Genomic DNA, 143,210 nt, shown 5'->3' on the forward strand with positions numbered 1-143,210 from the left:
ACCAGAGAAAGCAGGGAGCAGAACTCTTGTGCTGTGCCTCACATGGCTACCATGCACGGTGGGAAGCAGCGAGAGAATTCCTTCCTGGTACCTTCTCCAGGGGAATTTCCCAGTTCCCGAGAGACTCCTGGCACTGGCTGCAAGGGGGCTCCCAGCCGAAGGGTGGGCCTGGGTGTTGTTGGGGTGGGAATTGGTGATGTCTCCTTTCCTTAGTCACGTTAACACTTTGGGATAACAAATGGATGCTTCGCTCCTATTGCTCTTTTATCATATCGCTCACAGTAACTGCTACTGGTTCCTTTTATCATATTGCATGCTATTTGCTTTTATTGCAATATAAGAAACTGCATTTGATATATTCCATTATTTGATATACTTGATAGATTTGATTATATTTGATGTGGAGTTCAGCTTTGCTGTGTATCCAGTCAGCCAGCAAAACATAATTCGGCGTAGTCGGCAGCGTACGAAGTAAAACTCTCTCTATTTAGGAAAAAAAACAATGTTCCTCGACTTGCTATTGTCAGGTGGGAACCATTGCCTTATGGTGTTTGGGCCAGAGTGGTCTGGTGGTGCTGGGCAGTTGGGCCATGCCAGGGACAGAGGGGCGGGGGCAGGGGAGGGGGCGGGGGGAAGGGGTTTAGGGAGGGACGGGTGGGAATCGATGAAGGTGTTTAGGGGTGGAGCGGGGTGTGTGGGGGTGGGGGGTGGGGCAAGGATGTGTGTTTGTGGGAGTGGGTGTATGGGGGGTGGGGGGTGGGGGGAGGTGGGGTGGGGGAGTGGGGGAGGTGGGGGTATGTGGGGGGGTGCGTATTGATACACGGGGGGGCAGGTATTGAGGCTGTGTGTGTTATTTAGAGAACAGAGTGGGGAGCCTGGGGGAAGGGTTTTAGGGACGGATGGGCGAGGTTGATGAAGGCCTTTAGGGAAGGACGGAGGAGGAGGTGTTGGGGTTGGGGGAAGGACTTTAGGGACGGACCGAGCGTGGGGGAGGGACTTTAGGGCCGGACCAGAGTCTGGAGGAGAAGTTTTAGGGCCAGGGCAGGGAGGTGGAGGTGGGGGATGATTTCAGGAACAGCGTGGGGTGGAGGAGGGTGTCAAGGGAAGTCTTTCAGGGTTGTTTGGGGGGAAGGATTTTAGGGACGGATGTGGTGTCTGGCGGGACGTTTGATGCCACTGTATAGATTCCACTGTATATACATTTATGTCCAGGGATTCTGCTAAGGGGAAGCTGCTGGCTCGGCAAAGGGACAAGATGTCTGAGCTCCCCAGTTGCCACGCTCTGATTTGGTGTGTAGCTCTACGTTAAACACACCTGCGCACAAAGGTTAGGCCAAGCTGACTCTCTAAAGCTGTTAGAAGTGACGAATTAAGGGACCTCTCATCCAGGGAGTCAGCCTTGGGAAGGATGGGGAACAAAGAATGGATGGGGGAAAGATCTGCGTTCTCTTCGGTGATGCAGAAAGAGCCTCTGGGTGAGGACGTTGTGGTCGCAGGAGGAGACAAGCCGATAGAGTGCTGCGATCCGCAGAATGTTGGTTGGAATTTGGACAAAGGTAATTGTTGTGGGGGGAGATCGTGACCTCTGACTCAGATAGCCCCCCGAGAGAGGGCAAGGCCCCGCCTGGGGAGCACGGGGAGCTAGTAAAAAACCTCAGCAGTGCTGTCTGAGGGTGTGTGCTCGTTTGCATTAAAGCAAGCAACTTGTAACCCATCCCGTGCCTGACTGAAAATGTATGTGTAATGCGCTATGAGTGTGCAAGTGCTCTGCTGTCCATAGTGCGTACCCTCGAGGAACTGGGTGAGCACGCTCAGAGGAAACATTCCCCCGTGCTCCCAGCACTGCCATAAAGAATGCCGGCCTTCTGAAACTTGCAAGCAAGTCTTAGAGGGTTTTTCTCCCTGACCGACTTTATGGTATCATTCCCACCATACTGGAGAGAGCAAATCTTTTTCTCTTTGGTGGTGAAAGCAGCTTGGGGAGCGTCACTGAAGTGCAGCACTATTTTAACCTCAGGTCTAAAGTGCCACCGGTCCTACCGTGGAATACATCCTTCCTCAGGCTTTCAGCAAACGGAAAGGATGCATCAGACCCACCCCACAAACATGTCCTGCACTTTTTTTATCTTTCCTGGAACGTGGGGACATGACCCTGCTGGGCCATCAGTGCCACCTGCCTGGGAGCCAAGATGGTGCCTTTACATCCCAGGCTAAGGACTTACCTTCTTTTTTTTCCTTTTCAGCGACTTTAGAGCCATCCTTAGGGAGGCTGGTTAAGCTGGTTTACTGCACAGCTGGTCGCCAGTGGAGGGAAACGGTAAGCTCCGCTATTGCCTTTGGTGTTTACTTGTTACCTTGTCGCTCGTTTAAGTGATCTTACCATGCCCCGGCAAGCAGAAGCTATCACGCCACTTTAGGCCTTGGTCTAAAAGCCATGCAAAGCAATATTGAAAGTCATTCTGAGATGTGGAACAGGTCCCAATATACATTTTATAAAAGTGCATCTTGGCTGCTCTTTATCTTTGTATGGGTGTTTTTCCCTTTTCTCCAGACTGTTGAAGCTCTGAAAGGCGCCAATGAGCTGCTCTCCCTCAGTTTGCTCCTTTGCCTTTGGGGAGTGCTGTTCATGTTTTCTTCATGGCTTTGCAGAGGAGAAAATCCATGAATACACAGCCTTGCTTGAATTGATCTTGCTGGAAAGTGGTTGAAAGCTTATTGCTGCCCCATCTTGCAAATGGCATACATTCTGGTTCTGATTTGATGGGCAGCGTGTCGGCTTGTCAGATAACTGTAGAACAATTCAATTGCTCAAAGCAGCAATGCTGATAGGGAGAGTTTACGTACTTCCTTGCACAAAGCAGTACCGGGCTTTTTTCCCTCTGCGTGTGTTTCTGTGCAGACATGTGCGTGAAACACAGGTGTCTCTCTGTGCCACAGGTGGGACTGATGACAGCTTTTCATTTCATTTCAACTAGAATTTAAACAAAGATTGTGCCTGCAAAAGAATTTGAGCAGCTGTCCTTGTTTCCCAGAGCAAGCATCCAAGCACTGGGGAGCAGTTTGCAGGATCAGAACCTGAGCCTGCTCTGGGTGGTAAATCCTCAGGAGAGGAAAGAGAAACCCCAATTTTTTCAATACAGATCTAGTTCCCTTAATATTTTGAGCAGCAGAGGGGGGTGAGATGGGGCGGTGTGGTGACAGGAGAGGGACAGAGGAATGAAGAGAACAGGGGTGGATCTGGGCAGGGAGTGGAGGAAGGAAACCCCTGCTGAAGAGTCAGCAAACCATGAAGTATTCCTATGTGCTAAATTTCATCACACTAGCCTGTTTCCACAGCAAAGACTCCAAAGTTACCCAAAGAAACAAGGAAAAGAGCAATTGGTACTAGTGATGGCAAACACGATGGAGTTCTTGGCAGCATGAGGAAATAGATAACTACTGTAGGAAGTTCAATGACCTAAACTGATGGAAATAAATCTCTGAAACATTTAGGGCAGCTATTGCGTAATTTTTATGTCTGTCTGACTATATATCAATCGATCAATCGATCTTGCAGAAGACCCAGTTGCAAGACCCTACAGTAATATACCTCTGTTCCTGGTAATAACACTTAGCCCTAAGACTCAATATTAAAACTCAACCTTAAGACCTAAATTTAAGACTTAAGCTAAGACTTAACCCTAAGACATAATCCTAATACCTAACCCTAAGAGCTAACCTAAAGACCTAACCCTAGAGACTGAACTCTAAGTCTTAACCCTAAGACTCAACCTTAAGACTTAACCCTTTGAATCTATCCCTAAGACCTAACCCTAATACCTAGCCTAATGACTTAACCGCAAGACTGAACCCTACGACTTAACCTAAAGACTTAACCATAAAACTTAACCTTAAGACTTAACCCTAAGACTAAATTGTAAGACTTAGCCCTAAAACTTAACCCTACATATAACCTTAAGACTTAACCCTAAAACTTGACCCTAAGACTCAACATTAAGACTTAACACTAAGACCTAACCCTAAGACCTAAAATAATGACCTAACCAGAAGACTGAACCCTAAGACTTAACATTGAGACTTAACCATAAGACTTAACGCTAAGACTTAACCCTAAGACCTAAATGTGACTTAGCCTTGAATCTTAATCCTACGACTTAAGCCTAAGACTTAACCCTAAGACTTAAACTTAAGACTTATACTTAAGACTTAAACCTAAGACTCAATCCGTAAGACTTAACCTTAAGACTTAACCCTGAGGCTTAAGCTTAAACTTAACCCTGAGACTTAATTCTAAAACATATCCCCAAGACAACTCTAAGACTTAAACCTAAGACTCAATCCATAAGATTAAACTTAAAAATTAACCTTAAGACTTAAACTTAAGAATTAAACATAAATCTTAACGCTGACACTTAACCCTAAGACGTATCCCAAAGACTTAAACTTAAGACTTAACCCTAAGACTCAAAGCCTAGGACTTAAGATTTAACCTTAAGACTGAACACAAAGACTTAACCCTAAAACTTAAATTTATGAGTTAACCTTAAGACTTAACACTAAGACTTAACCTTAAGACATAACCAGAACACTTAAATTTAAGACTTAACCTTAACACTTAACCGTACGACTTAACCTTAAGATTTAACCCTAAGACTTAAATTTAAGACTTATCCTTAAGACTTAACCCTAAGACTTAAATTTAGGTCTTAACCTTAACAGTTAACCCTAAGACATAACCCTGAGACTTAAACCTAATACTTAATCTTAGAGACTTAACCCTTAGACTTAACCTTAAGACTTAACACTAACACTTATAATTAAGACTTGAGCTTAAGACTTAACCTTGTGACTCAACCTTAAAAACTGAACCTGAGACTTAACCCTAAGACTTAACATTAAGACATAACCTTAAGACTTAACCGTAAGACTTAACTCTTAAGATTAACCTTAATTCTTACCCTTAAAACTTAACCCTAAGACTGAACTCTAAGCCTTAAGCCTTACACTTAAACTTAAGACTTTATCTTAAGTCTTTACTCTAAGGCTTAACCCTAAGACTTCATCCTATCTTAACTTAAGACTTACCCCTGAGACTTAAACTTAAGACTTAACCCTGAGACTTAAAGATTTTAACACTAAGAATTGACCCTAGGTCTTAAATTTAAGACATAACATTAAGACTTAACCCTAAGACTTAACCTTAAAACTTAAAACTTAACCCTGAGACCTAACCCTAAGACTTAACCTTAAGACTTAACCAAAAGATTTAACCTTAAAAATCAACCCTAAGACTCAACCTTAAGACTCACCATTAAGACTTAACCCTAGGACTTAACACTAACACTTAACCCTGAGACTTAGCCTTAAGAAGTAACCCTAGGACTTAACCCTGAAACTTAACCTTAAAACTTTAACATTAAAATTTAAGACTTAACCTTAAGACTTAACCCTGAGATTTAACCTTGTACGACTTAACCCTAGGACTTAAATTTTAGACTTCACCCTAAGACTTAACCCTAAAAGTTAACCTTAAGACTTAACCCAAAGACACAACACTGATACTTAATGTTAAGACTTCACCTTAAAACTTACCCCTAAGACTTAACCCTGAGACTTAATCTTAAAGATTATAACCCTAAGAATTAACCCTAGGTCTTAAATTTAAGACTTAACCCTAAGACTTAAACATAAGACTTAACCCTAAGACATAACCCTGAGACTTAACCCTAAGACTGAACCCTAAGACTTAACCTTAAGACTTAACCCTAAATCTTAACCCTGAGATTAACCTTGAGACTTAACCTTAAGACTTATCCCCAAGACTTAAAATTAAGACTTAAACTTATGACTTAACCATAAGACCTAACCCTGAGATTAAATCTTAAGACTTTAACCCTAAGACTTAATAGTAATACTTAACCTTAAGACAAAACCCTAAGACTTAACCCTAAGACATAAACCTAAGACGTAAACTTAAAGATGTAACTATAAGTCTTATCCTTAAGACTTAACCCTAAGACATAACTCTAAGACTTAATCTTAAGTCTTAACCCTAAAACTTAACCCTAAGACTTAACCCTAAGATTTAACCATAAGACTTCACCTTAAGACTTAACCTTAAGATTTAACCTTAAGACTTAACCCTAAGACATAACCCTGAGACCTAACATTGAAACTTAGCCTTGAAACTTAACCCTGAGACTTAACCCTAAGAATTATCCCCTGTTGCGACGGAGGGAAGACACAGTCACTCAATATGAGTGATCAGCAGACTTCATTTATTGTCCCTTACAGTCACCTTTTATGCCTTCTTATAATTAGCTCATACATATTACAAAAGTTAAGCTCATTATTGGTTAGTTGCCTAAATACCAAGCCCGCCCCTAGTTTCTCTTCTGTAGTTATCTGTTCCCACCTGCAACATTCTTTTCCCACTGCAATCTTCCTGTTATTGTGTAACTTTTGCTTTACTTCAGATGGCGCCGATATGTAACTTTGTTAATCAAGAAAGCCGCCTAGAAAGAAACTCCCTAACTTTGGAATAGAAACTGTTGCTATGTCAAGGTAAACTAATAAGTTCCTACTGTTCTAACGGTGTGCCTTAAATGTCAACCAATCAGTGTTTTTTACGCTTAAGATTTGACCAATCAGTGTGTAATATGTAGAAGATAGAAACGTATATAATTGTAAGAAAATCACTAATAAAGGGACATTTGCTTGCATCAAGCTGCATCCCGTCTCTTCATTCACCGCAAATTGGTGACCCCGACGTGATCCGGTGAAGGATCTGACGTGAAGGGACTCTCGAATCGCCTGACTGAGCAACATGCAATGGATCCCACAGAACTTTGAATGATCCGCTGAAAGGAAGCGGGAGCCGGCCTGAAATCCCTCCGGAGTTGAGAGGTGAGCTGTGGGAAATGCGTAATGGGGAATCAGGCTTCGTCCCCAGAAAGAGATGTATATGAGCTTATGAAAGGTCTCCCTAACAAACATGAGAAAAGTATTTCTGGGCATGACCTTAAAGCAATGCTTAAGTGGGTGCAAGTAGATATGCCTGCAGTGACCGCAACTACAATTTTCACGCGGGAACTTTGGGACGACACAGGGGTGAAATTGTGGGATTCTGCGACAAAAGGCAATACTGAGTCCCACCGTCTGCTCTCTTCGTGGAGAGTTATTTTTGAGACTCTGAAAGCACAAAAAGAAAAGGCAGAGGAAGGAGAGGAGGAGGAGTCGCAAGCTCCTATAGCCCTTTCCTTATCAGCCTCTAAATCACAGTGCTCCAAACCCCTGGGTGTCAATGCAGTGGAGTATCTGCCAGAAGAAGATCCCTTTGACCCAGGACCGGTAGAGCCTGAACAAGAACCTGATTTATACCCTCCTGATCTACGTGATGTGTGGGCAAAAATAAAGAAACAAGCCTTAAAGGAGGGGGATCTAGAAATGGCTAAAACTATAGTTGCTCCGGTCTTGTATTCTCAGGGTCGGGCAGGGGGAGCACGATGGGAGGCTCTTTCTTTTTTGGTTGTTAAAGAACTGCGCCGCACGGTTACGGAACATGGTATTTCTTCTCCCTGTTTTATAAGTCTGTTATCTTCTGTGTTTGATGCTTATGTCATGACTCCTCATTATTTGAAATCTTTAGCACGATTGCTGCTAACCCCGACTCAGTACACGTTATGGGAGTCGCACTGGAGAGGGGGATTGCAAGCACTCCTGCTCACGTACGTTAACCATAATGATGCTGCATCAGCTGCGCTGGCAATAGAGCATCTTACGGGCACCGGTGCACGTGCTGATCCGGTAGCGCAGGCTCAACACTGCCCCCGTGCGGCTCTCGAGGCAATTAGAGAAGAGGCGAAAAAGGCTTTTTTCCAGGTCCCTGACGTACAAAAGCCACAAAAAGCTTTTACTAACATCACTCAGGAGTCTCGAGAACCTTATATGCAGTTTATTGGTAGACTAAAACAGGCTTTGGAACGTCAAGTAGATAATGCGGAAGCTCGGGATATATTGTTAACAAAACTAGCTGTTGAAAATGCTAATGCTGATTGTAAAAGGCTACTGAAGTCTCTTCCCAACCCGAACCCCACTCTGGTGGAAATGGTGGAAGCATGTAACCGAATCGGTACGGTTGACCACAAGTTTGAAGCTATGGCTGCTGCTTTTGCAGCGATGTGTGGTGTGGGGAATTGCTATGGTTGTGGTAAGCCTGGTCATCTAAAGAGAAATTGTCTTGCTCGGGCTGCGGGGAATAAACAACAACCTCCTGGTCCTGGAGTTTGTCCGAAATGTCAGAAAGGGCGTGATTATGCTAATCGATGTTGACCTAAGTATGACTTCCAGGGACAACCGATACAGGGAAACCGACCACGGAGCGCGGGGCAGCGACATGCGCAGACACAAATGCCACAGCTGACATTTCAACATCCTTGGAGAGAAGCACCGACACCTCAAGTCTCTGTCCAGCAACCTCAGGCAGCGCTGGATTGGACCTGGCAACCTCACACACAGTAACACTGCTCGATTCCTTGGTTCATATATTATCAACAAATGTCAAAGGACCATTACCCCCCGATACACAAGCTCTGTTAATTGGTAGATCTTCCACAACATTGTCTGGTCTCTTTGTTTTACCAGGTGTTATTGACTCTGACAGTGTGGACGAAATCAAAATCATGGCACGGACTCCATTTCCACCTTGTACGATACCTCAGGGTAGTCGAATAGTGCAATTGATTCTGATTCCAGCAAGGGTAAACTCTCTTATCACTGATCATCCTCCGCAGAGGAGAGGAGGTTTTGGATCCACAGGGTTACCTCACATTTTGTGGGTACAATCCATTTCTCCACAGCGGCCTATGTATCAGTGTACCCTTATTTACAATGACCAACAAATAGCACTAAATGGGATCATTGACACTGGAGCTGATGTCACAGTAATTTCTCAAGCCAAATGGCCTCCGCAATGGCCACTGACTAATGTCTCTCAGACACTGGCTGGGATAGGGGGCACTGGTAACAGTCGTCAGAGTTTGGAACTAATTTGAATTCAAAGACCAGAGGGACGTGCGGCTTCTGTTAAACCTTTTGTGCTGCCTGTCCCTATGGTTTTGTGGGGATGTGATGTATTGTCACAATGGGGAATGTCCATCCGTACACATTTTTAGATGGGGCCACTGAAGTGCGCAACACCCTAAAAATAACCTGGAAAACTGATGTTCCTATTTGGGTGGATCAATGGCCCCTTCCTTTGGAAAAACTTCGCGCACTTCAAAACTTAGTCTCAGAACAACTGTCCCAAGGACACATTGTACCTTCTACTAGCCCATGGAATTCACCGGGTTTTGTTATTAAAAAACAAACTGGCAAGTGGCGCTTGCTCCATGATCTTAGAAAAATTAATGATGCTATGGAAGATATGGGAGCCCTCCAACCCGGGCTCCCATCCCCGACTATGATCCCTCAACATTGGCATCTAACTGTCATAGATCTTAAAGATTGTTTTTTCAGTATCCCGTTACATCCAGATGATGCCCTGAAATTTGCCTTTTCATTTCCAAGCATCACCATGCAAGCTCCGTTGCAGGGATATCAGTGGGTTGGACTGCCACAAGGTATGAAAAATAGCCCTACAATGTGTCAATGGTACGTTGCAAAAATACTCAGTCCTGTCCGAAATGCTATGCCTACTGTGTTATTGTATCATTATATGGATGACCTTTTAGTGGCAGCACAACATCACGAAGTCATGGAGAAAGCTGTAGCCCTTGTCACAGATGCCATGGATTCGGCAGGTCTCTCTATAGCACCAGAAAAGGTCCAGAAGTTTCCCCCTTGGAAATATCTGGGCTGGCGAATAAGAGCACAAACTATTGTTCCTCAACCATTGCAGATCAATATCAATGTAAGAAACCAGCATGATGCACAAAAATTACTGGGAACAATAAATTGGGTTTGACCACTATTGGGAATTTCTGATACAGACTTGGGTCCTCTGTTTGACCTTCTAAAAGGGGACACTAATCTTTGTTCTCCACGTAATCTTAACTCTGAAGCAGATACATCTTTACAAAAGGTTGCCTCAGCTATTGCTTCTCGACAGGCCCACCGATGGGCCCCTGAACTACCTTTTTACTTGATTATTTTAAACCCTGCACGACAGCCTCATGCCCTGATATTTCAATGGGACCTTCAGAACTCAGACCCCCTGTTGATTACTGAATGGATCTTTTTACCTAACCAGTCTACAAAAACTATTTTGACACAACATGAAATGTTTGCCTCTCTGATTGTTCAAGCTAGATCACGCCTGTTAACCTTATCAGGGAAGGATTTTGTCTGTATTTGTCTGCCAATAACAACAGTATACTTACAATGGCTTTATCAGCAATCAGACACCTTTGTTATGGCACTTGCCGACTATACAGGTCAATTAACTTCTCATCCACCTTCACACAAACTGTTTAACATTGACTTTCGTCTGATGTTAAAACCCAAAAGAAGCAAACAACCCTTACAGGCACTTACTGTCTTTACAGATGGATCAGGCAAATCACATAAATCTGTTCTCCTATGGTGGGATGATCAACAGAGACAATGGGACTCGGACATAGAGACAGTCTCCGGTTCACCTCAAATAGTAGAACTGAATGCAGTTGTTCGTGTTTTCCGAAAATGGAACGTACCACTCAACCTTGTTACTGATTCCACTTATGTTGCAGTTGTTGTTAAACGAGCCGAAGCTTCTGTGCTGCGGAATGTTTCACATTCACAACTTTTTACCCTGTTACAGGAACTTATTTTCCTTTTGGACTCTTGATCTGCACCTTATTTTGTTATGCATATTAGGTCTCACAGCTCACTACCTGGTTTTCTTGCAGAAGGCAATCGACGAGCTGATCTATTGACGTTACCAGTTCAAGTATTGCCAGACCACATTGCACAAGCTAAACTAAGTCACTCTTTTTTCCATCAAAATGCTGGAGCTCTTAAACGACAGCTTGACCTTCCTTCTCAACAAGCGCCAAATATTATTGCTGTCTGTCCTGATTGTCAAAAACATTCTTTCCCATCAATTGCTGCAGGAGTTAACCCTAGAGGATTACAAAGCCTACAATTATGGCAAACAGATGTCACACATTATTCTGAATTTGGTAACCTTAAATATATCCACTCTTCCATTGATACATTTTCAGGTGCCTTGTTTGCCTCTTGTCACACAGGAGAAAAGGCACGAGATGTTCGTAGACATTTAATGCGTGCTTTTGCTACTTTGGGTATTCCCTTAAAGATAAAGACAGATAATGGTCCAGCTTATGTTTCAACAACTATAAAAACCTTTTTTGCCCTGTGGGGTATAACTCATATTACTGGCATTCCTCATTCCCCCACCGGTCAATCTCTCATTGAACGGTCTCATCAGTCGCTAAAACATCTATTACAACAACAAAAAGGGGGAATGGTAATGGCTATTCCAGAGGAACGGTTACAGAAAGCATTGTATGTTTTCAATTTTTTAAATTGTTCTTTAATAGATAACAACCCACCGACAGTTCGACATTTTACTGCAAATACCTTCTTCAAGGCACGGGTTAAAGCCCCAGTATTGGTTCGAGATCCAGAAAAAGGTAAAATTATGGGACCATATCCTCTTGTTACATGGGGAAAAGGTTATGCTTGTGTCTCCACAGAAAAAGGACCCAGATGGATCCCAGCAAAGAATGTACGACCTTTCCGTGAACCTTTACCGCAGACAACTGATACCGACACCGACCCTACAGAATGAAATAAAAACTGTGTGAGGATTTCTGTTTTGCATTAATGTCAGGTAACCAAATTCAGGATATAGCATCTAGATTTCACTTTTTACAGCGCTTGGAATGGACAATATTGCCCTGGATTAAACCACTTAACAAAGGTAATACGTTTGGACCAGACCAGATCCCCAACGCACTGACGGCACCGCTAGCAGATATTATCTTCCGTTACATCGACTTTCAACGACACTGTCATGAACCAGATTGGACAGCATCTCGATTTCTACAGTTATGTTGCTATGAACATGGACCATCTTGTCGACCGTGGATCAAGATTCATCGTGAACTCTGTGATCACGATCGCTGGTGAGTTGTAAGACTAAGGGACAGATGGGGTCATTGGATGTGTTCTGAGTGTAATAATCAAATATTAAGGTTTAATCATATACAGTGGGCTGAACGTTTTATGGGAAAACCTCTTTTGGAATTAGAGGGAGTTATAGGGTTAGGTTCTGAGATTTTGCCAAACTTAGTTTTTGCAAATTTTTTATCATTGATTGAAAGCCTAGAAGTACGGGCTATTGCACGGTTGTTGTTTCAATATATTGTGTTAGCAAGCAGAATTTATATTATTAACAAGAACATTACTGTAGGATTAGAGTGTGGACAATCAATTGCAGTGCCTCGGTCATGGACAGTACGACCAGAAGAATGGCTGGTTGTAAAACGACGATGGAAAAAGAAAAAGAGAAACAAGTGTTGTCAGTAATATGGATAATGATGTTCATACCTGGACCTTGGCCTATTGAAGGTGGCTCTTATCCCCCTTTTCTACCAAAGGTAAATGTTTGGGTCACGTTGGCGAACTTGACTGGACAGGATACTCTGTGTCTTGCTATGGCCACTCCGGATCAGCCTTTTTCCACATGTCTTGTGGGCTTGCCATTAGATGAATGGCCTATACCTAGGGACCTTCAAAGTCTTTTTCCACCCAAAAACGTATCAAAAAATGTGACAGACAATTGGGATGTATGGATACCCCATCTCCCACTGGCCACTTTGGAACCACAAGAAATTGAACTCCTTGGGTCTGTAAAAATGGATTTTTGCATAAAATTTAACTACATGGGAAAGGATCAATCTAGGGCATGGGACGTTTCCCCTACTCATCCTGTTTTTAGAAATGCAAGTATCTGGTGTAATTACACTGCTAACAACTTGTCTAAATCTAGCAATGCTCCGCTCTCACTACCTGCTGGAGTATTTTTTATTTGTGGTGATAGAGCATGGTCTGTCATTCCTTCTCATATAAAAGGAGGTCTGTGTAGCTTAGGGCGACTTTCCGTCCTGACTCCTAACACATCTATGATTTTACAACATTGCTACTCTCGAAGGACAAAGCGTGGCGTTCATGCATTTGCCTCCGATTGTGATGATAACGTACAATTTTGGTCCTTTGGCCAACGCTTTATTGCATCTCTTCTGTTGCCTGGAGCTGCTGCAGGAAAGGCTCTGGCAACATTAGATAAGCTTGGCTGTTGGCTTGCCAAACAAACTAATGCCACAAGCAGTGCCCTGTCTGGTCTTTTATTAGATGTTGATAGTGTTCGCCACGCGACATTACAAAATAGAGCTGCAATAGATTTTTTGCTTCTGGCACAAGGTCATGGTTGTGAAGAATTTGAAGGGATGTGTTGCATGAACCTTTCAGATCATTCGGAATCAATTCATGCTAGCATCCAAAGATTGAGGGATGGAGTTTCTCATCTTCAACAACGTGATACTTGGGATTGGTTAGATAAACTGTTCAGTGGTTGGGGCATTTCAGGATGGTTAAGAAGTTTAGTGAAGATGATTATATATGCTTTAGTTGCTTTTTTGTTTGTTTTATTACTTATACCTTGTCTTTTACAATGCTTACAAAAATTAATAACTCATTTGATTTCAGGGGTTCTTTTTGTGCAACAGGAAGGGGGAGATGTAGGACAAGGCCTCAAGGACAAGAGTCCAAGTACTGATAGCCTGATGAATAGAGACTTGTTAGAACTTGTAGGGCACAAGCCCTGGGAACAAAGGAACAAGCCAACTGCAGACCCCTGAGCCGTTACAGCTGAGGAGGCAGCCAGGCGGACAGAGAAACAAGTAGCCAGATAAGGGAACGGATGGCGTCGATATGTAACTTTGTTAATCAAGAAAGCCGCCTAGAAAGAAACTCCCTAACTTTGGAATAGAAATTATTGCTATGTCAAGATAAACTAATAAGTTCCTATTGTTCTAACGGTGTGCCTTAAATGTCAACCAATCAGTGTTTTTTACGCTTAAGATTTAACCAATCAGTGTGTAATATGTAGAAGGTAGAAACATATGTAATTGTAAGAAAATCGCTAATAAATGGACAACTTGCTTGCATCAAGCTGTGTCCCGTCTCTTCATTCGCTGCAGCACCTTACCATCCAGACTGGGTGGAAACAGCTCCCCAGTGTGGCTCAATGCCCTTTCGTCCTCCACAGCCGCCATCCAGTTGTATTCCAGGGCCACATTCCCCGTGTTGGACAGCATGGAACTGAAAAGCAAGAAGGAGGAGTGAAAAGACAATGACCAATAAATACAAAGCAAGTAGAAAAGTAACACTGTATGGTGAGCTTCTGGTACCCCTTCCTTGATGCTCAGGAGTATCTTTGTCCCCAGGCAACTCTGCCACGTCTAGAGCACTGCCCTGGGCTACCCGGAGACAAAGTGTTTCAAAGTTTGGAGGTTAAAGAGGAAAGGGCAGGCATGGTGCCCAGGAGACTTAATCCAAGGGTCTTATTCTGGTCTTTACATCTCAGTTTGACATTATTTTGACTGCAAACCTGTCCTCGAGCAGATGAGGACAGGCAACACGCAATGGAAGCAAATCCATGGTTGTTGTCAGCAGAAAGGCATGGCAGAATTGAACCTTTCCTGGCACGCCTTGGCAGGACGGTGGCCACCATCTCCTGCTTGGCTTTACGTGCAGATACGCAGGCCCCAGCACCCTGCCAGGACTTGGACAGGATGAAACAATACATGATTTGTTTAAAGAGAAGAACAGCAGGTGAGACTGAACACAAAGCCCTAGAAGGGACTCGAGCCCACATGTGAGGCATCTCCAGGTGCCCAGGATGTGTGGAAGCTGAAATCTCAGAACCAGCAGGCAGCAGCACACACACCCCTGCCCCCACCCCCCGCCAGGCCTAATCACCCAGTTAGAAATTAGAAGAGGTTTATTAAGTGGCCAAACAATAAACAGGTCAGTGTTTTATTTTTTGCCTTTATTGGCACTTTATTGCCTTTATTTTCACCAGACCACGAGTAGAAGGAGAAGCAGAGGCCACCAGAGAGCACGGCACAGCTCCGGCGAAGCAGGCACCAGGTCAGCCCTGGGCAAAGGCAGCTCCCACGCACGGGTCCCTGCCTGGCCTCTGGCTCTCACGGGAATGTCCTCATCTGGAAGGGCAAGGTCTCCTTGCACTGAATCGTGTCCGTATCCAGCTTGAGCTCAGCGTAGTCGACAACAGCACTGAGGCAAAGCTCCACCTCACGGCTGCTCTCCTCCAGGACAGCGTGAGCTGGTTCTGGGTCTGTCTCGATCACCTCCAAACAGGAAAGGGAAGAATCACTGAGCAGAGCCTAGAAAGCCCGGCTGAGCAAGAGGAGGCTTTTGGCCTCCAAGATCAGCCACGTACAGGGGCTAGAAAGGACCATTCCCATTTATTTCCCCGGGAAGGTGACAAAATTTAACCCTTCCATTACAGTGTTTGTTTCTACCGACTGAACACCATAATCACCACCATGACTGAGAATACGCCCATGGGGACAATGACTGGGTCATAGGTACCTGTCCCTGTGTTTCAACCCTGTAGAGTGTCAGACCTTTTTCATGGCCCGCTACAGATCCAGCAGGCCTCTAAATTAGGATTAAGTTCCCCTGTGGGAGTTCTGTGGATGGAGAACCCCAAGACTGAACAAAACCAGAAAGCACCTTTTCCCTCTTGTCTTAGCGGGAGGTGCTTTCCAGACACCATGTGTGGGGCAACAGCCACGCTGGTGAGGGCTGGGGACGGGCGTTTTGGAATGGGGACGAACTCACTAGGAAAGCCTCCGACTGCTGCTGCTGATGGGGAAGAAGAAGGGGTTTACAGCTCTTAAAAAGGCTCAGAAACTAGGGAGGAACACGTGCCAGGTACGTGTGTGTGGCACTTTCTGGAGCGATGCTTCTCCAGACTGCTGCACGACTGCCACGCAGCACCTGGGCTGCTCCACAATGAGATATCCCACACAACATGGGCACCACCACCAAAATCTCTGCTATCGGTGTAGGCAGAGCTGACAGCTCACCCACCATGTGCTGGTGGGCTGGCCAGTGCACACACAAGAGCACTAGTGTGGCTCTCCACTCCAAAACAAGAGTCAGAGTGCAGCGCCTTAAACTCCTTGTTGGTGAAAAGGCACTGAATTCGACGAAGAAATTTTAACACCACAAAACGTGATAAAATCGTAAAATGTGCCCTCCCGTTCAACACAGGTTGCAACACTTCAGCTTTTGGCAGAGACCGGTAGTTTGCATGTGGCTAAACGTGTCTTGTCAAAAGACCTCCCCATTTTGTGTTGGTGTCACAGGTCACTGCATCTGCCTCTCCCCCAAAACGCACTGCGGGTGAACCTCACGGGTGGATTAAACGTCAGGAGGATGCAGGAGCTGCTCAGCCAGCAGAGATGGTGGCCTGCCAGGGTTTTTTTGTAGCAGCTCCGTTAGCTTTTCCTGTTTGCGTTTCTTACCTTCTTCTTCACAGGCCACGTGGCTCCTGGGCCCCTCATGGTGGTATCCACCCACTTGATGGTGCGCAGGCAGTCATCCCAGTCTTTAATCTGCTCCGGCGGCAGCGGGAAGGTGATCCTAGCCACCTTGCACTTCACAGGGTGCATTTTGAAGGTGACCGCGACATCCGATTTCAAGGTCACTGTGATGGCCTTAGCACAGCCAGCATGGAGGTGTCCCACCTAGGGAGAACCAGAGAGCCAAGACCTAACTGGAATCACTAGCAAGGGCAGGACTGACAGCAAAGAGATCGATCGATGTGGTGAGCAGCTGTGCCAGGAATCTGCCTCTTACCGTGTATTCATCTGGGGTTTGACAGAGGAAAATACAAAAGATGCCACCTCCCGCAACACTGAGCCTTTTCTGTGGGGTTGACAGCCCCGCGCCAGCTAAGCCAGGGATTGCAGCTCCTTTGTGGCACTGAAACAGGCTCTCACCGGTACGTGGTGACTCCCTGCCAGCTCCTGGGAACCCGCCGGGCAGGGCTGGAGCAATGGGAAAAGGCAGAGCCATCCAAACTCACCTTGGGGGAGAAGTGAAATGGGGTGTCTGCCAGCCACTCAAACCGCATCGCCTCCGTCCTGCTGCGGTTGGTGATGGTGAAGGTCACGCTGTAGGGTTTCCCGATGTGACAGTCCCCGAACGGGATGTGATTCACTCTGGCAGCTGCTAGGAAGGAGAGCAGGAGGTCTCAGTGTGCCTGAGGTCCATCCACCCCCCTCACATCCACAGAGACAGGCGTGGCCAACTCTTCCTTGCTCCAAGCCTTCCTCCCTGGGGAGACGCAGTTCCCCATCCTACCGCTCCCATGGAAGCGCCCTGCCACATCCCTAAACCCGTGGCTGTGGCTGTGCAGAGCCACGCAGCACAGCATGCACTGCCCCTCTGCACAGAGCCAGCACGCTCCCAGACCGCCAGGCCAGGGGGTGACAGCACAGGCTGCGTATATCGAGGGCACAAATCATTAGACACGGGCTTCATCTCCATAGCATACCATGGGCTGGCAGCCCTCCTTTTGGAGATACTCAGCTGAACGCGGGTATCTCTGACCCTTCCCTGCTAGCCTGCAAGCTTCTCCCTTGACAGACGATCTTCTCTTCTGCTCTCAAGCTGCCTCTTAAGCCTCTGCAGGCTACAAAAGGCAGCAGGATCTGGCTGCTAAAGCTGGACCGCAGGTGCGCGGCACAGGGTGAGCAGAAACGTCTGTTTTCCTGTTCCTTGATCCACCTGGGCAGCCTTTCCTCTCTTACCCTCAATTACGTCTTCCTCTAGATTGCCCTCAGCATTCTCCTCCTCCTCACTGTCTGCCACCAGTCCGTGGATGTTATCTAGCGTGAAGTCATCCTCGTAGCCTTCGCCCACCAGCTGAATGTCGGTCTCCTCATACGGGTTGTTCACCACCGACAAGTGGATCCTGCCTTCCACACGTTGGGCCAGGGTGGGTTTGAAAAGCACGTCAAACTCTGCTAATTCCCCACGGAGCAGGACCAGGAGAGCGGTGTGAGGCTTCCTCTCTGCACAGCAATGAAATCAGCGACAAGTGATACAGCTGTACCACTGAAATATTTCTGTGGGGCGTAAGGGGTTGAAACCCAGCTACCTCTAAGCACAGGTTCTCCCACCAATGGTGCCAGACCCTCCTCCTATGCTCACAAGGCTACGACAGCACCACGCGTATCACTGCTGAAGTGTCTTAAACACAGGTTAACACCCAGCGCTCACTCAAACTGCAGTCAGTCAGCTCCTGCCACACGTAAAGCTGAGCCAAAGAATGGGTTTGGCTTCTGTTGGCTGGCTGTGGGCTCAGGGGCTGCCTCCATTCAGGCTGCTACTCCCACACGCAGCAAAGACCTCAGATGGTCCGCTGAAGTGGTGACAGCCCCCCGCAACTCAACCCACCATGTCCAGAGGAACAGAAAAAACTTCCAACCACTTTCTAGGAGGAAGCCGTGCGCAGAGTCCACATGAAAAGCTGGGGGTACGGAGAGCCCCAGCGAAGAAACAACATCTAACATTTGGTGGCTGCTTGGCCAAGCCAAGAGCAGGGCACACATTTCTCCCCTGTGTGGATGACCGCGCTTCACGCTTACTGGATTTACCTCCTGCAGGAGAGTCCTCCTTCACGCCCCCAGCTTGGTAGACGCATTGTGTGGTGGGCCTGGCTTTCAAGAAGAAAACTCCCGCTTCATCCAACAGGTCTATCGTCAACTGAGAAAAAGGAACACAGAGCACAACCACACTGCTGTGGGTACAGGGTGACACGTGGGTTGGCACCGTACTGGTGCTGGTCCAGCACGGGGCATCCAGCATGCTTCCCCGCTTCAAACACAGCTCTTAGCTAAACTTACAAAGTTCAAGTAAAACTAGACAGAAAAAAGAAGCGTTCAGAGGCGCTGGGATACAAAAGTAATGAACAGAATTTTTCATTAAAGTGTAGTAAAATGGGATCAAATACAATCTAATGCAACTAGGACATCACACGTGCCCACCCGAGAATCAAAGCGTGAGAAGAGAGATGGGGGGAAAACACCCCACCAACTTTCTTGCGTTGTATTTAACTGAAAAGGATAGGCTAGTCAGAAAAATCGCATTTCCAAGAGGAACTCTCTTCCTGGAAATTACAAGTCAGTCATTTGCTTAAAAAGAATTTCTGAGAGCTGTTTCCAGGTCTGCCATGCTTTCTGGGACCTTTTCTCCACGAGACAAGCACTTGTTCCCAGACCAGAGCGTTCCCTGAGCAGGTCCTCACCTGGACAGGTAGGGTGCCACCATTATGAAGGACCAGAGGGAGCTTTTGTGAATCACCCAGCAACAGCTTCTTAAAGACCAGCAGAGGGTTCCCTCTCTTACTGTGAAGTACCGGGCGCAGGACTGTCACCCGAGGCAGAGTCCCATCTCCACTGACACAGAAGGTCAGGCTTTGCGCTTTAATTGCTGCAGGGCTGCAGGAAAGGCAGAGGAGAGATCATGACGGCCGGCACTAACCAATTTCCCACCTGGCAAGCAACAAAGAGGGGCCACCCACTGCATTTTCCCTGGCTGGTGCTCCTGTACCCTACGACACAGGTCTCCTCCACCCCCCTCCTCCCAATCCAATCAGGGCCATTCACAAGAGCTCTGAAGAGCCAGAGCCTTCCAGAGTAGCAGTTAAAGAACATGTCACTGAATCGAATCATGCAGCACAGCAGGTAAATAATGAGGCGACAGGTGAGACATGGCAAATTCACTGGCTGCGATGATATGAGACACATGCAAAAAGCACGAGCGCAGCATGGAAATAGTATAAAAGCAAGAAGGGAAAAATAAATGGCACCATCAGTAATGATTATTTCCAGGGACGCTAAAAAAGGAATTGCGTACTAGAGCAGAAAGCTGACTTGTCCTGACTCAGCCACTAAACGGCTGGGGAAGAGCCGGTCAGAGCCCTGGTACACACGTCCCAGGACAGGGGAACTGGGCTCCTCTTTTAGAAGGGCTCCAGTCGCTCCTTTGACAGAGAATAGCTTAACATACCCCAGGTAATCACATACAATCATCTTATTTTAACAGAAACAAGGAGGAAATAATGCACGCTGGCTGGCTGGCACAGAAACGGCTTCATCTAAACCTTTGTCCTTGGAAAGCCCCAGCTCAGCTGTTGCACATCTCCATTTCTTGCTGATTCACTAACTCCCAGCTGGCTACCAAATGCTGCACTGTCTTCACAGTCACTCGCAGAGGCTAAGCTATAACCCCTTCTCTTTCTACTCTGTCTAGTAGTTACCGCCTCCTCTATTCTCTAATGCTAAGCACTCTGCCTAAGGCTACCGAGAGCATCAGGGTTAACAAGAGGTCGGGGTCCTCCCAGAGGAGGGGCAGCCATCAGGCAGGTCCCCTCGCCCAGATTTCACAGGGGGAGTTACCTCGCCAGGACATCGAGGGAAGCCTCAAAAGTGCACTGGTAGCTCTGCATCATCTGTGGAGTGAAGGTCACCGTAGCAAAGGCGTGGGAGCAGCTGGGCACGCACATCCGAACGGGATCCACCTTGAAAATGTCACTGATGGGGCTGTGAAACTTGGGGGAACCCACAGAGCCGTGTTAGGAGGAAACATCCTTCAGTGTTTCGTACGCAGTCTTATTCTTATATGCGTCACCGGGAACAGCCCCAGACAGCGTGTCTCCCTTCCTGCTTGCCCTGGGCAGGCTCCTTCCATCGCAGGGGTGACTCCAAAGCGGTGCTGACCTTGCACAGGGAGCCCAGGAGCGCAAAAGCTGGCTTTGAGCACTGGGCAGCCACCCCAGCACACAAGGGAGGGGGGCACTGCACGGAAACCCCGCAACTAACCTCGAACTGGCCTTTAAAGAGAAGGAAAAGGCCAGGGAGCCTGAGGGAATGGTCTGCTTTGAGCCCAGGCACGTCAGGCCAGTAAAGGCCCCCTCTGAGCGGGCTTCCAAGAGATGTGCAGAAGGGTTTGGGTCTCCCACCAAAGACCCAGCCAGAGCGGTGAGCCAAAGCCTTGCTCGAGACGTGCCAAATTCAGAACTGCCACCCTGGCACTGCTGCTCCCCCCTGTAGCCTGACCTGCACGGAGCTGGACTAGGGCGGGCAAGAGGAAGCAACGAGTCTGGAGAACAAGGCAGCGCAGCCTGTAAAGAGCAACGGTCACCTTGGCCTCTTGTTCTTACCTCACCGGCGATGGGTTTGATGGAAAGGACCACATTGCAGGGGACTTTGTTGACATTGTGGATCTCGAAGCGAGCTGTGGCCCGGTGCCCAACCCGAACGTCGGTGAAGATAAACTTGTTCTCATCTCTGACATACACACCCTTGTCTCGCACCGTCTGCGGGGTCTGGCAGAGGTTGACGTTGCTGCAGATTCGATGCTCCTCAAAGATGGACTCGATGTCATCAACCACAAATGCTGCGGAGCAGAGCAGAGGGAGGGCTGAATGCTGCATTCCTGATGAATTTTTCGGGACCCTGCTGGCCTCTCGGAAGGCTTGATAAACCCTTTCTGCCCAGGTCACTGCAAAACCCAGCCTTGGGCGGGGAGTCGGCTGCGAGGATGGAGCTCAGTCCCAGTCAAGGAGTATTGCTTTCCTTTTATCCTTCCATGCATCCCTCCCAGCCTCTCCCCGCTGGCTGACTTGAAAAGAACTGGAACCTCTGAGGATTTTAGGGTTTAGCTTCAAGGTCAGGGTGCCTCTCTAACCAAGCAAGAAGTTCAGGTGCTGACCAGCAGCAGGTCTGGCTGTGGGAACCTGCGGACGGGGCGTACCTGGGAGGCAGGACTCAGCCAGCAGGGTATAGGGGATGCCGAGGGGATTGTCCTGGGGGTCTCTGTCACTGATATCGATGCGCAGGTGCTCCTCGCACGTCCCCAGTGATTCCGCAGAGCAATCCACCGTGATCATCTGCTGGCCCCCAGGAGGGATGGAACCAAAGCCAGGGTACACCGTGAACATGCCTAGAGTGAGGCGAGCCTGCAGAAAGAGTCCCAGGAGAGGCTGACGTCCAGCAGCCCAGCCTTGAGCATCCCCAGCAAGGAGTACGCCACTCCTCAACCTCCAGCCAGGCCGAGCCCCCAGTCCCAGGGCAGGGAGGGATGACTCCACGGCCCAGAGGCAGCCCCAGGACGAGAGGGACAAGCCAGGAGGAGCTGCAGGCCTATCCTGGCTGGCACAGAGGACGGAGTTTGGGTGTAAAAGGTGAAGGTGCTAGCTGGGATCCTCCAGCCTCAGGGGTAAAACAGGAGAGCAGAAATAACTGTGAGAAGTGACGGGAGGGAAGGGAGGGGACTGGGAAGACGAAAACACAAGGTCATCTGGTATCTATGGAGTGGGACTTCAAACAGGAACGTGCCCACATCTGTGGTATTCACAGTCCTATTTTGGCTAGCAGCCACCAAAACACGGGACCTGCTCCTCTCTCTTGACCCCACAACTCCAAGTCTGAGCCAGAGCACGGGACTGTCAGTGCAACTGAGCAGCTCCTGCCTCTGCTTGTGGCTGGGAGATGACGGACCTCCATCGTGCAGACCATGTCCCACCCCACTGTGTGACACGGAGCCCCCATCAGCGTCCTCCCCCAGCACCCGCAGCAGTGTGTCTTGGGGAGCGGGAGCCACCCACCTGCATGGAGGGGCTGGCAACCTTCTGCAGCGAGCGCTTGCTTTTCTTGGCTAAGGAAGTCCTTTGGTGTAAGTTCTCACTCTTGCCAGAGTGGGCAGATTTCATTTGACATCCACTAAGAGGAGAAAGCAGAAACATCCATCATGCTGAGCCCCCACCCTGCCTTCCTCTGAAGCCAAAGCTGACCTTCCCCTCCCCACAGAGGAAAGCCTCCCTGCCCCTCACAGCCCCGGCGGCACCTCCTGCAGCTTACAGACAGCTCAGCTGTATCACCAGCTTTGCCCGACACACAGGGACACTGAGGCACTTTTCCACTCCCTGTTCACAAGCAGGTGACGTGAACTGGACAATAACCCAGGTGTCTGGGCTGCCTGTCACACACCAGCCACGCTGTCGTGCCTCCTCAGGCAGGACAGGTGATGCAGGTCTTCTCTCACCTTTTCTCTTGCAATCGGGATGCGTCCTGGTCTGCTCGGTAGATGAGGAATTTAAAGTCAAGGCTGCCTTTGTTCTCCAGCATGAAGGTGCAGGTTTTCCTGCTGCCCTTCACCATGGCACCGAAGTTGATGAGCGAGGCGGGGTGAATGCTGTACTTGCTGAACACAGCTTTCGCCGACACCCTCACTGGGATGACGGCGACGGTCTCGCCTCCTCCGCAGATGCTGGGCTCCATCACCTGCAGCCAGAGGAGGGCTTGGTAAAACCAGCAAAGAGGCCAGCCTCTGACTCTGTTCCCTGATCCCATCCCAGGTCCCCATCAGCTCATCCTCCCTGTTTCAACGCCTCCTCCGGAGCCAGACTTTCAGCTCCGCTTAGGAAGCATCACAAATGTTTTCTGAGACATTGCTGTCACCTACGAGAATTACCCAGCTAAAGCCCTCCTTCCAGAAGGCACCTGTCCTGCTCACGCTCCCAAGACGTGCTGTGCCACCGCTGCCTGGCTGGGGCAGCTCACCTGGTAGTGCAGGACGGGTTTGTCCTCGATATTCACTTCCGTCTTGGGGTGGAAGAACACCTGGACCTGCACAGGGCGCCCGGAGGCAGCCAGCAGGCCCTTCTGCGGCTGGATAGTGAAGTGGCTTGCCAGGTCTGGTATGGTGGTGCCTGCAGCTTTCAGCTGGAAACTGGGGAGAAAGGGAAGGAACAAAGACCTCTGCAGTTAAAAGTACAAGTGCCACCAGCACAGCCAGGACTTGACATAAGACCATAAAAAAATTAAAAGGGAAAGAGTCCAGCTCTGCTTGGGGAATCTCAGATCTTGAGAGAGTGCAGACCATCATGAGTGTTGCAAACTAACCTCGACAGCCAATTTTCTCATCCCCTCCTTTAAAGAGTCATAAAGAGAAAGGAGCTGCCCCTCAGAGGAAGGCAATGGATCTCAGCAGTGAGTGGCTTCAATTTCAGGGCCTCTCCTTCTGGTTCCTGCTCAGCTGTGAAGGACTTCTGGTGTGGGGCTGCATTCTCCCTTAAAGTCTTTGAGATTAGGGAGCCCGGGCTTTTTATTTAACCAGACCACGAGGCAGCCAGCACGGGAAGCGGTTCTAGCCATGGGCAGGAGGAGAAGGCAGGCCTGGGCAGATGGTGGCACCACGCGTTCACAGACCAGGCAGCTGGACCCACCTGTACGCAATCTCGTACTTCCCCTTGTTCCTCAGAGTCAGCACTTGCTTCGCATCATCCAGGACTTTCAGGACTCCAAAATCCACGGTGCCACCTGCACCTGCAGAAAACCCGCAGAGCCAGGCAAGAAACGGGGAGTATTTGTGAGCTGCTACAGACCACACCAAGTGACAAGACAGATATTTCAACACTTCCAGGCCAATTTCAATTGGCCTCTCAATACTGAAATGGGGCTTATAAGAAAGGTGGGCACAGGTGTTTCCTGGGGGGCTGTAGTGACAGGACAGGGGGCAATGGCTTTGAACTGGAGGAGGGGAGATTTACATGAGCTGTTGGGAAGAAATTCTTCACTGTGAGGGTGGCGAGGCACTGGCAGAGGCTGCCCGGAGCAGCTGTGGCTGCCCCACTCAAGGCCAGGTTGGACGGGGCTTGGGGCAACCTGGGCTAGTGGAAGGTGTTCCTGCCCATGGCAGGGGGGTTGGGACAAGACAATCTTTGAGGTCCTTTCCAACCCAAACTGTTCTATGACACTTGGAGTTCTCAGGCAGCCCAAAACCCTTCTCAGGAAGTTTCCGTTCTTGGAAATTTTCTTTAGCTACTTTGCTGCCCTTGCTCTTCTTACTCGGAGAATATCTGCAGGGTTTAGCAGGTGAGGAGCTGGGTTTCTGTCTTCTTGCTTCCAAGCACTGATCCAACAACTTTATGTGCCCTGCTGAGCCCTCAGGAGCTGCCAATTGCTCGCTCACATCGCTGTGGTTTCTAAGCCCCCAGACCAACCTGCACACTGCAAAGCTCAGGGGCGAGAGACTCGAGGCTGGCTGTGCCCTGACAGCCCTTCACTCCACTCAACTTGCAGGATACGCGCTTTATGTGACCGGGCCACGCTTGCATGCTACCCCATCCCAAGCGCTTTGGTTGCTCACCTGCCAAGGCAAGGCAACGCACCCAGACTGCTTTGTTTTGGGGCGTCCACTGACCTTTAGGAATGTTGATGATTGGAGCAACATCATAGCCCTCTGCAGAAACGAGGATATTTTCGGTCTGGACAATCCCCAGGATGTTTTCTGCATCTGAAACCTGAGGCAGCGAGAAACGAACAGTGCTTAGACCGTTCTCTTAAATTCTTTTGGTAGACAACATACGAGTCCTTGTCTCTGCTGGCTGCTTCCACCATGGCCTCCCCTGCTTGACAAGCACTTGTGGATTCCCAAACTCTCCCAACCTGCTCATCTCACAGGCTGACCCAGCGAGATGCTGCTGCAGTAAGAAGCCCTACCAGCCCAGCTCGGCACTCCTTCAGCAGGGAGTGCTGCCACGGAAGCACCCGGGGAGACACAGCGATGGAAAAACAATCTCAAGAATTGTGAGGTGTCCCAGAGCAGGTGGCATTGACCGTCAACCCTCTCCCCTTCAATCACCCAGCATCCTCACTGAAGTGCAGCCCCCAAACCACGGGGAACAAAAGCCCAGGGTGACAGCTTGTTGCTCTCCGTTAAGAGCCCCGGACAAGCTCCAGCATGGGCGCAGGGAGCACGCCGAGGTCTGGACAACCAAACAACAGCATTCAACCACGCACAGCGGCAAGGTGGCTGTAACGCGGGCTCAGGACACAGCGCCTGGTTGTCTGGGCTGACGCAGATGCTCAGGGATGCACCATGTGCTCTGGTGAACCCAGGCTGAGGCAGCAGAAGTTGGGGTCACAGCAGCCTTGTGTCCCTCAGGTGCAGCTCTTCCTGGCCTGGCAGCACACATGCCCCCTGAAGCTCAGCTATAAGAGCAAGTTCCTTGCCGCTAAGGGCCTGCCCCCCCGGCGATGCGGGTAGAAAGGAACCTCGGGAAGGCTCATCCTTTGTCCCCCTCTTTGCAGGGAACCCTTCAAGCACAGCCTCCACCCCAAAGATCTTGTTGCCCTGCCAGGGAGGGCACAGTCCCCCTCACCTCCAGTCGGATTGTCTTCTCAATGTTGAGAGCCTTTGTGGGCTTGAAATACAGATGCATGTCAAACTCCGTGCGCGGACCAACGATGCCCTCACGTTGTGACACGGAGAAGTCCTCGCCCAGGTTTTCCAGCCCACAGAGCCGCCAGGCCACAGGCAGCAGGGTGCTGTTTCGCAGGACCAGGGTCTTGCTGTCCTCCCTGCAGAGGCAGAAAGACACCCTGCACCAGCTGCTCGATGGTCAGGATAGGCCTTGCAACTGAATGCATCTTGGAGCAGCCCTATGCATTAGTTTATATATATATCTTTATCTATACACATCCAGTATTTATAGTATCCATAACATTAGTTAAATGTTTTCTCTGTGTCACAAGTCTCAGAGGTGAGGTCCTGGGGAAGGGCTGGGTGCTAACGGTGTATCCAACAGAAGGGACATAAGGAGGAGCAACTGCACTGCTCTCCGAACCAGCAGACGAGATACAAATGAATCAAGATGCCCATTGCACCACGTTGCTGGGGGGCTACAGAGCTTGCGGCTGTCCTGAGAGAACCAAGCCAGCAAGGAACGGTGAGCAAGAGACCGGGAACTGCTGGCAGAAAGAGGGACGCCAGCCCAACATCCAGCCTGAAGGGCCGTGCAGCCAGCCAGAGAGGCTGAAGGTGAGCTCACCGACAGCACCCGTCCCCAGCAGAGGGGCCGTGGGATGACTGACCTGTGCAGAAGCAGCCTGTTGAAATGCACGCGCTTGGGGCTGACCCTCAGCTCCACCTTCACCCCCTGGCAGCACAGGGGGAAGACCACCGGCTCTGGGTTCTCCTTAATGCGGCAGACGAGCTTGTCTTCCACCAGACCAGCTGAAGTGGGGTACGCCCAAATGCTCAGCTTCTAGCCCCGTCCCCGAAACAAGAAATACAGAAGAGCACTCAGTGAGCAGGAGGAATGGCTCCTGGGCACTTACACCAGTGCCTGCCCTACCTGCTGTCCCCTACCTGCTTCTCGTTCGGTTTCAGCCTCATGCTGGGAGGTTCTACAAGGAACGTGTCCGCCTTGAGATCGCGCTCAAAGGAGAAATGCGCCTCTACTTCCAAGGGGGTGACGTTGAGGATGGTTATCGTCTCACAGTTGCTGGGATAGTCCAGTGCCTTGTACCTGTCCGCAAAAGGGGAGAAGGCTGCAGAGGAGACCGTCGCCTTCACGCCACACCAAGGAAAGCGCCATGTCCTGGCAGCGGGAGGCTGCACTGCAAGACCATGTTCCAACAAGCAGGCCAAGAAAAAGGATCATTTTCAGGGGCACACTGGATGCTATGTGTCTCCATCCTTGCGTTACTTTGATGTCCACCCCTGTACTTGGTGCCTCCAGCCCAGACACGTGATGATGCACAGGCCACTTAAAGAGCATTTTACAAATTAGAAATTCAAAGATGCCTGGAAAAACAGAGGTACTGCAGGCACGTGGGTTCTCCCCCTTTCTTTGTTGGGTTTCCTTCCCTGCAGGGTAGAAAGAAATGCTCTTGGAAAGAGCTTTTAAAAATAGTTTAGCTTTTGTCTTCCAAAACAGTCACGAGATTGCCTTGTATTTCACAGGTTAGCTCAAAGCCTGAGGGAAGGAAATAGAGAGGATTCATTCCCAAGAGGAATGCTGAATTTAAAAAAAACGTCCCTTCCCTCGGGTATGGAGCAGATTTGGGAGTTAAAGGGTTAAAAAGCACAAACAGAAACCCAAGGCCATGCAGCAGCCTGACTAAAGATCCCCTTTTGGTTTTTGAACTGTTTTGATTTCATTTGCTTGGGTTGTCAAAATACCACTAGCTCTCCAGAGCTCCCATGAAGAGGACAACTTAATTTCTACTATTGAAAAAAAAAGCTATGTTAAAAATAGAAATGCGCCAGCAGCTACAATGGCAACTTTTTCAGGCAGACTTTGTCCAGCATTGAGGACGGGGAAACAGAATTTCCATTTTCATTCCTCTGCAGATCCCCCACGCCCCCATATCCGCAGGTCGAATCATAAGGCCTTACTAATATTACAAACGGATGAATGTTTTACAAAACCATCAGCAGAGTAATTGCTTGTTCAGTCCACCTGTAGAGCTCAAAGCACTTTTAAAAAACATCATAAAGTTCATTTCGTAGGTGACGAAGCTGAGATGCGGCGGGGGGACACAAGCTGCTCCAAGTGACCTTCAGGCTGGAAGCAGCACATGGCTCTGGCCACCAAGGCACCCACCAGGGAGGAAGAACAGCTCCGTCTCTCCCCTGCTCCTCCAGGACTCACTTGCCCATCATCTGCTCAAGTTCACACATCTGTGGCCCTTCAGCCCCCTGCATCTCCCAGGCAGGTCTCCACCTGGGCCTGCCCTGAATTGTGCCTCTGGGACGGCTCGTCCCCAGACGTGTCCGTGACAGCACGAGGCCCTGGAGGTGCCATCCCAACGTCCCATGCTGTGCAGGCAGCACATCAGGATGCTCGCTCAGGGCGGGGAGCACGTACCAGTCTCTTGACTTCCCACACAGCAGCGGTCCAAAGTGGAAGACACCCGTCTCCGTGACATACTGCTTGAAGACAATGTCATCGTCTCCCTTGCTCTTCCTTCGGTGGGGAAACACCAGCCTGGGCAGAGAAAACAGGGAATGAAGAGCTGTGAGATGCTCCAAGTAGAAAACCTGGTCAGAAAGCCGTAACCCTTACTGGTGGCCGCGGTACCAGTACGCCCAGCTCCAGGCATGGGACAAGATGCTGGGCGGCTCAGGCAGCACGCTCTGCCCGAGCCAGAAGGTCAGCGGGGTACAAGGGGCAGCCCTGGCTCTGAGCCCACGGGGGAGCAGCGTGGGAGGCTCCCAGGGGCAAGCCTTACCGTGGGTCTTGGCTGATGGTGGGGTACAGGCAGGTGCCCCTGCAGGGCAGCTGGTACAGTCGCTTTGTCCCCAGGATCTCAAAACGCAGCGTCTGCTCAAACTGGCCCAGCACCGTGGAGCTGAAGTGGACCTTCAGTTCCACCTCGCCGCGGGCAGGCACTATCCACCGGCAGCTGCTCAGCCTGGCAGTTAAAGAGAGGGCTTCAGACACGGCTAATGAGCAAACAAGACGAGGAGGAGGGTTGTGGACTCGCCATCCCACGGAGGCACCAACAGAGGGGCCCTGAGGAGCTGGGGATGACAGACCTCACTTGACAGGGTGGCCGCGAAGCAGAAGGATCTCCTCAGCCCTCAGCTCACCTGACATGTCTCGGCGGGGATGGGACCGTGTCCTCGCCGCTTTGGTGCGCCCCAGGAGAAGATACGGGTCCTTCCCTGTCCAGCCCCTGGAGACATCTCCTGCCCTGACTGGAGCTCTGCTTCTCTCTCGCAGCCTCCCAGCTGCCCGCAGCTTTCTCCTCGCTCGACTGGCTCCTCACAGGGGCGACCTGCTCCTCTGCGGTCTGAGCCACAAGGGGAGGGAGAAAACAGAGAGGTGAGACCTGCCCCGAGACATCCCCCTCCGGGAAAGCAAGCTGTGGGTTTGTTAACAATTAGGGGAAGCACTAAATAAACAACCACATCTGCCCAGGGACTTGGTCTTCCTCACCAGGTTTAGTTTTGCCTACAACACTCTCCTTGCCCAGGACCTCAAGGCAAGGCGAGGGCTTGAGGGGTTTTTTTAAACCGTTATTCTCATCTTACAGACATCACAGTGATCCTTCCCCACCCACCCCCCTGCCCTGGCACCTTCACTTCGGGCACAACGGGGGCATCCACGAGACTTACGGCAGCATTCTTGTCTTCTTCTGCAGTGGCGCCTTCTGGCACAACAAAGACAAAGTGCTTGAGGGCTTCTCCTGCTGCAGGGGCCATCCGCTCTGCCGGGTAGTGGATCACGGAGTAGAAAGCAGTAGGGGGAATGGGAAGCCCGGAGGGACCCAGTCCAAGGCTATCCAGGACCTAAAGCGTAAGAGAAAACCCTGTTTGTACCCCTGTCACCTTCATCCTCACACTCACTCCTTAAAGGCACGGAGCTTTCGGCAATGTGGTGGGGCTTTATTTATATGGGGCACAGCGCTTCTTCATGCCCAGTGGAGTGGGCAGGCTCCAGAGCAGTGCCAGGACCTACAAGTGGGACCTCGAGAGAAACCTCTCCCCGGAGTGACTCAGCTGAAGGAAACCTGAGCTGCCCTGCCCTGGGACCATTTGCAATGATTTCCAGGCTGGGAAATTCTCTCAACAGACGGGATGCTTGTACAGAGAGCACTCCTGCTTCCCACCCACCTGAGGGATGGTGAGAACCTCCCCCAGCCATGGGGCTGCTGCGGAGCCATTGTGGAACATCATCGGTGGCCTGGACCGGGGCCCAGGAGCACGGTAGGCTCAGCCTCCGAGCCTCACAGGGCTCTACCTGCTCTGCCGCTGGCAGCTCGCTGCTCTCCAGGATCTTCCTAGTCATATCTTCTGAGCCCAGCACCTGGATGTCCAAGCAGGGCACCCCGACACCCTGGCCTCTGGCTGACCCTTTTGCACCTTCCCCTTCCAGCTGAGGTATTCTGGCATCCTCAAGAGCCTTCAGTTTTGCCAGATGCTCTTTCTCCAGCCTCTCCTGATGCTCCTTCTCTCTGTCCCTCCAGCTCCTGGGGCTGGATGAGTGCTGGGGCTGCTCTTCTGCTGGGTGCCGTGCGTCCTCGTGGTTCAGGGGGAACAGCAGGATACCCTGAACCCTGTCCCAGGATGCCAAAATACGCGCAACATCCCTCTGCGACGTCTCGTAGATATTAAACCTCAGGGCCAAGTTCTCGCTGTCACTCTGGGCCTCATTTTTTGTTTCCCCCTCTTCCAGGTCTGTGGGGTGTGCAGCCGCTGCCAGGTGGGCATCCATCAGGGTGACCTTGCTCTGCTTTTGCTCATCTTCCTTTGTGCAGCGTGCAACAGAGCCCAGGCGCTTCCTTACAGATCGTGTCTTGACCACCCCCTTGGTGACCTCCGACCTCTGGCTGTTGGATGTGTTGGTGTTGCTGGTGGGACTGTTCATGCCCTGGGCAGGAAGAGCAAAAAAAGCAGGGAGCATTTCAAAGCACTGACTCAGGTGCTGTAGGGCAGCAATGATCTTTACAATAGCACCCCAAACCTCGCTCGAGACCTGTGCTAGGCACCCTATAAATCCCAGTTCAGAACATAGCTGGTACCCAGTTTAGCTCAACAAACCAAACTCTTCAGTGTCAGACTGATGAGGGGTCCTGCAAACCAGCTGAGGAACAGAACAGGTTCCCAAACCAAGCAGAGAACTTAAGACACCTCCTTACTCCCGTGCAGTCCTCTGGGTTCATTTCTGGTGCGCTGAGCATCCCTGTGGCTGGCTGATTCTTTGCAAAGTCTGCCTGCTTCTTTGCAAAGTCTGCCTGCTAATGAATACCTAAGGCCTGGGGGCATCTCCTGCCAGACATGTAGGAAAAGACCCCACATCCTAGACAGATCATGGCTCACAGGTGTAAGTCACAGGCAGAGTGGGAAGAAACGCTGGACTAAAACTACCTAGGGCTTCAGTAGTCAATATGTGGAGTTACATGAAGCCAGGACTCAAAGGCAGCATGATCTTAGTAGAGCAGCTCTAGCAGCAAACCCATGGGAAGACACCCCGGTGCAGCAGCAGCACGATCAGACCCCGGTGGTTGTTTCCCAGCGCAGCCCCACATGTTGCTCCTGCCAGGTGCTCGTCCCCAGCACTGCGTGGGGCTCCCTGAGGCACGGCGCAGCTCCGTAGGAAGGTCCCCAGGGCTTTCAGTCATCTCTGTAAACAACCACGCACCTGCTTGACACCAGGCCGGCTTTCCCTCCTCAAAGCATTCTCTTGGTCTTTTCCAGTCTTTCTCTTCCCCTGCTCAGAATTCTTCAGCTCTTCCTCCTTCAAGCGTTCCAGCTCCTGCCGACGCTTTTCCTCAAGCTCTCGAGCTAGCTGCTCCATCTCCCTTCAGCAAGCCAAACAGAAAACACGCCCGAGAGTCACCACCAGAAGTCTGGGCTTGCCGCCATCCCAGCTGGTCCTGCACTTCATTCCCTGACCCTGAGGCCAGGCAGAACCGTTAGGCCATCTCTGTGGACCTCCCTCAGCCTGGGGAGGCTGGGAATATCCCAAGTGAGGAGAGGTGGGAGGGGACCTCCAGGGCCAGCCAAACCTCAGCCTTGCTTCATAAGGTCAGCCTGGGCTGAACGAAGTGCGGAAACACACGCTCGCTTTAAGCGGGTCCCCCTCCCAGTTTCGGACTTAGCCTGTGCATCCTCCTCAACCCCTGCGGCCTCCCCTCCTGGGCTGCTTTGCTGGATCAGAGCTTCTCCCAGGCTGACCTGCTGCTGCAGCTGAGGGTGAGCCCAAGAGCCACCGGCTTCTATGGCCGGTGTCGCTCAGGAAGGAAAAACCTGGGAGATCAGCAAGGACTTCCCCTACGGCAGGACTGGGATCTAAACCAAGCCAGCACGGCTGTGCCTCACACCAAGCCACACCACAACCCCTCTGGTGTGGGGAAGAAGGGGGGTGAAGATGAGAATCAACGTAATTAACTTAGAGACACTTCTAAGGAGCAGCGGCCAGGCAAGCCCAGAGCCCAGGTGCCGGCAGCCACCGTCTAAACCCGCGGGCTCCCCGCTCAGCTGGAGAGAAGATGTTCTCTCCCGGGAGGAAGGGCCTTCCTCTGCTGGGAACCTGGGGGTGAAACTGCCCGCCTGGAGCAGACCCTTTCGGGCCTTCGCTCCGTGACCCCTCTGAGCTCAACCGAGGTCTCCGGAGCAGGAAAACCCTGCAGGGGCACCCTCCTGGGGAGTTACAGGCGCACAGACCTCTGCCTCCTCTCGCGCTGGACTTGGCGTATCTGGTTATGAAGCTGAATTTTCTGCTCCGCAGTGAGGGCATCATACTCATCCTCGTCCATCTCCCAGAGACGTTCTCTCTCCCTGCGGGCAGCTTCTTCCTGCTCCCGTCCTTCAGCCAAGGCCAGAGGAGAAACCATTAGCAGAGCTTGCTGTTGGGGGTGAGCTGCCAGGATTCACAGCTGTGTCCCGAGCCAGCCGATCATCCTGCCAGGAGGTGCTGGGGAGCTCACAGCCCTGCTCCAAAATTCAGATCAGCCCCTGAACTATCAACAGTTCACGGTGAGTTCCCGCGCCTTGCCTGGCTCCTGCGCACCAGCGTGGCGGGCAGCTGCTGCTGCTGCTTCGGTTCTGAGCCACAACAGCTGGCACTTGTGCCCAGGCTTTCACAGTAGAGACCAAGGGAAGTCTTCACAGCCTCAGCTCTGCTCTGCTGCATTTTAAGCAACTGTGAGCTGAGCGCTGGCTACACCCAGGCAGAAGGTGGAAGGATTAATAAGAGCACTTCTTACAAGCCCTGCTGGTAACCCAGATACACACAGATAAGGCTGAGTGCTTGACAGGGAAGATTTGAGAGGTGCGGAGATGAAAAGTCTCACCTTCCTGCTCTTTTGCAGCTGTCTCCCTGGCTTTAAAGGACACATAATCCTGGAACAGGTTCACGACATGGATGTGAGGCCGATTTCCAACAGCTTTGAGCAGGCAGAGGAGAGCAGATGCCATGTTGTGCGCAAAGAGGGTTTCCAGGCCATCAAACACCACGCCCTGGTAGCAGTCACTCAGCTGCGAATAAAGTTGAAAAGGAACAGCTTTTCTAGCCAGCTGTGGCACACACGGGGCTCTCAGCCAGTCAGTAAATGTCCACTGTCAGCAGATGTCAAAGGACACCAGCCATCGTTGTGTCCAGCGCATCGGCCCAGACAAGCTCTGATCTTTCCCCACGTTCTGCCACCTTGGGGCATCTGCAGCTTCCCCCAAGGATCCCTGCGTGCAGCTCGGGGCTCCTCCGAGAGCAGATACAGACCTCCTCTCCAAACTGCCTCGCTGCCTGTCTCTCCGGAGCAGGAACGCAGCATCTGCCCCCACCCCACCCCACCCCACGTACCTGGAGCCTTTCGGAGAGGATGGCCACCAGCAAGTCCTCGGGCAGCACGCAGCTCAGACAGCCCAGCCCTCCCTCTGTGCTGCCACCGATGCTCAGCCATCGCTGCGCAGGGACGCAGGGAAGGGGAGGGTGGAGATGAGAAATGGAGGAGCCCTGCAATGTTGAACGCCACAAGTAAACCAAACCACTTGGGTAACCCCTGAACAGTTCCAACTGCTGGGCTTGCAGCCAGGGTTTCCCACTAGCGGGAGGCTCGAACCAACCCTGCAGGCCAGCAGCTCCAGGGGACAACCCTGGAGGACACATCCCGTGGCTTGCAAGCCCCCGGCACAGCGTCCCGCAGCTTTGCCCACTGCCTGCGGCCACATTAGCCAGGACTGCGCTTTGCCAACAAACTGTTGAGGCCCAGTCGAGATTTCTGCCAGAGCACAGGGGTTTGTTCCCACCCCAAGCATGCCCAGCTGGCGCTCTGCACCACACACCCACACACCAGCCCCCACTCTAAGCAGCCCCTTCGCTTCTCAGATGCAACAGAAAGGACCCAGGCATTACCCAGCGCAGATCACGCTTCACCTGGCAGCTTGTCGAATCCCTTCGATGCTGTTCCCGGGATTGGGATGCACGGCCATGCGGCTTCCTCTTGCTTGCTGCAGTGCTCACCGGCCTTTGGGAACTCGGGGACTGCAGGCTGCCGTCCTCCTCAGAGCTGGACTGGCGCAGCGCTGAGCTGTGCCCGGCCTTGGCGCGGCACTGCACGCTGAGAGAGACATCTGCATTGTGACCTGCAGAGGGGACAGATGGCTCAGCGGGGCTGGCGATGGGTGCTGCGGGGAGCAAGCAGGCACCTTCCACCCCTGGCAGGGACACAACACTTGTCCCCCAGCCTGCTGGGCACTAGCAGCGCTGCTCTCCAGAAGCAGATCCTGCCCTGCTTCCCTTACTAGCACGATAAAGCTGAGAGAGGACGGAAAGGCCAGAGAGTTTGTCGTGCACAGCCCCGTGTCCCTCCTTAATAAACATGCACACAGGTGACACTTTGCACAGCAGCTCCCCTATGGATCAAGCCAAAGATTCGTCCCCCAGCACCATCATTTTCCTACCTTGCACCCATCCTGCCTTCTCCCGTGGAGACTGTAACGGGCAGCCCTGCCCCAGCAGCATCACCCATCTCCATGGAAGCTAAACCCTCTGCCTGGGATAACCCCACCTGGCACCCAGAGCCTTTTCCCTTCCACCAGCTCCCAACCACCCAGGTTCAAAGCTGAGCAATGTAAAACGTCCCCTGCCAAGGCCAGCGTCTGGCCTCACCCTGCAGAGCTCAGGGCAACAACTGCCCAAGAAAGTTTCCCCAAAGTCTCCAGTCTCACATGGAGCACAGCACAGCACGTGCCAGCTCCGCAACCTGACAGTGTCAGTATAGGGGGAAAAAAAAATACATTTCCAGAGAAAAAGAGCTCATCTGCAGTGCGTCTCATCCAAAACTCCTCCAAGAGGTTATTCTTCCCTTCCTCTCATGTCTGTGAAGCCACACTCACAGTCAGTCACCTAGAGCTTAATGAGCCACTTCGGAGGGTTATTCCTTGTTCAAGCGGGCAGCAGTTCTGCCTGATGGCCACAGGGAGCAAGCTGGATTCAGCTCGGAGAAAATGTGTTTATAAAGCTCTGAGAAAGGTATGGGTGTGCTTCACCACTCCCAGAAAAAGGAACGTGTGTCAAGAAGCCCAGAGGCAGTAAAAATGCCTTTGTCTGACCCCTCAAAACAGAGCTTCTTATTCACCCGAGCTGTGTTATGAAATGGCTCTGCATTTCTACACGCTTGCACCCGTGCTCCCCAAGAGACCCAAGGGCTGCCAAACTCCTCTGGAGCAAGCAGAAGCAGGTGGCCATGGTGGGTTTCCAAAGCGCCGCTCTGCGCCCAGTGTTCCTCCTTACCCTCATCCTCTGTCTCCTTGTGGCTCTGCTCAGCGGCAGCCCTGATGCACAGCTCCCGGGCACGGAGCCCTGCCGCGCTGCTCCCGTCAGAGATGGCTTCTGTCACCACGGCGTCGATGGACAAGCAGGCAGCGCCGTAATATTTGGACAGGGCGACCGCTGCCGCTGTCTTTCCTTGAGAGAGAGAGGAAGGCGGCTTGGTGACATTTGCAGGTGAAGCATTCTCAGCGACAGGCTCTGGAAAGCCCCCCCAGAGGCTTTGCAGGTTTCAAGGACGTTCAGAAAGCACATGTCCCTTTAGGGGACACCACGAGGGAGGCAGCTTCAGCACGGTCAGAAGCGCTGAACTCCAGAGCCAGGTGGATCGCCTCCACCTCCGGTTCAGCCCAGGACTTTGTCCCTTGTGGTGTGACCTCAGCCCTGGGCCAGGACATTGTTTCGAGCCCTGGCCCACCACCACCGTTCGCTACCCTGTGCTGGTGGGTGCCAGCTGAGCGCAGTCTGGGGGTCAGCATGGGCTAGGGGCTGCTCCCATGAGGAAACACGGGCACCAGGCAATGTGGTCCCATGCAGCAAGAGGGACATGGCCACCCCATCTGGGGGGACAAGAGCCTAGCTATAGGGACACAAGATGAGCCACACCACTGGCACCAGCTAGGCAGAGGCCTGGGACCGTTTCACGGACCAGCAGAGCTGTGGCTTGCCTCGCTTCACTTCAACTGGCCGACCAAGCACCACGGCCCACCAGGATAAGTCTCTCCTGCTTCCCGCTCTCCTTGCAGCCAACAGCTCACGTACCTGTCCGAGGTGCCCCATGGACGATGATGACGATCCCTCTGCGGCTTCCGCCTGTGCGCCGTTCGGCAGAGATATCGATGCCCAGGTGGCGGGCGATGGCCCTACGGACAGGGCTGTCGGCCAGCTCTCCTGCAGCCTCCTTGCTGCTGCTGGTGCTCTGCTGGTGCTCTGCTGTGTAGAACCAGGTAGAAAAGTCAGCCTCCTGCCTCCCTGGGACCCTGATCGCCCTCCCCATCCCCTCAGACCCTGGGAGAGGAGACTGCTGCAAGCAATGTCACAGCCCAGATCTCATCGTGCCCGTCCTCGAGGCTCGCGCAGATCCAGCTGCTGGCGAAGGGGCCTGTTCAGAGCACAGTAAGTGGGGTGGCAGGAGGAGGAAAGAGCATCTGGCAACACCCAGGAGGCCTGGGCCACATCTTCCATGAACCCTCCCCACGGTCCTCATGGGAGTTTGGTCCCGGGTCCTGGTGCCTAAGGGGGGTGACAGGTGCAACTGGGCATTGGGAACAGTCCCGAGGGAGATGGCACCAGGCTGCAGTGAAGCAATGGAGGTGGCACTGAAGTCCACCGCTGGGGCCCTTTTGCCACAACGGACAAAATAGGTGAAGAGCTTCGGGTTACCACCCGTCCCGCGTCTTTCCTTAACACCTTCCTCCTCCTCTTCCTCACATTCGGATTCTGAATTCACCCTGTTGGACTGGCTTTCATCGAAAAGGGAGGGGGGAACGACCGAGCTACGGGGTGAGGTGCTGCCAACAACCCCAGCGGAGTGCTTTCTGCCCCCATCTGACAGGTGCCAGGCACCTTCAGAGCTGGCCGAGGAGGAAGGACGTGGGGAAGGAATGGCAACCTGCTCTTGGCCATTCCCACTTTGCAGGGCCACAAGCAAAAGCAAAACTCTCCTAAGGAGGGAGACTCCCAAGGCACCGAGGAGCCTGTCCAGGGGTATTCTGAGCTTGTGCTTGTGTTGCCGCGAAGGAACAAATCTAAACCAGCTCGTTATATTAGACTTGGTCCTACAGGCTGAAGAACTCATCTGAGCCTGCTCTTTGTGGCTGAGGGACACAAGGGGACACCCTGATGATTTCCCCAGTGTGTGGCAGTAAGATATGAGCTTGCTTTAGCTGCACTCAGAGCTGCAAGAGGATGCGTCTTACAAGCCACAGGTTTTCACCTAGCAATTCCTCCACCAAGCTGGGGAACAGGCGGCTGCTAAAAGCACGGGCTTTCCGTGGAGAATGAGGTCATGGAGAACTCGGGGCACGCAGCCTGGACTCCCTGCTGTGTCCACACTCAGGACAGACCATGCCAAACCCTCACCCTTGTCCTGGTCCGCTGGGTCCCCAGTCTTGGGCTTTGCTTGATCATCCTGCAGCCCCTTCTGGTCCTGAGAGTACTCCAGCACCTCTGGGGGCAGCTTCTCACCCGGGCCACGCAGAGGCAGCAACAAGGTGTTGCGGCTGTCGTAGTCGTTCAGCATGCGCAGGACCTGTGCGCGGAGGGACGAGAAACCACATACAGGAGGGGTTTCTTGACCACACGAACACACTGCCCAGCCAACCAGTCTTCTCCCCCATGCCTTCCTCCCAGCACGGACTACCCAAGCACCCCCCTCGGCCTGGCAGCAGGGCTGGCTGCCCCTCAAGTGCCACCAGGCTGTGCCCTGGGGACTGCCTCCATCTCCCTGGCGCAAGCCCGGGAATGCCACCACAGCACTGTGAAGCTACGGCAGCACGCACACGGGGACCAGACCTTCCCGCTCACCTGCTCCTCCTCAAGGTACTGCTGGTCAAACTCCAGCGAGTAAAACTCGATGGGAAACTCGCACGGGTTCTTCACCACCACTGTCCCCTCCGCCCCATGGCTGTATGGCAGCACCGGTCCCAGCTCAAGCACTGGGGGGCTGAACTCCAGCTGCGGCTCCAGACCTTGTCCCGAGACCTGCAGCTGGAGGTGCTGGCTGCTCTGGCAAATGTTAATCTTCAGCCTCCTTCTGTAGGACTTCTGAAAAGAGAGAAGCACAGAAAGGTCCTGCGCTAAGTCCCAGGTGACAAGGGCCTGGAATTCAACCCTTGCCCCAAGGTCAGCGGTGTCATCGGTACCTCTAAGGTGAATGGAAAACAGGTATTTAATTATAGCAGAGGCTGCAGCACCTGCATGCTGGCTCCAGGTAACTGGGATGGATCCTGGGTGAGGTGTAACTGGCTGTTTGGTGTCAGATCTGAAACAGTCTGTCACACGTTTTCACCCAGTCACGAGGGAGCGCAGCGCTCATGAGAAAGGTCCTCGGGGTTACGCTGCCCAGACACAGCTGTGGCACTGCTGCATCAGGCAAACACCAGCCACGCAAGAGGCAGATGAGCTCTCGCTGGCTAGAAATAAGGGTCATCTTCTCTGCTCAGCGTTTGGCTCTGGCCAAAGCCCAACACAAGCTGGTGGCATCCCTACTAGCAATTATACCGTCCCTGGGACTGTTCCCAGGCATGGAAGCACTTGTGTCCATGCTGTCACACACTGCCAGCTTCCAAGTCACTGTGGCCACATGCAAACTGCCTTTGGGAATGCTCCATCACTTAAGCTGACTCCCAGACCGCGTGGGAACACGCAGGCAGGTTGGGCCAGAGCCACAGGGACTGCTGGCAGTGTACCGCTACAGGTGACAGTCCCGCCGTGCCCAGGAAGGTGTCTGGCGGCTGTTTTGTCTGCTGGTACCGGCAGCAGGATTAGCCCAGGTTGGCCCTTCCAGGGTTGTCCCCCGCGAGCATGCCAGCTGCTCTGCGCCGGGGCGTTGCAGCCTGCAGATATGCCCACACGAGGTGGAAGGTGAGGGGAGACAGGTGGATCTCCTCCATGTGCCGAGAGGGAGCCACACCGCCGAGCCTGGATGCTCCCTGTGCAACTCCCCGTGGGGATTCCAAAGCGCTTCTCAGAAGTGCGCGCTACAGGGGAAACTGGGGCACAGCGGGTATGGGGCTGGCAGAAAGCTCCATGCGGAGGCCAGACCTCATCCCCTGCGCTGGGCTCTCATTTCCACACTGCCCTGCCAGACCTCCGCGGGGTGACACCTGCCAATCTCACCTCTTCCACGGGTGAAAACCTGACTCGCATGTTGCATCGCTGTCCGGGAGCGAGGGTTCCGGCCGAGGGCAGTGCCTCAAAGACACGGGGCTTGGCTTCCAACTCCTGCAGCAGCTTCCGACGCATGCTCGCTGACAAGCATTTGTCCACCTGGGCACAGAAACCAGGCGTGTGAGGTGGCCTTTGTGGGGACAGACTCTTGGTTCCTGCCGTGCTCTGAGATACTGCCACGGTGCGAAGAGCACCCACGTCCAAACCAGACGTGGCCACCATAACCTGGTGGCACCATAAACGGGAGCAAAGATGTGTAGGCAGGGCAGGCAGATGGGGAGGCACTGTTCTCAGAGGAGGAGGAATGGGTGAAGATGGCAGAGAAGTGAAGCATCAGCTAACGAACAGGTCCAGGCGAAGCAGCCTTGCCCCGTACCCTCAGAAGCTTCCTCAGCCAAGCTGTAGCCCAAGCGCCCAGGCAGCCACGGGGACAGAAAGGGCAAGAGAGGCAAAGAAAACCCAACCAAGAAGTTACGTGTCACACCTTGTCTGTGCTTTACCTTAACAGGCTCGTGCACGGTGACGAACCATTGACAGGGGACCTGGAGCTGATTGTGGAGCTGGACAGTTTCTTCCCGGCACTGCCCACACTGGACAGCGGAGAACTCCAGCCTGTCCCTGGAGAGGCAGAGGGACGGCACAGTCACGTCGGCACGGAGGCGGACATGGAACGTGGGGCCACCTGCTACCTAGTGAAGGACAGAACATCCAGCTGAGAGACCAGGTGACATCTGCTGCTGTGTCCAGCCTGCTGCCTGCCCCAAAAGGTGGTACCTTGATGGGCAGGAGCACGTCCACCTCTCCCAGTGGCAGGTTGGCGCTTTGTGGGTCAAAGCGCACTCTGAAGGTCTTAGTCTTGCAGCAGGGCAGGCACTTCACATGGTCCAGATCCACACTGAAACCTTGAACAGATGAAAATAAAGCAGCTGAGATACATCTCATGTCGCTTGTGTGTCACAAGCACGTTAAGGCCACGCGGGCGTCCTGGCTGGCAGCTCTGCGAAAGACCCCCTTGTATCCCCGGAGAAGCCTGCTGCTCTTTCTCCCTTGTCACCGCCCAAGGAGAAAGCGTTTTCGCAGCCAGAATCCAAGGTCCACATGGTAAAAATGAAACCCATCAGGCTGAGCTTCAGCAATTCCTTCCTTGGGCATCTCAGGGAAGGATGCACAGACCTCCCCGAAGGAGAATTTCCAACGAAGATTCCCCCATGCTGCGGTGTTCCCTGGACAACAACTTAGAGAAGACACCTGACCACCCCTCAGACACAGCAAGTCACCGTTTGATGGGACACAGCCTTGCCTCAGGGCCTGTCGTGGAAGCCTGTTTTGATACACCAGAGGATCTCACAGGCTCTTTTCTCAATAAAGGCTCAACTGAAGGGCTATGACATCATGAAGTCTAAACAAAGCACTTCCAAACCACAAAGGGTCCCGTCCGTTTGCAACACGAGCCCACAGAGAGCACAAAACCTCGGCTGTCACTCATGGTAGCCAAGAGCAGAAGATGATGAGAGGTGACCAAGGTGATCAGCCCACCTAGTCCCTGAAATGAGGTGTCAGGGCAGTCCCAGGCAGACCAGGTCTCTGGGCACTGCTGTCCAGGAGAATTCAGGCTCTAAAGCACCGAGCAGGGGGCAGTCAGGAAGAAAAAAGCTGTACAAACAGGCACGCAACACGCCCCCACACACCCAGTGACTTAAGCTCATCTGTCAAGCCCACGGGAAGTCCCTCCAGCACTGGTTACCTGTGCCACACAAGGCACGCCTATCAGCGAGGAAGGACACAGGCAACCGCCCGGGGTTGGTGATCTTCACAAGGTGCGTGCGGACGGTACCAGGAATGACACAGCCAAAGTCCAGGATGTACTCAGGCAGCTGAACTCTGAAAGGAAGAGAGACATTCCTTAAACCACAGCCCGGCTACATCTCCAGGTGGACAGAAGACACAAATAAAGTGGGTATTTGCTGCTGTAAAAACCCAGCTCAAGCCTGTGAAAGCCAAGGCCTGACCACCTGGTAGTAACACTTCGGTAAGTCATGGAGGGTGCAGGTCCTAGGTTTTATCAGCTACCATTGGGACCTCAACACAAAATTGTGTTTAACTGGTCGCAGCTCCTCGGCTACAAAGAGCCACTGTGGCTAAGTCCACCAGACCTCCACTGGCCTCAGTGGAACTGCTAACCTGGTGTACAGCCCAAGCCTGAAATCGCTTCAGGACCTTGCAATGAGATTTGCCTGCACAGGCAATCTTCCCCGCTCTGCAGCCAGGTCTGTCCCCAGAGCAGCCCCGGGAAAGGCAGGAATCGGCACTGACAGCGTTCAAGGGCAGCTCCTTCTCCAGAGCAATCCCACTCGGGAAAGCGCATAAGTGGTCTGTTTTGCAGAGCATTTTCTTCCTGAACTGGAGCCTACCGTGCCCCTGCCTCATCAGGAAGGAGCAGAGGGAAGGACCAAGTCACCCAGGCAAGCCCTACGGTCCCACCAGCATCTACACCCCCTGCTTTAGGGTTTCTCAGCCCGTGCGATTCCCTGCTGGCTTTGCTTAGCGTGGCCTGTTAGTTGGAACAAAGATGCCAGCTTTGAGTTGCCTCTTTCAGAGCTGGTCAGCAGGGACGGTGTCTGTGCTGTCTGGAGGGGCTGGACGGTCTGCACTGGACCCCCTCAGCACTAAGAGCAGAACCCAGCACCTGTGGGGAGCTGAGCACCCCAGGGTGGCACTATGAAGTGAGGACACTCGGCTGCTCACAAGGAGCACGTCAAAGCTACCAGGGTCAGACCCTTTCTGCAGTGCCCAGCTACTGCCAGCTCTGCAGACACCAGGAGCTCTCGGGAGCAGGGGTGCACTGCTGGGTGTCACCCTCGGGGCACCTGGAGTCTCTACTAACTTGAGAAGCCTCCGACGAGCATGCTGGTCAAAGGCCGCTTCCTCTGGGGGGCCGGAGCTGAGAGCTTTCTGCTGCTCCAGGGCATGTTCCTCTATCAGCAACTGCTCCACCTGCAGCTGCAGCTGCGTGTCCCACTGAGGCAAGGAAAGAGAGCGGCTGGTTAGCAAAGGTCCTGCCCAAGGCACAGGCTTGTCTCTGAGAGAGGATCCCACCCTGATCTTGTTGAGAGGGGCGATGGAGTCCCTCTGCCTCGCTGCTCAGCGTCTGTGACACCTCCTGCTCCCTTAGTCAAGACCTGATCTCAAGGGAAACAGACTCCAGCACCTTCGCCTGCCCAGTCACTGTCATTAAAGCTGATCTGGCCAGACAAACAGACAGGCAGGCCAGGAACCTTCCAGAGCTCCGAGTATTTGCCTGCCCCCAACCAGTGCCAGAGCAGCTTGGACAGCAGCTCTCTTGGAAAGGGAACCACGAGAAAGCTGATGCCTCTTGGAGATGACCGCTGACAGCACAGCCCCAGGGCGCAGTCAGGCTGCTGCTGGTAAGCTGGGTCGTGAGCAACAAACCCCTCAGACACGACCCGCAGCTCCTTCAAAGTGCCGGGAACTCAGTCACTTGAGCACGGCCTTCAGGAGCTCTCCCTGAGGCAGTCGGGGAGCTGGTGCATCTGCTGGAGGGACAACAGCCAGAGCTGGGCAGCCCCTGGGGCAGCACTGAGCTGACACATGCTCGTGGCCAGGTGCGGGCAGGGAGGTCCCAAGTGCCAGCAGGGCCCCAGGAAGCCTGCTGCGGGGTGCCCAGGGCTCGAGTGACACAGGGGCAGGGTGGCACATGCCAAATGGGGCTTCTCACCGCGGTGTCCGCGTCGTCCCTGGGTGGCTCCGCGGCTGCAGCCTCCCCCAGAGCAACTGCTTCAGCTCTCTGGCTGTCCTTTGCCATCTTCTCTTTGGCCTCTTTGAGGACCTTCTCGTATTTTGCATTTCCTGGAGGAAGAAGCGATCCACAAATAGAAGCGTGGACGCCGTGCCAATCCCACTTAAGCTGGGAAGCCCCACTCCCCTGATGCTGGCCTCTCCCAGAAACAAACTCCTTGAGCAATCTATGGGAAGTGGATGCTGCTGCTCCTCTCTGAATCCTGACGTTCACTACCACCCACCTTCCCCCCTACAGAGGAGCATCCCATCCCCTGCAACGCGATGGCAAATCCAACCCTGCCAACATCCCTGCCAGCCCGCGTTACAGCTTCCCCAAGCTTTTCTGCCCAGCCGCCACCTTCCCAGGCCTCCGACAGATATGCTGGCAAGCTCTGCAGGGTGGTTCCTGGGGCAAAGCCCACATGGGCTCACCTGCTAGAGACCCAGGAAGCAACCCGAGGGTTGAGTGTTGCTCTGACAGCCCTGAAACCTCCAGGCTCGGTGGGGGTGGGGGTGAGCTGCCCTGTGGGCATATGACATGGGGAAAAAGCCAGGGGACCTTCCCGTGGAGCAGAGAGGCAGTGCTCACCGCTGATGTTCCTGGGCAGGTCCAAGCAGATCCTGGGAAGGGTCCCTTCTCCTCTCAGGGTGATGCTTGCTGGTTCCAGGTGACCCACTTGAATCTGCAAAGCCCTGCAGAAGACTCCAGGCACTCCTGGCAGGTAACAGACTTTGAGCACTTGCTCCTTGCCAGGTCCAATGTAACCCTGCAGGGCATGGGAGACAAGAGAGGGAATGCACCAAAGAGCGTTTGGTGGGGGGACGGCTCAGGCGATAGGCACACTGAGAAGAGAAAACAGCTTCTCCTATGGAAGAAAACGTCAGACAACACGGCCTTCTAGCTTTCTCGTATCCTAAAAGCTCGAGCCTCCTACACCAGGGTGCAGTATGTCCTTCAGAGGGCTCGTAAGGCTGCATTCCCACAGCACAGACCGCCCTTTGCTCAGCGGGAGCGCAGCTCTGCTGCTCACAGTGCTTACCCTCTGCTAGCAAGAGCCAGACTGAATAAAGAAAAGCTCTTTTACCAGCTGCTGCGGAAGACGAGCTAAGGCCCATGCCCTCAGCAGGGCCAGCAGCTCCTCACACTGCACGTCAGCGGTTGCCAGGCTGCTGCTGAAGGGCCTGACTCATTCATCATCCCAACCAAACATCTCCTGCCTGCGTGGTTACACCAGGGGTGCGTGAGCCCATCCAGACTCACAGCGACCTGCAAACATACATCTCTGGAAATGCAGGAGCAGACCAGGACAAATTCTAGGGAAGAAGGTGTTGCTGGGAAGGACATCTCCTCCCTGGGCTTCCAGAAAGGCTCTCCAAGCCTCAGGCTGGGCTCACACCAGCCACATTGAGAGCACATGGAAGCAGACAGCAGCATGGCTCTGGGTGACCGGGCACAGACGCAGACGCCTTGGGCTCGCCCTCTGCACGCTGGGCTGGACCCTCGGCTCCCCGCTCCCCTGCACGCTGCAGGGGAAGCCGCTGAGCGGGACAGCTCCTGCCACTTGGTCCCCTGAGCCCGTACTCCAGCGCACAGCGCAGCTGCAGCAAAGGTGAGCCCTGCCAAGCTGCCAGCACCCACGCTGCTGCTGCAGCAGCTGGCTGCACGGGTCCAAGCAGAGCTGCGTCTTCGGAAGCCCGCGGGAAGAGGGCATCAGTGTGTCATCCCTTGTAGGAGACGGGCATGAAAACAATGTGAAAGCCATTTGGCTTCCTCTTCCCCTTGCAAAAAGGGACAAAGATAGGAACGCTGCTTCAGCTCAAAGACAGCCACGCAGGACTAAGAAGCTGGGGCGCCGGGATGCTGCAAACTCCTCTCCTGGCTGTTCCAGCCCCGAACCTCCCTGACCCCCTCGCTGCCCCACAAAACTGCTGCGAAGCAGCAAAGCTGGAGGAGGGACCAATACAAGGGCTGCTAAAATTTCTGGCAAAGCAGCTTCATGCCCAGGCAAGACAGTATTTCAGTCCTGCTTAGTGCTGGCAGGGGGCAGGTGGGGTTTCTTACAGGCAGGGACAGGGAGTACGTCCTGCTTGACCACACAACCTGGGGAAGGTGACCCTCACAAGAGCCTGCACCGTCTGGCTCCAGTGTCGGCACAACCACAGAGCTCAGCACTCGGGGTCCAAAGAGCTACCAAAGCCCTCGTGCCTCCCGCCGGCGGCTGCTGCAGGATGCCAGAGCCACCCACCAGCAAAGGCCATGAAGGGGCTCTAGTAGGACCGCGCTTGCTCGACCTTCTCTGCCACCCAGCAGCAGTTGCTTACAGCCCTGGCTCTCCGTGCCGGTTTTGTGGCTCTGTCTTCCTTTTCTTTTTTTCCACCTGCCCCACCACCTTTTTTCCCTATAACCCTCTCCTGGGCAGCCTGGCCAGGGTGAATCACTTGTGCTACTCACCATGCTGGGCACGGCCAGGGGCACGCCAAGCGGAGGGCTGTCCGCAGCGGCTGCGCTGGAGCCGAGCACCACGTAGGTGAATCCCACCTTCCCTCTGTTCTGCAGGGTGACCTCCGCTTCCTTGACTTTGTTAAACAGCTGGAGAGAAGACAGAGGAGCGGGAAGTTACAGACGCAGGTCTGCTGCTGGGAGTCTCCTTCCCTTTTCCCTGGCTTGAAAGCACATGAACACAGCGCAGAAGCAGGGAGCGCAGGGGAGGTACAGGCACTGCGGTGTCCTGGGTTAACCTGGGCGACCCCCAGCCACAGGGTACCCCTTAGCCCTACGCAGGAACACTATTGACGGCAGCACGTAGAGGTGCAGTAATAAATAAACCAGGGGACACAAGCCCTCTGCTCTTTAAGGTGTCACCTAACAGCCAGCTGAAACAAAAGAGGAGGCATCGAGGCATTTCAGAATAAGAGGCACCTGCATACAAGTATTTGCAAGCAAAACAGAAGCAAAAGTAGAGACAGACAGGGCAACAGCCAAACAGGGCCAACAGCTGGAAGGGTCTGTGGGGATTTTAACTGAAAAGAAGTGCCAATTGTTCTGGGACATTCTCTCCAGCTGCAGTGACTGGAAGCCCAAGTTAACTTCCTCCCCAGTTTATTTTGTTGGTTAATCAAGAGCATTAAAAGAAAGCATCTCCTTGGACCTCAGGCTTTAGGAACGGATGGGCGGATGAGGGTCCTGGGGACATGTCCCTTTGGAGATCACCACAGGGTCCTTGCCTGTCCCGGGAGGCAGCGCTCGTGACCTTGAAGAGGAGGAAATCCCAACTATTGGGGGGGTAGAGATGGCCATTAAAAAACAACTCTGATGCAGAACGTATCACCCAAAGGCAGTACTTCCAAGCGACAGAGCCAACAGAGTAGCTGGGAAGGGAAGAGCGCCCTAGACCTAGGTGGGCAGCAACGCGCCGGCGACAGTTCCAAGACAAGGACCTCTGCCAAGAGAAGCGTGTGGTACCTGCAGCCCGCAGTCGATCTCCGTCACGTCAAGGAAGTAGTTGATGAGCGAAGCCTCCCCACTCAGCGCAATCTCGTAGGTCGGGCCTCCCTCCACACTGCACAGCGCCGTGACACGGGCAGCAATGTTTGTGCGGCCAACGAAGGTGAATGTGACGCGCTGGCTCTTGCCCGGCGGCAGCACGCCGTACAGTGGCAGGACATCAAAAACCTGGAGGCAGGGGAGGAGAGATGGAGATGTCGAGCGTGGAAATTGATGCAGTAGAGCAGCCGTGGCTTGGAGCAAAGTACAGATGTGGCTGGAGGGGCCTCTTCATCACAGGCGAGATCACCCTAATCTCATTCTGCATCCATTCCACTTACCGGTGGGAGAGACCCTGGGAAAAATCTTCTCCCATACTAATTAATGTATTAATACACTAAATTAATTTGGGATGTCTCCTGGCAGCAAGACATTCTCTCAGCTGAAGAACTTGCCTTTAAAAACACTTTTTACTGCCTTCAGAAAAACACAAGACTTGGAGATGAGAGCCCTTGGAGCTGGGGGTGGACTCCAGCCCAGCTCGTCTGACTCCTGACACTTTTCACTCTCTCTCCGACCCGCACACTGCTCTCGCAAAAGCTACTGCAAAAATTTCCTACCGAGCACCTGATGAGTAACAAGACGAATAACACCCTCCACAGGCGCTGCACAGGCAGGACCCTCGGTCAGCCCTACATGGCCGGTTGCTTCAGCAGCGCTGCGCAACGTGCTGGGAGGGATGCGAGGCCACTCCGTGAGCAGCACCGAGGGCCACCAGTGGCAGCGGGGGCTACGTAACTGCTTGCCACGCTGGGAGCCCAGCGGGGAAGTGAGACAGATGCCCACTTACCTCCTCCGGTCCCGAGGGGAGGGGCTCCACCTCCACAAACCGCATCCTTTCCTGGGTCCTCACTGGCCTCCGACTTTCCAGCTCCACAGCAGCGGACGGCAGCAGCTGGAAAACAAGCACCATGGGCTACAGGAGACAGCTGGCTGGGCTGAGGGGGATCACTGTGCTGCAGGCTCCACCGCCTCATCGAGCCAAGAGCAGCTAAGATGGGACACAGGCACACACCAAGTACGGGGACGCCTGTGCCATTAGCCGAGTGTGGGTCCAAGACCCGTGCAGATGAGACACGAGGTGCAGGTGGAGCCCGTGTCACACCGGCAGGCGGGCTCGGACCCACCGGCTTGCACGAGGAAGCGGGGTGCTCCCAGCACCCTGTCCTGGCAGGGACCTCGAGGGCACGTTGCACCCTCATGCCACCCCAGCTTTGCTCACTCCTGCCCAAGAAACGCACCAAACACCCCACCCCTGGACAGCTCAGGTTCTCCATGACAATAATAGGAATGCAGCTGCAAGCGAGAAGTGTCAAAAATGGGAAATAAGGACTTCAGAAGTCCTTGGCACAGCTGTCCCATTTCAGGTGGTGCTTAGCTTTCCCCTTGTGCACTCATCAGTGCTGGAGGGCTGAGGATCGCCATTTCTCTCGAATAACACCATCCTGAAAAAGGCAGCTGAGATGTTTTTCTGTCTTGCAGCAGCTGAGGGCTGGTGTTTAACCTCAGAGGTGCCATCCTTTAAACGGAACCTCGTCCCTGGGCTTCTGACCCCTATTTATAAGCAAGGGCTTTGTGATTGCTCTTGAAGTTTAAGAATACCTGCTGCTTCGGTAACATGAAGGAGGGCTTTGCGCTGGGGCTCTGACATGGGCAGGGTATGTACAGCACATCCTCAGACCTAACCAGAGGCTACATCTCTCCAAGGAGATAAAGCACTGGGGAGGGCTGAGCCTTCTCACATCTCAGTGCTCTTTCTGTTGTCTCCACATCTTCCAGCCTGCAAAGCTTTGCCAAGGGCATATTCCCAAAGACGCTAACCCACATCTTTCCCAGGCTTATGGTCTCCCACCTCCCCAGGAAGGCTACATGGGCATTGCCTTGATACAGTGACACAAGCAGAAGACAACGCTGCAACCCAGATGTATCCTTTGAAGCAATTTTGGATCCTACCTAGCCATATCCCCTTGAATTTCCCTGCTTTATCTGTGCATACATGGCAACAAAGCAGGGCACGAAAATGATTTCATGCTTCTATCTGAAAACATTCAGCCGCGCTATTCTTTATGCCTACCGGGTATCCTTTTTCCTGATTCAGAAAACACGTGCAGAGCTACAACATTAAAACCACTGATATTTAGATGTCAGCAGGTGCGACCCCCCTCCTTGAACTTAACACCAACTCCGGCACTTTCAGAACCTCCTGTGCTCTCCTATATCCTTTTTTATTGCCCCAGGAGCAGCCTCTGTCCCACGTGATGCAAAAGGCGCCATCAGCTCCCACTAGCACCGAGGCCAAGCTCCAAAGCACCGAGGCTCACCAGGAAGGTCAGCAGACCAAAGGCTGTTTTCCATACTAAGAGGAAAAGACAGCGACTTTGTCAAGTCTCCATTTATAAAAAGGCAGCTCTGTGGCCATCGCTGCAATACCAGGGCTCGGGCGAAGGCAGAGACGTGACAACGGGTGGCTCTAGCTGGGGCTGAGAAGGTGGCACATGGAGACCAGTACTGGGCAGGGCTTGACAGAGGAAGGGAACTGGAAGCCTCCACATCACGGTGCAGGTAAAACCCCTCCTTTCACAGTGCAAAAAAAACCCAACCAAAAAACCCCAACCTCACCATAGGTCAGGAGGACCTGAATGGGCTTCTCCAAACAACACTACCCTACTTGTCCCTCCCCATAAGCCCCGTGTCCAGCTGCTGGCCCTGCTGCCCAGCCCACTCTCAAGGCACATGGCAGCAGGGCAGCAAAAAAGGGACGCTGGCACCAGCACGGCTTTTTGGTGGCAAGCTGGGGGAGGCAACGCAAAACAGTGAGTGTACAAGAAAATCTACCTTTGCTTCCAGGGAGTCCTCTGCATCTGCTGGCTCTTGGGCAGGATCCCCCACTGCTCCCAGGGCTTCAGCTGGCTCCTCTATGCATCCATCAGTGACACTGCTCTCTGCAGATGCCGAGTGCTCCGAGCAGGCTCCCTCCTCCTTTGGTGGCTGGGGTTTGATGAAAGGTTTAGGTGCTGGAGGGCTGAACCTGGAAGAAACCGTAACTTCAATCATGAAGCTGCAGCAGGAGGGAGGAAGACCTGGAGAAGCAGTTCCTTGGCAGGACGTGGCCCCTGGGTGGGCACTGGTGCCGCCAGCCCAGGAATGGATCCGACCTGGCAGCTCCAGAACCAGGATGCAGCAGGTCAGTGCTGGGGGCTGCCCAGGGACAACGCCGGTCCAGCAGTGGCAACTGCTTGCAATGAGGAACTGCAGATATCAGAGGTGAACACCTTGCAGGGAGACAAAAGGACAAACTGCACAAAAAGGTGGGACTGAGACACAAAGGGGCAGATCTGGATGGTGATGAGCCAGCACAGACCCAGTGCCGCAAGGAGGTTTTCAGCTCTTCTAGGTATTCACCCTGAATTTTCCCCTGGGCGGTTACGCACAGCTGCGGGTCAGGACCAGCAGTGGCGATGGCAGGAGCAGGGACGGAGCCCGCCGCCTGCTGTGCCTGAACCCCGACGGAGCCGGCACGAGCCCAGCACGGGACACCTTCGCACACGCAAGGAACACGGGAAGACACGCCAAGCAGCTCCAGGCAGAGACTCACAATTAAACAGCCCATTGATCCCCGATGAGCACCAAAGCAGCCGCGATTAGTGCTTTGGGGAAGGAAACGCTGGTCATTTTTAATCAATCTATTCCAATCGCGACACCGAGATTCAGCTCCCTGCCGTGCCGCAGGTACTCCCTGGCTGCAAAACAGCAGCTCAAACCGCACCTCGCGCCAAAAAGGCTGCAGCTCTGCTGAAACGAGCTTCTAACCGGTGTGGCACGTCCTGATGCCATCATTACCTCCCCAGCATTTTCTAAACACAAACTGTTGGAGGACAAATTTGACAAACGGTTCAGCAAAGCAGTTCAACCGCTCATTTTGCAAACAGAGCCGAGTTTATCCTTTGAGCAACAGCAGCCAGTAAAAAGCGTATGGGTTAACGTTTTCAGAATTCCCAAATGACTCCAGCTATGGTCCCTGTATGAAATTGCAGCAGGTGCTCACAGTAGCTCTGCTTGGATTTCCAACGCCACGTGGAGGGATGCGCTCGGGACATGCCTACCTGCCGCTGTTCCTATTCGTAAACGTTCCCCCCGCAGTCAAACACGGCACATTTTTTACAGCTGGGAATTCAGTGCCTTGAACCACGGGCTTCAAACAAAGATTTGTCTTTAGTATCTAAGGCTGGTTTTCATTTCTGGATTACAGGCTCTGCTCTTCACAACCTGGAAGAGATCCCGCCTGACTTGCCCTCCCTACAGCGACATGCAAGAACACGGCTTCGCCCAGGTGAGCCCCTGACAGCCCTCCCTCCGCCTGCTGCTGGGACGCCACGGGGACCCCGAGCGACAGCTCGGCACCATCCGTGGGGAAGAACAAACCAGGGCTGGAGGGGATGAAGGCGCTCGCTCAGCCCTGCAGCGCATCGCCCACCTACGGTCCCACCCACGCAACCCCTGCTCCTCTCAGCCCAGGCACCCGGGTGCATGTTGGGGGGCCCTGACGGGCGACCAAACTGCCCGACACCTCCAGCGGCCGCTGACTTGGGCAGCTCCATAAGGATGAGATAAATCCAGCTCAGCTGGGACAGTGGTGCTTTTGGGCAGCCTGCAGCTGCACGCTACCTTTCCCTGGCGGCAGGGGAGATGCCCACAGTGTCGGGCCACCAAGAGGAGCACCTCAACACCCTCCAGCCACGCACCAGCCCACGCACCCGTTGGGCGCCTGGGTCCGGCCGTCATCGCGGCAGCTGTCCCAGAACCGCTCGCTACGATGCACATGGTGAGGAAATGAAACCGCAGCTCTTAGAGTGGCTCGTGATAAATAATGCGGCTTAGTAACAGCTCCCGAGGAGAGGGAAACCCCCAAGATGGAAAAGCCATAATCATTTATTAAGGTACCTCTAGTTCTACAGAATGGTTTGAGGCAACTTCACCAGACCGTGGTGCCTAGACAACAACAGTATTTTTCCCTCTAAAGTAGAAGCCCTCCGGGACCCAGTGCTGGGAGATGATGTGATTAGCAAGTCCTGCTGCAGAGAAGCGTGAAGCAGCACAGCCAGGGACTCTTTCCAGTGGGGGAAAGTCAAAAAGAACAACAATGAGCATCACATGAAAAGGAAGGGAGTGAGGAACCCGAGATGTCAACAGAAAGCTGACCCCAAGGACACGACATCTTCCTGGCACTGAAGGGGGTTGGTCCTGGGAAAGAAGGGCAAGATGATGAGATGTTCGGCATCAGCCCAGGCTTGAGGTAACCCTTTCTCAGAATCGGGACCTTCTGGGCAGCCTCCAGCACTTTCAGAGCAAGGCTGTGAACGCAGGGATGAAGGCAAGGAGCAGAGAGCGGCTCCTCCACCTGCAGAAGGCACCAGCCCCAAAGCAGAGGGGCCAAAGGGCTGCGGAAGTGCCTCCACCAGCACACTGGAGTGGAGATGAGGAGCCTCCTGACATAAGCAGGTCAGCCTGGGGCTGGAGGGGCTGACAGCAAGGTGTTAACCCCCCTGCGTCCATCTCACCCAACCTGACCACCCGTCAGATGAGACAAAATGGATCCAGGTATTAACAGGGGGGATTCAATGGCAGCACAGGCACACTGACAGCAGGGAGAGAAGAGTCCTTCCTGCTAGGGCCAGGACAGCCTTGTGCCACCCACCATCCAAACCGCTGAGACATTAGGAAAAAAAATCATCTCAGCCTGTCTCTTGGTTTCTGAGCCTCCTAAGGACACAGCTTCACACCACTCCCCACACCCACCTCCCAAAATAGAGGAGCCAGAAATCACACCGCTTCTGCAAACCGCACGTGAAGATTCAGGCAGGATGACGTGACCTTGCCAGCTCAGGCTGTGCGAGAGCCACCACCAGCAGGACAGACACCCCAGAACGGTGATCGGAAGGCCCGAGGTCCCTGCAGGTCCTGCCAGCACCAAGGACACGTGCCAGGAGCCACCACCCCTTTGCATTAAATGCAGGAGTTTTAACAGCGCTGAGGCTGCTGCCCTGGTGCGTGGCACCCACACGCCCAGCATCCTTGCCCAGGCCCCCAGGAACCACACGCTGGTGCATCCCTTAGGCACAGCCGAAGTACCGGGGGAAAACAAGCCCCCCAACAAAGCCCCAGCTCTGTCACAGGGCAAAGCACCAGAGACCATGCACCCCTGAGGCATCTAAACAGGCTTATGGACCCCGACGATGCACTTTGATTTGTCCTGCAGGCCAACAGACGCAGATTGAAAAGGGACTTTGGAACAAGCAAGACAGCTCAAGGGTGTTTGAAACTGAAAACAAAACAATGTGATACAGAAGTAAACTCAAAACCTGCCCAGTGCACCCTGTGGGAACACGCGGCTTGAGCTGGGCCACCTGGCCAGCAGCTGGGGAAGGTGGTGGTGATGGTCTGCCCTCGCCAAGAGCAAACTCGAAACTGCATTTTGTCCCAATGCCCTGATGCCTATTTCTTTGCTAGGATAAATTCCTCTGCTGAGCTAAGATTTGTGCATTTACTGAACCACCCGTTGACATTCAGACCAGGCAGCGCGGAGACAGAGAAGCAACATCATTGCAGTGAGATCCGACACCTCCAACTGTCACTGTGCGTGCCCTGGAAATGACTAACCGCACAGCAATGGCTGGACTGTGTTGCTGATATGATTGCTCAAAGTAGCAGCGGTGACTAAAGAGTAAGGAGGAAAAAATGGGTTGACCAATTAGAAGAAACAAAAAAAACAAACCCACTTTAATGGCATTTTAGGGTCTGTTCTTGAAGGCACCGCGCATGAAGGGCCACACCAGACTGGCCGTTACCTGGTAAGACCCCGCTGTGAACGGGCTACCCCAGTGTCCACAGCCTCTCCCCCAAGCCCTCCTCACCGCCATGGCTAATGCCAGTGCCCAGTCTCCTCTAAGCCAAATTCCAACTCCCTAAACAAAACTGTTTATTTATGATCTCTGTTATTTGCAATAGCAGCACTTCAATGCGCAGTGGTTAACTTTGCTCGGTTTCCCAGGGCATTATGGAAAAAACAGTTGCTACTGTCATTAAAACCGCCCAGACTAGGCTTCTGTACTACGCAGAGAGGCCACAGCGGGAGGAACTGCTAGAAATGTGTTTATAGATGTGCTGCAGCACCACTGCAAGAGTGCTCTTGGGCTTGGAAACCACTGACCAGGGCTGGATGCCCTGCCTCCCAAGGATGCTCAGACAAGCGCTCCCACCGACACCTGCAGCTGGACCTACAGCCCCAGCAGAACCTGCCGTTTTGGCGAAAAATGCTGAATCAACTGCACATCGCATTCACAAAACAGCTAACAGACAAAAACTCCCTTCTCCAGGGTGGTGTTTGCCTCAGGCCACCAGGGTCTGCGAGCACAGCTCTCCACAGCAGCTTTCCTTCCCGGGGAACCAGTACGGGGGCTACAGCAAAGCAGCAGCAAGGGACCGGGGCAGCAGCAGGTCCTTCTGGTGGCAGCGCCTATGTAGGCTCTTAGGATGAAATGACAACGTACAGGGTCGGCAGGGATGGAAAACCGGTGATGTTACCGTCCACGTGCCTAAGCGTGGCTTTGTAGCTCCAGAGGCACAGCAGGACTCCAGGGTATGGGCTAAGCAAAAAGCGTTAGTAGTGTCATACAGCCCCAGCTCAGCTGGAGAACATGGTCTCCCCCCCAGCGTCCAGCCGGCGGAGATCACCTTTTCCCTGAGCATCTAGCCTGACCACGGCTGGCAGGTGTTATTCCCACCAGGGAGAGCTGACAGCTGCTTGCCAGATCCCAGGCAAACGGCCTGGGTCTTCGCCAGGTACAGACAGGACACTAGGAAGAGGAGCTTCAAGGAGAGGGCAACGGTGCACATACCTCAGCTGGCTCACGTGGCCGCCCGTCAGGAACGACCAGTGGTACCGGACGAGAAGCGGGCTGCAGTTGGTCATCTCAATGTAACGCTCCACCTCAGTGTCATTCAAGATGCACCCAAAGTCCACGGCCATAGTCTGGAACTGGAGATTGGGGAAGAAGACTTCTCCCCGAACAGTGACCTGCTCCTCGCGAGGATGCTCGAGCAGCTGTATCTTCAGAGCCTTCTCTGCCACCCAGCTATTCAGATGCTCCTCGTGAGCAGGGTTAAATCCGATGGAGAAATGACGTTCCTCCCCTACCTCCAGCTTCATTGGCTGCAAGGAGATTAAAAAGATCAAACACCAGCGTAATGAAGTCCAAGGCTGGATAGCATGGAACATGTCAATGTCTTAAAGCATGACCTCAGCGTGGGCTTCTCAGCCCACCCTGCACGTTCTTTACAGCGAGTGCCTGACTGCAAGCACCACGCTCTCGTCAGACTATTGCAGGCTCACGTTTCTGTGCTTTGCATCGATACCAGGGGGAAATAAATATTGTCCTACTGAATTCTGGACCCACAGAGGCTCTGTGCTAAACACACAGACGAACCAGCACTCCGGCAAGCCAGGGCTGCTGCCCTGACTCCAGAGAAACTCCTTTATCCTCACAGCACAAGTGCACCGGCACGGCAGCCTCAGCCTCGCAGGGGCCAGTCACCGGCACGGCACAGGAACGGTGCCCGCACCTCCACCAGCACGTGTCCAGCACAGCCCACGTCCAGCACCTTCCACCACCGACAGGGCAGGTGCCAGGCGACAGCGGGAGGAGCATCCTCAGCCTTCCCGAAGGCAGAGCTGCCCTCACAGAGAGCAAGCTGCTCTTGAGGTTGGCTGAGGACGGCTGCTGCAAGTCCCAGGAGATACCTTTACTCCATGGCTTGCCCAGCCCTAGGTGCCTGCTCCCTTCTCCTCATGGCTTTGAGCCACGAAGTATCTTCCCAACTCGGGTATTTTTGTTTCTTCCAGCAGCTCGCTTCAGATCTGATTGAGTTGGGGCCAGGCTACTGCTGACTCTGCAGAAGACACTGCCAGAGGACTTCCCAACAGGAACGCACCGCCACATCCCTCCTCCTCAAAGCCCACCGCGGGAAGGTCCTGCTCACCTGGACATCTGCAGGGAGGGGCTGCTGGGCCGCATCACAGACTCTGAAGGGTTGATCTAAGGCCAGGACGACGCTCAGCGGCAGGGAGGACATGTTTTTTAAAGAAAGGGGCTTATGCTGTAGGCTGAGGACGTCACTGGGTAGCTACAGAAAGAGGAGACAAGAAAAAAACAACCTGAAGTGGCCACGTACCTCCCTTCCCTTCCGACGCATTTCAGAGTTTTCAACCCCAAAATTGCACACATCTCTTAGTCACTGTCTGTATTAGTTTCTACCCTTCTACAAGGTTTTTCTTTCAGAACGTCAGGTGCTTTTCACGTTTAGAAACCACAGCATCCCCCAGGGGGCAGGGAAACAGTCTCACATACAGACGAGGGAACAGCACCTTGAGAGGAGGCAGCTGCTTGACCAAGGTCAAAAGCAGAAAGTGAACCCAGAGCGCTTGTCTCCAGTTTACCCTCTCTTGGGCAGAATGGCACAAGACGATTTTCACCCCCAGTCATTTCCTACAGCCTTAGTGGCTCCAGGAGCCTCACAAAAGCAGGGATGCTAGTCAGAAGAGAAAAGCAAGCAGGATTTGGCCTGGAGCAGAGAGCCTGCAGTAGCCTAAGGTTAGCTTGGAACATTTACACGCACAAACAGCCAGCTAGAAACCTCAACGGTCTGGTTGCAACGTGTGTCCTGCTGTCCCTGCTCCAGTGACAAAGTGTCTGTAGCCTCACAGTTAAGCTCAGCCTAAGCTATTTCTTTCTGTTTATGCATCGCTCTGGCCTTCCTGCAGGGTTCACATCAACTAGGCAGCGGTTGGGAAACTAGTTCTGGCTGTATCGATATCCAACAGCTGCAGCGTCATAGCACTCGATAAACTAGAGCACAGGGCATCAAGCAGAACACAGGCAGACATCAGGAACAGCTGAAAAGCTTCTCATTAAGTGTGAACCACCCGCTCACAGGATTTTGTGCTTCTCTGGAAGCCTGGGAACCAGAGGAGAGGCCTGAAAATACAGAAACTAAATAATGAACCATCTTCTCTGTTTCAGACACCGCGTGGGAGAGGGAAAGATGATGGAGGAGTCAGGACCCAGAGACTAAAGGGCTCCTGTTTTGCATCGGTGTTGTCATCACTACAGCTGAGGGATGACTGCAGGTCCTTTGAAGGAGGTGAGGCTGAGGGAAACGCAAAGAGCCAGCATCCATGCCAAGAGCAGGGAAGGCAGAGAGACAAAAGATGACAGTTTTCCTTCACCAGCCTGAGGAATTGGCAGGAAGCTCCATTCTTCTCAGCTTCCCTGCAGGATCGGTGTTCAGACATCCCCATGCCTTGGAGGAGCCTCAAAAACCTCCCTTCATCTTGACTACACAAATGCGTGTCTCTCTGCAAGTGGCTACGATCCCCCCTCAGCGCAGCAGCTGCAATCTCAGCGTTACTTCGCTGAAGTCAGAAAACCATCTCATCGCTAAGAACATCCTCACTTACTTCACAAAGCACCTCAGGAAGGGCGAGGAGGGGTTTAGCATCGCTCAGCTGCAGCGATCGGCTCTCCCCCCGGCAGCCCCAGCGCACAAGGCGGCTGTGCAACGGCCACGCTGCGCTCGCGGGTCCCACTGCCTCACCTGTGCCCTTGGCGCAGCAGCTCCATCCTGCCTCCACCTCGAGAAGGGCAGAGCTGTGACTGTCCCCGACCCCAGGGCAGCGAAATCACCATCTCGGCGGTAGAACCATCTCGTGGTAACGGCCAAAGCTTGCTCTGGCTCGAATCGATAGCCGAAGCCCCGTGGACTTGGGGAAGCGGTTTAACCGTCCCCATCCCCCCCATGTTTAACAGGCACGCACACCCTGCAGTCTTTCGGCCATCAGCCACGCTCTTCAATGCCAGGATGCAATCCTGAGACTTACCTTCTCCACCCGGAATGCGATTTCTCTGGTAGACACTTGCAGAACGGGATCAACGAACTCACACGTGATGTCCATCTGCATTATCTGTGCCTTCCCCGCCTTGCTCCCCACCACGGCGTGACACAGCAGCCGCTCCTTCACCACCTGCATGCAAGAGTCACGCGTCACCCAAGCAGGTGCTGGCAGGGCATCCACAAAACACGCTGCAGTTGCTAGCCACCCAACCACGGACCCTATTCCTGCCGCAACTTACAGCCACTGCCCTCCTCAATAGCCCCCTCCTCTTGTTATGCTGCATCCTGTTTATGAGGGCACTCAGCTAGCTGAGCGATCAAGCCTTCTGCAAGCTGCCACTGAGGCAACCCTTGCAAGCACCTTTCAGATCATTAGGAACAGCAGGAGCTTCCTGAAGATTCATTCCACATTTGCTTAAACACCTGGGCCCAGCGGTCCCAGAGCCAAGGAACGTACACCAGGGTTAGCTGGCAGCTCCTCTGCAGAGTGGGATTTCCCCTGGCCTGGAAAGAAGGGCCCGGGGGGGAGAACACCCCGTGACCCTGCTGAGCTGCCACCCAAGGGTGCTGCCAGACCCGGCTGCCCTTGGGACACCAAGGCTGGCTGAGAGTCTGGGGTGAGCTGGTATGGAAATACCGACAACAAGTCAAGCTGTCAATTATAACGGTCCCTGGGAACACTTTCCCACGTGGATGAACGTCACTCTGACCATCAGGGCTGGCACGCACTGTTTTTCTCCTCCAGGACTCAGCGCTAGACAAGCCTCTGCCCATGTTTGTCTGCAGAGGAAAAATGATGCTGCTCTCGGACTCTCCCTCTCTTCACAGGTTTAGTGCTTGGGTTTTTTTAACTCACTCTTCACCACATCTATGACCTCACATGTTTTCATTTATTTACAGCCTCTGCTCCTAGCCTAAGTGTAACTTATTTTCTCCGCCCTTCCTTTCTGCCTCAGCACATGACACCCTGTAACCTGCCCTCTGCTTCTGAAGCAGCAACATTCTCTTCAGCCAGCATTTTGGTACCAGCGAGCTGGGTTTATGGTGACTATGGAAACACTGATGGTGGCCAGCAAGGAAAGCAGCCGGTGCTGCCATGGTAACTTGTGGCATTAAAACAGTTTCTGGAAAGCGCTTGCTCCTTATCCCAAGGCAAATGTCAAAGGGTCGGAAGAAGCCCCAGCGGAGGTGACCTGGTGGGGAGGGCGCAGCCCTCATGGGGCAACTCACCTGGGGAGTACTGGAGGAGCCTTCCAGCACCATCTCCACAGTCTTGCCCGGCATCAGCTCTGTCCTCAGTGGTTGAAGCTTAAACACAGGGCAGGCAGGTTTGGGGCTCTGGAAGGAATCTGTGCCCTTGGTGTTACTGATGGCATGGAGACGGTCACGATGGCTGAACATGGGGAAGCCTTCTGTTGACCAACACAGCTGGTGGGTGCGTCGTCCTCTGTTTGTCACCTTGAAATGGTAACAGCAGCGATCAAAGCTAGAAGAAGAGATGGAAAACGTTATGGGGGCTGCTATTTCCCAGTGGTCACCCAGCTTCAGCACCCCAATGGCGTTATCTGACCGCACGCTCAGCAATAAAACCACCTCTGAAAAGGCTGACCTAGCTCGAAGCTTCAGCCAAAGCCAGACCCCGGCTGGCCCTAAGTTCAGCAGCCAGCAGCTGGTCAGTTTGTGTACAGCAAGGAAAAGCTTCGCAAAGATCCGTCACCTCAGGTACTCGTGAGCAGAGCATCACCCTTTGGTGCTCAGCACTCAGAGGGTTTTCCCAAGGTGCGTCCTGCAGGTCTCCCTGCACCAGGCACGAAGCTGGTCTGACCTGGCTGCAGGTGGGTGGACGAGCAGCTCTGCTGCCATTTCACCTGCTCCTGGGGAGCTGCTGCCTCAGGTGGCTTCCTCTGAAGATGCTACTGGGGAGCTGGCAGGGTGCAGAGACTCATCTGGAGATCTGGGCACCAGTTATCCCACCGCCGGGGCCCATCTTACCCCCCCCCTCACTCCCCCATCTCTTAGGGAGCATCCAGCTCTCCCTGCCCCCAACGCATCAGCTGAACAGGGCAGCTGGTTTTGTGTCTTAGGAAGGTAAATGCACTGTGAGAACGCAGGATCAGCATAAGCTTCCCCCAAGACAAACACAGCAACAAGACCCGGTCTACCAGCTGAGGGAATGGAGTGACAACAAGAGATTGATCACTACAGCTAGATATAAACCGAAACGAATATTCAATGGAAATTGGTTCCATTATGTAAAGAAGCACTAACTGCAGGCCAGCGTGGAATAATTATTCTACCCTCTATAAATCTGAGCACCACCAGGAACAGAATTGTTCCTACAACAATTATTGGGTTTTTGAAAGGTACAGAACACGTGGCTTGCAAAATGCACGTCTGCCACAAGCAGCTAAACACCAACACAGAAGTGACAGATTAGAACAAACGAGTCTTTGAAACACACTTTACAAATGATGTGTACAAGGCTTAGTATGAACCGGTTTTCTGTTGTGGACAGCGGCAGATGAAGGCTGGGGGAAGCTCTGGGTAGGTGCCTGATTTGTGGCTCTGGGAAAGCCCACCTCATCTGGGATGTCACCTGGGTCCCCCCAGCTCACCTGGTGGCAGCTCTGCACCCGCTGCCAACGGCGGCTCCCAACTAGCTTGCGGGCAAAGACACGAAGGGGGGCAGAGGACAATGACACCAATCCCACCCACGCTCTCCCCTCCACTGTGCAGCCCATCTGTGGCTGCACAGAGCACAGGGCACGCTGGCCAAGTGCCCATCTCCCTGTAACGTCCCTGCTTACCTGGGGGGCTTGTGGGTGCATATTTAACACACCCCAACGCCCCACCCCACCCCACTAATCTAGCCTAAATGCTTAAGGCAGCATCAACCTCCTCTTTCTAGCCCAAAATTTAGGTATCGGAGCACTGTGGAGCCTCTTTGCAGCCAGCAAAAGGAACAGGCACTTGGAGAAGAGTATTATTCTCGTCCCAAGAGGACTCCGACAGCAACAGCGCTTTGAAAAGGCTTATTTTTTCTCCCATTTATAAGAATGTAGCCAGTTTCAGACACACGCACTAGGATCCGTGAATGCCCCCTTCCGAGCTAAGCTCTTTCAGGTAGCACATGCAATTTATCCCACCCAACCTCAGCCAACTTCTCCTCTTCTCCCGCTCAGAGCTGCTCCTGCAGGCACCCTCGCTCGCTTCTGCCTCGGGCTGCCGCCGCCGCAGTGCTGGCAGACCGCAAGGAACGCGGGCAGGGGAAACGAGGGAAGAGCGAGCGCCTCTAATAAAGAGCGGCCCAGCAGGGGAACCGGGGAAGACGAGCAGACTGATGGATGATACAGGGCAAAGAAACTCTGCAGCTCCTCCAGGACTCCCAGGCAGAAGGGAAATAAACCAGCACCATTAATTCAGTCGAGGAGTTGCTAACAAGCTACCACCAAGGTTTTCCACTCTTGCGAGAGAATAGTCCATAGCGAGTGGAAAGGTAAGCAACGTTATTGCAAACAGAAATATGTTTATACTTGTAATGTAGCATTTTCCAGCAGGAGGTTTCTAGGACCTGCTGTTTTCCTCCAGCTCATTCTTTGATAAAGTACAGAAATAAATATATTCCAACTAAAAACAAATCGGGGACAATCTAGCAACTGGTTTCCATTTTGGTCGTTTCTGAGGGTATCTAACAACTTTCAAACGGCCATAGAACACTCCTAAAGGAGTTCCTGTGGCTTCGGTGAAGCAGAGCCAGGACCTCGAGCACTGAAGAACAACTAGCCTGAAGGACTACAGCAAAACTCCTTGCCGAGCCCACGTGGGAAGCGGGAGCCGAGAGATCCCTACCTGAAGTGGAGGCCCAAGTTGAGCTCTGGAGCAATGGGTTTGTCGGTGACAATCGTTGTGCCCGTGCCAACAGCCTGGACAGGGATGACGTAGGTGTGGCTGTTCTCTATGGACACCTTCACCTCATCCTCAAATCTCTCGGTGTCGTCCAAGTTTGCTATGATGGCCACAGACACCTCGCTCTCGGGGGGGATCACTCCTTTACTGGGTTCAATCCTCCAGCGCGAGCGTTTGCCAGCCTGTAAGATGAGCCAAACAGTAACTTAGGATGGAAACCATGGACCCTGGTCTCCTGCGGGATGCAGAAAAAGGATTAAAGACATGAGGGTAAAAACCATGAAGGCTTCCTTTCCCCAACTCGGAGCTACAGTGCCTGGAAACAGCACCCGTGCAGGAGCTCATACAACCTCTATTTTACCCTCCCTTAACAGACCCACTTTGTTAACCCAGCTTTGTCTGACCCAAGGGATGCTCACCCTCAGGAGAATGCTATTGTCCCTCCAGCCTCCCTCTTGGAGGGCACACCCAGGGAAGCCACTTGATATCTCCTGGCTTCCCGACAACGGTGGCCGGCTCTGCCGTAAAGGCTCCAGGCCAGAGGAAGCCAGGACTGCTCCAGTCCCCCCGCAGCAGCCACACGGCTGGGGGATACTGCTGAGACCCCAAAGAATAACTTTGCAAAAGCGGTTGATAAAACCCCAAAGTCTTCTTTCCCAAGAGTCAGGCTTCTCAACAGCCCCTCAAGGGCTGCAGCCCTCTGTTCCCACGGATCATCACCTGCAGTGAGGTGCCCCAAGGCCCTCTGCTTTGGCAAAGTCAGCTCTAAGTGTTTATAGCAGGGCAGCGAAACAAGAAGCAGAAAGAAAACCACAAGACATGTGCCCTGTGGGCACGGCCTGGGCTTCCCAAGCACTCTTTTCCTCTGGTTCCTCACGGGCCTCCCTCTACGGATGGGGCAACAGAGGTGCTGGACCCCTCCAGCCCACCTAAAGCCACATTCACAAGGAGCAAGCTCGCAGAAGAGAAATGCACGCAGTGCTCCCGGGCCAGCAGGAAATGCACTGGGATGCAGACACGTGGCTTTCAAGTGTCCGTCACAGCATCAGTGCTACATGCATCACAGTTCAGCGCTGTGTTTGGGATGGCAGGCACCACTCATCCAAAACTCTACAGTACTGTCGAGAAGAGGGTTACTTTCCTTTTCTTTTTCTTTTTTTTTTCCCTTTAAATAGAAAACAACGGTGTGCTCAGAGGCCTGACATGATAAAAGCAAGTGCTCGATCCAGGTGAAGTTAGCTCAAGTTTCCGTCCGTCAGGCTGGCAGCTCTGAGCTCTAACAGGACACCAGCCAGCCCAAGGGAGAAGAGCAGCAGAAAACCAAGCAGCACTTTGAAGTCACAGAAACATTTAAAATAACACCCCAAAATGACCTCTGCTGACAAGGTGAAGGCTAGCTGGAGGCCAGGGAAGCGATAACTTGCTGAGCATTCAGGGTCCCAGCAGCAAGCGTAGGTGCTCCAGCTACGCTAACTCCTTAGGCTGGCTGTGCCCTCCATGTAGAGCAGGTCAGGGCTGCATGCCTGCATCCCGTAACAGAGCGTGCCAAAGGCATCAAAACGATTCCGGGCACCAGCAACATTTATACACTCAGCTCCATTTCATTTGTCCTCTAGGGCTTCAAAAAAAGAGTCTTGAAAAAAATTTTTAAAAAAGCAAGATGAGACTGGGATGGAGGCAGGTGGCTGCCACGGGGTAAACACTGGGGCCTCACTGACCACGGAGGATTCCCACCAACCCTCCCCTGTGGTCCCTGCAGCTGGTCGCTGGCCTCGGAGGCATCGGCTGCGCTGCCGCCAGCCAAGGGCTACCCAGCCAGCTCATTCACACCGAGCCAGTGGGCGTCAGGTTTTCACTGACGTTAATGTACAACTTCTCCTCCGATTCACGCTGACACAGGGTAGCTTGCTTGAAAAGGAGACCCGATAGCGCTGCTCCAGAGGTGAATCTGCAAGTCTGCTATCTGACAAAGCTCATTTATCACAGCTTGGCAACAAGCCGGGCAGGAAATTGTACCCAAGGAACTATTACTGAGGAATAATGACAGGCTGTCTCGATGGAGCCAGACTCGCAGTGTCCCGGGGTGACCCAGCGCAGACCCACCGTGCCCTGCCAGGCCAACAGCCCACTCCGGAGGAGCACGATTTGCATCGCGTCCTCATCCTTTCCGTTAGCATCTGGTGTGGGTCCCAGGGGCAGCACAGCGCACCACTGAACAGGAGACCTGCCAGGACCAAAAGGCTCTGCCGGACCAGCTCCGCTCAGGTTTTTAGGTCAGCTTCTGCCTACACCGGTCCAGGCTGTGTCCCAGAGACAAGAAATCCCTTGGGAACACGCTAAAAGCATCCATCCCCCTGCTCTGAAGGCCAAAATCTAACTTCTGACAAGATCCCTGCTCCTCGCTTAGGCTTGAATGCTCCAGAACACGATGCAATAGCTGCACGTGCTGGGCAGACAAAGACAGCGGCTATTTCTGTCCCTGCAGGAGCTTGTACCACTGGACGCCAGAGTCAGAGCGCCAGGCAAGGGCTGGCATCAACCGCTTCGAGAAGCTCAGCGCTGAGATCGTTAGCTTCTCCTGGGACAGATTTCATTGGGAATAAGAGCTGCCAACGTTTGCTTCTAGCGGGCATCAGCGCGCATCAGAGACGGACGGCTGGATGGCTGCCCCAAGGGATGGCTGAGGAGCCACCAAGCTGCCCTCTGCAAGTTACTTTGAGCCCGTTAAGTGAAGTCATCTCGTCATTCCGGCCTTGCACGAGTGAAAGAAGCAGCAGAACTCAACATGAAAAGTGCAGCTGTACTTTACCAAGCCATAGCTCTGGCGAGAGAGTGCTCACACCTCGTCAGGCGGATCCACCGACCCCGGTGGGGGTCACGCACGAAGGGGAAATAACCCCCCGCCACATCAGCTGCGCACGGAGCCTTGTCCCAGGGGCTTTAGCTGTCCTAAGGGGCGGGAGCCTGTGCTCTTCATAGCAGAGTGACTCCTCACCCGCACAAACGGCCAGTGGCAGAAAGAGCCCAGAAGCACCCTAAGGCCCACAGGGTGGGGATCAGAGCACAAGGCTGGCCGGATGCTCCCACCAGCCACCAGCCTCCTCCTGGCACCTCGGCACCAGCATCTCCTCGGCAAAATCAGGGGGACCGCTTTGGTTGAGCCTCTGCCCCAGAGCACCAGCAAGGAGATGTTTTGTGAAATCGAGGCAGAGCCTCTAAAGCCAGTGAAAAAAAAAAAAAAAAAAGAAGAAAAAAAAAAGAATTAAAGTGTGGCACTCACTGCCACCAACAACGGAGCCCAATTTGTCACACTTGCTTCAGCTAACAGCAGCTGCTGAGTGAGCCAACGAAGCTTGTCTCCATTTGTGTCCCCTGGCCATTGCTCAGCCCTCCAGGTCCCATCTGCCCTCCCCGCTGGGCTGGGGAGACCAGTGCCACCACTCTGCACATTGGGGCTCTCCAGCCAGGACACGGACACGGCTTGGCCAGCTGCTGCCAAGCACAGGATTGAACAACCAAAATCCTCCTGCTTTTCCCTCGGGAAGAGAGCTCAGCTGAGTCACTCTGGCCTGTAGCAGCGTAACTGCTTTGAAGACTTCTACCCTTCTTGAACCCTGTTGGCCAGCGGGTGCAGCACAACGTGACAAGTTCCCTTTTCCTAGATGAGCAGAGTAACAATTTCTTCCATTACTGAAACACAGCAATTTTGAAAGACCATGAACCCATAGAAGATACCGGATGCCATAAAATCCAAACTCTTCCCTAAGGCCAGGTTTCAGGCACCTTTTCCAAGGTCTCCTCCAAACCTTTGCTCCCCCTTTTAAGGCCCACGTGCCCTGGACCTAAGCCTGAGTGACACTGGGAGGGACACAGCCTTCTACCTTCCTTGGCTTTTGGTACAACCCCTCACCAGCATGAGATTGGATGCTCCTGGCCACGAGCCATGTTCATGACTGATGCTGTGTGTTTCCAGGCCCTGTCAGCTACAACAAAGGGCTCCGGCAAAACCAAACTGGGTGGAAATGCACAAACTGGTACTGCTGTATAAGCAAAACACAGCCTTTAAACCCAAACCAAGGGTTTCATTCTAAAGGTGAGCTTTTGGAGCACCATGAGGCTCTGGTGGGACAGCTCAGGAAAGAGTTAAGCCTATCCATCTTCAAAACTTCTGCTCACCTTGGAAGAGGCCACATATGCAGGGCTAGTGCTGCCCGTACCCTGGAAAGTTAATTTAACCCTGATTTCTAAACAGCACTGCAGATATCATGAGAAGGGCGCAGCACTGTCTGCCTCTGTCTCACTATGAGCAAACACTGACAGGCTGGCTAATTATTCAGCTGCTTTGGGGGCGGGGGGAGTGATATACAGTAGATTTGAAAACCACCCTCTTGCTGATTGAAGTCTGCTCCGACTTCAGCGAGAGTAGCAGGGGAGAACTGCAGACAATGCTGATGTGCTCTTCAAAGCCTTCACTGCCCGCAACCTGCACGATTTGCTCAGAGAGCAACAGAATCGCCCGTCAGCCAGACCCAGAAACAGAGTCACTAAAGCAGCATCGGCACCGTTTGGAAGTTTATCTCCGTGTTTTGCGGTCTTTCCATATGGCCATTGCATTAATAAAAGCAATGTCATCAAAAGCTTGAGGGAATAAGCAATGAAATTAGTAAATGAAACAAATCCTGCACTACAGGGGAGCAGAGAGTATGGGAACTGTGTGTTCTGCCCTTGCTTACACCGCACCTGACCAACAGCCTTTATACGCTGCCTGAAAAATCCATGGAGTTATCCACAGCGAATACCAGTGACAAGATAACCAGGTACAGCTTTTTTTTAAAAAAAACAAAACCAACCAACCAAATCTTGGTCTAAGTTGAATGTGGCAGCAGCTCATCCCTGGGAACGCAGAAGGGGATCTGCACTGAGCCACCAGGCACCCTCCTGAAGACAACCCAGCTGGCTGTACAAGCACTGCTGGAAAACAGGCAGCAGTGAGCTTCACCTGGAGCACAGGGCTCTGGATCAGGGAGCTCAGGGCTCAGGCTGAAGGAGACAGGACCCCGCATTACGACTGTCATGAGACGAGGAAACCCCAAGGAAGGTTTTCTCTCTCCTCCTTGTTACAAGGCACTGGGAAACCATTTGCCACCCTGCGGTAGCACATAACAGACCCAGCACGGGGGTTATGCAGGCAGAAGAAAGCTGCCACTGATTAAGAAAAATTACACCCTAGGCCTGTCTTTTCTTTCCTGATCACAGAGACGTGATACGCAGCTGCCTTCTGTGATGCCAAGAGATGACAACCTTAGCAGTCACACAAAAGATCCCTGAGAAGACAGCATGACAAAGAACAAGTAGGAAATGATCTAAGAACGATGCTTTTCCCTTTCTGCAGGGAGAGCAAACACTTCCATCAGGCCATAACAAGCCTTTGGCACTTGTCAATACGGCAAAAATCAGACACTTCAGAAGGCAGGAAAAGAAAATGACAGCGGAGCAAGGAGGAGAAACAGCCGCTTTTGTCAGCAGGTTACATCAACCCCCAGCTAAGCTGCAACAGCTCCTTCATGTTGACCCATTGCTCCAGTCATTTTTACCCAAGACAGACACAAATCCCCCCCTCGCTGGATCCAGAGGATTCCCTAACAGGCTGGGCTGCCTGGCAGCTGGGAAAGCAATCTGACAGGGAAAAGCACACCCGACAGACACAGGATTCACTGGGTGAGCACAGGACGACACACTGGTCCCAAGGGTCGCAGATCTGCAGACACCCTGGCAAGCAGGGATAAGCCAACCGAGGATGCAGGTATGCAGTCCCTACACCCCTCTTCCCACCCAAAAAGCCCCATCTCAACACACAGATTTGGCGGGTTTTTATTTATTTTCTTCTGGTGGCAGAGATGCTCCCTGCTGCTCCCTGCAACTGAGAACAGAACAGACACAACTCACCCAGCAGAGAGGAGAGGGGTACAGGGAAGCTGGTGCCTGAGGGGTACTGCAAGTAATTCCTGAAGTCACTATCCCAAAGTGAAGTTCACCACAAATCATCCTGGCTTGCTCAGGTAATGATCTTGTCTCCCCCAAAGCGAGCAGCAAGCTTGCCTTAACAGGAAGAGCAATTTTCACTCGACGGTTAAGAGTACCATCGAGGTGGCAGCACGGCCATCTGCATTACAGCATTTTCCTTTTCTGTTTCAAATAAGACACCAGCCTTTCGTTTGCCCTGTTGCTGCCCCTTCAGTTAACCTCATTCAGTTTGTCAAGCTGCCCATCAGTCTGCATAACATTCCCGATGCAACGCTCCTGTGAAAATTTCAGCCAATAACTCGCTCTTTCAAGTGGAGACCATGATCTCTGAGCCTCACAGCCACCGTTTGCAGATTGGCCAACAAATGGGAGACAGGGAAATGACGGCTCACCACCCTGCAGCAACCTCCAAGCAGGAATCAGAGCAGCGGCTTTGGCGCTTTACAGGACACAAGGCTTGGGTTCAGGGACACGGGGGAATGAAGGATGTCTGTGTCACCCATCGGCTGGGCTAAGGCACAGCCCAGCCTGCTCCGCTCTCAGATGGACACGTGTGCGTCACCCTGACACCCGACTGCATCTCGGGCTTTATCTCCACAATTATTCAGTCCCCTCTGCTTCCCGTCAAGGAGCTGCCAGGCAGCGTAAGGCAGCCAAGGGCAAAACTTCAACTGGGGCAGCAAAAGAGCAGCAGAGCAGGCAGCTGCTGAGGGCCAGGGCGCAGCTCGGGCACATCTCGCCCACGCCCGCGCTGCTCCCATCAGGCAGCCTCAGCAGCACCGTGCCCACAGTCTGGCTGAAGAGCCCTTGGTGAAGCGGCTGACGGAGCAGGTTCCCAGGACCTGCCTCCTGGCACGTCTCCATGAGAGCAGCAGCTGCCCTGAAAAGCAGAGATGCTCACCATGGGGGAACTCGGCCCCGTGGAGTCAGCAGGAGGGATCACCACACACACACAGAGTAACAGAGCAGCTGGGGCTGGCGAGACCTCTGGAGACCATCTGGTCCAAGCCACTGCTCAAGCAGAGCCCGTCTTCATTGCAGGGAAAGAAACCGTCCCTGAGCCGCCGCGTATTACTGCTCTAGTGATCGATCAGCCCCAGGATTGGCAGGGATGGCGGTGAAGCACGACAGGCTTTATTGCCCAGTCCCATGGGTTAGGGCCCTGAGGCAACGGAGGGGCAGATGTACCCTGCAAGCCCCCCGGCTACACCGCGAGCTGCCCGGGGAGGAGGGAAGGCATTGCACCGGGACAGCAGGACCCCAACAGCTCTGCGGGTCACTGCCTGCGACAGGCATGCAAACCCATCATTTCAACACCAGTACCAGCCATCCCTGGTGGCTTGCTCTCGCCACAGATGGCAAGCGAGTTTTCATGGTGGATTCAAAGAAATCTGCCCTGGGAATCCCTCCCCCACTTGGAGGTTACCGTTGTCCCCCAAACAGCTGGAAAAGCAGCAAGGAGGAAATTCGCCCCCCTCCTCCTTGGCCCAGGAGGCTGAGCCTGGCCTCTCGCACGCTGCCTGATGCTTTACCCGCAGACCCAGCCAAGCCCACAGAGCCAGGCCTGGGTGAACCAGCTCCACAAACCCAACCCACCCAGCGTGGAGCAGAACAAACCTCCCCCCAACCCTGTTTTTAAGCCCCTCACAGATCCCACCTCCAGCGAGCGGCACATCCCACCCAGCCTCCGCACGGAGCCCTCCCTGGCTGCACCAGCCCTGCCCCCCCTGCCAGGGCAGCGACCCAACCTCCTCCTGCCACCTGCCACGCAGCTTGTCAGCTGCAGCCTCCATCAGTTAAACAGCCTTTCCCTGCGGCTGGCCCCCGGAGATGCTCTGCAACGCGACGGAGCCCACAGACTCTGTAGCTACACAACCCTTACCGTTCTGTGTTTGTGCAATGCCACAGCTGGTTGGGCCCCCAGCAGGTGTGAAACTCACCTCACCACAAGCAGGCCGAGGACAAACTTCACACCCCAGACTCTGTCACAAACAGCAGTCTGACACAAAGCAAACGCAGACCTAATGGGGAAAGTGTCGGGAAATCCATGCCCTTCCAGGAGCAAAGGGCCACAGGGGCCTCTTGATCTCTGAGCTCCAAAGACACGACTCTCCGTTAAATACCCTCCAGAAAACAAAGGGAAAACCTGTAAAGATGATCCAGACTCCTTTCTGCACAAACGTCTATGCAAGCTGTCTACTTTACTGAGGGGGTGCCCCAGCTAAAACTGCCCCCAGAGCCAGGCTCCTCTCACTGCGTTGGGACGGAATATCTTGCTTTCTCTCCGAGACAGCAATATGGAAACGTTGCATGTAAAAATCAAGCCACAGGCTGCTACAGACCAGTCAATTTTCATTGGGAAACAGCCCCACAGATACTTACCATCTCTACACAGAAGGATGCAGGGATGACAGCCTGATTGGAGAGGTGGAGACTTTTGGACGCATCTTGCAGAACTTCAATACTGCCAAAATTTATCTCCCTCGGATGCACGTAGACAACTGGTCCTTCTCCAACGCTCACTAAAGAGACATTCTGCTCCAGGAAGCAGGTAGGAAAGAAAGGAAAAAAAAAGCAGGGGAAGTTAAAAAATACGAGACAGCTCTAAGGGTCCTCCTCGACGAGGCGATAAGTACGGCTGTTGGAAGTTTTCAGCGTTGCAAGGCTGAAACAGAAGGCCCGGGGCAAGTGCAGGCTCGGGAGCGATCCCATCTGAAAGCCACAAGCTCCCGTTCTCAGGGGACAGAGAAACCCTGGGTCCCACGCTTTCCTTTCCAGACCTCCTCCACAGTTAGCTCTCCTTTCTCTGCCTTGTGCCTGCTCCCGCTCCTTCTGCCGCTCAGCCTTGCCCCAAACCTCCCTGATCGCTGCTGCTGCACAGCGACACTTGGACAGTTACTTCTCTGACATTCCCAAAAATGCACCTCTGCAAACCAGCACAAGCCAGAAGCGAAGCAGGCTCTTCAGAGCAGAGATCGTGCAAGTTATGGCCTCTGATGTGTGCCTAGGTGTATTGCCGGTATGACACGAATAACAGGCATTAATTATTCATTACATCATTCAAGCGGTGTTTTTTCTCTTGACAGTCAGACCCAAAAAGCTTTCTCCTTGCAGAACTGGCACAGACTACTGGAGGAGGAACACAGATCCCTTTGCTAAACCACCTTCCCACATCATTAAAAACAATGAGAATTTGTCCAGTCTTGCTGTGGATTTCACTGGTTCCAAACACCTGAACACTTCAACAGGATCTGAATGCATAAAACTCCCAATGCTGACCAGACGCTGTATGATTCACTGGAGGGCACAGAGTACGATTTAACCGAAAAAGAAACCAGCCTCCACCGTGTACAACCTTTAATGATGTCTGGCTCAAGGAAGTGGTATTGACAGCTGTCAGAATCACCAGCCCAACTCAGCCAGAAGCAGCAGCAGCATCCAGAAATGCTCATCCCTTGACAGGGCACTGCTGCGTGCAACTAAGCACCAAAAAAAATCACCTACCAAGGCTGGGGCCTCAAAAATAAGGAACTGAAGCCATGCACGACGATGCATGTCTGGGCGATGCTGCCCAAAGCTCCCAGGAAGGAGGAGCTGCAGGGAAGAGCTGCGCCTCGCCAGCCAGCTCAGCTTCCTGGTGACAGCGGGACAGCAGCAGCAAAGGTAGGGCAGAGCCCTTTGGAGATGAGCGCAACAACATCTGGAGGATGCCCAGGTGAGCTGGCTTCTGTCAGCCTGTGTACTAACACCACGCATCCTCACCACCAAGGAGAGGGCTTCAAAAACCCCAACCCCTTTGTCTACAGGGTTCTTAAAAGGGACAAGAAAAATGCCATGCAACAGCGTTACAGGCAACATGGCACAGGGAAAGGAAGGCAGCAAGAAGAGATGGCAGCTCTGCCATCGGCAGTATTGCCACAGCTACAGACACAGCCACCAGCCACCCCCCCACGCCCCCCCCAGCACCGCTGGCTTTGTCAACAGGTAGGTCATGTCACATTTGATCACTTAGGAACGAAGAGCATCTGACCCTGGCGGACAGCTGTGCTCGAGTGCCCGCTTATTCTGACAGCGGCCAGCTGCCAAACCCCCTGCACACGAGGCACACGAGGCTGCCTTGCCACCAGTAACGCCAGGGCTGGGATTTACCAGCTCCTTCATGCAGATGATACACACCAGACTGGAGCTGGCACGTGGTCACCTGCAAACAAAATACCTGACAACAGAGCTGTGGAGGGACTCTGCACGACCTGGATGAAAGATCTGTACCACGTTCCGCCTGAAACGGTGGTAAAGACCAGGCATCGAGACTGGGCACCCCAGCCTAAGGCAAGAACGAGCTTTGAAGTTCTATTGGAACACGCTGCAGCGATTCCCAAGGTCAGACTTGCAGCCGTACGGGTAGGATCTGCCACCAGCGCAGGACGTGTAACAAGACAGCCAGCTCTTCTGCCAGCCCAGAAAGCTTTGGGTGCGTCAGCTACCAGGGAACTACTGGAACTGCACTGCAACCAGAAGACAGACCTATAGAAAATGCAGCACATCTAGTCCTTTCTTTAGGGACAGCTATGATTCTCCAGCTGAAATGCTCGCCCTTTGGGCAAAACATCAACACGTTCATGTCCAAATAGAAAAGATTACAGTAAGGTCAACTTTCAATTTATAAATTGTTAGCCCAAGGGTAAAAGCTTTTCAAGGGACCTGCAGCTCAAAAACCAGGTGACAGTTAAACAACTGGCTATTCCAGTGGGGAGAAACCCTCCTCTTCCAGGGAAGCATGCCTTCTATCTGCGAGCAACTGTTTTGTCAAACGTGAGACTTCCCTGCAAAGCCTGCATTGCCTGGCCTTGCTGTTGACTGGTTTACATGCACATCCCCAGCAGCCTGGGGTGAGATGATCAGTAGCATCCAGGGGATTTGGCATCATCATTTCAATTCATTTTATAAAAAGTTTATATCCCTGCATTTGCTTTCAAAATGCCAGCCTTCCTTTCCATTACAGAAAGCTTCAGGTTCTCAGGAATCCTCTGATATCCCCTTCCATGCTCAGAGAGAGGACAAGACATTTTAAAACAGCTGCTTCAAAAGTTAATCTCCTTTTAAATTCAAAAGGTTTTTAAATTAAATTATTAACTAAATTTGTTCTCTGTTTCAGCCAGTGGAAGCCAGGACACCACATACAACATTCTCTTGCCTACACTTTGTTGCTGCTGTACATGCCTGAATGCCAATGTCTTGTAGGAGGCTTTAGTCCAGGAATGCTTCACCTCACCCCTTCCCAAGTTTGGTAGGGAAAAAAAACCAACAAAAACAGTCTGTGCTCCAGATGCAAGCAGCGTGGAGTCTCATGCATCTTTGGCTGGGGCTTTTGGCAAAGAGATACGATGGATATTTCTCAGGCGGGATGGACCTGACTTTCATGAAAGCTTAAATCCAGCTTTACAGAATTCATCATTTCAGCACGGCCTCCTACACCGCCCTTGCTTTAGCGGCATGCAGCAATGTCCCCGTGTGCTCCTGAACAAAAGTTCTAATGAAGCAGCAGTTGCTGCTCATCTAATAATGCAGGAGAGCGAGAGACCCAGGAATTGTTCTGGGTTTCAGGCTGGGCTTGTTATCCCGCCTCACACGCCCATAATTAAACACATCTCAGACACCTAAGAGGACACCACCCTTCTCTAGGTATTAGCTGTTACTTATGCCACGAACCCCTTCTTTCCTTGTCCACACCAGCCACATATTATGACCTTCTCCCTTTCCCTGGCAGAACCCCTGTACACTTTATGCCCCACCAAGATGAGTCACACAAAGGCACGCATCTCGCCTAGCACTCACCAGCGGGAAACTTTCATTCCCAAACACTGAGACACTAGCAATAGTGTCCTGCCTTCCTATCGCCTGGGCTTCCAGCGTAAACGGGATCTCCACCGAGCTGTGAGGCTGGATAATCCCACACGGCACAGGGCTGGAGTACCACACAGCAGCATCCTCCTTGTGCTCCTGTAAGGGACAGAATCAAAGACAACAATTGTCAGAATGTGACAGAACCTCAGAGTCTGAGGAAACTTCAAGCTCCTTAACATCTACCACAGCAGCAATTCACCCACATTTTTAAAAATCCCTAGGAGAAAGCAGAAAAGCGCAACACAAGGTGCAAGATTTATATGGGGCTAAGTAGCATCCTCACAGGGTCCAAAAGCTGCTGCACCCACAAACACCCACTCCGGTGCTGGTGGCCTCCTTGCAGCCGCTTTTCACAACCTTCAAAGTTCTCCTGCATGAAAGCACCCCAAAGACTAGAACCAAAACTGCTTCCTAAAGAGTTCAAACCGCTCCTGAAGTTCATATTCAGGTAGCCTCCCGTTCTCTGCAAAACTTGAGGTTTGAACACTAAACAGCAAGGTCTTCTCCAAACCCCCTTTTTTTCCTAATAAACCCCTCGATAACGATGTTGGAGGGCAGGAGGCGAACGCAATGCCAAACCTGAGGAAGGACTGCATAGCAGCCTGGAAGATCGCTGTTGTTCACAAGGGTCAGTGTCCGCTCGTAAGGGAATTTCAGAAAGCACCGTCCGAACCTCAGAACAGGGCTGAGCACGTGCAGCGGAGGAACCACACACCTGGGTGAAGAGATGACCAAAGGGAATTAGAGACACTGAGAGACTGTAGAAGTTGTTCACTCCCCAAACAGCATGAAATAGAGACAAGGCATTTGTCTCTGCCAGATAGACATTTCCTACCTCTACAGCAATCACTCACCTCTAACTTCTTTTTTCTCAACAGCCTCTTGTAAAGGAGGGGCAGACCCCGAGACTCCCGTGGCAGAGGCTGCCCAGTGCCCTGCCCCAGTGCTCTCTCATCAAGCTTTGCCCCTCCTTTGCCCCGGGAGGCCGGCAAGGACCCTCCCACAGTCCCAGCAAGGCACGAGCTCTGCGGGAGCCTTCCCGCTGAGGATCAGCGCTCCCCAAAGCTCAAGGAAAACAAGACTCCAGCATCTCAGTAAAAGCAACTCCCTCCTCTCCCGTACCGCTCTCGCCCTGCCTGAAACCTCAGCCGCTTGCCCCCGCGATGGAGGGCACCAGCACCGCCTGCCTCTCGCACTGGGTGACCAGCCTCTCCCAGCTCCTGCAGCTGCCTGGGTCCTCCACCCACCAGCCCACACACTGACTCTTCCCATTCCCACTCGTTTTACAAAATTGCAGCCCAGGCACCGCCTGGCTGACCGCCTGGGAGAGGGAACAGCACCAGCGAACTGCGTCCCTCTTGTCATTAAACTGGCACCCGCTGCGGCGCAACGCCATTGAGCGTGGCTGCAGCAAGAGCAGCTTTTGGCTTAAGTCTGGGAATGTTCATGCTCAAGAGAACCAGAGAAAGCTGAGCTCACCTGCCACACCAAGGACGAGTTTCCCCTTTAGTTTCCCCCCACCAGTCCTGCCATAAGCCCCTTTCCCATTTGCACACGCCTTCACTAACTGAGCCAGACCCCAGCTTTCAGCAGGCTGCTCGCTGCCTTCCAAACAAATGCTGCATTTTGGGCCAACCCAGCACAAGCCCACCGCTTGCAGGGAGAAGCAGGGGCAGCCCTTTGCAGATTCGTTACTCCTCAAGTCCCAGACGACAGGCCAACAAGGAATATAAGCACTGTTGCCTTCAAAACAGAACAAGAAAGGCATGGCCCTGAGCACTGAGCACAGGTGCTTCTCAACACGGCCGCTGGCAAAGCACGGCTGTGCTCACAGCGAGCTGGGCAGAACCAGCTCATGAAGCACCATTTCTCCTTTGGGGCGGCAGCCAGCACACCACACGCCAGGCAGCGTGCTGGGCCTGGCTACGCGGGGAAAGGTGGCCAGCTGCAAGGAAAGCACCGGTACCTGGCTGTGAGAGGCAGCGCCAACACCTCCTGGCCAACACCATCCACGTCCAGCACCAGCGCCAGCTCGTATTGCCTCACCGTGTTGGAACACAGGGTGACCTGGTAGAGGAGAAGAGCAGCATCAAATACTTCAGCACTCCCAGAAGCCATCAGCCACGCACGCGTGGTGTCCTGCACTTCTCCTTCCACGCTAAGGAAAGGGAGCGTTTTGCCTTGGTTCTGCTGCTGCTCCACGTGTGGACCACTGCCTTTCCCAGGAACAAAACTCTGCTGACAAACCCCACCTGTGAAATACACCTTGCACACCAGGGCACGTGTAAGCTAAATCAAAGCACAACTCATGGTCTACTCACTACTGTATTAAGGGACCAATTTTTCATCCCAACTACAATAGCGGGAACCCAGGGGAGATCTGTTGACTTTCCCAGAATGAGTTCAGCTTTACAGTGGGAAGCTGAGGGCAAAACGTGGCCCAGCAAAAGCTGTGCAGTTTGTTCATGGCTGCTGGAGCTTTCTCAGCCCCCGCTGCAGTGAATGCAACTCATCCTGCTCAACAGGAGAGGAAAAATAAGACCGGGAAGAAAAGCAAACTGCTTTATGCAATGGCATCTCTCTTTTCAACAGCCACCTTCCGTCCTCACCCTTCCTCGGCCCCCTTCAAATCAAACAAATCGCTCTAAGCAGCTCAGAAACACACGCACGGCTTCTGTGCTTGACCACACGATACGTGATCCTTGGCTTACGACTCTGGAAACAAAACGCTGCTCCATCCCAGAGTCCCTCAGCTAACAAAAGCCCATCTCTTACTTGGTTATGCCCAAAGCCAGCAGCGCTGCAGCCCTCGCGCGCGTCACTGACGCTGCAGCTCCACCTGTTGAAGCACGTATGGCCGGGCTCATCCCATACCTGGATATCCAGGGCTCCTTGGGAGCGGATGATGCCTTTGCAAGGCATTATGGTAAATTCCATTGGCTTGACGTGATGTTGGGCTCCCTTCCTCCAGGACAGGCAAGCGTTGTCTGAAATCTGAGCAAAACTGGTGACGCTGCGCTGTCCCGAGCCATCGCCAGGAATGCGAAGGTTGAAAGTCACAGGCACCAAGGAGGTGTTAGTGAGGCGACACGACAGGGTGTGAGGAAAGCCTGGGAAGGTGAGACAAATATCAGTTAAGTCCCCAGTTACGCTGTGATTCCTGTTGCAACTCTCCTGTTAGGATAAAACCCTGCTTGGAGTTGAGCTCTTGTCAATGTGCACGGCAGGTAACTGAGAAGCTCAGGGAGGAGCGAGTTGTGGCTGAAGTTGCCTTTTCTCTCGACGGCCGAGCTTGCTTCCTTGGGCAATGGGCAGCGGTGCTGGTGCTGAAGAGCACAAGTCTCTCCTTAACTGTGAGGAACCCTCTCACCTGCCCCCAAACCAGCCCCAACTCTTTCTCACTGACGAGCGTGCATCCAGACAGACCATTTATCCTGAAAATTCAGCCTGTAAAATTCCCCATTAACTCCATGAACATTCCCCCGGTTTTCAATATATGAAAGTAGCAGATTTTCCTTACTGTAGCTTCTCTTCAATAACAAGGAAGGACGAAATTGGGCACTACAACATGATGCACAGCACTCTGATGCAGCTTCCCTAGGCAGGATCCTTAAGGCAGCTCCTGTTTCGGGGCAGCCAGACTGAGCACAGCACGACTGAGCACAGGACAACTCAGCCCACCCCACTGCAGGCAAACCTGACGCTTCCTTAGAAACGAGCAGGAACGTGTCTCGCCTTACCTAACAAACGGGGACATCACATCCTCGCTGCCTTTGATTACTGCCCGCAACGCCTGACATCACTTTAGCTCTGACACTTGCTTTCCCTAATGGAAAACCAGTGATACAACCACACTGGGTGGCAGGGGATGTGCTGCAGAGGCAGGACACCAGCCCGCAGCTTGCTCTGGAGCGGACACCAGCTCTGCCAGAAGGAGACACCTCCCATGCCCTGCTTACCAAGCGCTATTTGCATACAGACAGGGAGGAAAACCACCTGCAGGCACAGCAGAGGTTTCTCCCGTGCCCATCAGCAGTGAGCATTGCCCACCGCCAGCAATTACTCCGGCCGGGGGGCAGGGGGGGCACAGAAAGGACACGCACAGACTGCACAGCCCCAAATGGGACCGAAGTCGCCAGAGGCAGACAACAGTCAGCAGCACAGTTACAAGAAGCAAAAATACAATAGCTGCCTTCAGCTGAAAAGGCCTTGTTAACGAAATCAGATTAAGTAGGATGAACCTCCTATTACACAACCGTATTCCTGCCCAGTGCGTTTCTTGTGGGTTTATTTATTCAAAAGGAAACACAGCAGTGGCAGAGTGGTGACGCAGGGAGAGGGGGAAGTGGCTCGGGGAAGGTAATGAGCTTACTTAAAAAGCCCACAAACATCATGAAAACACAGAGGCATCCAGGGCGCAGAATGATAACGGCCCTTCAATCAATCCACAATTGATTTCACATTTAAGCTTTAGATCGTCTCAGTAAAAAGCCTTTTGTGAGACTCGAGATGGAGAATCAGAATCTGCATTTCAATGGAGACACTGGGGCTCAGCCACCCGCTCCGTCAGCGCTTCAGCTGGGGAAGGAGAAGGAGCCCACATCTCTGGGGACATCAGTGCCCAACGCAGAGCTACTGCCTGGGCTTATTACCGGGCAGGTGATAACGAGGAGCCCTCACGGCACAAATCAACATCTCACACTAAAGGTCAAGTGGGGTAAGCATTCGCCCCGAGCAGCCACAGGCTAGCGTGTGGCTCAAACGCCCTTCTCCTTCAGCCCCAACCCCCGGGCCCTTCTGGGACAAGGGCTTTCACCATCATTCTGCCGCCAAGGATTGGCGGGCTGGGGCTGAGCAGGCTCTGAGGGCACCAGAAAAATACTGGCTTGCTATTCCTTTGGCCCTGTTTGCTCTCACAACAGCAAAACACCACCTGAGCAAGCAGCAGCCCTGCTTTTAACACCCTGAAGGCTGCTGTGGAGGAACACAAGCGACAGACGCTCTTCAAGTGCTTCATTTCAGTAAGGCACAGACCTCCCGACCTGCGGTCCAAGCCCAGGGCACACTCACCAAAGGAGACATCGCCGAAGTGGAGGGAAGGTACATTGAAATGGAGAGTCGGTCCAATGACACAGCCCCTGTAAGGACAAAGGCAGAGGAGGAACTGGCTTGGTTAAAAAGAACTGCAAAGCATTCAGCTTTTGTTACCACCGGGACAGATAAAAGCTGGTCTCAGCACCACAGTGGGTTTCAAACCAACCCGTCACCCTCGTGCTCGACTAAGACATTAGACAACACTTTTTTCTCTGCTCCATCACCAAATGAGGTAGGTGGGAGATGATTACCCAGAGATGGCTACAGATGTGCCCACCAGGCTCCTAGAACCCTCCTCACCTGACAGTCAAGGTCACAGGCTCAGGGGATCCACCCACACTGAACCGGAATTCTTCTGTGAATGGCCCCAGGATGGTGGAACTGAAGGAGATCCGGAGGATTTGGAGGCCATCTGGTGAAATGATGCCCTCCTGGGGGTGGAAGGAGAAGCAGGAGCCCAGAGCCGTTGCTGGAGGAACCAAGCTGAAGGGGGCATCGATGACTCCTTTGTTAAACAGGATCGCCTGCAGCAGCAAGAAATCAAAATGGAAATACATGAGGAATCTTCCTTCCTTACAGAAGGCTGATTTCTTCTCTAATTAGACATCTATAAAAGGGCAGAAGATACTGTGTGTTGCTGCTTGGCTGAAGCTAAAGAACACGCAACGGGACAGGTTCTTCCTTTGGGCTTTTGCATGCAGAACAGCGATAACTTCACAGAAACGGAGTCACCCTGGGTTTATTCCACTGACACAGAGCAGTCCACTGGGTCTTGCAGTGCAGAGGACGTGCTCAGCATCACCAAGGCGATGCAGACCTGCCCCAAAGAGCAGCAAAGGGCGGTCGCAGCATTACTAGCGCATCGCCACCTCACTGCTTCTGCTCCAGACGAGCCCAGTCCCGCCAAGGGCAAAACACATTCAGCTCCCATTGCCGCCAACAAGCTCATCTGATGTGGAAAATACCTCGGGACAGCCCTATAACCAGCTTCAGCAGCACTCCCCGGCTCTGCTAGGGTACGTCAGTGAGGCTCATTTTATTCTTTTCTTTCATCTGAGAGTCTCTCTGTCTTTGCTCAACCAGACACGTCAAGAAAGGGCAAGAGTGAGGTGCATGGCAGCTCCACCTAGTCTAAAGAATTTCTCTTTCACAAATATTCGCAGCCATCATCTGCTAATTTACCATTATTTACTGTTCCAACAAGCGACGCAATCCTGCGGCGCTTGGTGAGATTCAGCTCTCTTCACGTTCAGCAAGGAGCGCCCACACCTGCCTGTGAGTACCAGCACGCTGCTGGTCACCAGACCTACCCAAAAGCAAAGCTCTACAGTTTCCGATGGCTGCAGGTGACATCCTGCCATTTCTGCGCTCCCAACTACCTGATCTGGAGGTTTTTTCCCTAATTTCTGTCCCCACAAAACCTGTCAGAAAAACTGAGACAGAAGCAGACATACAGCCCTTATTTTCCAGTTTTGCAGCTGCTGTTGAAAACATTCACCTATTCCAACTCTGCACTGGTAACTGGAAAACTGCTCATGTGTTTTACACCTTAGTTACAAATTGCACTTAGGGATCCTATGCTGAGGTTTACCTCCAGTCTGGCTGCTCCATACAGCACCTACAGTATCATCTACTTATTCACATTTTCTCAAGTAATGAAAAAAAAAATAATTTATATAAATAGACTCCTCCATAAAGTATCAGCATTAAAAATGCATAGAGCGCACAATATTTTGGAAAGAAAACCCCTTAACATGTCCTTCCCTGCCACAGTCAAGCTTTTGAAAGTGTCTGGCACGACGTATTGACTCATTTTCTACCTCTTTCAGTTGCTGTATTTTTTTGGGGGGGGTAGATTTTTGGGGTTTGGGGGGTTTGTTTTTTGGGTTTTTTTTGGGGGGGTTTGGGTGGGGGTTTTTTTGTGGTTTTTTTTTTTTTTTTTTTTTGACAGAAAACTTGCCACCATGGGTGGGGGGAGGGAAAGCTCCTCTGCTTCATTTCCAGAACTGCTCTGCTCTGTTCATAGAGCCAGAGGGGCACCAGGTCTGAAGGGTGGCAGGAGGCTGCTCAGCAGGGACAGCGCTCCCGGTGCCTGCGCGGGCAGCTCTGCGCGGGGAGGCTGCCCGGCTTCCCTCCGGCGCCAGGAACCAGCTGGATGCACTTCACTGAAAGGTGTTTGCAACGGACTCGAGTTGGAACACAACACGTTTGTTCCAGCTGCTTTTTAACCGCCAGGGTACAAAGGTGCAGTGACTCTAGGGCTGAAACAAAAGCCTCTGGATCCCGACCTTTTTGACCCGGTGTTGCTTTCATGTGTCAAGGGCTGGTTTTTCTGCACGAAGCCTCCCAGCTGGTCTCAAAGGGAGGTTGCCAAAAAGCAGCGACTGGGGCTTTGGGAACAACAGACACACCCTTCAGACCCCATCAAAACTATCCAGATTCCGCAAAACCTCCCACATTTCACTCACGTCAAATATTCCGTGCTCACAACTGCCGGCGTTGCCAGAAATCCCACAGGCCCACAAAGCTCACTGCTGCCCCAGGAGCCATCAGGATCCACCCCAACCCCGGAAAACCCCACTGCTCACCTCATAGCTCTGGGCTGATCCAACAAAAACCTTCCCGATGTCCAGCTGGTCAAAGCTGAAGCGCAGCTGGGGCCCTATGCCGCTCCCTTTGATGCGCAGGGGCAGCCTGGTCTCACGGCCTGGGGAGAGATCGCCATGTCAGGACAGAATTCCTTCTGTTCGCCTGGATTTTCCAGGCAGCCTCGGAGTCAGTCCCTGACTCCGGGCTGGGTGGCACCAGCACTAGGTGCTCTGCGAGAAGATACAGGACCCCTCTCTTCCCTCAGAAGATATACTTTGGGGCTGGCTTCTCATTTTTAACCGAGTCCTTGGGCTGCTTTATAACTTAGCAATCACTTTGCACCCTGAAGAAGATATGCTGCGCATAAAAGACGATTTCGGAATTCCTTCCCATGCACTTAGACAACCTTTGAAAGCCATTCAGTGAAGGCACAAAGCTCACAAAACAGAACCAAAGATAAAAACCTGCTGTCTGTATCGCTGCCATCAGAGACGACCGCACAGGAGCTGAGAAGGAAGAGCCCAAGCACGGCCCAGCAGCCGGCTGACAGCCGCACCCCAGCAGCCTGCGGAACCCTGCCCAGTTACCGTATCAATAAAAAGCTGTTTCCTGGCCTTTGCATCCGCCAGCTTGGAGCAGTAAGGAAGGGATCAAAGCAGCTGGGTTAGTGATCTCAGCACCCTCCAGAATGGGAGCCTGGCTGCTGGGGACCACGGGCCTCGCACCTCCTTCCTCTTAGATGGGGAAAATCATTTCCCTGGATGGAAACCTGACAGGGACCTCCTGCTCTTGAAAACCACCTCAAGCAGCACCACACAGACGGAGAGGAAGGACAAGGTAACCTGAACCACGGAGCTTGCTGCAAGCATTCCCTGCCCCGTGCCAGCACAGCAAAGCCATCACCTCTGTAAGGGCAAAGGCAGCGTAACTCGGTGGGTCAGTGATAACCGCTGCCAGCAAAAGACGTGACAGCACTTCTGTCAGCCAGGAGGAGCATAAAGCTTGTCTAGCAGACTGCTCGCCCCGTGCTTCCTGGGCAGGGAGCTCACCCTGCTGAGGGCAGCGAGCCCTGTACAACACTACGCAGATGCAGCATGGACTTGGAGCCACGAGGTGACTGGTCCCACGCAGGGAGAGCGGCACACGCCTGGTACTTTCACAGACACCCTGCGCTCAGCGGGGCTCAGCCACCTACGGTCTGGCAGCGCCTGGAGAGCGGGAGGTGACCCAGGGGCAGGGAGCACGATTCACTCAGCTCCTACCGCCTCAGGAGCCTGGCAGTGCATCCATGGATCCAAGGCTCAGCTTGCAGGTCTACAGGGGCTTAGTGCTCGTCCACCAAAGCTCTTCTGCGGCGCAGCTCTCTGGCCTTTACAAACACCTTGCAGCAGAGCAAATGCCTGGTAGGAAAGCTTATCCCCTCGCTGCTTTGGCTGCTCTAGAGCCATCAGTGGTCAGAGCCAGGCATCCCAAGCCCTGGCTCTGCACAGACCAGCTGGAAGCCACAGGGACAGCAGGAAGGTGCCGGCGCTGCCCTTCCTAGCAAGTCCACGGGGACCAAGTGGGCTGGAAGAGTATTTGTGCCCTGCCTTTGCGGTGGGTGGCAGGAGGAGGAGAAAGGAGCCGTACCTGAGATGTCGCAGTAGACTGTTTGTTGATAGACTCGGGCTTCTCGGGGTTTGAAGATCACCTTAACTTCAATTGAAGAATTTGGCCAGACATCTCCCTCCTAAAACAGAAGCAGACAACAAACCATTTATCCTCAAACACTACATTTCTTGTTTGCAACCACAGCCCTGTAAGCCTTTATTTAGAGCATCAATGAAGAGCAAGAAGCAAACAGCACTTATCCAGGTTTGTAAGACTTTGGAAGCAGCTGCAAAAAATGTCAGTCCCTTACCTTTACTAGCACCTGGTAAAGGCTTTTTTTTTTCCTTAATTAGGGTTCTAATAAAGGAACCCAACTGGCTGGCTTCAGCAAATCAAGCATTTCTTCAGAAGTACCAGCTGATCTAAGCACAAGGCACCTTTTTCCTCCAACCCTTCCCTTGCATCCCTGTCTCCCTATGGCCATGGGAATGTTTTACCCAGATCAGAAGAGAGTCAGCAAGTCAAAGGGATTTTTCCACTCTTCGTTACAAACGTGCTGCCTCTTATACCCTCAACCTGTACGTGCATGTAACTCTTTAATGGATTCTGGTGAGTCAGGGCACTCGGCACCAAGTAGAACAAGCCCTCCTGCCTGGGGAGCAGTGAAGACCAGGTTCCTCCTGCCCTGTGCCGCCAGCACTGAGCCAGCTTGCAGGCTCCTCCAGCTGATGGATGACCTGAGAAGGGAGCTGAGAGTCACATGCAGCCCGGTTCTCTCTGCAAGGTGCGTACATCCCTGTTTCCCTGAACACAGGCTCAAACAAGAAGAGATGGCATTTGCTTACAGCTCCACACCTACTGCAACCAGCAAGCTCTTTTCCTTGCCAGGCTCTTGCTCCGGGATTTAAGTCCGGCCCATGGTACCAGTGTGTGCGCAACCGCTGCTTCCTCAGGGTCTTCATTCTCTCCCCCTCTCTCAGAGTCCTGGCACTGGTGCTCAGTCCCAGGGAGCCTCGTCATGTGTTTTCAGAGACATCCCTGGCTTCTAAAGGCTCTTGCTTCTTGCGACCGGTTTCAACAAAGGCACCACTGACATTCCCCTCCGTCCCCAGCACTACAAATGCTTCCTCATCCATTTGTTGGCATAAATATATGCGTCTCTGACAACCGTAATAATATTTTAAAGCAATGAAAAAAATAAGGAAGACCACAAAAAGAACAGTTATTTTTCTATGCACAAAGCTTGATTCTGCTTGCTGCTGGGTATTCTCCGTACTTTGTCCAGAAGAATCTTGAACTGACTGGAGCCTCCAGCACTGCCGCAGCATAAATATTAAACAACTATAATACTTCCCATCAACTTAGCACATAGAGCTCAGAGGCCAGCCCCCACAAAAATTAAAGAGCTATGACATGCTGAGTTACTGGCCCGCACCTACAATGATTCCCTAATGCACAGCCTGCTCAGAGGGAAGAACAGGTAGAAAGAACTGTTTCCAACTCCAACAAACCAAGCGTAAGAACACAGAAGAAACAATAAAGTCACCTGGATTTTTCTCAAAACCTAGAGAAAACACTTTGCCAGATCAAATGGACTTTGTGTTTCTACCCAGCAAGCAACTGGAGGAAGATGAAGCATTACTATACGATAACACACTCGCTTGAGGAAGCAAACTGGGGACACCAGCCTGCAACCCACAGTCAGCGTACGAGACAGCAGATCCCTCGGGTCCTGCTGGGATGCTGCACAGACTCAAAAGCGTCCAGAGAGTAATCTTGAATTTACAGGAATAAAAGCCTTTGGGGTGCTGCTCCAAACAACATAAGCTCTGCTACGACACCTGGAGCTTGCCTAAGCCGAGCCACTGAGAAGAAACACTCAGATGACGGATTTCCCTGGCTTGGCTAATTAGAGTCTAATAACTCACCAGCGCTCCTCACCCAGCTGCTCGCTGTATGTTTAACAGACTGAATTCAGTGGTCTCACCCTGGGCAGGCAGTCCCTGGGGGGGCGGGGGGTGGGGTGTGCATTAGGCAGCTGCTTGCATTTGCTTCCAGCCTGACAGCTGTAGCTGAACACACACCCCGGCTCACCGGCGTTCTGCGCTCCTCCTTAAAGGGCGCTGTGTGGGCTGAGCTGCCCAGTGGTGCCCTTAGATCCTCCAGCTGCTGGGGTCCTCTGCCCAGAGAGCTGCTGACAGCCCTCGCTCGGCTCCTGCGTGACAAACTGTGCCTTGCCAGGCTTACCAGCACCACCCGCCACACAAACCATCGCTGCTGCTGTGCTGAGGAAGGACGTTAATGAAATGCTGAGAGTAGTGACGATGCTTGAGGTCTTCATCTTAGAGGGGCACCAAGCGGGGAAGGAGAGCACATCCTGAGCCTTCAAACCAAATCTCTCCTTCCACTGGGGCCAGAAAACAAGCTTCTGGCAGCCTAAGGCAGCAGTATCAGTCTTTCAGGTCAACTATCTAACAAAGTACTCTTTTGCTGCTCGTTTCTGCTGGATCACAAGTCAGTGGTACTCACTGGTCTATTTTATGTGCTGCCATCAGATATATTGGCCTTGTGGATGCTTCGGGGCAGTTTGGTTATTACTCAGAGGCTGACAGAGGCAATACATCTCCCGTTAACGGAAGCAAGCGTAACACAATTCATAAGCAAAAACGAAGCTAAGCAGGAAAGGAAGAAAATTAAAAAGAACCGTTGGCCTGGTGAATATGTATCTGCTAACAACAGCGCGCTTTTCCAGCTGAGTGAGTTTAGCTGACTTTGGGATTCGATGAACTCCAAGGCCAGCACATCTGTGACAGAAATACAGCCGACATCTCCGATAAATCAAATCGGAGACACGCTCAGAAAGCCAGACTTACACAACAGCTTGTCTCCCACAGGCTTGGATGGCTGCTCAGAATGTTCATGCTCACATGCTAATTCCAAAATCACTGCCTCCTTTTTTGTTACTATTTTCATCCACAAGTTAACCCCATACAGGCTGAAATAACCCGCTGCAGCTTCCACAGAGAGCAACACCTGGCAGCTACCGGCCCGCTTACACAGCAAAGCTGCTGCACAAACCCTGCAAAGCCACCCTGCCCAGAGAGCCTTTCCAAGGCTATCGTCCCTCCAGCGGCCTCCTAACCTCTGGGAACCTCCAGCCGCTTCTTCCAAGGGTTTGATTCTTTCTGTAGGGTGCTCCCAGGGTGATAGGTGGGAAGAGCAGCCGCCGCTTTTGGCCAGAAGGTCCGAGGCAGCAAAGTCCAGGCTCTGGCGGGGCCCCTCCAGCAGATTTACACGGCGCTGCCAGAAGGGGCCTGCCCAAGCTAAAAGTTACGGGGCTGTCACCGGGGAGAAGGTTGTGGAAGTCGGCGGCAGTGCATTCTTAGATTTTACACTTGATAAAGAGGAAAAAATACTAACATTTGATGTGAAGACACCCATATGCCGGGGGGGAAGACAGACACCAGCGAAACTCTGAATGTGAAACTCATTGTTCCACAGATCATGGAATTAATGGGAATCAGAAGATTGATAATGCTGGACAGGACAGAAGGGGAGAGGCTCCTGCAGTAGCCCACTTACGCTCAGTCCTAGAGCAAACTGTAACATCAACACAGCCATTTAGGAAAGGTTTCCACTCAAGACTTGAGGCCAGGCTACACTCTGGCTCCGTACAGCGCTACACGGGGCACCAGGACTCAGTGGGCAGCCAGGCTGCTGGACCTCACCCTAATGCACTTCAGGAGCCCAAGAGCAGGTTAAGCTCGTTATGGAGCTATAGTCGGCTGTACTGGAGCAGGAGCCCTGGGACATGCTCCAAAACCGGCTGACACACTGCAGGATGCTCTTCATGTTCAGCTGATCAGCTCCCACTCCCTGCTACAGCCCTGCTGCTCCGACACAGGCTCTTGGTCACATCACACTGCTCTCAGCTGCGGCGGTGTGAAACTGCAGCTGTGCTGACATGGGGGGCTCTCAGCCTTGTACGGGCTATAGGAGCAACCAAGAAGAGAACATGATCCCCTTCCTTAAAAATAAATAACAAAACAATAGTTTCCCCTATTTTACAAGAAAGAAGAGGCTAAGATTATTCTAGGGTTTGCTCCAAGATGAGAAGGGATTTTACACTGCTCAGACAGCAGGCATTCATCATCTCAGACCATGCAAATATTCAGAATCAGGGCTCTAGTTAATTGAAGGACATGAGGTTTTGTTTGCATAAATACAAAAGCAAAAACTTTTCTCTAAGCGTGCAATAGAACTCAAAAAAGTCCGTTTAAACCCGCCAGCCTTGCGTGCAGGCTCACAGACGACACTGGGAGGGAGATTCAGGCACGGTCTAAGTCCAGATTATATGAAGGGATTGGTCTTGCCGCAATTAAACTTGGGCTGAACTTGCCCTCCTTTCCATAGAGGACCTTTTCATTCTTCAGTATGTGAACTAATACTCATGGTTAATCCCCACACACTACGTGTAAGGAGTGCCCTTATATATAACCATCGATACCTCGGAACACTGTCAGGACACTTAGGAAGTGCCCTTAATTTACAGCCCTTGCAGCAGAGCTCAGCTTTAGGCAGGCTCTCAACGCCTGCCCGGAGCTCGCAGTTTAGAAATGCTTTTTGCAACAATCTCTCCCAGCCTCACTAGAAACCTCACGTCTCCCTCTAGGCACATCAAGACACTGATGCGGGGATCTGCCAAGCGACCTCATTCAGGGAGAAGGAAGAGGAGGAAGAGGAGGAGGAGGAAGGGAGGTTCTCAGCTATCACTTACCACTGGCTCAATGGCAAAAATATCATCAGAGAAAAGCATAGAGTCTTCCTGCACCTTTGCCCTCTGGTTCTGGAAGGCACGGGAGAGAAGGGCAAGGCGCTCTTGGAGCGTGGGGTCCACCGCGCGCTGCTTGAGAAAAGAATTCCTCTCATTCTCCTCCTGCTTCTGCAGCCTGCGACAGCGCCTGCAGCCGTGGGGAGAGACAAACCAAGCAGATCATTTAATAAACAACATATTTGCAGAGACTGTCATGTAAGCGCAGGAGCAGCAACGCACTGGGGGAGGAACAGCAGCAGCAGCTCAGCGAGGGGCTGACCCCAAGCCACGGGGTCCCAAGCAGATCAGGTTATCACTCCTGCACTGGCACGGCAGGCACTTTTACGCCACACTCACAAGCTAAGAAGAGGGGTTTGAAAGCTAGCAGCCCTCAGGAGAGCCTCCTGGCTCAAAGCTACTGCCACGACTAATGCACAACCCCACCAACACCCTCAGATGGCTTTGCCGCCCATAGAGGTGCTCGGGGGAGACGGATGGAGATGAAGGAGCACACACTGCAGTGCTTCACTGGGAAGCGGAGAAGCAGCCGGGCTTCAGCTGCAGGTTACCAGCATCACTTGTTTATCTTCCCTTTTGCACCGGCAGGGATAAGCGAACTGGCTGCTCCGTTGCCTACACTGCCATCCAGCAGAGGATCCCAGAGCACTTGCAAAGCAAACTAATGCATTCGGGCATCGCATCACTTGAGTGAAATTAACGGGTTTAGGTGCATGAAGCCAGAGGCCCTGAGAGCCTTGCCTGGCATTGAAACAGAGCAAGGTCTTAAAAAGATTCGTCAGGATGTGTTTGGTACTGTGCTCTGGGTGATGCTCTCTTTGTGTTGAGGTAAGAGAGAGATGGCAGGGCCTATTCCCTCCCACTGACCACGTTCAAGTAGAGGAATGTGCTCTGAATGATTAGAAAAGGTAAAGGCGTGTACTCTGAATAATTAGGAAAGGTTCCATTGAGGATGTTAAAGGAAAACCATGAGTCAGAAGATCATTGAACAAAGAAAGTTGAAAGGTTTACTCCACCTAGATCCCACCTATTATGAATAGAATGATTAGATGTCGAAATCAAATGAATATGTATGTAAAGATGTTGTAACCTCTCACAAAACCTGTATAAATTACCCGACTTTTCACTGAAAACTTCGGAGCTGGTTTGTCCGGTGCGAATCGGTAGCTCCCCAGTGTTGCACGAAATAAATAAAAGACAAAATTAGTCTCCGAGCTGTTACTCTGTGCCGTTTTGGCATCAGCATTAGCCAATAAAGAAGTCAGCACCAGCACCTCTGAATCCAAACCCCTACATCCAGCCTTGAACCACTTCACCTTTTTCCTCTTTTGGGCCTTCTCCACAGAGCTTTGACACAGGTCACCTCTGCCTTACTTGGTAGTTGTAGCAGCGATCATTGCAGCGTTGAAAGCTCACAACCGAGAGGTGAGGAGGGAGCACTGCTGCAGAGCACTTGCTTCCCAGCTGGCACGTGGATGTGCCCCCTTCACGCTCCAGTCCCCTGGCCACCAAGAACCAGCAGGTGACTACTCGAGGGGGGTGAGGGGAAGGCTCCGTACACAGAAAATCGAGGCAACACGCTATAAACAGGACAGCAGTCACCACCCAGCTGAATTCCAATACAATCAGCAAGGAAACACAGTCACGGACGTTCCTAGCGGCACACAGACAGAGCCTCGGGCAGATGCTGTCACCGGTGCCAAAAATACTTTCTTTGGCTCGCTCCCAGTGGAGTGTCGTGGGAAATGTTTCTCCATGGCTGACCTACAGCGCTGTGCATGAGGAGGGCTTCCAGCCACCGACATGAGCAACCCTCAACTCAGCCTTCAGCAACGGACAAGAATTCCACCACTACATCCCAGAAAGTCCTGCAGGAGGGAGACAGAGCAAGCCCCTGGGTAGACCTTGTGACGAGCCAGGTCTTTCTGGGTGACAGCAAAGCACAGGCTGCTGCACTGCCTCCTCCCATTGTCAAAGTCCTCTCTGCTCTCAAAAGATCTCAAAAGCTGCTCCGACAGCAGCACAGTGGCCTCGGAGCCATGACCACCCCTAAGACTGCAAGTAAGGAAGAACAAAGCGCCCTGGTCACAGTAAAGAACACAGGCTGGCATGAGATCAAGCGTCACTGCAAAAAAATTGGGGAAACACGTTAACTCTGGCGAAAGCTGGTTGCTTCTGAGGGGACAGAGGATCACTCAGGGTCCTGTCTGAGACGGGCAGCTGGGGAGAGATGCGAAAAGAATGGCACAGGGAAGTACTAAGAGAAGGTCATGAGATTTTTTCCTTTAGCACACTGCGCTTGCACCAAAGTCACACACTGTGCAATTAAAAACAGAGAACAGTGGGAAACTAGGTTTGGCCTTCAAGGCATTTCTGACCTAATTACATTGAACTTTATTTGCTCAGAAGCCCTTAAAAAGTGCTCCAGTTGAAGGCAGCTTCCTGATCAGCTCTGGGTTCAGACTAACTCCTATATACCTACAGCCGTCCAACTCTGAAAAGTCACACAAGGACTCCCTAAATCACCCCAGCTTTGAAGTGTCGTTTCCAGTGCCTCCCCCTGGGCCAGAAGCGTTTCCTTGCTGCCCCAAACGGAATTTCAAAGCTTCAGAGACACCCTCTGGAGAGCCTGCCCCACCTCTCAGCACCGTGAAGACACAGGTGCTGACGCCCAAAGGCACTTCCAAGTCCTGTCCCTGACTTCCCCGCAGAACCCTCCACCTCCAAACTCTCCCCAGCCCCGGAGAAGGGGCAGGGATACCTCGTTGTGCTGGAAGCCGGGACAGCGCGAGGCAATTCAGCATCCTACAGCCGGATGGCCTCAACGTTCGGGGCCAGCAAAGCACCCTGCCCTGCGCATTACTGCAAAAGCAGGCTGAAGGAGGTTGCTGTCCTACCAGAGCTGGAGGGGAAGAAACTGCAGTGAATATCACAGCAGGTACGCTGCCTGCAGCTGTTAGGTGCTACTGCTCAACGCCGTCCCAGGTAAGGAGTGCCGACACTTTCCTCAGCCTCACAGACCCCCTGCCAGCCCAGGGACCAGGCCTCACTGATTTAGGGCTCCCACAGACGGGAATTTGCTCTCCGAGGAAATGCAGCCATTGCAATCAACCTTTCCTCCCCAAAACATCAGCTGGAACATGGATGGAACCAGAATGGGAAGCACCGAGCTCCATTACCCTGAAGCCCAGGGACACAGACCCAGATGCGGTGGATGCTTTATTTCTCCTACACCATCCAAAAAAGCACCAACATCCCTCTGAGGCCGTATGGTAGTTTCACCCCTGGGCAGTGTGTCTTACTGAAAGGAATCTTTCCAACGAACCTCAGCTTCTCCTGATCCTCCTCCTCTTGAGTAAGAAAAGCCTTCCACTGGAAGTGGGCTATGATTTTACTCCGGTTGTGGATGACCACACATCTGTGATTTGACAGCGTGATGTAGGTCTTCCCAACTGCCAAGGAGTTTCTGTCCAGCCTAATGTTGACATCTTCAGTGGCTCCATGAAGGCTTGTGTGCGTATCTTCACCTAGAACAAAGCAAAAGGCAGACATTGCTCATCGCCCTTGCTGATGGGAGTACAAGGAACAGAGGAAGCCACAGGGAACAGAAGTGTCACAGCTTTTAGCTGTGTGAGCAGTTCCACAGATCAATATATTTATTGCATCCCGAGAGCTGCATGTGTACAGCATGAGGATGTCCTGGGCACCACCTTAAGCACCTTATTTCTGGGTGGGCTTGTAAAGAATTATCCCCAAGGTGACACTATCTACAGGGAGACGTTTTCAGTGTGCCCAGGTGGCCTTTGGGTCACCATCCCATGCGGGTCACAGGGAATTCTGCATCTGAGTCGTTCAGGTGACTCTGAGGAGGCCCCACCTCGGTCACGGCTTGCCCAGAGTCTCCTGCAAGCACGCCACCAGGGTTGTGTCTCTCCTGATCCCTTGTTGCCAACAAGCGAAGGTGCCTGGGGCATGCAGGCAGAAGAGGGAGATAAAAAACAGGCAAAGTGACAGCCCACGGCAGGATGGGACGCAGATGAGAACTTCACCGTGTTGGAGCAGCAGTGCCCTCACTTGCTGTGGGTCTGTGAAGATAGGTCGGAACGAGACCGGTGGGGCACGGCCCACACCCACCTGCCCATCACAGCCCTGCAAGTCCATTTCTTCTGCCTGGAGCCTGTCGGTGCCTATGCCCGAGCGTGCAAGCCTGCACCGAGCATTCCCAAGCTGTCCCACAACCCGAGCGAGCACACCTTTGCTTTCCGCCTCAGACCGAAGAGGAGAGAGCCCCTGGCTGCGCACAGCAGCCGATTAACACCTGGAGTCTTGCTGGAGCACCTGCCAGCCCTTCACCCTCCAGAAGAGATCCCCACCAAAGCGTCCCTCACTGCCAGAGCTTCCAAACCTTCATTCTTCCCAACCAAGCAACTCCCGGGAGTCAACTAAGCTCAAACTTGAGCACCGAGCCTACTCTGCCTGTTGCAGGTGAGGGTCTCCCAGGTGAGAAGCAAACCCCAAACACGAGACATTCTCCGTCGAAATGGCACTTCTGTGGAGCGTGTTTAAAGCCTCAGAGCCAGCCCCAGCTGAGAAGGGCAGCGACCCGGCCATCCCTGGAGAGCATCCCCCTGCCGAGGCAGAGCCTTCTCCTCGCTGCACGGGTTACAGCAAGGCAGCCAGGGGATGGACCTGCCTTTCCAAGGCTGCCACGCAACAGCACGGGGGAGAGCTGGCTGCCTTCTGGGTGGACTCCTTAAACCCTAAGCCGGACACAATGCGGCGAATCACAGTCGTGCCAGAAGAAAGAGAGCCCCTCTCTTGGAGGGAGGTTGGGAATGAATCACCCTTCAAACAGATCTCTGCAGCCATTGCCTCACCTCCACACATGAAGAGTTCAGCCTTCATGCCTGTATAACCTCAACTTCTCTGCTCTTAAGGGAGCCCAGGAGGAGTGGGAGGGATTCGTGGCCAGAGATGAGTTATGTTGCGAGAAACAGCAACGTCCCCATGACTGGACAGCCTGCTTTCTATAACAGACAACCCAGCGTACAAAAATAACCGAGGTTCAGAAGCGTTACAGAGGCAGGCGTGCTTTATAAGCCTTGCCTTCCCCCTCCGCTGAATCCTCGGCATACGTTGGCAAGCAGAGGAAGCAGGACCCAAGAAATGGGAGACATGCACAGTGCTTTGAGCATGTACAACTCAGGTTCATGGAAACATGACCTAATGCTCTACGGGACAACTAACTACGGCAAAATAAACTCCACTAAAACTATCATGGTCTCACTTCTAAACCCATGGCCACGTGGGTCTTGAAATAATGGGTATAGTTTTGATCTTCAAAGCCAAGCTGAAGCCTTTGAAATTTAATTGTTCTTTCTGCCCTTCTCCAAAGTACAGAGCAGCTTCTATATGAAGACTGAACAGGATTCCTTAACCTAGAAATCACACAAGAGATAGTGTAAAAGCACAAACGGCCTGGGAAAATCCAAAGGAGGAAAAATTTGTCACCATTTGTCGTAAAACAGGAACCCAAGGGCCTGAAATAGTATTAGTCAGAAATTACAGAAGTGTAGTACCAGCACTTTCCCAAGGAATATTCCTTCCTTTGGAACGTACTGCCATGGGAGCCTACAGAAGCTCATAGCTACAAACCCGCAAAGCAACTGGACAAAGGCTTGGAAGGTAAAACCATCAGAAGTGATTAAACAAAGATGGGAATAAAGCCTCCAGCACAGAAAAATACTAACTCCAGGGCCCACGAGGCAGAAAGCACATACACTGCCTGCTTCTACACGCTTTGCTGAGCATCCCCTACTGCTGCTCTCCTGGAGAGGAACCGGGCACACAGACACACTTACACTTACGCTCCTGGCTGACACCAGCATCCCCCAGGGAGAGACCAGCACGCAGCCACACAGAACAAGGGCACACTCAGCCTTTGCCCCTTACCTGCTCACTTGAAGCACCAAAACATGCAGAGGTTTTGAAAGAAAAGGGTTTAGAAAGAAAAGAGTTTAGAAGGAGCCTGCAAAGCAAGTTTAACAGTCTTCTGCTTTGAAGGACGCAAAGCGTGGGCACCATGCAGTGTCCAGCACTTACCTGTGTCGTAGTGTACTGTCAGGGACCCGGAATAATCACCCGTCTTCTGTGGGTGGAAGTCCACTGTTACTTGCACGGCATCGCCAATCCCAAGAGTCCCAGCAGAGCGATCAACAGAGAAAGGGCTGCAACACAGAGAGGCACATCAGGATTACTGTGGGACATTTGGGGACTATGTGGCTGTCTCGCTCACTTCAGCTCACCTGCGCAAGCAAGAAGCAAACAAACCACAGTTAGCAGAAGAAAAAGAGAACAGACAGTATCAGAAACTGAGCCACCAACTCGACTCCTGAAGAGCTCCAGCCCTCAGAACATCCTATGCTATAAAACGACCTCGTCTCCCCCATACCCTGCATCCAGTTCTCTGCAGCAAGGCTCAAGAGTCTGACTGCTAGCGGTACGATCGGAGGAGGGTTTTTGAAGGGCACAGAGATGGTGAGGGTTATTTGCATGCACAGCCTGACACGGACTTCCTCAGGAATCCGTCTTGTCCTGCCACCTATACACCTCAAGAGATACAAATGTCAAGGCGATGCCTGTCCCAGTGAGATTGCAGCCTGGAAATCAGACAGGGAGAAGAGAATTTCTTCTTGAAGACCAGAGAATAACTGGAGTTTAAGTTGCAGAATTCAACTCTTTTTTTTTTTTTTTTTTTTTACCTTGAAAGCATCCTGGTTTTGCCTAAGAAAGGGCACATTTTATCAGTGTTTCAGTGAAAGCTGCTCTAAGCAAAGAAAAATCTGTAGGAGTGCAAAGGCACATTAGAGTGATACAGAAACAAGAAAACAAGACACAAAAGGAGTACCCATTTACAGCCTGAACAATTAAATCTCTAGCTAAATGAAGCACCATTAGCAGGAGCATATCGAGGCAAGTTTAACAGGAGGTTTTCGGTGTATTCACAAGCAATGCAGTCTGGGGCTCCGGGTTGTAATCCAGGCTTGGTAACTGTTTGCTTGGCCCGCTGGAGGAATTCTGTGCAATGCGTTGGAAATAATGATGAAAAGGTGTTGGTGTACTTCGGATTTAACACGAGCAATTATGATTTGTGGCCAGGTAAACAGCTCTTGGCTGACAGACACATAATTCAGTTCTTTAACGCTCAGGGAAAAGTCAGATGCAACATGCTCCTGCACAACAGCAGCTGGGCTTTGCGGCTCCTGTACAGCCTCACTTAGAAAGCAAAAGGTACTGGCTTTAGTGCTTTGCTGGTGGTCAATTTGTCACCTCAAAAACACCTTCCAGAGAGTTTCCCAGTGATTAGGGAATGCAGCACACAAAAATAATGAGAAAATCAGGAGCCATGCACGAGCTGAGCTTCATTCATGGAAGTAGTGACAGCTGATGAAATTGCTGGAGTTCCTGCTCATTAAGGAGATATTGCTGCAATTAGGGGCCTGACCTGCTCCCATTACAACTAGCAAGAACATCACCAGTGACTAATGGGGAAGCACTGGGCCTGCAATGTTCACGTGCTGGACCTGAGACTTTTGAGAGGGAGGAGGAAAGCCAAGGTGCCACCAGCCTCAGAACCGGACTGCTCTCCATGGCCCTGCACCTGCACTGGGGGTTGTGCCTGGTTATACTGGGCAGGGCTCTGCTGGTGCTTGGCTGGCATCACTGCCTGCTGGGGGAAAGGCACAGAAAAATTCCCCCCCACCTTTTTTTTTTTTCTCCCCCCCCCGCCCCCCGCCCCAAACATGGCCAGAACAGAAAAGCTGCTGTTTAAGGGCCACAATTCAGCACCACCTCCTATCCCGTCCCCTTGTCTGCATACCCCTGCCCTCAGATAGCTGGGATGGGAATGACACTCCCGAGGATGACTTCAGGGGGTGCCCGAGAAAGAAGGTATCTTCCCATCTTCAAATTATCAGAAGAAGAGGATCCCACCGAGGTCAGGACTCATTCTCAGGACTGAGAAACAGAGCACAAGTCAGACACCGCACCTCCTGCCTCCCACCCCATGCTGTACCCACGGGACAACTTTGTTACTGCTGTCGCAGCTTGGTATCCCTCACGTAGACCTGGTTCTCCAAGACCCAGAGGGATGCAAGGTCCATGCTTAACCTCAACTCTGAACTTCAGTGCACGTCACTAAGCTGTTCCCTGCAGCCTACAGATAAGAGATGCTAAGGAAACGTCCCTGACACACTAATAGCCACATGAAAGCCACTGCCAAGAGATGAAGCTGGCAGGCTAAACTCTGGCCTTTTAGCCATTAATTGTGAGCTGCTCTTTAGGATAATTCTTGTCCTGTTAGATCTACCCTGTTAGTGAATCACTACTGCTCCTGAAACGACAGGAAAGATAAGGTTTGGAGGTTTATTAACAGGTTCTCTTCTGACATCCTTTTTAACTATGCCCATTTGTACGTTTGCTTTGTTGTACAACATCTAAACTGTCACAGGTCCAGATCTCCCAGCGGTGCCTTGCAATCCCCGGCTTGTATAAACTCATCTAGCCGCACCAGCCCGAGGGAGACCTTCCCAGCAGAACCTGCTGAGATCTTGCCCGTTACTGCCCTGCAGAAAGGGAGCAACTCCAGACTAGTAAGCAATTTCATAGGGATCTGTTCTGGCATCTGTTGTCCTGTCTTTGTACATCCTGTGGTAACTCTCCAATCCCACACCTCGGTGTCGTATATGGGTCCTACAGGGGGCTCCTAGCACTGCACCTTGTAGCATCATTTCCTGAGCTTTCAGAGCCTGGTGGGACATTCCTTAATGTATCTTCTCAGACGGATCCTCTCTGACCCCAAAGCACAGCGTAGCACAAGGTCTGTAACATCAGGAAAAGGCAGTGCTGCGCTGAGATCTGCTTCCAGACGCCATTTTCAACTGAAACGTACTGGAGTGACACTTATCTCCCTGAATGCCATGGAGAAGAAACTCGTTATCCAGCCTTAACAATGAGAACGACAGGAAGAGACTTTCTATATTTACACTAGTACTGCGCTGACTCTCCAGCCTACTTGTCACGCTGGCTGGGAGGCCACTTCTTTCCTGCTGGGGTTGCTGGAGCCACTGAGCTCACCTGGGACCTCGGGGCAGGTACCTGGGCAACTGCTCACAGCACAAGCAGCAGGGAACCCACTGTCACACAGTGCAGTCCCCAGCACTGGCTGGAAGAACCGCTCCTGGCACACCATGGCCTCATCACACAGCGAGAAAGAACGTGGGAGTTCTGCTCTCGGGCTGCAAGGGAACGTGCTGACCTGGTCAAGAGGGGGGAACACTCGGATTCTGAGTGGGGGATACAAGCTTGGGGCACTACAGTCCAGATACTGGAGGGCTGGGCTGCCATTCACTGGGACACAGCAGAACTGCATGCAGCCGAGGGATGGGAAATGCAAACACCTGTATTTGGGGTGGAAGAATCCCTGGCAGTACAGGCTGGTGGGCACAAAAGCCTTTCTACGGAAAGGGAGCTTAGGGGCTGCGGCACAGGACGTACAGGGAGATGCTGGGATAAAGGGCTTTGCACAGCCTGGAGGAGGACAGAGCAAGGCTGGTATTACCCGATCTTACTTCTCGTGTTGTGTGCACACCCGATCGAACTCTGACACTGGTCTTGCTTTGAGCGCCGTGTTTGCTCAGATGATCTCCAGAGGTCCCTTCCAAAGTTATTCTGAGTTTCTCTTCTCCATCAGCCCGATTCCATTTCACATAGCCCCCAAATTTCTCATATTTCCTATACATCTGTGCATATATGCAAACAGATGGTAGACAGACAGGCACTGGAGGAACTCAACCTCTAAGAAAGTTCCCAATGAAGAATTCATTATGACATTTTGCTGAACACTTAAAGCAAAAAAAATAAAAAGAGCAGAAACACAGGAACTTCAGAGTATTTAAAAAGAAATCTGAAGGAAAGTGGGGGTGACCTAATTAGAATAAAACACTGCTTATACTCAAAGATTTAAATCATCAGTTTGAAATTTCAAACTGGCTTTCAAAAATTTGTAATGAAATGGAAGAGATGACTGATGCCTTCAGCTGACATGGGAAATCTTACCAGCTTTTGATCTCTGCAGACACACACAATCCAGTTATTCAGAATTCTACTTTTTTGTGTGTCATATGAAACTTTTGTAACGCTTCCCATCTCTCTGTTGCAAATCAGGACTGAAAAATTTAATTGTTGAAGTTCAGCATAAAAATCGTATCAAGCAGGATTCAACACACGCTGGATCACTCAACGGAACAGTTGGCAAGGACGTTGCCAAGAGATGCCAGACACGACTGGGTATCTGTTTTGGTGGTGACGACTAGATCTGGAAATCCCAGAGGGAAGCTGCACAGGGATTTACAAGGTCCTGCCTATGTATTTCCACAGTGACAAGCAGCAGCCTGCTTGAATAGCATCCTGGAAGCCTGTTTCAACAGCCTTGCCAGGCTTTGGTAGGAGCCTCTTGGACCCTCACGCTTCCCAGGAGAAAGAGCAAAGAGCCTTCTCTTGACCCCTGTTTTCCTGGGGAAGAAACTGAAGCAACTCAGGTGCACTAAGGCAGACGGCACATCTTTGCTGCGTTCTGGACCTCAGCTCCTGCACCAAGACCTCTGGGACCAAGCAACTCGGAGCTAACTACCAGCCAGCTGAACTGGTTTCCTTGCAGGTGCAGTGTCAAAAAGGCACTACCCTCTCCAGTTCAGCAAACTGGAAAACCAGTGACTGTCTTCTGAGACCAACAGGAACAGTACAGGCTGTCCACAACGCCGCACATGTCAGGCACCTGACCAGGAGACTGCCCAAATACCACGTGCTTGTGGCCTCCCAAGGAACGTGTATATTTGGCCAACAGGGCCACATACCTATTTCAGAAGGCACTGAAGATCAAGGAGCTTGCCGGTAGCTACTACAAAGTGCTAGAGCACTTTCCAGGAGATCTGAGAGAGACAAAGCTCTACAAGAGGCTCCCAACCCACGCACCAGGTATTTGCTGCATCTTTGGCCTGTGCCCCCGCTGTAAGGCATTCCTCTTTGGGGCTGTAGTGCAGCTTTGAAGCCGCTGTCAGCTCATCTCCGCTTAAGAGCTCATTCTAATGAAGAATATTGGATCCCAGGGACCAGATCAAACCTACTGGAAAACCAGGTTCTGGACCCCACAGGGGTTTTGTCAGGGTCTCAATACCAATTGCTTTGATCTATCATCTCTGATTGCACTCGCTACTCTAGACAAACTGCTGATAAATTCTTAAATGTCTCTTCCACCAGCTCAGAGCTTGCCCATTTCTTAACACTGCCCTTGGTCTGCAGGAACTGAGCTCCTGGAGCTGTCGTCTGCCCCGCAGGATCTTCCACAGCCCAAGGGCAGTCCAGCTGCCTTCTTACAATTGCTCTTTCAGTCTAACAGAATCAGCCTTGCACGACTGTGCTCTGAAGACACCGTTGCACTATAAAACTCCACTCTGCAGCTTGCAGAGTTTTAGCAGAGGTTGCGCCATGCTTCAAACACTATAATCAACAGCAAAACCCACGTGCCCTGCCCATCTCCAGCCACGGCAGCAGCACGGCAGCTCACATGCTCTGGTTCCTTTTTGTCGCTGTTTCCCAACTATATTATCACACCACAGTGTTTTGCACAAAAAGAGATGAGCTCCCTACCTCTGAGTGCTGATGCAGTAGCGGGCCACCCGGTTACCAACGTTGCGAACCAGCAGTGTTTTCTGGGTGCTGTACTTGACGGGACAGGCTGAGAAGTTCACCTGGTCGGGGAAGTCCAGGATAGCTCGGGCACCTATAGCTCGGATAGGCACAACAAACTTCTCCCTTTCTGTGATGCAGATGAGCTCGTGGAAATAATCCTGCAGGGAAAGAAACAATCTCAGCACAATGCTTTTAGCACCATTCCCACGGCAGAAGAAAAACTGCTGTTTTCTAGGACTGTTGCAGTAGCATTCAATAACGTAATAATAGTACCTTTTACCTTCATGACCTTTCATTCCAGTAGCATGACTTGCACAGGGTTGTTAACTTGCAAAGAAGAAACAAGCCCACTGATTCACCCGCTTTCGCAGCAAGCTGGCAGCACCACAATTACCTGATGCTTTGATTCCGAGGCACCAAAACAGAGTCGCTTCACGCAAGGGATCACAGCACTAATGGAACCTGCTTCAATCGCCACCGCAGACTATTGGAAGCACCACTGAGAACCCAGCTGTGCCACAGCACTAACTCCAACGCCAGCAACGCGGCGACCTCGTTGAAGCTCGGCAGGCGATGCTCAGGTGCACTTTCAAAAGGACTTCACCACATACGTGAGCAACGGTCAGTCGCTGGGGAAATGCTTCACAAGCTGGACACGGTAATTGCTGCGATGCCAGGCGAGTGTAGGGCACAGCTGTATTTCTCACCCCCTCCCACAGCCTTACAGGGCCAAGGCTGGGGACACGCACCCTTCAAAAGCCATCTGACCCATCTCCCCACACCAGAACCGGCTCAGCTCTGCACCCAAAGTGTCCCTCCAGATGTTTCACAGGTACTTCAAAGCACTAACAACTCCACCCCTGCCCTCAGCAGCCTACGCCAGCTCTGCACTGCAATTCAAGAGAGTTCTTCTCTGCCTAATCTCAGTTTCCCTTTACATCTCACCCCAGCCCCAGGGGACACAGAGACAGTTCTGGCTGATGCCTTAATCACACCCCTCTGTAAGGTCTGTTCTAGAGGAGTAAGTGACGGGGTGCCTGGTTAGCACACCCACCCCAGGCAGGTGGCATCGGGAGCTGCACACGGGGGACACTCAGACACCCCACCAGAGCAAAGCCGGCTGTGCATTCCCAGCCACTGCCTTCTGCAGAACAGAGCCAGGCAATCCCCCCCCATCCCGGCTGCCTGGCGTTTAGCAGCAGGAAGGCAAATCAAATTACCAAAAGCATTTTACTGTAGGGATGAGCAGATCAGACCCCAGATGGATGGCAGGCACCGCTGGCTGCGCTGCAAGTACCACCTTGCCCCCATTGAAATCAGTGAGGAAACTGTTGCCCCAGGGCCAGGAGCCATTGCCCCCAGCAGGCTCTTATGGATGAGCTGATCAAAGCTCTGCTTCTCATCAGTCACTGGCTGCCCTGATTTTTGCCCCAGTGCTTTTAACTCATTTGATATTCTTGTAATTGTTGAAGCAGGAAGCGCTTTGATTTAGGAACCGCACACAGCGGCAAACTCCCTTCAGCAGAACTGATCCGGATTCCTCCACGGCTGGGATTTCCTGCTCCCATCCCCTCCTGGAAGGGCCCTAAGGCAGCCAGCCCAGGCACAGACACGGACCCAGTGCTCCAACACAACAGCTGACACCCAGCGCCTCACCCACCACCCAGCACCTCGCCCACCGCTAAGGTTGCCAAAACAGATGCTGCCCCCCATCCAAGGCACAAAGAATAAAGAAGGATCTCTTTTTCTAGACATCTCAAACAGTCACCCTACAAACTGCACAAGGGCTTTTGCTTCTCCTATTTGGAAGGTAAAATACTAGCAAGGGAACTGCAGCAAGCAACCTGCAGGATTTAACATCATATTGCAGGCAAGGGTTTCATCTTCAGCAAGTCTTTGTGAATTAGCAAATTTGTACTCAATCTTGCAGCCCAAGCCCTCTAAAATAAAAGCTATGGGCAGCCCATATGACTTTAAAGCACCCATTATCTCCCGGGTACTTCACCTCCCAGACTGCTCAGATGCTCAGAAACTGCATTAGCAAATGGAGAGTGCCATTTGCTTTTGCTGTTGTTATTTCGGCCACACTACTGTAACAAAGGCAAGTCCAATTGAAAGCTACCTGCCTTAGTCAGTCTTGGCATGCCATATTTACTTACCTCTCTCTTCCAGATGCCAGGTAGACAGAAGAGGATGCAAGTACAGATCAGCAGGGAGATAAAAAAAAAAAAAAGGAACTTCAACAATTGGAGGTATTTGAGGGAAGTAAAAGGAAGTAATTGTCAAGTCGTTGTCATTGCTAAGGAGCAAATGGATCAACAGCAATGCAATTAAGAGCCCAAGAAATAAATACCCCCCAAAAGCAAGCACTGGCAGCCTTCCCAGCTCCCTTGCTGGTGAGGGGCACTGGGACCACCTGCACAGCAACGAACAAGGAAAGGGAATTCTTTCTCCAGGGACCTGAGGGCAAGGCTAAAGCAGCAAGGGTTTGGTTTCACAGAGACAACCACAACCTTGAGAGAGCAAGCTGCCTCTCGCCATTCCTGCAGATGCACATTATGCTCCAAGCCCCCTCTCCAGGGACACCGTGGGACATGGCATCCCGTGCAAGGCTTGACTCAGCACTTCAGAGCGGGCTGACCCTTCAGCCACGCTCTACCACCCCACCAAAGTGGGACCTTGCACCAGGCTGAATGCAGCGTCAGCCCAAACAGGGGGAAAGCCAAGGCAGAGGGGTGCTAGGCAGAAGCTGGCTGCTTGTGTCGCTGTGGACCCATGGTCCCTTAAGCTTTTGAAAGCTGAATTGCCCCCCTGGGGGGGGAACGGGTTGCAGTCTCCCCTGCAGCACTGCCTCGTGCTACCGGGACACTACCTCTGCTACACGCTTGCTTACAGCCTGGGCAACTGTTGAGACCAGTTCAAAATCTCGTTCTGCTTCGCAACTGCAAACCCTTAGCAGACTGTTTAAGACCAGGTTTCTAAATAGACATGCCTGGATGACAGAGGGGCTGCAACCCATCTATGCTCTAAAGTCTGTTGTGTTTAGACACAGCTTCAGGCTACAGATTTTCATGAAAACATGACTTCATCCTTCATACAACTCCCCTCTCCATTGCAAGGATGACAGACAGTTGTACGATGGTTCCCCTTCTCTCACACCCCTGTGACAAGCAGGAAGTTACAAGCTCTGGCCTTCCAGGTATCACCACTGGCATCTGAACTGGCACCCGCCGGAACTGAAGCAGCTGCTCATCTCTGATGTTGTTTCAGGCTCTCTGCAAACTCAGGGGCTAACGGTAATACTGCCACAGCGATATCAACCTTAGCTGCCCACAACACCACACTCGGATGTCAGATTTCCTGCATAACCCATCCTAAATCCTGCACTGAATTCCTTGCAGCAGACGACTTGCACAGAAAAGATCCTTGTAGCATGAGGTCACACGGCAAGCCAAGCAGGGAAAGCTCCCGCTGAAACCCTGATATCAAAGGCTGGAAAATAAGGGCCATGACAAGAGAGGAGGGACCGGAGGATGAAGATCCAGTCGCAGGAGAAGGGGGTGCCCCTGCGCCTGCCCCCCTCAGCTGCCGGTTCGCAGCACTCTGAAATGAGTCGCTTAGCTCCAGGTTCGTTTGGCACCGGGCCATTTGCCTTGGTCTTCTGCCCCTTTCCTCCCCACACGAGCCATCTGGAAAGTATACTTGGAATAGCTTCTGGGTGCTACAAAGCATCTAACAGGGCTGCGCTGAATTGTAAAGGACTTCATTTCACCGATGCAGTAACTCGCTGTCCTGTCGTATTTCATATTAATCAATGTGCATTAATTCAGTCTCCACCGAGCACCAGTAATGAATTTCACAAACCTCACAGACTGAGCTGGCATTGCCGGAAAATAATGTATGGCTACAGTGAAAAGAGCAAGAGGGCAAAACAGAATAAGCTGTGCTGGTTTTATATGCTTCTTCCTTCCTTCTTCCTTTACAATAAACTATTAATAAGCCTGAAGGACACACAAATGGAAGTGTTTCTCTCTGTTGTTAATCTGCCAGTCAGTGCCACAATGGTTCCCAGTTCAGCAGAGACTGTCAGACCATAATGCAAGGACACGCAGGAATGTGGGCTGGCACGAGAACACCCACGCTGTACAACTGGAGCCACAAAACAGAAACGTGCAAATCAGAAGCAGCAAGAGTAACTAAGTGGAAACGCTGCCCAGCAGAAAAATTAGCAGTTCATTTATAACACAAGTGCCAATAAACCAACAGACACGTCAGCTGTTTATTTATTTTCTGACAGTCCGAGCACGTGGCACATTCCCAAATGACTGTGAGACAGTAGGAAACTGCTCATTTTCCAAGAAAGGGCTACGTGGCATTTCAGCCACTAACAACTCACATGGCCCGATTACTTAGGGCTTAGCCACAATTTTACTCCTTTCAATCAGGAGTGACTTCGCTGAAGTCAGACTTACTCCAGGGAAGAACAGATTCAAAGCAAGAGAATTATATAAACCAACTCCCAATCAGGAAGACCCAGACCCCAGTTCACTGGGTTACCCACAGTCCCTGTGGATCGTGCAGCATCAGGGATGTAGGGGTTGTTCAAAGGCAGCACTCCTGAGCCTTCCACAACTAACACAGATACTCTGCAGGCAAGCAACTGCAAGCCCAGCGCAGGTGGCTTTACAGAACCATTTCCCAAAGCCTGCCTCTTGGCCAAGGGCTTTGCAAGGTGCTCTGCGCCTCCTGACCACGCTGTGGATGCATTTCTAGCTCAGCTACAGCACTCTGGCACTTCGCTGATTCACACTCCATCACGTATGAGCCAAAACATTCCGTTTGTACAAAATTCTGGTTCTGCTGTACAATCCCCATGTGCTCCTCACTGAGCAGCACGCATCCCTCTCCCAATGTCCTGCAAGGAGCACAAAACCCAGTTCGGCAGAAACCGCCGTGGTGTCGCTGAAGCTGTGCAGAGGACCTTGCTGGCACAGCTCCCTAATGCCACACACTCACCAGTTCAAGGGCAAGACAAGGGACAAAGTACTGGACATGAGTGCTCCTGGGGGTTCTCTCACCCTACTTCTATTTGGGGTGATGTTCATCTGTTGCTCTGCTGCTTCTCTCTAGTTGAAGAGCAGCAATTTGCCCTTCATGGGAACCAATTTACTTCCACACCCAAAATGAATGCTAATTCATACTAATAAATCGCATTTTAAAGGAAACAGCGTCCTCTGCAAAGCCTACCTCGGTGAGATTATGCTCTTATGTCACTTGGGCAGTATGGAGAACTGCCCTAGGCCAACATCATTTTTACCTTCCATACGAATGACGTAAAACCATTTCTCAGTCCCTCCCCAAAGCAACAGATCATTTCACAAGCTCAGGGAGCCAGGGACCGCAGGGCATTTCCTCTTTAGTTTGCTACAGCCACGCTGTTTGAGGATAGGACAGGGCATTAAACTAAATCTAAGCAGCGAACACAAGATGAGAGAACAGCTGTGCCCAAAGGGATCCTGCGCCTCTGGCCTGGTGCGGAAACGCCAGCTGGCTCAGAGCGACCCCCTCACCTTGCATCACCCACAAAGTCACACAAAGAACCCTGCCAAGAGGCAGCAGAGTGCTGGTGCAAAGAATCAGCCTGTCTGTATTCCCCTGCGATGCTTCCTCCCTTCCATGCCATGTGCTAAACCCTTCTGCATTAACAAGCCTCCAGACCACACTGTCACCCCTTCACATCACGGCACAGTGCAAGGCTTGCCAGAGCCACAGCACCGATGTTCCAACCTGCAAGCAAAAGCATGGCACATGGGGCAGGGAATAGGTGCCAGCTGACACAGCAGCCACAGCCACATGCACGCAGGCACAGCCACACCAGCGTGACTGCCCAAAGGCTCCGGGGTAAGTGTCTGCCTGCAGATTCTACCTGCCCCTTCAATGCCTGGGTGTGCTCCAGATGTCTCTGTCATCTGCAGCACACCGACCCCCTGCTGATTAAAGACATCTAGAGCTCAGTGCGGCTGTGCCAGGCTGGCTCCCCGCCACGAGCACAGCGCATCTTCTCCCCTAGAATCACAGCTGGAGCACAGGCAGGCAAGTATCCTCAGGGGCAGCACAGCGGCAAGGCTGGAACACAGACGGTATGAAAAAGCATCACCTTCGCTCCAGCCCAGGGTGAGGAAGGGAACTGGTTGCCAGATGGGAAAGAGGAAAGCTCTCTGCATCTATTCACTCCTCTAGTCTTTTCCATCATAATTAAGCCCCTAACACTGAGTGGAGAGGTGGGATGGCTAAACATCAACACCCCTCCCAGCCATTTTCCTACTGTCACACGTGCACCTTCCCCTGCAAATGCCCAGGAAAGCACAGGGAGGGAACGCACAGCCCGTCAGTCCCTGCTGCGGTGGCATCGCATGGTGCTGCCAGCCAGGCTGCCTGACCACAGCCTAGAGCAAACCTTGCAGCACGGCACGGGTTATAACCAGTGCGCAAGGAAAGTGCCGGCTTCAGACAGAACGTTCCGCTGTCTCACTGCTGTGTCCAACGTGATACACATTCCAGTGACTCCAGTTTTCAAAGGTGGTGGTCCTCACTCTGATCAGGCTCAACTTCGCGTCCTCCAAACAACAGGTCAATTTTAAATAGGCTTTTGTTATTTATAATTATCAGAGCAAACCCATAACCATACAGCAACGGACAGATATTAGCAGTGCCGCAAAACCCACAGCAGACGCCCTGTTCTGAACCCAGCCCCGCAGCTTCGCCTCCCGCTGAAGGCACCTGTCTCTTGGGACCTCCAGTCTCACCTTGTTCTCATTGGGGGTGAAAACGATGTGGAAAGTCACAAGCATGCCAGGCGGTACTTTGCGGCACACGGCATGGTGGCTGATCAACTTGAAATAAGGTGACCTCTCCAAGGTGACCTTCAGCAGCTGAGGAACCTGCAGAAAAGGTAAGAAAGTATGATTTTGCAGCTCGTGGAAACAGGAGGAGAAGAGACCTGCCGACAGCCTTCCTTAACCACCTTTCCAAAGCACTTTTAGCTCTGGAGGTACGTGCACATAATACACAAGAGTCAACATTAATCCCTTCTGCCTGGGCAAAACAGCTCACGGCCAGAGGCAGCAGGGCAATGAAGGAAGGGCCAAGCAGGGAAGACACCAGCAGCACGGAGGTATAATATCTGAATCAAGCCACCCGTGTATTCAACAAGCCCAAAGAACCTGCCGGCTTCTGCCCATACACATCCAGGCAGTCATGCCCCTAGAAGGGGACTGTGTTATCTGAAGGCCAAACAGTACGTGTTAATCCTGGGGGAAGGAAGAAATGCACTTTAACGTGCTGCGTTTGAGCGGGGCACTCAAGCTGCGGTGCTACAGTCATGCGGGCAGACCAGCAAGAGGAGGAGACCACACATACTGTGGCCTCACTGGGAATAAAAGCAGGCCTGAAGAGCAAAAGGAGGACCATGGGAAGACAAAGAGACAACCCCACAAACTGAGGATGACTAGGAAAATTCACAGGGAGCTGTAAAGAAGCAAGGGAGAAGCACAATACGCTACAAGGAAAGGCTGATGCAGAGGATGAGAGCCAGCAACTTGACAAAGTGATGGAAAGCCAGGCGACCCCCCCCCCAGGCTGTGCCTATCAACTATGGGCTCCAAAGGCATCTTCTGCCTCGAGATACATGACCGGCACTGACTGGCGCTGGAGTCTCAGTTTTAAAAGCCAACCTCTGCTCTCTGGAGGCTCCTGCTGCCTGTGACCGTAGCCAGGCAGCTGCCAGCGCAGGCAAGCCAGATCCCCGGGGACCCCTGCCCACCCCTAGCAGTCCCTGCAGGCACCCTGCTGCACGGTTCTGCCCTCTGGGACACCACCAGCACACAGACAGCACACAGGCATTTCTCAAGCACATTGAGAGCGACGCCTGAGCACCAAATCTCAAAGTCTAAAGCAGGTGATTTGGACTGACGGGCAGCTTCACTGACAAACAACAAACCCACAGGAGGCTTGGAAAAAATGGAGGCTCGTTCTGCACCACCCACCCGAGCCTGGTAACCCGTGGCCAAGGCAGTCCTGAACTCTCCAAACGCCCTTGGAACCCAGCAGGGTCCTGGGGCAGCGGGTTCCAGGAGCCAGTTTCACAGTGCACACAAGCAGTTTGGTCACCAAGTCCCTTAGGAGAGGAGCACGTGTGGCTAAGACCTTCAACAAAAGCCACCCGGAACACCTGAGGGTGCTGAGGAACAGCCTGAAGACAGAAAAGCAATTGTACAACACAGGTAAGAGCAGTAAGTATATAGCGAAGCACTTCCGTAGTTGCACGATTACAGAGCCTCTATTTGGAATATATTTTGCTGTCAGCTGGATTTTTAGGGGGCAAACAACTTCAGGCTGCCGTGCAGTATAAGATTCAGAAGAATCTGGGAAACCAGCGCGAAAACTCTGAGACAGAGCACAACACTGCTCTGCTCTTCTGCAGGACATCACCAAAAGCCAACAAAATTAGAATAGAACACTGTCTCAGGATTATCATCTCTACCTTTCTGTATTTAGAACATACCAAGGATTTTCCTTAGAGCTGATCTTACTTTTACACCCACGCTCTCCAATGGTTGAGGTCTTACCGGCTTCAAAACTAGTTCGGTTTGGAAAAAAACCCACATTCACACATTGCCTCCCCCTTTACAGGGCACGTAAATCCCAAGGCGCAGCTGGACAAGTTTATTATTCCTTACTGGGAAGGGCAGAAATGTTATGCAGATGTTCTTTTCCACCCGAGGAAGCATGAACAGAGCAAATCAACTGTTTGCCTGTTGGCTGGTACTTGGCAAAGATAACCATTTTGAAGTGCTGCATGGATAATGGAGCAGCTGAAGCCAAAAGACTCAGTGGGAACGAAGCAGAGAGTAGGAAGAGAGAAACTGAGGCACATTTTAATTGGGGAAGAAGATACCTACAGCAAGGGGTGCCCAAAACCCAGTGCAGACCACACCAGTGGCATTCCCTGGGTGCAGGCACCCATGCCACATCTTATCCACGTTCCCAAGTTAAATGCCAGACCAGGAATGGTGCAGTACTCTCCAGGAATAACTGAGGGACCACACACGCATCCTTCCTAGCCAAAGGGTCTTCCCTTTTCGCCCACATCCCTGTCAAAACCTGTTCTCTCAGGAGATTCTTGGACTTCTCCCGCTGTCCTTCCACCCGCAATACACCTTGGTAGCTTTTTTTTGTTGTCCACCTGTTTGTCCCCCCCAGCAGGTAAATCTGGAAATCTGGGGGGAATTCACCGGCTCTTGCGCACACTTCCATCTTCCCATCCCACCCTCCCCTCACGCATACCTCTTATTCTTCATTACAGAAGAGTACCCTTAATTACACCTCTCTTCCTGACCTTTCTCTGCTGCCAGTGCACTTACTGCTACAGATCAAGAGAAACCCTTGCGTGTAGGAAAGTGTGCAGGGAGAGAACACCGAGCTCAGCTCCTTTCCTCCCTCTGCCTTTTCCCACCAGCTTGCTCTTGGCACATGCCTCATTCCAGCAAATATTTCCCCAACTGAAATTCAAAAGGTCTCAACTTCCCTCTTTACAGTGGAACAAAACTGCTGACATTTTCCAACTTTTCCATTTGCAACTTTCTTGGGAAATCTCAAAATGATCAGGTTTTTCAAGCAAAGGTGGAGACCTCCGAGGGCACTTGACTCTGAACGTGCTGTGGCTCTCCAAAGGGAAAACAGAGCATCACGTTGCCTCAGAAAAACCTGAGCAGAACCCAATTAAGCTTAGCAGGAGCCTGAAGCGGCACCTAAAGGCCTCCCACTGCTTCTGCTACATCAGTCTGTTTCCACTGCTGTTTCAAAACACCTTTCCTGAAGCGCTGTTACCACTAATTATAACTTACTCCAGCATAAAGTGGAGAAGACCCCACCCCGAGCTCTGACAGCCCGTTCAGCTCTCTGTGCAGCTCACCCAGAGGCAGAGGTGCCCTGTGGAAACCAAGATTAACCACGGAGCCACCAGGACGCGGTGCACACTCGAGGGAAAGCACGAGGGCAGGGAAGAACTGTACAGCCCTCAACATTCCCATCCGTGCAGGGCTTCCACGGGGAAAGGTGCTGACTAGAAAAGCTCCTTTCAGCGAGGTACTACCAACACACAGCCAAAACCAGGGCAAGAAACCTCAGCATGGCAAGATTTCCACCATCTCGCAAAATAAAGGTGGCGAGACCTTTTACTCTGGATGCGCTGTGCTGCAGCAGGTGACTGGCTGTGCTGTGCACCGCGCGGACAACACTGCTCTCCAGTTCCAGCACAGGGTTAAACTTCCACATCCCAGCACCTACCTTGTCCTCGTTCCTCAGAATCAGTGGCACTTCATACACCTCGTAGGGGACGTAGCTCTGGAATACCACCTCTGACGGGAAAGGCTGGAACGAGTGCTGTTTCGGGGAAGGTGCCGAGAACTGCAGATGCAAAACAGAGTTTCAGCCGCTGGGAGAAAGATTCATCAATCAGAGAATACTACATCGGTCCCCAGTGAAGTACAGTCTCCCGGTGAGTACGCCTGCCCAGCTCACGCCAGGGGAACGGCAGCTCACCCACCTGTGCTCTGAGCAGATCAAAAGTTTCTGGGCCACACCGAGCAGGCTCAAGCGAGCAGCTCTTTTGCTGGCCGTTTCTCCAGGTTTCCTGCTCCAAAAGGCAAGGCAGCACTTACCTCCGGCAGAGCGCTGGGCTAACAGTCACACAGCTCCAGAGCACTTACTGCGAGAGCCGTAAGCACTCGTGCAGCAAGTGAAAGCCAAGAATTTACAGGAGACTCCATGGGAAACAGTCTGGGGATTATCTTTACCCTGAGACAGTGACCAAGTCCAACCCATCCTCAAATCTCTTTTTTGATACACAGCCTAGAAACCATGAGGAAGAGAAGACAGGCCAAAAAGGAACACCGCCGTTAAGAAAGCAACAGATGAGGTGATAAGGTTCAGCTCCTTCCCCAGCACTACTGCGCAACTTGAGTAAGGCTGGACTTGGCATCTCCTTTTCCCATGAGCTCTCAACGGATGCTTCATTGCAGTCCATTATTGCCATGTCAGTTAGTACCACCACCGAAGCGTGCCTGACGACACACAGAAACAGCAAACGCTTACAGCGCAGAGGCATTACTTGGAGAAAATCCCTCCCTGCTTTGTCTCCCCCCTTCCAGCTGAACTCTTCGCACTCACAAGACACAGGCACATCTCCTGCTTCTGCACAGCAGTCAGGGTCGTGCTGAAGCCAGGAGCCACAGCACCCGGCCAGTTCTGTGCGTGCTCGTCCGAGGCGTTCCCAACCTCACACGCTGTCTAGGGCAATCCCCAACCAATTTGTTACAGGTCTCTTGCTGGCACTTTTCCACTCAGCAGCCTACCTCAGTCATCTACCCCTTTGGAACGTGCGTTACACTAAGCAGATGTGTAAGAAGAGCAGCTTTCAACATACGTGTAAGCAAACACTGATCCAGATAAAGCACACCCGCTCCCCTCTGCCCAGCACCATTCCCCTGTGTGCCTGGCAGCCTGCAAAATCTAACACCCCGTAAGGGTCCCACTCGTCGTTCCAACCCAAAGCATTCATGCAATTGCTTGAGCTACACCTTGAGTAGTTACCGTAGGCCCTCAGCCCCCAAAGGCCAATGCAGCCACCACTGAGGGCATCCGATGACCCCAAGCGTTTGACAGAGACTACACCAAACCAAGGGCTGCCTATTTCAGCAGGAGGGTGGGAAATTGCAAGCTTGCATCCTTGTGTCCCGCCCCAGCCTTCCTCCAGTATCATGCTTTAGCCACAGAAGCTCGTCTCCAGCAAAAGCCACCAACTTCAGCAGAGGTGCTTTATATGGGCTTAGTGCAGGCCAGGACTTCAACAGCTCACTGGGGGAAAACGTTTCACCTTTCCCCCAGCAGAAGGAACTCCACCACCACCAGCAGCAGTTTGAAACGACAACAGGACTTAGTCACCAAAGTATTTAGATAAGCTGGAGGCAAGCCTGTCACAAGCATAGGCCCACTTCAAATGTCACGTCAAACAGCAAGGAAAAGGGCAAGAAAAGGCTACCTTTTGACGGGAGGCTTCGCTCACGTCGAGAAGCTGGGTAATCTGGGGCCGCCGCATGTCCCGAGTGCTGGCCAGCCTCTGCTTGGTGCTAAGAGTCATCTCCTTCAGGAAGGCAGAGGGAGTCAGCTGAAATGCAAAACACCAGCAAGAGCTACAGAACTGCCTTCATTCAGAAAGGCTTTTCTTGTTCAAGAGCCACTGATCAATAATTTGTGATCACAGCCACTAGGATAGTCCTGGAAGCCCCATAATTACCCGCTGAAATATTTAACATCAGTAAATTAATGATAGAGAGCGGAATACACATGCTCCAACCAAGTGGCTCTGTCCCATTAGCTTCTCCTTTGTGATTTGATGTGACATGTTGGGGGATTTGGCTCTTCGGGCATTTGTTTCCTCTTCAGATTTGCTGGATTGAGCCAGTGACCTTTGAAGAAGGTCGGGAGGAGTTACCAGCAACCCCCTAACTCCATCCTTGCACAACGCTTACAACCACCACACGCGTGGAGACGTCACTGCTGGGTGAGTCAGAGGAAAGCAGAGAAGCAGTGTTGTGCCAAGACCGAGGTGGAGAGGAATGGCTCCAAGTTTTAGTTATCTCTTTTGAATTAGCACTTGTTTTCTCTGTTCTGGCCTCCGAGACCCCTCCACAGAAGTATGCAGAGAGATCTCCTCGACAGAGCCTCAGCGCCAGGTCGCCTTCAGCCAGGTGAGCTCTGGTCAGCAAAGGACGTCTGAGGATGGGAAGGAGGAATTGCCCTGACTCCGCTGCTGCCTGCAGCGCTGGGTCTGTGCTCTACACGGGATACGGGACAGAACAACTGGTCTGGAACCTGTTCCATCTGGGACCAGCCATGCCTCTCAAAGCCTTTGGGCAGAGTTCAAGCAGCCCACCACATGCCCAGCTGCCTGGAGGGCAGGTATGGTCAGAGCAGCGCTGGCAAGCATCCCGACGTGACAAAACATTGCTGCCCACACAAAGGGGACAGAACGAAGCACACGCTCACGCTTCAGCTATTCCGGTGCAATGCCCGGTACGTCCATTTAAATTGGCTCCGGTGGCACATCCAGACAGACTCTGGGCTTGCCCTGAAGCAGCACACAGTCCATCCCCTACTGCACCATGATCGCCACCTCCGACAGAAGCATGGCAGCAGAGAGACGGGGAGGTGGTGTCCAGCTTCACAGTGCGGCCAGACAACAGGAGGGGCAGGTAGAGGAAGGACGCGGGGGCAGTTTCCAGCCTTACACAGCTCCTACCTGGCCGCAGCAGGTACTTACAGTTGCAGGCTTCTCTGTCCCTCTGGCTAGCTTCAGATTACGAGGCACTACCACTTGCCTCGGGAATCCACCAGCCATCCTGGAGGACCCTGTGAACGAGCAGGGCTTTCCAGTGGCCATGCCTCAGTTGACCTGCAAGGAACAACAACAGGACTTTGAAAATCCAGAATCCCCTTCATGGCAGACCCAAAGGAGACAGCTGTGTCTCCAGGCTGTAGCATCCTTCATAACTGGACAGCAGGCGGCCTCCCCACCCTGTCTCATCATTAGACCATGTTGAAGCAGAAGAGTGAAGATTGATAGAAGTAAAACCCCACAACAAACATTCCCTGAGCCAAAACAGCCTTTCACAAGCCACACGCACACATCAGAGCCTGCTGGCATTTCTCACCTTCTCCCCCCAACTTCCATCTGTTTTGGAACTATTTACTGGAATTTTTATCCAAATCTCGATTAATACCCAAACTGTCCTTTATTACTCTTCAAAAGTTTTTCAGTGGGAACAAAAGGGAAATGTCACTTCACTGCTTCATTTTGCAAAAGCAGCTGACCCAATGCGACTCTGCGCCTGACCCTACTAAGCGCTCAGATTATTAGGAACAACCTTAAAGCCGGGGATCGCTGCTGCCCCGAGCATGAAAATCAGACGGCTCTCCTACTTTGCAAACCAAATGCCCACCCTTTGTGCAAGGAGGTTGGTGATGGTTTTAACTAATGGAGCACAGAGCTCAGTACTCTGATTACCAACTATGGTTTCTCAAAGCTAATTTGGTTAAGTTGCAAAAATGATCCAGCAAATAGGACTCCCTCCAGGCATGAAATTGCCACAGTGACCAAGAACCTTTCTCCATGGAGAACAAGGGCCCCTTTTTTCACTTATTAACACCCAAACTCAAGGCTCCCTACAGGCGTTTGAAGCTGTAACAGCAGAAAGAAAAGCATGAAACCATTCAAGCTGCATGAGCAATTAGCTCAAATAGAAACGCAACGTATGTGAAAGCAGGGCCACTTATAGGCTATCCTCATGGCAGCTCTTCTCCAGCATCCTCATCCTGCAGGCTGCATGGGTCAACAGGTCCATGGGCCGGTCTTTTTCTACCACCAGCCTGCTGACGACCTCTCCATCTGCATCTCAAAAAGTGTGGGTGCAAGAAAGGGAAAGAGGAGAAAACACCCCCAGAAAGTGGGTCTCAAGCACCGACAAAAATCAAAGAGAGGTCTGTACAGCACTTACTAAGCACTACTTTGGGCTAGAAATCATTTCCCCTCCCTTCCTGGCTAACTGGACCAAGGGACGGATGGATTTGCCCACTTCTTATTTTATGGGACTTGAAAGACCCAGCACTACCCTAACACTTTTTGACATCCCGAAATTAAGCAAAAACTCACAGATCCCAGCTTCAGGTAAATTCATCCAGACACTGCAGACAAGCTACTCATTTCTTTAAGGAGTACAGAAAAACCTCCACGCTGACTTACAAAGCAAGAACTTAATTCCTATTTTGCTTGCCTGGGGAGGACCCCAAGCATATCAACGCAAAAGAGAACAGGCAAATCACCGTCTTGCCACAGCTCCAACAATGCCTTTGGGGTGTCCTCTGTTGTTGCACCTGGTGAGTAGCCACCTATGAGCTTGTTCCAATTAACCGTGCACACATCTACACACACGCCAGCCGAGGGCATCCAACTTACAAGGCCATCTCGGCTGCCAGGGAGCTTCACGCATTTTCAGCGCAGCATACGGCATAAACAAACGCTTCCCATGAGACTCACGGCCACAAGCAAACCAAATCAGCACATCTGCTCGGCAGGGAACCAGGAACCCTCCGCTGGAAAACCAGCATACATTATCTGGAGCTTTACAGTCCGGTCAGGGAAGATAAAAGCTGGCTCTCCAGCCAGCTAGCTTGTGGCAGCTCACTGCAACACGTGTCCCACATGTTGTCCAGACACAAACCTGAGCAGGAACTGCAGAGCTCAGATATGACACCCCGGTGCGCTCCAGGCTCCAAGACAGACGCGCTCTAAAGAAAGGGAACCGGACGCTGGGTGATGCTTCCTGCCTCAGAAGGCAGAACTCCAAGACAGACGTCAAGGTGAGACCCATCAGGGCTCTCATGCTTGGCCTCAGATGCACTCACAGGGCTGCCACCACGTGCTCCTGCCCACCGCTCCCCCACCTCAGAAGCAATGCCAGAGCCTCCCCGGCTCGGCACAGAAGTGACTCCTGCCTGCTGCAGGCAAGCAGCACAGCTGGAGCCAGGCTTCACACTCAGAGTGTTACCGAAATCCCGGAATGAAGAACTTATCGACACCAATGTGATGTAGATAAGCAGACACTTTTTTATTAACGGCCGGGTGCGTGAGCGAGTCCTCTCACGATCAACGCACACCAGGTCCCAAAATCAGATTCCATATAGAGAACTTATTCATACATATTCATTAAATATTCATGCATAATCCTAACATTTCCCATAGATCATTAACATACTCTCCTCCTATATCCGCTTCTGCGCAGTAAAGCTTAGAAAGGTCTAGAAATGGGTCTGGGGTACGATTTGGGTAGGTGGTATATGAGTCAGTGGTCGCGATCTCCCCTGCCGGAATTACCTTTTACTAAAGTTCACAGTTTCTTGGCAGGCACCTACAAGCTGTTCCAGTCGACTCTCCCCAGTTCCCATTCATCTCATATTCTGACATTTCAATACACCTCTGCGTACAGAAGACTGGTTAAGTACAAAGGAACCTTTCAACCCTAGAGTTATTACCTAAGTTTTAACAATGGTTCCAGCCCCTTCTTCTAGCCTTGGTACAGGACGTACAGAAGATCTCATAACAACTTTTACTGTGCAGCTATAAGTTTCATTAAAAATATTTCTTATCCTTCTATTTTTCAATTTTATAAAATGATTTTATAAAATCAATTAATCAATCAAATAAAGTCAATCAATCTTAACTTATTTACAAATTGATAACAAGAGGACTTGACAAAGCAGCCGCAGGTGCTTAGCAAGGGAAACCGCTAGCTGCAAAGTGCCTTCATGGAGCTGCATGGCAGAAGCCACATGGAACCTGTGCAAAGCCTGCAAGCACCTCAGCATGCAATGCTGGCATCTCAGCCTGCTCTCAAACCCAACCACCCTGCTCCCACACTCAGCTGCGTCCCTGCCATTGAACTCCTCTGGTTTTCCAGCCCAAACCTTTCCGCCCTCCCAGGGAGATGGAGAAGGCCAAATCCATTCCTCAGCCCTGCTCGTCAGCCCAGACAAGATTTTTATCGATTTGTTAATAAGTTAAGATTGATTGATTTTATTTGATTGATATTCAAGAGATATTCAGAGGAAGATGACAAATTGGGTCGGTTATTAAATGCGAAGAAAAACTTAGCTGGATGGTGGATAACTCCTAATGGACAGGTAGTAATTCCACCTCTTGTGATGAGAGAGATAATTCAAACGAGACATCAAGAATGTCACTGGGGAGCAGAAGCCTTAGTAACATCTTTACGAAAGCCAGTAATATCAGTTAAGATGTTGGGAATAGCTAAAATGGTAACTGCAAAGTGTGAAGTATGTTTGAAAAATAATCCAGTGATTAAGAAAAAGGTTCAAATGGGTAGACTGAAATCTGCTGTAGAACCTGGAGATTATTGGCAAGTAGGTTTTTCAGAGTTACCTAGACAAAATGGGTACCGGTACATCCTGGTAAGGGTTGATACTTGTACAGGATGGCCAGAAGCCCTTCCCTGTCGCACCACACAAGCAAAAAGAGGCTGTGAAGTGGTTATTACAAGAAATAATTCCGAGATTTGGAGTTCCTATTGGAATTTCCTCTGACAGAGGTCCACACTTTGTGGCTGAAGTAGTCCAAAGTGTTAGCAAAGTATTGGGTATTAATTGGGATTTGCATGCGTCTTGGAGACCACAATCTAGTGGGAAAGTGGAGAGGATGAATCAAACTTTGAAACGACAAATAAGCAAGATTTGTCAAGAAACCAGTCTAAAGTGGCCTCAGGCACTTTCATTGGCATTATTATGAATCAGGGTACAGCCAAAGAGTGGAACCTCAGTCAGTCCTTATGAATTATTATAAGGAAAACCATATGAGTCTCCAGAACCAAATCTAAACATACATGTAAAAGGAAAACAAGATGTGTATAACTATTTGCTTTTTCTAAGGAAAACTTTGGCTGTGATTTGGAGTGTAGTAATTTGGAATAGACCTTTACCCGTGGAAAATTCCGTGCATTATTTCCAACCAGGAGACTATGTCTATGTGAAGACCTGGGCCTCCGAACCTTTGCAGGAGCGCTGGAGAGGACCTTTCCAGGTACTGTTAACCACTTTTATAGCTATCAAGATAGCTGAATCAGATGCTTGGATACATTATACTCGAGTGAAGAAAGCACCTACTCCATGGAAGATTGTCAGTCGTGACCCAGAGACTTTAAAATTGACACTGAAACATGTCTAATTTTTATATTGGATTTTATTGTGGTCGGTAGTGTTGGTAGGATCATGGGCCAGCTTGGTGGACAGGAACAAAAGACAAGTAGAAACAGAACAAGTGATTGAAATTCCCAAACAAATGGCTGAGGAAAATTTGATGGTAGGATTGATTAAAGAATTTGCCAATTTACAAAATGTCACGCAGATCACTGCTTGTTTGCCAATACCAAGGGCAGTAGGTGAATCTATTCCATGGGGAATTTTAACTATGAATTTGACTAACCTGGAACATAAAAATGAAACCAACTATTGTGAACAAAGGCCAGTGACTCAATGGTACGAGCAAGTGAAAGTCATTAGAAAACAGTGGAAAACTCCAGGTAGTCTGGCGGATTGTGAAAAATTGTTAAATCATGTTTTTACCAAAATAGGGAGATTTAAGACTGTGGGATGGTGTTCTCATGATGAACAATTTAAAATCAATGTGAGCAAAAGTGTCATGGAATGGAAGTGTAACAAAACTGGCCAAAGCACCCAATTAGTAGACCAGTGGGACTCTATATGGTCTATGTCCATATTTTCCCATTTTCAGTATATGGCAAGAACTTCTTGGTGTTTTACCTGGGATGGAAAGGTTTTTTCAGTATTACCCTGGGTTGACGATAGGTCAACTACATTGGGAGAGAAGGAAAATAAAATAGTGCCATGGTGGAAATGTGAAAAAGTGTATGATTGTAGTAATGCAGACTTAGTAATCCAAAGAATTCCTCCGTTGGCCGCTGCTTTGAAATATGGTTGGTTTTGTCGAGGTCTTAAGAATACTCTCAATTTAACCAGCACTCTTACAGTCAGAAGAGGAACTTTGTTTAGTTGTAGAAAATCTACTATTTGAAGTCCAGGACATTTAGTTTGGGCATTAAGTGATGGAACCTGGACAACACACTTACCATTAGATGGTAAGGTGAAACAAATCACTTTAGGCACGCCAACATTGTGTCCAATTTGGAAGAAATCACCATTTAAAGGATCTCTAGAGAATTTAGAATTGAAACGAATAAAGAGATCTGGGATAAATGATGATACTTGGAATGAACCATCTACAGGAGTGAAAATTGGCTGGGCACTGGAATCACTTTTAAATCCTATAGCTTCATATAGAAACAGAGTATGGCTCTATCATTTAACTGGTCAAGTGGAAAAATTAGCAAACGTTACCAAAAAAGGGTTTAAGGAATTGAATATACAATTACAGGCAACTTCCAGAATGACTTTACAAAATAGAATGGCACTAGATATGCTCCTACTTAAAGAACATGGAGTGTGTGGGTATCTCAAGGATAAATTGGACCACTGTTGTATCCACATTCCAAATGTCACTCAGGATGTGGAACATGATCTAGACCTATTGGGAAAAATTGAAGAAGAAACTGAAACAATTCAAAAGGATATGTCAGAAGATTGGCTTGGGAAAATTTTTAACAAACTCGGATGGAATTTGAGCTCTTGGATACAATCTATAATTAAGACTTTGTTTCTGTTACTAGTTGTCTTTTTGATGAGCATGCTAGTATATGCATGTTTCAAGAAAGAGTTTACCAATAGAATTGCAGTGAATCGTATGATTATGAGAGAAGTACCAACTATTTCACCAAGACATGATCCATTACCAAAATATGTTGAAACAAAAGATATATGAATAATGTGAAAGTATTGAAATACTGATTTTCAACACTTTCAAAGGGGGGAAATGTTATCGATTTGTTAATAAGTTAAGATTGATTGATTTTATTTGATTGATTAATTGATTTTATAAAATCATTTCATAAAATTAAAATATAGAAGGATAAGAAAAAAATCTTATAAGAAACTTATAGCTACACAGTAAAAGTTGTTATGAGATCTTCTTACGTCCTGTACCAAGGCTAGAAGAAGGGGCTGGAACCATTGTTAAAACTTAGGTAATAACTCTAGGGTTGAAAGGTTCCTTTGTACTTAACCAGTCTTCTGTACGCAGAGGTGTATTGAAATGTCAGAATATGAGATGAATGGGAACTGGGGAGAGTCGAACAGCTTGTAGGTGCCTGCCAAGAAACCGTGAACTTTAGTAAAAGGTAATTCCGGCAGGGGAGATCGCGACCACTGACTCACATACCACCTACCCAAATCGTACCCCAGACCCATTTCTAGACCTTTCTAAGCTTTACTGCGCAGAAGCGGATATAGGAGGAGAGTATGTTAATGATTTACGGGAAACGTTATGATTATGCATGAATATTTAATGAATATGTATGAATAAGTTCTCTATATGGAATCTGATTTTGGGACCTGGTGTGCGTTGATCGTGAGAGGACTCGCTCACGCACCCGGCCGTTAATAAAAAAGTGTCTGCTTATCTACATCACATTGGTGTCGATAAGTTCTTCATTCCGGGATTTCGGTAACAAGATCACTTCCACGTCTCCTAGCAATGCTGCCTCCAGAAAGCAAGTGAGAAAAAGCTTGATCTGCAGGCTAGCAGCTAGGATGCTTGAGAGCTAAGGAAAACCCTCGGCTGGGGGGGCTCTGCTCCCTGGGTTACAAAGTCTTTTAGCTAATGACTCATGTGCGGCACATAAGGAGCCTCTGGAGAAAAAAATTAAAAAGATCAGGACAATCTTCAAGGTGACAGAAAAGGATCTGTTTCATGATGTGGGCTCACAGCTACTACAGAGACTCCTTGAGTCAGGTTAGGCAGAAAAGAAGGGTCTGCACAGGATCATCCTACTCCCAGGCGAGTGTTTTGGCCATGAGCTACATTAAGGATAAATAAAAGCACCTCTTCTCCTTAGGGCAGCAATATTAACCTCTGAACACTGCCTGGCTCACGATACGGGCTAGGGCCGTACAGCCAAAGTATCTGCAGGCACAAGGCAGGGCTTCATGTCTTGAAAAGTCAGAAAGCTCAACCAATGCAGGCACAGAGTGGCCCTTCAGCACCCGTGAGCTTGGCAAAAGCTGTGCTGAGGAACACTTTGATGAGAGCACTTAGATATGGCCCTAAAGCATCCAAATCCCTTTGTGTGCAAGTCCAACAGCTTCCCTCTATAAACGAAACTGAACCGCTCTCTGATGATACTGTGCTCAAACAAGACAGGAAATTAAGAACAAACAGCAAAATCCTTAATGCCCACTAGGAGAAAAAGGGCAGTTTGACGGAAAGGCACAGCTCTGTCCATACAGATCCTGCAGCTGTCACCATGCCATGTGTCAGTGCTCCTGTTCCGAAGGACCCCACGTCACCCGTGCTGCAGCAGCAGCACCAGCCTCTGAGCCGGTCTGACACCAGCCGATTGCTCTCCAGGCAGAGGCTGGGGATGGACCCGCACACTGCTCTACAACACACTACGCCCAGCTTTTCTGGTAGGAGCACAGACTGGTGGCTCAGTCTTGCTTTGGCATACACAATAAATCCTCTTCTTCCTTCCGCAAAGATAAACCATCTCTCTCTGGAGCAACTGCTTAATTTGCTTTTCTATTACACTTTGCTGGAAGAGCAAGACAAGGAGATCCGTTAAAAGTGAGAATCAGGATGCTATTGAACAATTTTGTTCAGTTAAACCATCTTGCCCTGGTCAGGCTTCAGTAGCATCATCACATTTCTTGCTTAGAAATCACCTGCTTACCTATAATTACCATATCAACAGCATCTCAAGGAAGCCAGGAAAGGAGAAGCAGATTTTCCAAGACTACTCTTTTGCCCCTCCAGCCCGCTGCTAAGTGGTTGAGTGCTTTCTAAATCAAGCCTTGCTATGCAGGAAGCCTCACCTGTCACCTTTATATTCCAGTCCACCTCTAATTTATCACTTTGATTCTGCCATCCTGCAATTTATTACAAAAGCTCTGCCATAGCCGAGATAATTAATAGGAGCCTCATGTTATACCTTCCTGTTATTTCTTTCAATAAACTTCAGCTGCCAGCTGACAGTGAGAGCAACCAAGCTCACTTCCAAGGGTCTGCTGGAGATCCCTAGCCTCACGTACTATCATTTACAGTAACTCTGGTTCCTGCCTGAAGTATTTGCAGTACTATTGTCCCTTTCCAGGCTGCCTCACCCAGCATTTGATCTCGGCTACCCTAGCTTTGCAGATTTGCAACTCCCTCTTTATTTACTCTTTTTCTGGCACCCGGACCGCATTTCATAGAAACATTTAGGTTGGAAAAGACCCTTCGGATTGAGCCCAACCATAAACCTAACATTGCCAAGTCCACCACTAAACCATGTCCCTAAGCACCACGTCTATGTGCCTTTTCAATACTTCCAGGAACAGGGACTCTTCCCTGGGCAGCGTGAAAAAGCATAAGACCAGTAACCTCCATTCTGCTGATCTGCAAGAATTTGTTAATCCACCCTTTAAGTGCACACCAAGATGGAACAAGCGACACTGCCAGCAGCCCTAAACACCACTCACTCCCCTTGTTTCTGCACCATCTCTTAGTTTCTGCACCATCGACTCACAGCGCACAGCACAGGCTGCACGGTGTTCACGTACCCACCAGCTGCCTTCACCTGCCAGGGCCCTCAGAGCTTGGGCATCAGCCGACTTGTCCAAAATGCTCCTGCGAGCCTTAATCCAACCCAAAGTGTTAGAAACTCAGTCTTCAAAACTTCCTCAGTGAAAAGTTACGTATATTCATGCCCAGTTGTCACACAGGAGCTTCTACCTCTGGCAGAGCATAAACGTTAACCCAGTTTGAAGACACCAGAGTGGAGGCAGGGAAACAACCAAAAGCAGAAACACAACCCCCCAAGCCGGCCTGGGCTGGCTCCAGCCTTCTGCCTGCTTCTCCAGCACACACACACACATTACTGGCTGCCAGAAGAGTAAATATTCTGCATTTCCTGGCTTGCTGCTGTAATACTACAGCACTGGCTGCAACCCCAAGGTGTTACAGAGGAAGCTTTGGCTTCACCACCAAGTTACTGCTCATCCTTCAGTGAAGGGGTGAGGCTGGACAGCCTGTTAAGAATCATCTGCTCCCTCCTGGAGCACTCTAGCCTCTGCATTTTCTCTAGATGTATACACAAATTGCTTTTTCTCAGAAAGTCACCTATGGATTCAAAATGCAAGGAAAGCAGTGAGCTTTGCAGTCACTTCTACCTGGGCCATCTGTCCGATTTTTCATCGCGAGCCTTCACAGCATTTTGTAGACAGAGCAAGAATAACTCATCTCACCCCTCATTTACAGACGGGGCAACACAGGGAGAAAGCAAGATGAGGAGGGCGAGAGCAGCAGCAGCTAAGCAGGCAGCTTCCATCCCCTCCACGGTTAACCCAGTCCGGATGCAGGCACATCGACACCCCGTGGGAATGGGAAGCAAGGAAGAACCAAGTTTTCTTTGGGGGAGCAAAGCTCGCTCCCCGTCCGGCTCGGGAGGGGAGGAGAAGGGGCTCCAACTGCCGGTGCCTGGCAAGGGATGTCTGCAGCCTCCAGGTGCCTCAGGAGCCCCCCCCCCACACACACACAGGCAGCCACATCCCCCACACCCTCCCCCCAACAAGCAGCTTCCTTGCAGGGACACAGACCCCGCCGGAAGACGGGCACAACCTCCTGCCGGGAGGCGTTTGGCAGGAGCCGTGTCACCCCGGCCCAGGCACAGCCCTGCCTCTGCGTCCCCCGCTCCGAGCTGCCCCCAGCCCCGCTCCCAAGCCCTCCCACCCGCAGGTGGCCCCAGCACCGAAAGCCACCCGCCACCTCACCGGCGGGGCCGCAGGGACACCCGGCGGGGCCGCAGGGACACCCGCGCACTCCGCACGCTCCGCGCACTGCCGGTCGGTGCTGACAGCCAGCCCCTTGTCCCGGCTGCCACTTCAACGGGGACAGTGGATAATGCAGGGACAGTGGCCGATGCCACCGCGGCAACGGCCGGGACAGTGGCCGATGCCACCATGGCAACGGCCGGGACGCGGAGAGGCGCAGCAGAGGGCTGCAGGGATGCTCAGCACCCAGCCGGCTCCCACCCAGCCTCTGCCAGCCCAGGGGGACCCACAAACAGGAGCCCAGCTGTGCCCAGCTACCACACAAGCTCACGGCTTCAGCAGGGAGCTCCCACTTACCCCTGCCCCAGGGCAACTGGAACCAGCCGCGCTTCCCTGCACTTGCTGGGCACAGGCACTGCAGGTGCCTGGCTAGCACAGCCTGCTCTCCAAGCACCAACAGCAGCTCAGGGAACGCGTGCAACGCCCACAGCAAGCATGCAGCCACACTGCCTCCAACACACCCTCCCAGCTTCAGCACAGCCACAGCCCTGCCCGTCTCACCCCAAAACACGGCAGCCCTTAGAGAAATTCATGGCAGGACCCACAGGGTTTCCCCCGGGGCTAAGAAAGCAAGGCAGCACTCCAGACTCAAAGAGCCACACGCCACCTGGAAACACCCACTATGACAACAGAGCCTAAAAATCAAGCCACACAACCCACAGAGGTGCCAGCACTGCCCTCAGAAGGGACCAGCTGCTCTTCTGGCCTGCTCACTTTGGGATAACTTGGACCCCAGGTCAAGCAGCTCACCCGCTGCGCTGCCACCGCGCCCCTCGCAGCCTGCCTGCGGCAGGGCTCTCAGCGCAGGCTCACACCCGGGCACAAACCAGCACAACTGACCTGTCCTTCTCGGGGAAGCACCGCAGCCAGCAAACCCTGCTAAGCACAGCATCACACACAGCTCTCAACTCTTGACAGAGCCCACAGGTGCCCTTACGCCCTTGCTGAGGAGCTCGGGCACCAGGCACACCGGTGGTCCGTTCAGACAGACGCATTTCACCTGGGCGCCTCTGCCCTGCCCTTGTGCAGGGCCTGACACAGGGCTCGAGGGAGGTCAGTGCTTGCCGAGTGTTGTTTGAATCCCTCACGTTCCTTTCAAGGATGCAGAGGCTCCTCCAGCTAGGAGGACAGGACTGCTTCTTTGGCTGGTGAGACCACAGTGGAAACATGAAGCTGCATAAGATGGCAAACGAGAGCACTTCCAAATCAGACAGCTGGAGACTTATTCCCACTTCATAGGAAGCATCGCTGGTATTTCATCAAGAAGCCAAGCAGGACACCTCAAAGCCTGAGCCTTGGGCATATGCCATGGGATCGCAGAGTGTGAAATAATCATCCAAAAGAATTTGTGTTGTATATTAATCTTCCCCATACTTCCTTCTCAAAAAGGCTTCTGCCCAAATAACTGGACCTCAGAAGGCCCACAGCCATTATCGCACTGCACCTGGGAACACGAGCATTGCAATCCTGGGTAACTGCAGCCCTTCGGGCAAGGCTCAGCCTGGTACAGGAAAGGGACACGGTGCCACGTCTGATCCTCAGCACAGCCTTTTCCAAGGACTGAGCAACAAAACACAAAGGCATGCAATAAAAAGGCACCCCGATGTGCAGCACATCACCCTCCGGTGCCTTCAGCACGAGCACAGCCAGGGCTCACCCTCCTCCCTCCGGACTTTGATCTCAGAGTTACATGCTACCCGTGGGCCACTTCACTTTTAGCCTGTGCTCCCTACACTGCCACCGAGATGAGCCAGTCATTACTTGGCAGAGGCAAACGCAGGGCAGGGAAGCAGGGAAGGCAGGACCCACCATTCTTCCCAGCCAGCGCCTGCCTTCGTCAGCCTCTGATCACAGGTCAGCTTGCTCACCCCCATTTTACCACATGGACATTGCAATAGGGTTACTTCACTCTGTTTTCTCATATAGGTTAAGACCCATCGGGATCTTAGAGATTTCTGCACAAAGTTTAGCCCGTTTATTTTTTATCTTAGACAGGTTCAACCTGAAGTAAAACAGAGTTCACAGTACAAGAGAAGCCTGGGACAGGGGAGTTCAAGCATGCTGGACAGAGAGAAACATGCTCAGTTTTGGGGGGCTTTTTGTTTGTTTGTTTTTTTAATGCATACACCTTGACTTCAAAGCCTTTTTCTCCTTTGCTCCTCTCCCCACATCCCAACTCTCACATGTAATGGAGGCAAATCTCTATCTGCTGTTGCCAGACCCTGGGCTGGACATACCCACGCCCATCAACTGGAGGGCAACTACACCAGCGCACACACAGCAGCACAGCTTGTCGCTGTGGAAATCCCAAATTACAGCACTGAAGAGGTCATCGCTCGGCAAGAGCACGCCAAGATGGTCTGCAGGAGCTACTTTCAGCCACCCAGGCTAGAGAAGCACAGCACCCAGAGGGCCCCAGCTCAGACGGGCTCTTCAGCCTCCCTGCAGTGCCTATCACTGGAGGGGGAGCGTGGGTCCCCCTTGCACAACCCGCTCCCACCCCACGGGAGGCAAACTCCCTTTGCCAGGGCCTTTAAACACCCAGACAAAAACCCTGGCAGGCAGCAGGAAAAAGCTGATGCAGCCCTGCGCAAGGGGAGCTGCAGAGACCCTGGTGATCCAGCAGAAGGGGACCCATGCTCTCTGCAAAAAGCAGCTTGATTTGATTCGCTCGCGTTTTGCACGCAAAGCCCTTGGGGTGCTCCAGCATTTTGCAAAACACGCACGTTCTGCCAAAGCTGCTTCATTTCTGATGGCAGGGAAGGTGAACAGTGCAGACTGTTCTTTTTTTCTAGCTCACAGGGACTTTGAGGGATAGGAATACACTGCATTCCCAGAGAGCAGGCTGGGGAGATGGCACGGCTGGTGTGTGCTGTCAGCCAGCCTGCTGGCAGACGACAAGAGGGAGGCCACAGCCAGCTTGTCTTGCAGCTTTTTCACCAGAGCCATGGCTCCTGATGGCTACAGACCGCCGACAGCCCTGCCAAGCTGCCATTTTCAAGCAGCCACAGACCTGAAGTTACAGTCGGTATGGGTGCCCACACTTGGCAAGCCTACACACATGGTTCAGGATGCCCTGCAGGATGTAGCAGACTGCAGCCACCGCTTTCTGACCCAGTTCTGGGCTTCGCCATGCTGGAGATGGAAATGTAAGGCAGACCACCCCTGTCACAGAGCTGGACGCCCAGACACACAGGCGGAGCCCAGACAGGGAAGGGGAAGGACAACCGAGTCTCTTCCAGGCTTCTTCCCCGGGACAGGGCTTAGCCACCTCCCCTGGGGGAGACGCACACTTTCAGAAAGAGCCCAGAGGCTGAAAATCACAGCACCATCCATGCTCACGACCATGGACTTGGGGGTACAGGGTTTGTATCACTGCCCCCTCTCCGTTCTGTTCCTGGGGTCCTACACAGCCAGCTCTGCTCCCGCAGGGACCAAGCCCCTCCTCCCCTGCCAACACCCCCCCTGCCCCAGCAGCTCACCTCTGCTCTCCTTCACAGCATCCAGCTGCCACCACTCAGTTCAGCTGGGAGCCATCCCTCCCGATTCACACTTGGCTCCCAGCTGGCTGCCTGCGCTCCTGACTCAGACACATGCCCAGCAGCACAGGCTGCAGCTAGTCCCAAGGAAGCAGACAGGGGATCACGCTCGTGCACAGCGCAGCACACAAGCGAGCCACCCTGCTCCCTCCTAGCAGGGTCTGACCAAACCAGGCTGGTGGCCCTGCTCTCTTTTAGAGGCACAGAGAACTTCGTTCATGCAGGGAGCTGCTCCACCCAGGCTGAAAATCCTTCCCCCCAGCCCCGGGGAAACACTGTTTACATAGCTCTTCTCCTCCTGCAGAAACAAAGGAGCCTACAGCCAGGGGCAAGAGCAGGCACCTTGCATTATTAACCTCTCCTTTGCTGCAGCGTTAGAAGGACACAGAGCACCGTCAGCCAGCACCCCCCAGAAGCCCTGCTGCGGGCTCCGAGGTCAACCCTGACAGCACAGGCACTCTCCAGCTTCTGAACACCAAAACCAAAACCCCTGCGCAGGGTCTGAAACAGGCACATCAGAAGCACCTTTCCCGTCAACATTGCTGCACCCATGCCATCAAACCCACAGAATAACTGGACACGCCTGGTGTCTTGCAGAGGACACAGAGCTGCAGCAAAGGCAAAGAGCTGCAGTGAGGATCCAGGGAGAGGGGGGAAGTGCTGCCACAGGCAGCTTATACGAGGGGGTGCAGAAGGAGCCTTCACTACCCCCATTTTAACCCATGGAGGAAGAACTCCAGCGCTCGGTTCAAGAAAGGACTGACTGCAACACTCAATCATTTTAGATGCTATCAAAACATCCTCTAACAAATAACTGCAGTCAGGTCACTTACCCACTGACACCTGATGAAGTCCCAAATAGGCAGCTCAGTCTTGAGCCAGAACAGGCTTCGTATTTGTTTCCTGATGAGAAAGAAGGAAAATCAAGGTGGCTCCTTTTGTCCGTGTTTCCCCTGCCACCTTCTGAGCAATGCAGTCCCACACTGTAGGGGAGAACAACGATTTCATTTTGGTTTTGGTAGCACAGACCTGAATGCACAACCCTGGCTTTGCTGTCCCCCTTTTTATACCCATGCTGGGAACCCATTTCGTTTTCTCACTTTGTTGAGTTTACATCTCACTTCCAAACTCTGAACTGCTTCTCTACTTCTTTTCTGAATCAAGACAGCATTTCAAATGCCTGTGGTTTTGAGACATTAACTGTGCAGTTACTTGAAGAGTAAGTTGTTCTCCTCCCATTGCTTTTTAAAACAAAACAAAATCTTTGGCCCTAACAAGTGTGATGCCTCCTAGCTTTTCTTTTTCCTTAATACTATGACACCCTTTAATTCAGACAGCTGTCTTTGTGTACATGCAGAAGAAAATCTACAAGCCTCGAGAAGTTAATCACAGTTCAAGGGGAATCTCTGACGTGGAAGTCAACAAGGCAGTATCCAAGGCTGCGACTGCCAGAAGACAGTGCCACAGAAGGATGGATAGATTCCAGATAGAGGTTCAGACCTGACTCTGCAAGGTATCGGCACAACATCTCAACCTAGACAAGAAAGGGTACAGCTGTCAAGGACACCCATATCTATGCAGTTACAGGATCGGCCAAGTAGTTGTTCCTGGGGCTGACGCTGCCTTAACCCCAGCTCTCTTGGCCTCCTGTTGCCTCTGGCAGCTAAGAGCCATCTAAGCCCCCACGACACCGAGGACAGAACCATGCTGCAGTACCACCACGCTGTAGGAGCAGGGCTTAGTGGTCTGTCACAGATGCAGAGCAGGGGCAAGTCCCTCCTCCCTCACACCCAGCTCTTCTCCTCAGCTAGCAGGGTCCTGCCAGGGCATCTCCCATCCCGCCCCATACTGCGGGGCACCACAGGCTGGGGACCACCAGCCCCTCCTCTCCTCCACCCGACATACCCGACCTCCTTCAGAGCCTAAGCACATGGCAGCTCTCTACTGCTTGGCATCACGTGCATTTAAAACCATGGCAATACCCAAGCACCCACGGCCCAGCAAGATCCTCCCATGGTCGGCTCCAGAGACCACGTTAAACGCCACAGACTGTCCTTCCTCCAACTTCTCCAGGCCAAGAAAAAACCCACACAGCCTTAACCCAGTCCACAACAGCTGGGTTGGCATCTGCAGCTCCTGGCACCACTTGGCAGTTCCATTTGCAGTAGGACTGCTCTCCTCGGCTTCACAGCAAGCTGGTCATCCACAGCCCCAGCCGATCCTAACCTCTCCTGCAAGGCGCTTTCAAACACCAGCATCTGCTTCTGTGATCTGAAGCAAGCGAGAGGGAAAAGCCAGACAACACAGTGGGACACAGGGAGGGACAATCCCAGCCCATGACACATGTTTCAGCCTGAGCCCACAGGAGCACCTGGCGCCATCACAGCGGCTACAAAGCACCATCGGGTGCTCAGAAGCGGTGCTGTGAAAGGAGTAGCTTCTTTTATTTGTCACTTGTGAAGCGCTGAAGGGACAAGCTCATCTCCTGGCTGCTGCCGGGCCAGCTGGCGCAGCTCCCTGCCGCACACAGGGCTGCGCTAAGAGGTGCTGGGGCACTCGGCAGGCGCCACCGCTGCTGTGCAAGGAAGTTAACCTGAAGCAGGCACCAAGGAAATAACAGCAAAGCTGGATGTGGCCTCACCTGCTCTGGGCAGTTGCCTTCACAGGCCCAACACAACCACAAAGGCACACTTTGAACTCAAGCAAAATCCCAAAGCAATTGCCGGTTTGCTCAGGAAGGGACTGCTGGGTTACCTTTTGCTTAGACAAACATCTGACTGCATTTGTAGCAGAAAGTCTTTTGCCAAAAAGACACAGAGTTTTGTTAACGAGCAGCCACGCAGAGGCTGCCCTGCGCTGGAACCCGGGCCAGGGCTTTCTGATTTTTAAACAGGGCACCTAGTGCATCCCTTAAAAGAGCCTCTGGTCTCTGCCACGGAGGCGCTGTCAGACTCTACAGCTTTTAGGGGATCAAGGTCTCCGTGCTGACTCCCAGCACACCACATTTTGGCAGTGGCAGCACAAGGGCAGGTTTTCATTTTCCACATAGAGACTGTTGAAGCTGAACTGCTGAAATGAGCTCCCCGGGTTCTTCCTTTGAACCTCTTCCCACCCTTCACACGTCCCAAGAGCTCTCATGAATCAAAGAGCCAGCAGCAAAAGCAGCCCCTGCAGATCCTTCTCGAGAAGAGCCTTCCTACGCAGAGACCAGCTCTGTAATAAACATATGGCCCCAAAAGCAGAGGGGAAGCCCCTCCAAAACACAAAGGAGTGGAGCCACTCATTAGAGGGGGCAATCAGAAAAGCTGACAGGTCTGTGTAGGGAGCACCGGGGGCCTGAAAAAATGCACCTGTCAAGCCACTGCTATCATCTGAAACAGCTGGCATTTCAGAAGACAAGGCAGTAGCCACATCACAAAAAAATAGAAGGACAACACAATCAAGAGACAGGCGCCCCAGTGGGTCCGGGAACAGGCAGATTTGCACCTCTGCAGCCATCAGCACAAGCAGCTCCAAGTTTCAATCGAGGCTCAGAGTTGCAGGACAGACCCCCTCAAGCCGGAGCTGTCAGGCTCACTGCAGAGCGTGTTCCCCGTCACCACGTGCGTTATAGGAGCAGCTCGAGATGGTGCAGGCTGGATGCGAGCAGCCTCTCTGCCAAGGACAAAAGCAAAGACCCCAGTACGCCCTGTGTGCCTTCCTCTCACACTGGAAAGTCTTCCCAGTGCACTCTGGCACCTGATCTCATTAAAAGGGAAGAGAAAGAACAGATGGAAACGCAAAAAGAAGCTGTTCAGCTGCCAACCGCTGACCCCATCCTGACTCCATCCCTCTCCTCACCGCAGCAGGAACACAACTGGCTGCTCTTGGAAGGACAGCAAGGACAGCAGGAGAGGAGGAGGATTTCAGGGGGCAATAAACAGCAGGAGCAGATGAAATTTTGGTAAATAAGGGCTCCTTCAGTCAGGAAGGAATTAACCTGCAATCGGGAAATACAACACACAAGGACTGTGCCGTGCCTGGGAACCCTCCAGTTCCTGCAAGCAGCGAGGAGTGGGGTGCTGGCTGAAACAGCCGCGATGCCCAAAGCCTTTCCAGCACGTCTCTGCCTCCAGGCACCAGCCAACGCAGGAGCAAGGTCCCAGCACACAAGCTGGGGGCCCCAGCACAGCCTGCAGGAATCTCACAGCCTGCAGTTCAGGTATTCAAGTGTTCTAGGAAGCTTCAGCACACCCAGGTGACGTTCTATAACCAGGAACGTAAGAGAAGGTATGTGTATCCACCATCCTGCCTTTCAAGGTGGAAGACATCCTTGCAACCTTCCCTTACAAAGCAGCATGTGGACTCCCAGGGCAACCAGGCCACAAAGAAGAAACCTTCCCAGCTGCCTTAACCAAGCCACCACCCCTTTCTCTGTCCTATAGACAGAAAAAAATAATTCCCCCCCTGCCCCACCCACCCCCCCCATGCCAGAAGCAGCACATAAGACAGACCAAGGATGACACTGAAGGTGACAAATTTGCACTCACCTAATTACAGCTCTGCCAGGGTCCAGGCAAGCTGTTTGATCTCACAGGGACTCAGCTTTTCTACCCACCAGGCAAGTCCAGCAACACTTCCTCGGGAAAAGACAAAGTCACAAGGGCCAGCAAACAGCTCCCATTCAACAGTGCTGCGAATACTATGGAGAGGCTTCTCCCTCCTCTCTCTAATGCCTGAGCAGCCCAGTATTTTGAGCAGCACACAGAATAAGCTTTCTTAGTAGAAAATGATACCAAGTTAGTCTGGTCAAAGATAGGAACAAGAAGCATTACTGACAAACCTTGTTACCCGCACCCTTACAGCATGCTGGCTAGACCAACAGATCTTGAAAACACGCACCTGTAGCAGCCCTGAAAGGCAGCGAAAACAGCATCTCAGCTCTGCGGATAGAACCCAGATGCAGATGACATTGCACAGGACAATTAAGGTAGAAGTTGATTATGCACCAGCTTTTCTCCAGCAACTGCTTACAAGCAGGGTCTTGTCCCATAGGAGGCACAAGGTGTCAGACTCCACATTTGCTGCGGGCTGACGTGCCCAGCACATCTGCAGCCAGGTCACAGCTGCCTGCCTCTCTCACCCACCCAAAACCCTTGCAGAGGGAAATGGAAGGGCACTGAGCATCCAGCCGGTACCTTCAGCCCTCGGCACCCTCTGTCGCTAAAGAAAAAAAAGAACAGGGCAAGGACAATTATGCCCTGGCACCAGGACCTTCTTCCTAGAGGCAGCCCTCAGCTGAACTGCTGAGAAACAAGTACCTACAGTTTCCCTTTAGCACAGCCTCAAGGCAGATGCCTTCTTGTAACCCTCCTCCCTGGCTGCCGCTCCCACCTTTTTAACTAGGTGCTAATTTCTCCCAGACAGGCTCACAGGAACTTGCTGGGCTGCACACCAGAAGATGGCTTCAGTTTCATTTCCCTAGGACTAGAAGACAGATTTCCAGCCCTCTTTGGAAACTTTTTCTTTCCTGGCTGCTCTCCCCAGCACTGAGAACTCCTTTTACAAATGATAGCTCATGAAAGATGCATCTGGGATTAACCAAGCTAGCTACACCGAGCCTTCACAAGGAACAGCTGGGCAGCAAGGAGAACTGATGCATCTCCACAAGGGGCAGGTCTGGGTAACCAGCCCAGCAACGAGACTGGTCAGGCAGCCACCTCGCGAGGAACACTTCTGCATCAGCAAGGGCAGTGGCAGCTTTGCAGGCGGACTCTGAAAGGCTCCAGCTGCTGACAGAGCGCAGCTCCCTGCTTCGCTGCTTTGCAAGCCCTCCCTGCCCGAGCACAGGCAGCAGCTCAGACAGCAACCTTCCCTTCAGGCAGGACACTGGAGTCTGTAACGGCAGCTTCGGTCCCTGGGCTCAGCTTTGCTCCTCTCCACGGCTCAGAAGCTTTTCTGCCTCGATGGGTGCACTGGTCCCTCCCTGCCCTGAACTCGAGAGGGGGCCCTGGGGAGGTCAGACCAGCACCTCCACACTGTCAAGCTTGCTGGGCTGCATCTCTGTGCTACCCACAGTCCCTGCACAGAAGGGCAGCCCTTGTTCTAGCCTTGCTGGCAAAGTCAGCTGAAAAGCAGCTGGGGAGGAGCATTCACTTGGGAGAGCAGGATTTCTCCTTCCCAGTGAGCAGCAGTTGCAGGGCAGCAGGCAAACTGGCTGACATTTGCCAAGAGCTCTGAAGGTGCAAACCCCTCCAGAAATGCCCATCATTAGTCCTGCTAGTCTCGGCCCACAAAGCTGGTTTGTGTTTTGAGAGAGCCCAACTCTTACTACACACCCCTGTCCCTGGGAGCTAATCCCTCCTTGCCTTAACTGTCCATCTGAGCCCGCAGCAGCATTTCAAGGCCCAGAAACACCCGGCGTGAAAGGAAAACAAAGGTCAGATCTCAAGTGCAGCCTCTCCTGGGGATGCATGCCCCACAAGAAACCTCCTCTCATTAAGGTCATCGTCCAGGTAACCCTGCCACAGCTGCTCCTGCAGAGAAGCGATACAAGGGACTCCCCAGCACCCCCTCCCAAAGCCTGCTCTGTCCCCTGGCAGGGCAAGTGCTGCTACCAGCAGGGACTCCCTGCCCTCCCAAATGCTCCCCTCAACATTTCCACTTGCCCCAAGTCTATGTACAGCTCCATCTGGCAACGCCACAGCAACAGCAGTTGTCTTTGCAGTAAAATAAAATAGGCAAGGGGTATATTTTTAGAGGAACATAAACCTGATTTTCAGTGATACTGGATAACTGCAGCTCTTACCGGCTTCAAATGGTATTTTGGGCACTACCACCTCAGAAAACTCAAGCTTTCCATATAAACAATGGAATTCACCCCCAAAACTAGTTTCCACACAGAGAAAAAAGTATTCTGGTCAGATTTAAAGAAAACCTTGTGTTGCACTTACACCAGAAATGGATGACAAGTTTCAAAGCTGTTTTTAGGAGGGCTTTGACCTGAGGAAAGGAAATAAGCAATCAGTGAGGTAACTCACTGCCGCACATGGAACCAGCTAATGTATGAAGATAACAGAGGCAAAAGATGTCAGTCTCTCAAGTGGTATATCAAGTCTGGATAACATTTGGTCCGGATAAGAGAGAGTTTTAAATTCCACCTCATCCCAGGTTTGACAACACTGATTAAACCCCCCCAAATCCTACAAATTACTGATCATCAGCTCCAGCGGTGACAAAAGGAACTAGTTGTTAGACCATGTCCAGATATTTTCAGCACCATATTGTCTACTGAATGTGGTGCCGTTTGCTCTATACCTGTCACTATGGCTATCACCAAGCGTTATTAGAAGTGAGTCAGGGACTGCACATGTGCTAGTGCAGATCCACCTTCACCGTTCCAAAGGAAACAACTCCATAACAACAGATTAGTGAGAAAGCAGGAATAAAGGCATTTTTATTTTGTATAGATATATCTGTTTTCAGAAAGGAATTCAGTTTATTAATAAAACTATTTTTGTTGAAGTTTAGCAGCAGATCGATAAAATTAGCTGGAGGGTTACTTACTTTCAAGTAGATCCAGTGTTCCACTCCTCTCCTGGCAGAAAAGAAAAGTACCTTCAGGTTTTCAAGGCACAGATTGTGTATTTCTTGTGGTATGAACTAATTTCTTTTAACATTCAGCTGCGCAACTCACCAGTTCCAAGAACTGCGTGTTATAGTTTGCATTCTGAACAAAGCTAAGTACCTTCCCTTCCAGGGCTCTTTTGTCTTCTAAATGCATCCTCCTTGGTTGTATTTCATCTTACTGTGTTCTCACTGCTTCTCTATAAATGGACATATTAATCCTTAATTTTCTAGGTTTCTTGCTCCATTTGCCAAAGCAGCATTTTCCTTCTCTCAGGAGCTGCAGATGCAGATTACCACTGTGCCAGCTTCTTCCTGTCTGGAGTGGTTTGGCAAAAGGAATTAGTTCAGGAAAGTTCATAAACGTCTATTTTCTTTTCACTTCTACTACACTTCACAGCTGTCTCACTGTGCTCTTGTCACTTTTCTTTCGAGTATACTTATGAAAACCCATCACAGCAGCTAAGGTCTGCAGGGTTGGAAAGCTGACCTTCCAACACAAGGGGCAGAAATACGGGAGGCAATCTTTCTCCCATCAAATAACAGTTCCTCCACAACTCTTTTACTGTTTGGGATATCCCTGAGAAAATGCAAAACCTCAATTTTGGCTTGTTGCAGCATTCACAACGATGGAGAAAAAGCTGTCAGGATTCACTTGTCAGCAGCTTAGGAGCTGTGGAACTTGAGGTCCATTTGAAAATGCTTCAGTTATTTGTATGCAGTAGACCTAGATGCAAGGGCATTAAAATCTGGCATGAAAGCCTGTATGAGCAGGATATGCTCTAGTCTGAAAGAAGACAGGTTTGGATTGAGATAAAATGAAACACAGACAACTAGAAAGAAGTACAAGTGCAATACTGCTGGTTGACTTCATGTTTAAAAACATGGCCCATCAGTGCAGAGAAAAACTAGTCTGTAGCATCCAATTAGAGCTGCTGCATTTTTCTAAGCTGTCCGGCTTACTCTGCATCCAGGCAAAACTGTTCACAGAAATAGTATATTCCCTTTTTTTTATGTATCACTTCAGGAGAAAAGGAAAAAAAAAAAAAACAAACAACAAAACACGCAAAACCCCAAAACTGTTGCTATAGAGGTATCATCTATAGAGATAAAGAAGGCCTAAAATGAAGCAAGAATTCATAGAATCACCTTTCTAAATCTTCAGCTGCTCAGTCTTGAAAATATGGGGGAAGAAAGCTGAAATGCATGTGAGTTAGCATGCGGTTGCATAAAGCTATCCATGAGATCAACTAGGACTCTAGGAATTTCCAAAGAAGTTGATCCCACCGCATCTGCTTTCTCCCTACCTGTGAGAAAGCACATCGTGAAAATCAACCTTCAGACAGATAAGATTCCTTCCCCCTTTGAGTACTGCATCATCACAGAGAGCCCAGCACCCCCAGAACAGCAAGAGAGATGAAGGAACCGGCACTTACTGCCACAGAGCATTTCCAGTCGGTTTGATTCTGCAGGTCAGCTACAAGCAACAGGATCCAACTCATGTTCAAAGAGCTCCAGCTCTACGTCTTATTGAACAATGGAAGTGGTGCACTCTGGAAACTCTAATTTAGATGTCCCACTATATATGCTGGTAAAAGCAGATAGATAGATAGATAGATAGATAGTTAGATAGATAGATAGATAGATATGTTACCGAAATCTCGGAATGAAGAACTTATCGACACCAATGTGATGTAGATAAGCAGACACTTCTTTATTGACGGCCAGGTGCGTGAGCGAGTCCTCTCACGATCAACGCACACAAGGTCCCAAAATCAGATTCCATATAGAGAACTTATTCATACATATTCATTAAATATTCATGCATAATCATATCATTTCCCGTAAATCATTTACATACTCTCCTCCTATATCCGATTCTGCGCAGTAAAGCTTAGAAAGGTCTAGAAATGGGTCTAGGGTACGATTTGGGTAGGTGGTATGTGAGTCGGTGGTCGCGATCTCCCCCTGCCGGAATTACCTTTTACTAAAGTTCACAGTTTCTTGGCAGGCACCTACAAGCTGTTCCAGTCGACTCTCCCCAGTTCCCATTCATCTCATACTCTGACATTTCAATACACCTCTGCGTACAGAAGACTGGTTAAGTACAAAGGAACCTTTCAACCCTAAAGTTATTACCTAAGTTTTCACAATAGTTCCAGGCCCTTCTTCTAGCCTTGGTACAGGACGTACAAAAGATGTCATAACTACTTCTACTATATAGCTGTAAATTTTCCATAAAAATTTTCTTATTCCTCTATATTTTAATTCTATTAAATGATTTTATAAAATCAATCATCAATCTAATATAATCAATCAATCTTAACTTATTAACAAATCGATAACAGATAGATAGATAGATACACACACACACTGATTATTCAGACATAATCTGGGGTTTGCCTCACACCTCCTGCAATGAAGCCACTGACACTTACCTATCGTCACACATACAGGGCATTGCAAACCATCCTTGAAACAACTCATCAGCAACTAGTAGACTCTGTATTAAAACTGTAGCAGTATTAATATTTGATGTCTTCACAGCAGTAAAGATTTATTTATTTTTTAAAAAGCAGAAAAGTCTAAGAAAGCCATTATTTGTCATGGGATGATCCAAAGGCTGTTAATCTCCTGTCTATACCTTAAAGAAAGAAAAGAGGAGAAAAATCTAATTTAAACAAGTGTTATTAGGGATAAAAATTCAGACTGATGTTACATTAAATTATTTGGGAGGCTGAGGTATCCAGCCATGGTCTTCAGTATAAAAGAAAATTATAGGGTCTATCAACTAGAGAAGCGGTGCTCTGAGCCTATGTGCTGGCATGCTTACAGTTTTTTTAATGTCTGGCAGGATGTTTTACAAACTAAACTCAGCAAGGTGACGATTCCACCACAAGGTGCTTCAGATGGTTTTGCTAATAATTTTGATCAGCTGAAATGGAGAAAAACGTAACTTCATTTATTTGGCTTTTCCAGAACCTGTCAAGTCTGAGCAGAACCATTAATTTCTCCCTTCTGCATCTCCCCCACCTTCTTCCAGAAAAGACGCACTTCAATTTTATTTTTTTTCTACAAGTATTCTGCATAATCAGCCTTTGTTCCCAAAACAAATTTTGGTGATTCTTTGTTCTCTTCCTTTGCTAGAAGGAAGTGCCATTTCTTGAGAATGTTCATTGGAGGCTGGTACTGCTACTGCTGCAAACACGGAAGTGCTAACCACCATCTATTGGCTTTTGTTTTAAGAGCCTTTTAACCAACTTTGTTAATGGACTGAATGCAATTTAGGTATGGAACTTGGCTAAAATGTAGCTTCAATTGGCTATTAAAATTTAAGAGCCAACTAAGATAGCTAATTACAAAAAAAGCTCCAGTGATAAACTTAGGAAGAATTAGTAATAGCAAATGACAGGCTGTCTAGTCTTATTCCCAAAGGGAAAGAAACTCTTAACTAAGAAGTCAACCAGACAACGTGCAGAAAACCTAATTGCATTACTCTTATTATGGCATCCCAAATCTGGCAGCTCACTAGGATAAAACAGTGAGTAAAGTCTGTCAAACTACTCAGGAAAGTAACTGACCCTCCTTAATGCTAGCTGTAACAGACATCGGGAATTATGTTAATATTTTGTATTAACTTATTCCTGTAAAAATTAGCAAAGAAGCACCATCTAAAAAATATCTTATACCCATCCTGAATTTGATTCTCTCGCCAGATATTTTAGATTAAGGAAAAAAAAATAGAAACAATGTCTGCAAAGCGGTCAAGCACTAAAAGAAGCATTCTGTGCTTCGTTATCAATAGCCTCATGACACCATCAGCTGAAGTGCCGACTAGTTCTCCTGTCAAGATTTATCATGTATAGCGGCCACTTTGAAACATAGGTAGCGGAGTCTTTAACATTCCCTACTCAAGAGTCTCCCTGCTGTGCTGTAAATGTCAGTCCATTTTTTTCACGGCTGTGCGCACAGGTTGGAAACAGCAGGAGAGCTTGGGAGTATGACTGCAATACCAGTAAGGACACTTGTCTTCACGGCACTGCTCAAGTGGCTCTGGGAATGCAGGACCCTGCTGTTCTCTAATATTTACACACACCTGCAGTCACCAAGAGCCGTAAATGCAGTCTAAAGACAGCTTGCTTCTTTTGTGTCGGGGGCTTTACTTTCAAACAGGGATGGCAACAAAATCCTACCGTTTCCCTATCCCTGTTCTGCAAAACAGCACACACGTGTGCAAGCACATACAGTATGCGGTATGTACAGTAGTACTGCAGGGATTGTCACAGCCTTCCACTTCGCTTATCCTGACCATCCCACGCTTTAAAACATCATTGCAGGTCACAGTGAGCCAAAGGCGTTCTTGCTTGCCACGACTGTAGCTTTGCAGTCTCTTGTGAGCAAAGGCAAGCCCTGAAACAACATTCACCTAGGATGGAAAGCACCCTTTTTCTTCGCAGAACACTTGTCAGTACAAACTTTTTCCAGGACTTTTTTGGGGTGGGAAGAGGCAGGGGTGGCTTACGAAATCTGCACCTCAGAACATTCTTTTCAAATATATGAAAATGTCTGTGTTTCCTGCATTTGGCTTTGGCAGTCTCAAAAGAAAACACACTCCTTGTAAACTTCAAAATAAAGAGAGAAAGTTTACTGGTAAATAAGTTACTAAAACAACTGAAATGTCAAACAACTAAAGTACAAAAGAATGACATTAACTTTGAGTATGCAAGACAGCAAGAGAATACAATATGCTTTCCTGACAACAGTTCTTCGGAATAGTGTAACATACTTTTTGAACAAAATGATTAAATGAAGTCATTAAAATGATAGTTTGGTTTGAGGAGTTTTAAATATGAGAGAGGCTTTAGCAGTCCTGTTTTGCATCTGAAAAGAAAAGCATGCTATGCTGAAAGTCACCAGCCACACTTTGCTGATTGAGTCTGTATAGCAGTCAGAGTAGAAATGAACTTTTAAATATGTTATTCCAGTTTTATTTCAAAACAATGGATTCCCTTGTTTTCAAAACATAACCTCGGCGTTCATTCAACATTTTATGCTACAACATATTTATTTCAGTAGCAATTCAGACATAAAATGAAGCAAGCATACCACTGGGCATCCACACAAATACACCACCCACTGGCTCATAGGCATTCGTTTTGGTTTGCCGAACTTCATAAAGCAGTCTCCCTGATAAGAATAACGCTCATGCCCTAACATTTTTTTTTTTTTTTTTTTTTTTTTTTTTGCAGTATCTAAATGTGAAGTAGTGGTACTTCACACCAAAATTAAACACTGCATTTTTTTACTTACAACTCTGAAAACAAGACTCAAAGCCAGGCAAGGAAGTACTTTTAAGAAAGGTTTTGGAAGGTTACATGCTTCTCAACTATGAAAAAAAGGTAAACCATTATTTTGTTATGAGAAGCACATGCAAGTCAAGCTTTCACTTGAACTAGACACTTTACAAAATTATTAATAATTACAACTTTTCACTAACATAAAAAGAAAACCTGAGGGGGCAGTTGAGAATGGACCTTGGATTTTGGTTTGTTCTTTTCTTTTCCCTGGGCTCTATGTCTGAAATGCTGGTCTCCTCCTTTCCAGAGAAAATCTGAATAATTAGAAAAGTGACACAAACACAAATACTATGAAAAAAATAACTAACATTCACTACCTGTTCTCCAAATAATTGTTTAAACTTATTTTGTAACAAACTGGAATGCAAGGACGTGATTTTTGTCTTACGTTCTCTTTTTTTATTTAAACACTTGAAAAATATTTAAAAGGTGTCTCTACCATTTCAGACTTCCTCTTGGTGTACATCTAAGTGTCCCTCAATAGGACTTACTCAAAATTAGAAGAAATCAGATGCAACACCACTGTTCTTTATAAAGTACCCACAACAAAAGTAAATAAAACTTTATTTCTACATTATAAAGCAGAAAAAAACACTTCAGTTTGCCTGTAAGATATGGATTTGTGTGTATAAAGAAAACACATCCTCACTTCAAAGTTGGCAAAACTTTGCATTCGTATTGAAGTATTCGTAAATTATGCAAATATTTTAATAAAAAATCTAATTAATAAACATCTATTTTAATAAAACATCTATTCTTCAAAACAGGTACAAACAACATTAATGTTTTCAGGATTCATCACTTTAAAAGGAAAGAAATAGATTCCAGTGCTACGGTAACCGAAAAAAAAGACAACCCAGAGGTAAGCCAAAGAGCAACTTAATTTGTTGTTCCATCTATAATTTACTTCTGGACTCCCCTTCTGGATGCTGTGCCTTTCTTGGCTTTTGGTGAGGTCATCTTCCGCCTTCTGGTAGCTACTGCATCAGCAATTCAAACAACAACAACTAAAAAAGACAAGCCTTTCTAAAAAATAACAGAAACAGATCAGAAGAAAATACATATAGTCTTAAAGAGGCCACATCGACTCAAATCATGCATTTAGTTTTGACGGGGGGGGCAGGCGGACACATGATAGGGACTCAGAAGAATTTACCACAACTTCTGGGCGCAACATTTTTTCCTGAAAAACATGTTGTACAATTCAGCTTCTCAAAGGGTAGCATTGCATACCTTGGAGCCAACTCAATAGCTCAGGTCCACTAAAGGATGAAGAATCAGCTCCTCTTCAAAACCTAAACCCCTCCTTCCTCCCCATGCACCAACTTCTAGTTCCGCATTAAGCCATTTTTGGTGCTCTTTAGCCCTTGTGCTAAGCTGATCCAGCTCCACAATCTGGCAAAGAACTGTTCTTTTGTCTAATAGTTTAGCGAGCTGCAGCATCTTAGAGCATTCGGAATGAAGCTTATACAAGGGGAGGTGGAAGGCACACCGGCAGAAAAGAGGAAGATTTTTGTTTGGCACTGCTGAGCTGTGAAATCAGCTCAGCTATCAGTGCAACTTCACCTACACATTTCAAGCTACTCTTTGGCAATATTTTATTAACAAGTGTAACAAACAGTGCCATCTAAGTAAGATTCCTAACAAACTCGGCAGGCAGGTTGTTCAAAAAGACCATACTCAAATGCAGCAATAAAAAACTCCCTGCACTTTGATTCTTTCCTGCCCACTAACAGGGAAAAGGGGGAAAAACCCAACAAAACACCACAGCTCATTTCTGTAAATCACATTCAACTGTAGTACTTTGAGAAAAAAATATTACTTACCATAAAAATTGCTGCCATTTTCACAAATGCAGTAACAGTAATATGTTTTTCATCTCTTAGCCACAGTATTATTTGGTTTACATTTTTTTTTATCCTGACTTCCCCCTTGAAGTCAGTATGCCTAACTATTTAAGTTCTTGCTTGTAAAGCTATATGTAACTCTACAGTTCCTGTTAACCTTTTATTCTGGATTACTGACAAAGAAAAAAAGATAAAATGGAGTTTCATGGAAGTCTGTAAGAAAGAAGCTGCTTGCGTAAGACAACAGCCTTTGAGCCCCCTCCCCACAAACGTTTCGTGTGGGAGAAACGCCAGCTCTATTCCTGAAAACAGGAGAAGTCTTGTGTGGGCAGCACCGAATGAGGACACAAAGCTATTACAAGGAAAGGAGAGAGTTTGTATAAAGCAGCTTAAACTGAATTAGGTTGAAACAGCAATTTAAATGCGGAAGAACTCTATAGGCAAAACCAAACCAGATGGTGTCACTGCACAGCTTGCTTTGCGACTGGAACAAAGTTCAGCAGAGGCATAGAGTCTCACAGGCTCTAGAGGAATTACTAGGCAAGTTGACCGTGATATCTGTGTAAACATTATTATAAAGCAACTTTAGAAAAGAAGCCCAATAGTACCATGTACAGTTTTGGGCTCTATCCTTTAAGAAAGTTCTGAGAAATATGGAGGTAGGGGAAATACCAGGAGTGGTGATCACGGTTTCTAGCTTTAGGAAAAGATAGATAAATTGAATTTAACCAGTTTATCTGAAGAAAGGAAAAAATTGGAGAGAGATGTGATGTGCAAATGTGTACCACACGTGCAAAAGGTTGCTGCATAAAGCGAGAGCAATTTTCATGTCCACAGTGGATAGGACAACTAATAAGCTTAAGGGAAATTTGTATTAGCTACTAAAGATATCAAAAGAAGATACTCAGCCTTATGAAATCCTTTTTAGTAGTAAGGACAGTAAAGTATTACAAGTGGTGTTGACCGGGGCTGTTTTAAAACCTTAATCATAGAGGTTTTAACAGAAAATATTGGCACCCATGTAGAGAGATAAGCCTGTCCTTAGGCTGCTGTATAGAGCAGGTGACCTCTTGTCGTCCCTTCTCCTCCTGTTCTCCAAATCTACATACACTGTTCTAGAAACACACATAAGTGTTATAAGTAAAAGAAATAAAACTGTACTTGAATCAAAAAATGAGAGTTTTTATGAAATGACA

The 143,210-nt window shown here is 51.2% G+C and overlaps 1 protein-coding gene across 1 annotated transcript; it reads right to left on the reverse strand.

The window, feature by feature from the left end:
• Positions 1-14,289: 14,289 nt before the first annotated feature.
• On the reverse strand, positions 14,290-114,499 carry LOC308057241 (hydrocephalus-inducing protein homolog). The gene is made up of 67 exons (XM_080411361.1): positions 113,420-114,499; positions 112,139-112,264; positions 110,386-110,505; positions 106,845-106,979; positions 99,997-100,196; positions 94,393-94,517; positions 91,616-91,817; positions 88,237-88,420; positions 83,499-83,598; positions 81,869-81,987; positions 79,581-79,804; positions 79,257-79,324; positions 77,061-77,296; positions 76,153-76,253; positions 74,766-74,901; positions 74,118-74,282; positions 70,665-70,817; positions 62,202-62,440; positions 59,583-59,838; positions 58,339-58,482; positions 56,442-56,585; positions 55,180-55,614; positions 50,241-50,654; positions 48,196-48,300; positions 47,325-47,534; positions 46,314-46,451; positions 44,451-44,628; positions 43,800-43,930; positions 42,948-43,081; positions 41,808-41,944; positions 40,838-40,965; positions 40,564-40,752; positions 40,013-40,162; positions 38,699-38,938; positions 38,255-38,423; positions 36,935-37,105; positions 35,893-36,310; positions 35,100-35,158; positions 34,778-35,028; positions 34,205-34,357; positions 33,699-33,882; positions 33,070-33,211; positions 32,038-32,204; positions 31,542-31,633; positions 30,644-31,417; positions 30,019-30,192; positions 29,491-29,693; positions 29,130-29,312; positions 28,979-29,034; positions 28,766-28,913; positions 27,262-27,421; positions 26,985-27,157; positions 26,273-26,471; positions 25,312-25,411; positions 24,335-24,434; positions 23,670-23,838; positions 23,152-23,390; positions 22,715-22,829; positions 21,862-22,300; positions 21,269-21,504; positions 20,505-20,656; positions 19,352-19,544; positions 18,702-18,810; positions 17,853-18,116; positions 17,126-17,268; positions 16,563-16,784; positions 14,290-15,377 (listed from the first exon to the last, which is right to left on the reverse strand). Exons 1-67 carry the CDS (start codon positions 113,537-113,539, stop codon positions 15,213-15,215), a joined length of 12,408 nt encoding a protein of 4,135 aa, XP_080267487.1. The 5' UTR covers positions 113,540-114,499; the 3' UTR covers positions 14,290-15,212.
• Positions 114,500-143,210: the final 28,711 nt, after the last annotated feature.

This window comes from Falco punctatus (assembly GCF_963210335.1).
Source record: "Falco punctatus genome assembly, contig: scaffold_125, whole genome shotgun sequence".
Lineage (NCBI taxonomy): Eukaryota > Metazoa > Chordata > Aves > Falconiformes > Falconidae > Falco > Falco punctatus.

What these genes read in the sequence shown, in the direction of transcription:
- LOC308057241 (XM_080411361.1), bottom strand. Translation starts at nt 113,539, where the DNA reads ATGGCCACTGGAAAGCCCTGCTCGTTCACAGGGTCCTCCAGGATGGCT. An exon ending in CATCCTTCTGTGTAGAGATG is followed by an intron (nt 62,441 to 70,664) that starts GTAAGTATCTGT and finishes CTCATCTTACAG; the next exon opens with GCTGGCAAACGCTCGCGCTG. An exon ending in ACCATCAGCCAAGACCCACG is followed by an intron (nt 29,035 to 29,129) that starts GTAAGGCTTGCC and finishes TGGCTCGGGCAG; the next exon opens with AGCGTGCTGCCTGAGCCGCC.